Genomic DNA, 144,179 nt, shown 5'->3' with positions numbered 1-144,179 from the left:
ACGGATAAATCACATTTTTCAAAATTCTAGCGATATCCTTCTCAATTTTATGACTATCGCTGCAATATCCTGAATTAAACCCTATAATTATGTGTTAAGGGTGGAATTCGGGTGGAATTTTGAAGGTTGTTAGAGCATTTTGGTTGCGGGATATAGGAAAATTGACCTCAGATGCGGCCCGTAAATATTTGCGTCGGACGCGGCTCGCGCCAACCAGTGGGGGATTAGATGAAACCTCTGAATTTTGAAGACTATGATTCTTCATAATCTCAGGCTATAATGTAGATAGATAGATAATTTCGTTGGTTTAGTTAAGGAGATTCTTAGTTCCTGTTCCTTTGAGGACAGACAGATTGTAGTGAATTCAAAACTAACTTAGAAAAAAAATATTGTTTGATTTTATATTAATTGTAAAAAGAGAACTAAATGATTTACCAATACAGTCGCTTTCCACTCCTACAATTAAAGAGAGGGAGAAAGAGAGTAAGAGAAATGTGATATTAAAAAAACACCCAAACACTTGCCAAAATCGTGTTTAAAGGCGAAACACTCGATGTAAGCCGCTTTCAAGATTGCATGCAGGCATAATATAAACAGCTGAATGTATACAGAATTTGTTTACGATCGCAATTCAGTTATATCTGGAACCAGTCTTCCAAAACGCAGCACAATTCAGATGAAATCCTTGAAACCTAGCTGTGTTTAACAATAAGTGATTTTGTGTTTCACTTTTATAGGGACACTTGTTTTCGGTTTCACGTTCTAACCCGCATGTAGCAGGTAGGCGGAGGGAACCTAGTTTTAATAAACTAGGTTCCCCACCTTCCTTGCTCCTATTGTCGAAATATTGTGTGTTGAACGCAACCCCTTGTTTGGTCATCTCAGAAGAGCATAATAATATTTTTTTTATTTCTAACCAGTAGTTCCTATAATAAGAGCGTTTAGTAAAAGTCTTCAAGTTTATAATATTAGTATAATTAACATTGACAATATAATCAGACAGACAGCCAGAAACCTATATATGGGATTTACATCAAAATACGTAAATTAAAACGGAAATTCAAAATCCATACTGATTCAGTCACTTATTTCGCTCTCAACCACGAAGGTCGGAGTTCAACGCACCGACAACGGTATTTACGAGTGAATAAACCAAAGTGTCTACTTAGTAACGAAATAGTAGGCGTCATTATGAACTGTGTGCTCAAATTATGTTTTTGTATTTATGCTTTTTTTGGGAGAGTTCGGAGAGAATAGAAAATATGGTGATGTTCTTTTGGCAATCACCAAAGGAAGGTCTGAAAGTTCTTAAGCATTTTTGTATACGATTTTATTTTAGTTTTTAGTTTAACTGAGTGTGACTGAACGTCATAATTTCTTGCATTTTCATGCTGCATTTCCATTTATTTAGGATAGGCAAAGAGAACTCCACTATTCCACCTGAATTTGAGACATTTCATATTGACTCGAAGAACTCTGCACCGAACTTTGTTGAAAATAAGAATAATACATTCATCTAAGTGAGGATTGAATCCCCAATCATAGTTAGAAAGTGGAGATGACATCTATAGATTCCTTCCACCTTCCTTGCTGTTTACGGAATAAGCCGCGAAAAGCGAAAAAAAAAACAAATAACTAAGAAATATCCCAATAAATTCACTATAAAACTAAAACAAACCTAGCTAAATTAGAAAATAACTATTTTTAGCATAAGGTATTAAAAATTACAGCATTTCCTTCCCTCTAATATTTAGCCCGTGTGTATTTCACGAATACGTGACGTTAAACAATTTGGGTATTTAAGTCCTACACACTGGGGTGCTGTAGTGGGGGTATCATTTATAAGCACGTTTTGAAACACGATATTGGAGGTAATAGGGAGTTTCTGAAAAAATAATTTTAAAATGCTATCCATGATGTTAATAAAGTTGGAAAAATATAGAGAAAGTAACATGTTTTTTTATACAATTTAAAAAAAAGTTATTTTTTGCCATATAACAGAGATAGAGGGAACCTAGTGTTCTCCCAATGGGTATCTCACTTTTCATAATTTTTAAGATTATCATGTATTGGGTAGCGGAATTCAACACCGTGTGTTAGTACTCGAGCTAAAAAATAAAAATAATTAACTGACGAAATAAGGTGGTTTTAGGTTTGATCAAATTCTTTAATTGTATTTTTTTCAATTTCCTGCTAAAGATCGCCACTACTCAAGCGATGTCTCAAATACGAAGAGTAAATGGAGAAGGGAGTGTCTTAACACTAAGATTTCTCTGTAATCTACTGGGCACAGAGCAAAAATAGAAAAATAAAAATAATAATACAACTTTGAGATTCGCCACTGAACGTAAATGTTTTAATACTAGGTTCCCAGGTTCCCCAACCTGCTATCTACGGGATACAGCGTGAAATTTAAAAAAAATAATCAATTATGAACTCTAACATGAATAAAACCAGACACCTACGACTAATTTACATGAATATTTGTGATTAATTCATTTACTTTACTAGTGCAGTTATTAAATTATTCCCCCGATATGAGTTTAATATTATAATGGCTTCAAAATAGCTTATTATTATTTTATTTGAGCATCTCAAGTTGTAAGCTTCAAGCGATTTTATAATTTAAGTTAATTCAAATTTGCAACTTTTTTCGTTGTGTAGGAAACTTTTCCGCGCTTGTTCCCGCATATAACGAAGGAGATAGGTAGGCAATGAGATATTAGTGTTCAGTTATGCCGTTCTCTCATTTTCACTCAAATTCGATGTTGAGTTGCCGAAGTCAACGGTGTTTTTTTTTTAACCAAAGTGGGGAAATTAAAATAATAATGAAATGTAAATCTGCATAATAGGTTAGAAGCCTCCGAAATTTTAAGCGTTATCCATACCTATATTATAAATTCGAAAGTAATTCTGTCTGTCTGTCTTTTACGCAATCAGGGCCAAACTGCTAATTTAATTGTGATAAAATACTCATATAGAGATACTTGAGGGTCTCGGGATGAACATAGGATACTTTTTTTTCTCATATTTGTAATATTTTCGATATATACCAATATATTAAAATAATTAATTTGACAAGCAATTTATTTCGCCATGTTAATAACAATCGTCGCCACGCGTTGCTAAGCAACGGCTTGCACAGTTTGTTGTTTTAAGAAAACTTCACCCAAAGTGAGTTTGCTTAACGCGTACATGGCGCGCGCCGATATAGATTTGTATACATTAATAAAAATTAGATGATTTCTATAATTTGATATTCATCCTTATGAAAATAAATATAATAGTCACTTTTAGCATTTCATCTAAATGGAAATTATAGTTTACTGTATAACATTCTAATAAATAATTAAGGAGATGTCACTGATTCCAAATGACCTAGCCTACGAGTGGTATAGTATGACCGACGCGAACGGGCAGATAGACTTTGTTGGTTTTGTAAATTTTAATATATTTTCGAATTATTATTGTTTTTTATGTAATTTAAATTATTTGCTGCTTATAATTAATTTATCTCAGTTCGGTTATCTATACCGATGTTATACACTTAAAATATCATCATAAATAATTTTAATCATTTGGGATTTTATTTAATATTGTTCGCAAAAATTAATAATTATTTAATATAGAAAAATGTTTAGTACGCGCGCACGGCAAACTTTAGGTACTTTTTCTAATATTAAGAATTTCCCTTAGTTACTTTTACTTCTTTTGTTTGTTCATTTCGGTTACTCAGATAGTTTTTCTAATAATAAATCTCCACTTATTATTTTTTAACTTATTTTAATTATTTAGGCTTATATTTTCGCGCGCGTCCGGGCCCACTAGTATCTTATATATATCAATACTTACATATATGTATGTTTTGCACTTAGAACGATCATCAAAGACATCGTTGGTTGTTTGAACATCACCTGGACATACCTAAAAGCTCCCTTTAAAACAATGTGAATCCATTTCCTAAGAATGAAAACGACCATTCTACTTACAGTCAGACGTACCATATATACCACTGTGCCAGGATGGCCCATATTTTTTATTCTAAATCCCTTCCACTCATAAATTAAGCCACAGTTTCATCTTTCAATAGGATTATTTAGTCCACGATCGATGTAACCAGGTTTGCGACTCAGCCCATTAGACTATACACTATATATTATGTATTAGGATGATATCTATTGATTTAGACTGTATCAAAGTGTATAGATATCAGCTTATGTCAAGGTTAAGAAAGGATTTAATTATGTGTTTTAAGGCCAGTCGTGGTGCAAGAGCCCATGCGTGTGACTCTAAACGCAGAAGATTGTGGATTCGATTCCCATTCACGTACCTATTCCTTGCTTTGGTAACGAGGCACAGCGTGGCTTAGAGGTCTGTCTCTCTACACGCAATGCCTCCAGAATTCAGTGGAAAGTGAATAACGGAAATGTCTTAATGGGAACAGAGTTCCCAGTTCTTAACTCTAGGTCCCTAGGTTCCCTCTGCCTACTCTGTTATGTCCGGCACTCAGTGTGAACCTAATTATGTGCTTTTTATTACCCTCAGAATGAAAGTGTTAACTGAAATAATTGAAGCTTACCAAACATACATAAATTACGAATAAAATTTGTTGTCCACGTAACTGAGTTCTAGGCACCGTTCATTTTAAGACTGTAGCGTATATTTTATTATTGCTTAATATTGTAAGAAACAATGAGATTTTTTTATATATTACGGGTCCTATTTCCTTTCGGAAAGGCTGTTCCTCAAAGACAGTCTCGTTTTAAGAACGTCCCATTGCCTATATATTACAAATTACTTCATAATTTCAACAATTAAAATATTATATATATTTACTAAAATCGAATGAAAAATGAAAAGAATCTATTAACTAACTGCTATATCAATATCCTACCACTTAATTGTAATTGTAGTCGCAGTCTATTCTCATAGCATTAAATCAATCATTGTTACAGCGAGGAAGTTTTTCAAGAGCAGGTGAAATAGGAGAGCTTTTTCAAGAAAGAAAAATGCAATTTTATACCTTATCACCGGGTTAGAAAATATATCGTGTATCTGACAATAAGCGCGATGGTCGTAGGTTTGCTTTTTTATTTTCCCGCTCTAGAAGACTAATTTGGTTGATTTTCCCCACTAAACAAGTCAATGTTTCCAAAATTGGGCGGAAAGTGGAGACACTCTGCTGTCTTAGCACTAAATACTCTCTGCCTATTTATGTAGGAAAATGCGTGAAACAGCTCTTTTTACTAATATCTCAAATAATCATTAACATATTTAGAAATTTCAATACACCTGCATTACTTTTTTTACTGTAAATTTGAAGAAACAGCAAGTTATATTCAACATCAAAGCGTGTACGTTACAAAGCTTGTCACTTGTAATTTGTCATCTCAGAAAATTTCACTGAAGAATGCAGTCGCGCTGAAACGGTAATATAATTTTTCTGAGAATATAATTTATTTTATATACCTTTATTGTTTGTATGTATGACATTACGTACATAACTCATTAACGAAACGTTTCTGATTTCAATTTACAGGTGACTGAAATATATAAGAAAAATGCATTTGAAATATATATATATGTTTAACCTGGTGCTGCATCCCTCCCTCTTTCCCCCTTTTAGCATATTGACGTAATGAAAATAATAGAATCTTCCATTAGGAATCGAACTGACAACCGTCGTATTTACAGTTTCTGACTGTTACTTAACTTAATAATGAAAATAAGCAAATACTACACCATTAAAATAATAAATAGTACAAAATGTAGCTTTCTGGTGCTTTCGACGAAATCCAAAGAGAAAACTCGCCCGCTCGTTCCGCGCTAAACGTGACTGACAGTTCGCTAATGTCATCGATCCTATGTTGCAGTGTCAGTCACAGACTGACGTGACTGACATGGCTCGAATAGGTGGTATATCTGACACAGGTGACTGACACGCCAGCTAACGTGTTAAATTTCATGGAGTTAGATGGCTGTCAGTTAGCGAATTAATCTATATAAAATGTAAAAAAATGCTGTATCAAAAAATATAGCTTAATTTAATTGACTATTTATATGTAATCTTTTTAATAATTATTTTACGTTTTTATTTTCCTTATCCTTATGGGGAAACAAAAAGAACCTAATACTCTCAATATTCTCATCATCAAAATTCATACAAACGAAAAAATCTATTTAAAATAACTTATTCACAGAATTTTCCTATAGAATTGGCAAAGCATATTACAAATTCTTTCCCAATAATCATACCAGCTGACGTAAGAGCTTCAGTACTGGGCATTGGCACTCTGACACGACCTTCGGCTAGACTGTCATATTCACCTTGGCTGAGGTCAGTGACGTTCGGGCCTTTTAACTGGTGTAATATGAAAAAGCCTGAAATTAAATTATATTTTATGTAGTTTTAAGCTTTATCCCGCATATAGTAGTGTCGGCAAAAATAACTTAGTGTTAAGATATTCCGTTTCCATTAAAATATTTCTGTTCTCCACTTTCCGTCGCATTCTCGAGGCATTGTGTGTTGGATGATTCAACTCAATGCCACGCGTTACCTCGTTACCAGGGCAAGAAAATCAAAATGTCAAATAATTCTTTATCTCGAATGAGACTGTGGCACAAGGGTGTGACTGTAACGCAACGTTTGTGGGTTCGATCCCCATTTAAGGCAATGAATTATTATTTCTTAATATTTTCATTCGCTGTGACATCCAGCGGAGAACGAAGTGCCTTAACACTAGGTTCTCTCAGACTACCCTAATTATAAGCGGAATCTCATCTTTCATTCCATAAAAGTCTAAACCCAAAAACCGTTCAAACAATTACTTTACAGTTACAATTTTATTACACATTTTAAATTTCAATAACCACAGTTAACTTTTTGTCCGCATATAGTAAACTGAACTTAATTTAAGAAAAAAACTTAGATTTAATCAGAAACGATGTTAAATCGATAATTTTTTGTCAAAGGCCTTCCTTCGGTCATTACTTTTTGCTTGAGCTTTGTATCGGGTGAAATCAATTATCTTTTAAAGTCCTTAGCGACGAAATATAAGTTTCATTAAAAAAGGTACAGCAAGTTTTAGTGGTGACTGACTCTTGTGATAAAAGGAATGACAATAAGGTAATTAATTTTTGAAAATCGTTTATTTTTAGATGCCATCTTTGAGATGCTACGGTTGTTTCAAAGGCATTAAGTACCTGTCTGAGCCACTTGTTCCTGTTCTTTTTTTAAAAAAAAAAAAGAAAATAATCTGTATAATAACAAGGGCCATTTAGTGTTAAGGCACTCAGTTTTTAGATTTTTCGTCAACTTTTAGAAATATCAACTGTATGGTGGAGTTCAACTTAAAATAAAAAGGATGCTTAATCAGATTTTAAGTATACCACTTCTTAACAATCTATACTTATTTTATGCGATAAGATCGAACTCACAACCAACGTGGACAGAATCAGTTCAAATACTAAATTGACGAAGCTAGAAATGCTAATAATAAATCAAAAAATCACATATTACATTAATAAGATTGTAATGAGAATAATTTTCGAGATATCTCGGAAACGGCAGTGACCTTGGAGTTCAAACACGCAGGTGAAGGTGATACGCGGCCATCGCTCCCGCAAAATAAATAAATGTCTCTAATTTTATATTATTATAATAATATGTTTTTAATTAATATTTAATTATTTTTTGCAATAATAGACTAAGCTATTATGGTTTTATATGGAATTTCAATTTGGCGGTTGTGAGTTCGAATCTATTGAGAGATTATTATTATTTATTTTTGTTAGGTTCACGCCGTGTCACGCACATAGCACCGTAGGAAGAGGTAACCTGAAAACCTAGTGTTGAGACACTCTTTTCCTCACTTCCGTTCTCCATTTACCGCCGAATTTTAGAGGCATGGCGTGTTGCACCGGACCACAACGTCGCGCTTTACCTTTTTACCAGCGTAAGAAAATTAAATAATTCATTATCTTTGATTGGGAATCGAACTCATAACCGTCGTGTTTATTACTCGCTTGTGCCACTGCTCCACGATTATGTTAATTTTAAGAGGCTGTTCATCTTAAATTACCGCTGAGATCATATCAAAATAACAGTTTGTTGTAAAGGCTAATGATACCTTTAGGTAATATAATATGTATAGTATTCTGTATTAGTTATTACTAATAATTAGAAGTTAATTATATGTATATTGATGTTTGTATACAGCCATGGTTAGATCAATATTGAAGGCCAAACGTGGCACAGGGCCACAAGCATGTAAATGTAAAAGCGACAACTTGTGGGTTCGATTCCCACTATAGGAAATGAAATATTTAATATTTTCATTCCCTCGCTAGAATTCAGCGGAAATGTGGAAAGGAGAGTTTTAACACTAGGTCCCAGGATCCCTCCGCCTACCTTGCTTGCAGAGTTGGCGGGGGGAATCTAACAATTTGGTGTTAAAAGACTACTTTCCCATTAAGACACTTTCAGTTCCCACTTTCGCCGAATTCTGGAGGCATCGCGCGTTGAGTGGCGAAACTCAATGCTACGCTATGTCTCGTTACCATGAAATTGCTTCGCCCTGGTAAATATAACAATATTCACATGACAAACTTTTTAATTTACTAAGAAGCAATTGAAATTTCTAGTCAATCAAAGAGAAAAATATATCACTATGAAACAGTCTGCATGTACACTATTCTCTCTTTATATTAATAAATAGTATTTATGCAACAGAAGGTCGCGTGTTTATTTTGTTATCATTTTGTATTTCCGCAAATGTTATCTTATCAACAAGGCCACCCGCATCGCCCATATATTGTGCATTTCTTTCCTATTAGTATTAAAATCCTATAATCGTAATAAATATTCAGCCAATTATAAGACATATTATATGTAGAGGCCATGATGGTGCCATGGAAGTGTTTGTAAACATAATAGATATAAATTCGATTCCCACTCAAAGGAAAGCGGTGGTTGAGTTTTACCATTCAATAAAATGGAAGAAAAATGGAGAATGGAGTGTCTTAACGCTAGGTTTTATCTGCCTACCTTGCTGCAAGCGGAATACAGCATAAAGTCAATAAAATCATAAATATGAGTAATTCGCACATCTTGTTTTTTTAATAAAATGCAAAATAACAACATAATTTTTCGATTTCTTTAATAAAACTGCACACAAATTACCAATTATCCAATCAATATAATTACTTTTGTCTTATATATTTACAAAGCGAACCGTTATTCAACAAAAAAGCTGAGCTTTTATTTGAAATCTTAATTTCTTTGACCCATACCTACAAAAGGGCAACAAATAAAACCCATCTAGACCAATTACACGTAACAAATAAATTACATATCAATTCTTTAATCTCAGGTCACAACTTTATAAACCTGTCCTCGCCATAATTTAAAAAACAGTTATCAACTAAAACAAATTCTAAATCGTCAATTTTCGCAGAACAGAACAGTCCTTCGCCCTAACGGTCTGGCTCGAAGGACCATTCTGAGCCTTATTGAAAAGAATCAAAGTCTTTTAGTCGTCAATCGATTATTTTAATCGTTTTTTTGGGCTTTAATTAATTCTTACTCATTGTTAACGGACATCGGTGACTCAATTTGGTCATCGACACAGGATTTTGTGGTATTGTATGAGAAGTTCTCGTTTTTCAGTCTGTGGTTTTGCAAAAAAAAGGTTGTCCTGAATTTTAGTCACCTATGGATTCAGCTTTGATAAATATATTTTTTGTTAAATTTGCAATGTGCTTTGTGTATAACTTAAATATATTTATATATAGGTATAGAGAGAGATAAAAAAAATAAGAGAATTTATAGAGATTAGCACTAGGTGAGGATTTCACGAAATTCCTACGAAAACGAGAAAAATGAAGGCGAACGGCAACATGTAAAAGAGAACCGGCCAATTGCGAGTTAGACACGGGCACGAAGAGTTCCGTTTCATTATTTATTAAAAATTCTTCTACCTATAGCGATTCTTGAGAAACAACCTGGTGAACGTCGGACAAACAGACAGACAGTGGATACTACCATTTGTGTACGGAACCCTAATTAAGTTAAGTACAAGTGATTTTGTACTAAAAAAAACTAGACTTACTAAAATATACTCATAGGTAAATACCGTAAATAACCCTTTGAGCAACATTATTATTAAGCAATAAGATAGCAGTGTTCCAAGTACATTGTCATAGTTTCGTCCATGTATGTTCCAATTTCAACATTTACGTACTAATTCCTTGATAAATAAATAACATAAAAAGATAAAAAATATCAGCTGTAAAATTGCAAAAAGTGTGTGTGATTTAAATTTATGTGCAAATATTTATCTCGACGATTAACCAATTCTATATATACTATTATGAAATTGTAAAATATATTAGTTTCGTCACTCAACACGTAGTCTCATAAATTGGTTCGTGGAAGGGGAACTGAGTGTCTTAGCACTAAGTTCCCTTTTCCCACATTGCTGAATTCGAGACACAGTGTGACACTAAAATAAATAAATAAATTATGAAATAATCATCAATAAATAAAAAATAAATCTTTCCCCCGAGTGGGAATCCAACCCACAACCCTCGTGTTTATAGTCACGAGCTTATTCCCCTGCACCACGAAGGTTTCATAATGATATAAAATAAATTATAAATTATTGATGCCAAAACAATTATAAATTATTGATTAAGTTAAACCTATTCGACATTACGAATATATGCATGTCTCGACAAGCAAGGAAAAGCTCTTACTATAAAATTTTTATAAGACTTTCTTCATTTAACGTTTTAGACATTTTTGTATACATTACGTTTAATACTATGAAATTAATATTATTTAAATTCAAAAACAGTAATGTATCAGTTAAAAAGGGGCAATTTAATAAAATCGTAGCAATCAGCTATAGGTGAGTTACAAAAAGAAGAACATAGATAAAAGTAACGCGTGGATGAATTTCTGAGTAATGCTGTTGGAATTTTCTTTATTGATTGCGACCTTTTTTTTAAGTGTTTTTTTTTTATTGATAGTGAATAGAAGGAAAGTGAGTACTGAAAAATAGATATAAGACAAGCTTTTGCTGTTAACTGCTGCTGCTGCTGTTTAACAGGGTCGGCACAGCGATTGTCGGAAAACGTTATGATTGTGGATTCGATTCCCACTCGAGGACACGAATTATTTTCAGCTCCGCTTTTGAAAATAGCTTTCCTTTATCTACCTTGTTGTACACGGGAAAGTTGCATATAGATAAATAGATAGATAAAAAATATTAGTTTCACAAGAATAGTATGAATAATAATATTGCAACTTATAATATAAATTATTTCATGTCAAACTCACAACTTATCAGCTGTTACAGTTTAAAGCAACGTTTACGCAACAGTATACAATACACGTTCAAAGTTTATAATCAGAAAGCTATCAAGTGCTTGTTATGATTGCCTAAATAGAATAGTTTTTAGTTTGATTTTGTACCCCCATTTACACAAGGAAACCTAGTGTCAAGATACTCTATTCGGGGGACCATGTTTTTTTAGCTTCACACTGTATCTAGCATAAAGGAGGGTAGCAGAGGGAACCTGGTAACTTAGTGGTAAAACACTCCGTTCTCATCGAAACTCTTTCCTTCCTCATTTTTGGTCAAATTCTGGAGGCATTGCGTGTTGAGCGACCGAACTTAACGCTCTAGTTTGCCTTGTTACCAGAGCGAACCTGTGGGTTCAATTCCGTCTCGAGAATCCAATCTGTAGGGTTTACAGTGGGGCGCTTGCACTCGTGCTTTCCTGGTTTCACTGTTGCCCACTTTCTGCCAAATTTTCGAAATATTCCCGTGTGGAGTGGCGGAAATTGAATCCGAGCTTCATCTTGGAACTACATCGAAGAGATGAAAATAAATAACTCCCAAGTAAAATGTAACCACAAACTTGCTTATAGTCAGATGCTGTAACACTGCTACACAGTGGCCTTAATAGTTCACCTACATTTGTATAGGCTATTTACAATGAACCCAGATGCTGATCATCATGTGTAAGAACCAAAGAAAAGACCTTTCGTCCCCCACTTTCCACCCCAATTTTTATTGATGATATGATATATGATATGATTATAAATAGATATTTATTATTTTCCAGATCGAGATAATCTGACAGACCGTAAGGGTGTGTGACGAACCCATACCTCACGACTGTGGGAATATGTAATAAATCATTATTACTATTAGATCAGACAGATTGAATTACATCATCATATTACTAACTCCAAGTTCTAAGATCTATTATCATTTTTTTAGTTTAACTATAGGTAGATAGGTAGAACCTAGTGCTAAGATACTCCGTTCCCATTAAGACATTTGCCTTTCCCACTTTTTCCTGAATTCTGGAGGCATCCTCAAATAGGAATCCACAACCTGTCGCGCTTATAGTCGTGCCCCTTGAGTTGCGACTGGTCTCAATAATTATTCTAAGTGGCGGTACTTACTGCTGTGCCACCTTCTTAACAGGGCGAGGAAATGTAAGCAATTCTCTAAAGAACCCACTAAAGAACTGGCAAAGACAGACGTCAAATAGCGTTACGATGGCCACTTATTTCTTAAATAGGCATATATATATATACTAATATATGCCTATTTTAGAAATAAATACTAATTTGTTTTAAAATAGGTCATTTATCATTTAAAAACCTTGGATCTGCTAAAAATGAGTCAGTCAGTCAGTCTCAAGATTGTATACAAAATTATTAAGATAATAAACGGATACGTACATTTTGGTCACGATCCAATTGACAATGATCGGTGCCGCATTATCATAGTGATGTTTCTGTTTTGTTGTTGGGGATGTCGATGTTTACTCTTTTATCGATTACTAGTGGACGCGCTTCGCCTGCTTATTTGCATACTAAGTGGTGAAATCTAAAAAACCTCGAAACACATTGGGAATATGTCCTATTATATATATAGATATATAATCATTACAAAAATATTTTATCCAAAGCTCTAAGTTTGACTCATAAATGATAAAATATTTACATATTATCTTATCGTAAAAATATTGTCATAATTGAAGATATTAACAAACGACTACCTACCAAAAAACAGTAGCAATAGTCATTAGTTTAATGAATACTAGTATATTAACAAAAGAGAGTATTTTACAATAAATTTCTATTCATTTCACTTATAAATAGAGCTAGAGAGAGTATAAGTTCGATAAATCTAAAAATAAAATAAAATATCGACAAAACACATTCTTTCCCTACCACACAGCTAATCTTTACTCGGTTGTATTTCGCTTTTGCAAGTTTAATCATGCTCCGTGGCCGTTCGTGACGCAATGTTTTGCAACCACTTATTTTATCTTACAAATTGTATTCAAACTTCACCTGGTCCTGGTACTAACTTAAAACTATCGATTATCTATATTTTTGAGTAGTAACACCACTCTCATAAATATAAGGTAATTATGTCTCAGTTGGAAGGTATGTACTTGTACCACATTCAAGGTAGTTTTGAGTTAAGTGTGGATTCCATGTGTTCATATGTATGTTATTTTTGTTTCGTTGTCTAGTTTGATAGTTTACGGCGCTTAGTTTCGCGAGCTAACACACAATGCTTCTAGAACAGGTAAAAATTTGAGATAAGGAAACAGAAATAGTTTAAGAACTTAATAAACATAATAACCAATTAATAAAAATGTTAATAGGCTAAATTTTTATAGAACAATGAAAGAAATGAGTTTAAATTATTAAATATAATATTATTATATTTATAATTTGAATACCATCTTGGCGCAGCGATATATCATCCGACTGTAAACGCGACGTCTCTGGATTCGATTCTCCCTCAGAGTTAATGTAATAAGAAAAATCATCGCTTAGAGCTCCAATTTCCGACACTCAACTCTGTTTCGATTAGGCAGTGGAAAAAGTAGTGTCTTAACATAATAAATGAAATAAAAAATCACATACATATATTAAAACGAATTTAAATTATTATTATAATATAAAAATTATCGATACTCTCATTCAAATCACGCGTAATCACTAATTCGTAATGGAGGTAGCCAGTTGACTTTCAAAAGGTATTTTTTTTCGTGTTTGCTCATTATTTTACAGTTTGACGTTTCTTAGTCATCGCTTATATTAATGTTAATATTGACAAGTTAATATGGACCTGCTATGGATGTACGTTTTTTTTATGGAAAAAGAAGTAAACGACGATCCGAGTTAAGTAATGGCTGACTGATTTAAAATAATAGCATGAAATTGCTTAAGCTTTATATTTTTTTATGTTTTCAAGTGTTTTGGGGTAAGCGTGAGGTTTGTAGGTTTGATTCCTATTCGAAGGAATTAGTTGTATTTACTCGTTCTTAGAATTAGCGCGGCGATGATTTTCGTCATTCAACACAAAATGTCTAGATATTTGACGGAGAGCGTGGAACAGCGTGCACGCAATACTTCAATAATTCGGTGGAAGGACCGTTTCTGTCCGACCTACCGTCTAAATGAGAAACGGAGTGTTTTAACACTACTTTGTAGCCTACTATACTGGCTATATCATGCGGTAAACGGCGAGACGTTAAAAAATTCTTCCCTAAGATCAACTGAATACTTCTCCCAAAATTTTTAAAAATCGTTTCAATGGTTTAGCCGTAAAGCGTAACAAACAGACAGACAGTTAGTTACTTTCGTATTTATAATATTAGTAAAGATACACATATTTCAAACTTGCACAATGTATCCTGTATTTTGCAACAGTTTAATCTTCTTTACTTACGTCGTTATGTTGACATTTTTTCTTTTATTTCTCGTCATTACGTATTTTTCTCATGTCTCATATGTATAAGGCTCTATAATAACGTTTTTATTTTTCTATTAATATATATTTATTTAACTTCATGATGTTTTCCGCGAGTAGCAGGTAGGCAGAGGGAACCTGGGAACCCAGTGTTAGGACACTCGGTCCCCATTATGACAGTTCAATGGACACTGGCTGGACACTGCAATTCGCCTCATTACCAGAGCAAGAAAAATGAAGATATTTGGCGTTTCACCAATATATGGCAATTTTCACCGAGTAAAAATTGAACTCGCAACCGTCGCGTTTACAGTCACACGCTTTACCTTCTACGCCACGACGCGACGGCTCTAGAATCTCTGTGATAGACAATACCTATATAAATTGTGATTATCATTTTATCTGCACTTACTTGACTTCCGTATTGGATAATTTCAACAGTGCTACTTGTATTCAATATAGATACTTCTAGTTGCTAGAGGGAACCTAAACTAACTAACCGTGTGAGTGTGTATTTTCGAGACATTGGGTGTAGAGCAAGAATTGAGCCCAATATTTCAAAAATTGGGCTCAACTATTGTTATCAGAGCGAGGGAATAAAAATAATTCATTCTCTCAAATGGAAATGAACTCTCAACCATCGTGTTCAGTGAGACACTCCCACCGCACTACGACTAGAATAATATTTATTCTGTTATATTACGATATGACTGGAAAATCCCATAGCCGAGTAAAAAACCGGAAACAGTTCAGTATTTTTAAATAAGCCATTTCTAATACGTCCTTCACTTAGAAACCCGAGAATTAAATGACATAGTATAAAATCACGCCATATGACTCATGTCTCCGTCATACGTGGCAAGTGGCAACCGTTTCAATATGTAGGTATATTTTGTACTAATACAATAAAGTTGAACGCACTTACATATCTCGGGAACTACTGGTCCGCATAGAAAAAAACTTTTTTATATTAGATAGTCTATGTATCAAGGAGAGGCTATCAAGGCGCAGGGGCGACTATAAACGCGACATGGGTTCGATTCGAATGTTTGTCTATTTATGTGTGTGCTTGTGAAGGCTTATCTCAGAAACGGCTGAACCGATTTAAATGCAGTTGTCGCTATTGTATTTTGACAAGCTTTCCTTCATTTTAAGCGTTTGGTTTATTTCAATCGTTTCATGAATTAAAAAATTATATCCATTTAAAATATTTTAAATTTCTGCATTTTTTTTTATTAAAATGGCTAAAACTTTATTTTTCAACGTATATGTATAATATTGTCTTTAAAGTTGTTAGAATACAAAAGTAATTCAGATTAGTACCTTAGGTACTAAATAATTGTGAAATACAAGCGGGCGAAGCCGTGAGAAAGTCTCTAGTATAATAATAAATTCTTATCATTATCAAACTCCCTTAAGTGGTATTTAACTAAAAATGACTCAGTAAAATTGAATCCGGTTTTTTATTTACAATTTTTATATAAATTTTTACTAATTTCATAGCGAATTAAATTGTGATGTTTATCTTGATAATGTAAGAAATATTTATTGCGATTAAAATAAAATGATTTGTAAGTTTGTTGTTCTGAGGCCGTTGCGGCGCAGTGGCACAAGCGTACAGCCGTAAACGTGAGCTCGATTCTTTCGAGAGAGTGAAATATTAAACATTTTCTCGTTCTGCTAACAAGGCAAAGTCCTATGTTAAGATCTGCTATCAACATGCAATGCCTCGCGAATTCGGTGGAAAGTGGGATCGGAAATGTCTTAATGGGAACAGAATGTCTTAACACTAGGTTCCCTATACCTAAACTGCTATATTCGGAATACAGCGGGAAGCTAAAAAATAATTATACTTGAGGCCATTATTATTTTCATTTTAAAGAAAAAAACTGGCAAATTTCTCTATTCTCGTTACTTAATTCAGATGCATTGAAATAAAGTGCCGAATCTGCCGAAAAAGCCGTATTCTGGATACATTGTGTGTTGAGTGGCAAAACTCATCGTTTCATATCCTCGAATGGGAATCGAACCCATAGCCTGTCCCGCTTACAGTCACACACATATGCCCCTGCGCCATGATTAGTCACAGAGTATAACTTATACCTAATATAATATTAAAATGAGTTTTTACTTTAATAGCCTTCAAAGTGTGATCTTGGTCGATAAAAGTTCATAGGACGGTGTCAATGGCCTTACCCTAGACGTTACTTTTGCCTGATTAATTATATTTTTAGCTTCTTTTGTATACTGCAGGATAGGCAGAGAGTATTCGCATTTAGAGTTGTGACACTTCGCTTTATACTTACATTACTATACGAGTGTATATTCGTGCAGCAGAAGTACAAGCTGATGGATGGTTAACACCAGGTTTAGTTTAGCTTATAGATAACGGTACGGAACAATTTCGTGCAAGATTCCGACTCGCACTTGGCCAGTTTTTATGATTGTCGGTTTGATCCCCATTCGGATGGCATAAGTAGATTTAATCTGACTTAATTGCCCATGCTATAAAAAAATCAGGCGTGGTTAAACTCTGCCACGCAACTCACAATCTCTTGACGAACGAATGACTAAGAATTGCCTTTCAAATGCATACAAACCCATCATTTATAAAGTGGATATTTTTAAAATGAATCAAAGAATAATTTTGTAATCCCGTGAATCTATTTAGCATATTATTTACATAAGGAAACCATTTCATTATGTTTTTTTGCATATCATTTATGGTACTGTATTTAGACATGTCGGAACATGTTGAAATGGAATCAATGCTGAGTTGAGCTATAATGAAGCTTTTATGGACAATATATATTCTAATAATTAAATTAATTTTAATAATAATATATATATTATAGAGTTTATTTACTATTTTACTTTATTTTATTTTGTTTGTATTATTGCAGTATTATATAAATACTAGTTGTCAAACGCATCTTTCTTTGCATGAACTTTAGAATGTATAATGGGAAAATCCGGTTATTTCCTGTGCTCGTAGTAATTTCGAGAAATTCTGTCTTAAAGAGGGGAGCACGCTATACTCCCTAAACTACCTTTTTTCTTTAGCTTCATGCTGTATCTCGCACGTAACAATATAAGAAATCTGGGAATCTAGTTTTAGGACACTTCGTTCCCTTTAAGACACCAGAGTGAGGAAATAAAAATATTTAATATTTAATTTATCTAGGTGAGAATCGAACCCATAGCATGTCGCGGTGACAGTCGCACAACTATCCTCTATAAATTGTACAAAAAATCGTTTTAAGTTACGACGTTATTTATACAAGAATATGAGCATCGCCGTGCTGTTGGCTTTTTCATTTCTTTGCTGGAGCTCTTTTATGTCGAGGCGAAGTGTGTCGTTGAGTTCCACCACTCAACACGTAATGACACCAGAATTTGACGGAAAATGAAGAATTGAAATGTTTTAACACTAGGCTCTTAGGCTCCCACTGCCTCAGAGTCTACTCTGCTAGGACCGGGATACACTGTGAAGCTGAAGAAAAAAAAGGAAGTAGTAAACATTCAGTTCAGTCAAAAATGAAGTGAATCAACTTCGCTTTCCCGGCATATCCTACGGGATTAAGCGTGAAACTATAAAAACAATAACAAACCACACAAAAACACGAGCCAGCTCGAAGGCTCATTATATATAGGCAAGAGTATAAACTCAGTTCAATGACTGAACACTCCAGCGTATGTCGTGACCCGCTCATGCAGTCAGCTTGTCGCGATTCTATTTTTACCATTTTCACTCCAGTCAAAGGCTTTTGACGTTATGGGTACATATATTTTGTTATGGATATAAATTGTTGAGAGATTTGCTTGTATTGCTGGTTGGGTAAAGCTGGTTTTTTTCATTTTTTGTTTCTGGTATTTTTTCTGGTGGTGGATGTGGAAATATAATTTTTGTTTGTAATTTTTCTTTGGGAGTATTGAGCTGGTGGTGGTGTTATGATTTATGAATTTTTGAGACGATAATGGTGTAGTGGAACAGTGCTGACTCTAAACGTAATTGTATTGGATTTGGGTTCAATTCTATTTCAGAGGAATGAAGTATATTCTTCCTCGCTCTAGCAACAAAAAAAACTAAGATGGTGGGGGGAACGGAGTGTCTAAACACTAATATTACTCAGTATATCCTACTAAATATATGCGGGATGCAGAGTGAAACTAAAAAAAACACAAAACCGCAAGACTAATGCAGCGAAATATCGATAATCCTAGATCGTTAGTAGAGTATTAGCTGCGGTCGCGGCGATATCACATAATTGTATCATAATATTATTGAGGTCGATTTGCGTTTCACGAGTTTATACTCGGTTTTACATATTAATTTCTTAATTGATATTAAAATATGTATCTGATTACAATTATTTATTTTATAATTATCTATTTATGAAGCAGATATAAAGAAACTTAGCTTTAAGAATACTCTATCTAATTTAATAGCATTTAAAGTTAAAGGAAGGAACCCAACACTGTATTTTCTCTTATTACCGTGGGAGAACAAAAATGTTTGATTCCCCTGAGTGAGAAAATTATATATTTCATTGCCTCAAGTGGAAATCGAATTTACAACTTGTCTAGTTTACAGTCACACCCTTGTATCTCTCTCTCTCTCTCTCTCTCTCCCTCTGCTATAAATAAAATAGCTTCACGTGTATAACAGGATACGCAGAGAAAACCTATCAGACACTCCATTCTCTACACACAGATCTACGAAGGTGTCTTATTAGCAAAACGTATAAATGAAAATAATTTACCCTCCCAAGAGAGAATCGACGTCGCACTTACAGTTGAATTCTAGTAACGAGACAAAATTCTAGTATGTTATTAGAACAAAAAATTACATTTTTTTTTTCATAAACAAAATTTGAACTTGCTATCAAGCCACTGAGTTACGACAGCTAAGCTACAAGTCACAACTGCGTTACTGTAGAACCTCGTCAACTTATCAAGGTGTCTAGAAATTTCTTTACTTTTGCGATACAGTTCTGAGCGAGGCGGTTACTTTTGTTTGCTTCTCACTCCTTACAGTCTATTGTCTAGGGATGACAGACGTATATACAGGATGTTAAGTTATGTTAATAATATTAAACATAAATAAAAATTGATTTTAAAGTTACAGCTACTTATAAATACTGTATAAATTTAAAAAAAAAAAACTAAAAAGTAGAAAATAAGTATTTTAATTACTTCAAGGAAAGAAAAAAATAGTAAAATTAAACCTCCTTAAAATCGGTAATAAATGCTAATATACTCGTACTTATGTTAAAGTATTATAAATGTAGGTTTAAGAATAAACTGTAAATCATACTGTCAATATACTGTACATTTTTATAGAAATGTAATGGTTACATAGAAATGTACTGTTTATTCTTATTTATTGATATGACGTATTTTAGGTTACCATAATGTGGGCCTAGAAATGTCTCAACACCTGGTTGTCTTTGCCTACCCTGCTAGCTGCGGGATAGAGCGTGAAACTACAGTAAATGCTTAGAACATCATATAAAGCACATAAAATAAAAAAACTGAATCGTTTCAATAACATTTTATCAAAGTGTCTCCAATTAAACATTAAAGTTTGGAGTTTAACGACTGCGTTATTCGTAATTTCAACCAGTTTAGATTATTTTAAAAGCGTAATAACTAGTTGTTTGAGCGTTTCGATTAAATAAAAATAAGTGACTTTAGATTGTTTTTTATCGAATAACCTCGTCGCACCTTTCTGCATTTGAGCTTTCAATTGATTTTTAATTCTAAATATGGATCTTCTTTTTAGTTTCACGCCATATAGCAGGATAGGCAGAGGAAATATAATATTGGGACATTAAAACTCTTCATTCTCCATTTCCGCTGAATTCTGGAGACATTGTGTATTGAGTGGCGGAACTTAATGCTGCTGTATGCCTTGTTATCGGAAAAAGTAAATAAAAATATTTAATATTGATTTCCCGGAGTGGAAATTTCCTGGAATCGAACCCATAACCGTTGTGTTTACAGTCACACGTTTGTGCTCTAACGCCACGTGTTAGTTACAAACAGTTTTTTTTTTAAGATTTTCCTTTGATTCTATATTAGCACTAAGTTAATCATTCTAAAACTTGTAATCATTGTTTTATTCAAACGATGAGGATGTCTACAATTTATGTACAGATTCTGTAGAATTTAGCTATAATATACTATAAATAGAAGCGAGCGAAGCCGCGTGTAGATCACTAGTTCTCCACAAAGATCATAATTTTCGTTATACGCCGAGTACGTACATCAAAAGTACATTATTCTGTACGAGAACAGCCTGTATAACAGAAAAATCCATTCAGTATTACACTTTGGGTGTTTTTCTTAAATAAAAAATGAATTTATGCTCTTACCAAATGAATTTCGTATTATTTGAATATAATACGTACCTGGATACTTCAGTTTACAGTATAAAGTGAGAGCTTTTAAAAGCTTATTAAATATAAGGTTTTGCATGATTCTAATTAGAATTTTTATATGTATGTATGGCTTGTCCCTAATAGTGTAATAGTTAGTTCTTAAATAGTAGGGTTTTTTTTTCTGAATAAGCGAAGATATGCATTTTATAATAAATCTATTGTAATTTCGTAAACATCAATTAATATTAGCAACTCCATATAAGAGGCCAGTGGAGAGTGGTTCGATTCCCACTTAGGGAGAATTAATTATTTTTATTTACTCGTTCTTATAACAAAACAAAAGGCAGCGTAACACTATAACGTAAAATTAAGGTCTGGGCGGCTCTTAAGGCGGAAAGTGGGGAGCGGGGTGTCTTAACACTTCTGTGTGCGGGTAAAGCTGATAAAATATAATAAAATAATTTTTTTAAAATTTTTTCTTATAATATGCAAATAGGATTAGATTTCAAGATCTTTCTTCTTATACACATTACGTTAATGTGTATATTCTTTATATAAAAATAATAAAATCAAATTTTAACACGCTATATCTCGACAATTGAGGAAGCGAGTGTCTTAACAATAGGTTCCTTGTACCTAAACTTCTGTACGTGGGGAATGGCGAAAAAAAACAAGCCTACTAGTAAATAGCACCTTAAACCGACGCCTGTAGAGCCAAACACCCCATCTGTGGTACGATGACTTGGCACTACCCACTACTATCATTAATATCATTTTAACGACCTAATCAGCCAAATAAAATTCTTATCAAATAAATTTTTCATATATCCTCCAGACATGCCATAAATATTTAACCAGTACGTGTTTTAATAAAAATTAAAATCAAATACCGTCGTAGCGCAAAGGGCATAAAGTGTGACTGTAAATACGTTGTTATAGGTTCGATTCCCATTTATAAAAGTGAAATATTTATATAAATTTATATTTGGTGATGTCGGGGCAAAGCGCGGGGTTGAGTTCCGCCACTTAACACGTAATGCCTCCAGAATATGGTGGAAAGTGAGGAACGGAGTATCTTAACACTAGGTTTTAATGCTTTTATAGCAATTAGAAACCTTTTTAATACCCTATCCGGTCAGTGTCATCAGTATGCTACTTTTTATATGTAGATATTTGTTGTAAGCGCCCTGGATAGTCTAGACTCGGCTAATTCTAGGGAAAAAGGTTAGACTAGGCTAATCCTAGAATAATAATAGCTAGAGAACCAATTAACGCGTACAATACGCGTTGCTATGGTAACGTGAATGTCACTTTCATTGAAAATTAATTGAATGTTTTTTTATTATTTTTAAAGTGTTATTCCACATTTAGGAACGAAAAATAATTATTAAGATTGTACGTATAAAAATTTGAGCGTAGCGGGATTTGAACCCGGATTCCAAAGAGGCGTTCCCATTTAATGTTATTTTTTATACATTATTTAAAGAAGCATTTTATATTCTCTCTGTATATAACCTATAATTGTGCCAAATTTCATACTTCTTACGATTTTCGTAAAAGAAGGTACAAAATTTTGCAGGTAAAAATACAATATATAGATGAGTAAACTTAATGACATGATGTTCTTTACTCTGTTTGAGTAGAATGAATGCGAGATAATTTTTTTTAGATTTCTTAAGGATTTGCATATAATTTTGTTATTACACATTTGTTGTTAGTAAACTCGACGGGTGTGGGTTCGATTCCTACTAGGGCACAAATCGTTGAATTCCACCTCCGCCATGTCTTGGAAATTGGGCAGAAAGTAGAGAACGGAGTGCCATTACGTTAGGTTCCCCAAACTAATTGTGTTGCTACTGAACTGGAACCTGAACTGGAACTGAAAATGGGCGAAAAGTGGCAGACAGAGTGTCTTAACTTATGTAGTACATATACAAAATAAAGTAGAATTTTTGTCATTCATTAGAGAATATACGCATTAGCCATCATCTACTATTAACACAGTTTTAAAAAAGTAATAGACCATTTAAAATTAAGATTTATAAGAAATCGGCTCTACCGTTTTGTTTTTTTTATTTTTTTTAAACTGCCATAAGCATTTTTAATTTTCTTAGAATCGTATTAAAACAGAAGTAAAATATACTACACATATTATGACTGTCCGAATTTTTTCTTAAATCATACCCTATAATTATAGCAATAGGGTTTAAATTGCAAAATTTATATAAAATATAGTGACTCAATAAATTAGATACTAAAGTGTTTCTACGAAACAGAAAAAGAACATTGCTTTCTAAATACTTTATATTGTATTGACAGATAAATATTTACTGTGGAACAGGTATGCTAGGATCGTTGCGGTTCAGTGAAATGTGTCGGGAATTGGGTCACAGATTCTAATACGGTGTGCCAATATATGCAAAAATGTGATTTTGCACGAACGCTTCGGGATTTAAATCGTATTATTGATTATTTGGATGGTTTTCAAGAGACGCTTTTTTTTCGATCATAAGATTGGTGTTGCCCTATTGGCTTTTACAGCGACACCGGTTTACTCTGTCCCTGAAGAAATGCAAGCACTATGGGGCTGCTTGTGATGAAGTCGACGAATGTAAGGGCGCCCCCTGCGGGTCCCGAACCTCGGCTTGCGACTGTCGACGGACTGGGCAAGAGACGCAAGTTCAAATTCTAGTATGTAAAATTTTTTATACGTTTTCTAAAATAGCAAATTTATTTGCAAACTTCAAACTCAATCAAACATCAACTGGAAATCGAACAGGCTCTCCCAACCACACCCACGCCACCCACCATCTTTCATACATAAATTGATATTTAAAAGGTACTTTATTAAAAACTTCCACCAACTTAAGCCACTTAAAAGTTCCTCCGAACTTTGCAATCAAATTTCAGTAAAAGCTAATTGAATTTTAGGCGACTGAAAAAGCTTCGAACATTAAGCTCTTTAAGTTCATCTCAGCTTAAACTATGTTCTGCGGACATATGGGTAATACTTGTATGTACTCGTAACTTCTTCGAGCGTTATGCTGTTCAAACTTCACTAACTATATAGAAATATTCGTATATGCTATCGTCTTTACGGTGTGGCTTTGCATATTAAAATATATTTTCTGCTTGCTTGGTGGTGGGTAATTTTTATTATTATTTTTTCGCTTCACGCTGTATCCCGCATTTAGCTGGATAGGCAGAGAAAATGTGTTAAGATACTCTGTTACTGTTAAGAGAGTTCCGTTCCTTACTTTTCGTCAAAATTTTTGATGTTTTTTGTTTACAACGCGTCACACAAAGGCAATAGGTTGTAGGTTCGATTTCCACTAGAGGAAATTGATATTTAACATTTTTTTTCGCTCTGGTGTCAAGGCTAAGCGCGCCGTGCAGTTCTGCCACTAAATGCGCAATACCTCCAATACAATCCTAAAGATTTAGCCAATTTAATAAAACTTTAGTAAAACTTTTTAAGGAAAGTTCCCCAAAAAAACAACAATGAAAACTATATTTAAAATAATTAAGACATTTCTGAGATAGACGCATAGACAAGCAGACATATATTTATTCTTCCATAATATTACAATTAGACTTTTTATTAAAGATTAGAATATTTTTAAATATGTCCCTACTATTTACACCGCAGCGCCAACAAATAAAACAACATGATAAATGTTATGTCTGCATTCTATATTTACCTAAGATAACAATACCGCGTTGTAAAGTAAACTTATTATTTATAAACATAGATAATTTCTACAATAACCTATTATGTTATTACTATAAATAATTAAATTGTAAGTAATTTAGTGTGAGCTTACAAAATTATTTTGAGATAAGATGCAGGGTTGAGTTTCGCCATTCAACACACCATGTATATTACCGTGATAGCTTCACGCTTGATTTGAAAATGTTGGATATGGAACTGGCTCCATGAAACATGTTATGGTCACTAAGATAGGTGACTATAAGATTAATGTCGGAGAAATACATCACCAGAAACTTATTCTACCTACACTGTGAAATTAGTGAAGATACTGAAGGATTAGCTCTTTATTATAGCTTCATGCCGTATTGTACATACAGCTAAGGCAAAGGGATTCTAGTTAGTTAAGACTTCTCATTCCCCATTCTCATTCATCCCCATTCTCTACTTTTGCCAAATTTTTGAGTGGAGAAACCCAACTCTTTGTATTGATGCTAGAGAGATAAAATAAAATAATTCATTCCCTAGAGTGGGATTTATCCCAAAACCCGACGCCAATACCATAAACCATAATTAATCATCATAACTAAAAACAAAAACATATATTTGTCATCAATTTTCAAATTTCCCTGAAAAAATACTTAGTAAATACTCATAAGTATGTCATATTTGCAATACCGTGACACTGTAATTTGTCCAACACAAATACCCCCCATAAAATGCAACAAATGCATTCTGTACTGTAAAAACGTTTCACGTCTCGAATTATCACCTCGCATTAGGTCCGTCGACACAAGGCACGTTAGCCTATCGCTTAGCCATCCATGATTACCAAACCGATATTATCGCGCGATTAATGGTAGACCCTTTATCCAATGTCGATACTTCACTAATGGAGAAAGGACTTTATTTTCCAACTCAAAACTCTAAAATCGACTCTACTTTTCCAGCATAGAGTCGAATTTTGTTAATGTTTGCGTTTGTTATGACTAAATTCAGTTTTGATAGAATTTGGACTTTATTTTTGGTGATGTAGAGTCGACTTTTGGTAGTTTATGTGTAATAGGCAATGCACGCGTTGTTGTAATTCCCTAAGAGACAATAGGTAGTTGGCGTTGTATCTTCAGAACGAGACAATTTAAGGAATAACCGGAATATTAAATACATCACTATGGGGGTTTATAAACATGTCTATATATAGAACTATATTTAAACACAAACAGCCTACATGGCTGGGAAAATGCAATTTGCACAGGAAGAAATACAATGACAAATTGTTAAAATAAGATATTTATTAGCGTAAAATGTCAATTTCGAGGCTTTTTCCTGTACTTCTTAATACTGTATGCTAAAGTTAAACTCCAACTACCAACAGGTTCAAATTTATAGAATATTTAATATCAAAGGCAATATATAAACCCTTTTATCACATTATAGAACTACAGAAACATTACATGTATTAATAGAATGTATAGTATCTCCAGTACGTTTTTAATATAATTCTGTCATATTATAGGGTGTCCATAAACAGTGGCCCTCGTTTATTTTCCTTGATTACAAATATTTGGTGGGACAGATAATAATCATTTGAATTTCTTCTTTCAATTGGTTTATTCTTTATGATTTGTTCACGTAGGTATACTATGATATTGTAGATCCCCACAAAAATGTAATAAGGTTTAGGAGTATCTGATATGACTGGGTCATCCCTGGTTGGCAATTACTAAATTTTTATAATTCTTTTTTATTCCGCAGAGCTATCGATTCTTGGGATTTCTCCGTCTTGTACCTGTCGATACAAATGATAACCTTTTCGTTTTGTCTGACATTTTCAAAGCTTTGTCCTTTATCTGGTTTTGGACGGTTGTCATCATTTTTATCCACAGCTTGGAAAAACCAACCAAAAAACTTGTATCTTCAATTCTTCGTTCGTTCTTTAGTTCTTATCACTTGGATACGATACTCATTTGTCATCTGCACTAAGTGAAACAACAAGGCTTACCAAACAAAAACGATCAGGAGAATAATAAAAAGGTTATCAGATAAAGTCGTCAGCAAATTCAAATCCGTCTCGACTTGATGGACACCCTACACACAAGTTTAGTACAAAACGTCATATATGTCACAGTATTTTCATAATTATCCGTCTAGACGATACGCAAAGGCGTATTTTGTGCGGTCAATGCACCACACGTTGAGTTCTATATAAATGTCAATAAAAAACACTTGCAACTCAATTATAAGGTATGGGCGGCGAACAAATTACTGACATACAAAAAAATATTAAGATTAATTGGTAAAAAATCCAATTGAGCTTATATTTATATTATTCAGTAATGCTATATTCGATATTTAATAGGGAAAGCAGAGGTAATTTAGTGTTTAGACACTACGTCCCACGCGCCGCCTAGTTTTTAAGACTTTGGGGTGTTGCAGAAATCAAAGCCGTGCTAATGTTGTTACATGAGCAAGGAAATGAAAATTCATAAGTAGAAATCGAATCTAGTACATTCCCTTTACGGTCAGACGCTGTACTGCGCCACGACAGCCTTATGTTTTTGTATTTTTTCAGCATCACGCCGTATCGTTTACATAGTAGAATAGGCAGAGAGAATCTAGTATTAAAGGCATTCCATTTCTCAACTGATTTCTTTTTTAATTTTGAAGGCATTAGGGGTGAGTGGCGGAAACACCTGGGGAAGAAATGAAAATATTAAATATTTACTTTCCTCGAGTGAGAATCAAACACACAAACAATCACGTTTACACTTGTGCCTTCCACCGCGACTATAACGTCCTCATTTAAACGTTTAAATGAATAATAAGTTATTTATAGCGGATCCCCTCCATCCATGAATAAGGAATAATGCATCTTCACACAAATTAATAGCCACACGAGCAATTAACAAGGCCTCGTGTGAGATAGCATCGGACAATCGCTATCCCGTCCTGATCTTGATTCGCAAATAGATTTTGTATGTATTCTTTGTGTTTGGTACATGTTGTGGACTGAAGGTCGATTTGATTTCTGTTATATTGTTTTGCATTTTTTTTATGATTAATAATCACATAAATTTAATTAACGAATTCTTTTTTTTAGTTTCAGGGTTTTTAAGGATACAAGAAGGCAGAGGCGGATAGAATCTGGGAACCTACTGTTAAAATACGCCATTTCCCATGAAACGTATTCATTATTGTAAATATTTAATTTTGCATAAAAAGATACAGTCCAAGTTTATTGAGATTAAAATGGCCTATATGTGGCAGCGTTTCCGGGACGATACGACTTGGGTACCTTCAAAAAGCGTGCCTATCTCTACCTCAAAGGCCGGCAACGCGTTAGCTCCTCTAGTGTTACACGGGGTCGTTTTATTTCATTTACATATAAAAAGATCACCACATATTTGTAGACAAGGACTTGTATAGAAGCTAAGTAATTAATAAATATTTGAATTGTCTTATATATTTTAATATATATTTTTTAGAAGAATCAAAACGAAAAAACGGAACTCTTATAGGATCCATTAGTCCTAGCCGTCTGTCAATATTATTCATCTAGAGATCGCGTGGAGGTGTTAAACTGAAATTACTATTGGATGGTAGATGGAAACGGAATTCCTTAACACTAGATGCCCTCTCAGCTTGCTATATGCGATATGCATCGTTAAGTTACAAAACGAAATCTTGGTAAATAAAATAAATTTATCAATTTTATTATTATTTATTTTACTTAGACTCTGTACCTATACCAAGAACAAAGACAAATATAAAGAGAACGTAGAGTAATAAAAAAAAACGCTATATTAACACAACTTGTACCACACATCGTGCTATGTAATAAATATTTATTCTCTCCCACTCGGATCGACGGGTTGAGGGTTGAGGGCTTCCGTTTCTCAAGTTTATCTATCTGGGACTTATTTTTATAAGATTGATAAGCTTTTTAAGGATTAACTAATCTTTTAGTTTCTTATTTGGATTTGTAATGAGACAGAGTGCGGGGTTAAGTTACGTCTCCCGAAACGTAAGTATTCTTTTTCCTGAATAGAATTTAGCAATTTCTACTTTTTAATGAGGAGGTTTATTTAGCCAAAATAATAAAATACTTAAATTATATGTATTACTAAAATCATATAAATATGTGTGTGGTCATTAAAAAAAATTAAGGACACAGAATGCAATTATTAAAATAAGTAAAAAAGCATCGTATCCTTTAGAATTTACTATCTCTGCATACTAAGGATTCTGTCTTCTGATAACGAAGAAAGCCCGGCGTTGAGTTCCGTCACTCAATGCATTCGGCGGAAAGTGAGAAACGGAAGTGTCGTGATGAAAAGCGTAATGTCTTAACCCTAGGTTCCCAGGTTCCCTCTACCTACCCTGCTACTTGCAGGATACAGCGTGAAGCTAAAAAAATATATATGTAATATATTTTCATAAAACTACATAGATGGCTAAACATAAACATAAAACTAACATGGAACATTACCGGGACGGAGAAATAAATATTCCTAAATTTGGTAAGAGCCTGCAGGTACATACATCGACATTTTCGCCTCCAAATGTCAATAATCCATTCTAAACGTGACCTACACGAAATTGAACTTAGTATGACAAAAATTACAATGTTTCTAAGAGAGTATCTATACTTATCTTAATTAAGGTGTCTATTTCATATGAACTATACAATAATTATAACTTATTACTATTTATATATTTTTTTAATATATTACTGAAAATTCAGTGAATATTTCAACTGTTGTCATTATCTATATTAAGCAAATATAGCGGCCAAAACAAATGTTGTATGGGAGCGCCATTAAGTCTTTATTTTACCCATTTTGTATTTCAAGTATTTGTTGTTACATCGCATCGGTAAGAGAAATATATATACCATATGTGAAAATTTCAAGTGTCTAACTATCACTGTTCATGGGATACAGCCTGGTGATACATATACAGGTATACAGACAGACAAATTGACGGCCAGCGGCATCTTAGTGATAGGGTCCCATTTCCCATTTAGGTAAGGAGCCCTAAAATTATGTTTTCAAACCAAAGGAAAAATGTGAAAAAATATATGAAAAACCACCACCAGCTACAAACTTAATATTATTACGAATTACTATAAATTACTTAAAACACACTTAACGATATATATTTCTTAAAATCGTTAAATAATAAAAAAAAGTAATTGATCTAATAATCACCGCTAACCGGTCACGACCGCCCGTAACCGGTTAGGTCCAGTTTTAACCGATTAGTTATTACCAGTTGTTATTTGTAGTAAACTGTTGTAATTACATTCAACGGCAAATGTAATCACAATATTATGAGCTACTTGACCTTGTATGTTTTAGACTTGCGTTTAAAATAATATATATTATGTTATATTACTTAAAAATGTACGTAAAAACCAGGAAACTGAGTTTTTTTTTAGATTTCGTCATATTATTTTGGCATGTATCCCCCACATAGCAGGGTAGGCCGAGGAAATCTGGGAACCTAGTGTTAATTTCGTTCCCATTTCGTACACCATTTTTCACGACATTCTAAAGGCAAAGCGAAAATATAAAAATATATTTTTTAATTTTTTCATCTCTTCGCTCCTTTTAGAATGAAAGAATGAGAGAGAGAGTTTGTTGCGCCTCTCAATACGCAACGTCTCGAATATTTGGCGGTACGTGGGCAACGAAGTGTCGTAGCACTAATTTCTTTCTGCCTACGCCGCTTTAAGTTTATTATAAATAAGGATAGCCAAACTCTTTAAGCTAACAGGAAATAGGGCATAATAAGTTGAAATATAACATTTTTGCATGGAAAATTACAAATGTACATAAAAAGTACTTACTAAAGTATAACAAACAGGATTTATAATAAACAGGTTATTTATTATCTTATACTTTAACTAGTTTAAGATAAAAAGGCTATATTTTATTGAATTCATATTCTTCTCTTCTTAAAAAAATAAAAAAGATATAATTAAGCCAAACGTTAAGACGCCCAGCTCTCCACATACCGCCCAATTTTTGGGATATTACCTGTTGAGGAACGGAGTTCAAGGCTGCACTTTATATATTAGAGCGGGAAATGAAAATAACTTGAATATAATAAATAGTTGTACTAAATGGGGGTTGAATCCACAATAAACGAGGTCGTCGTGGTGCATCAGCACAAACGTGCGTCTGTAAACGCAACTATAGCGGGTTCAATTCCCAGTTTAGGGAATTATTTAGTATCTTCATTTCCTAACAAGAAAAACAGTTTTTTTGTGTTTTTATAAGTGACCAAAGAAAGTTCGACGTTAAGAAAAGTAAATATATTATATATACATATATAAATTTCTTCCTATGTAGAACGTAGTGAGAGATAAAATTAGTGATCATTTCTCAGTAATATAGCACAAGATGGTTGTGAAATCAAGTCCCACTGGGGTATTGTCTAGATTTATTATAGCTGTCGCCTGGTTACGTAATATACTGTATCCCACATAGCGAGAGGCAAAGGGAACCTAATGTTACCCAAGTATGAACCCAAGATACTTTGTTCTCATCCGAACTTCCGTTCTCCACTTTCCATCGAAACTTGAGGCAATGCTGGTTCACTCAAAGCCACGATTACCAGAACTAGGAAATGAAAATATGAAATATTTGATTTCTTTGAGTGGGCATCGAACCCACAGCCCGTCGCGCTTACAGTCGCTCGCTTCTTGTTCTATAAAATATATAAAGTTTAACCGGTCTTTAATTAAACTTTGTTTTTTTAAACCATAAAACTTTAGTTATCTGCAATAAAAATGTACCTATGTAGATTTTTATTATGTGAAAATGAAGGAAGACAATAAAATATTACACATAATTGCTTATTAATATTTTATTTATTTGTACAAGTACACAATAGTATATTTTCAATATTTTATTATTGAGGCCGTCTTAGCAGAGAGGGACAGAGGGGAACCGTAAATACGACGGTTGTACGTTCAATTCCCACTTGAGGGAATAATTTATTTTAATAGCTTCGCTCTAGTGATAAGTCAATGCGCGGCGTTAAGTTCTGCTACTCAACATATAATATCTTAAAAATATGGGATTATGGGGGACGGAGTGTCTTAGCACTAGATTCCCTGCACCGACTCTGAGTATATGCTGGCAACAGCGTAAAAGTACAATAATATTATTGTTTTATATGTATTTTATGCTGTTAGTCACTTTATTTCTATTGTAATTGTATGGAAAACCCACTTTTAAGTTTACTTGTGTGTTCTCCGATCTATCTTTATTTTTCCGCTAGTCACCTAAAATCAAAACATTGTATATAATATAGGGCCAGCGTGTCCAGGAGCATAATGTAAACGTGACCGGTTCGATTCCCATCCATTTTTTTTACTCGCTTTGGTAACGAGGCAAAGTGCGACGTTCAGTTCTGCCACTCAACACGCAATGTTTGAATATTTTGCAGAAGTCGGGAACGGAAGCATTTAAATAGGAAAGGAGTATCTTAACTAAGTTCCAAGGTTCCCTTTGCCTAAAATATACGAATTTACTATACTAAAATAGCGCTTCGTCCCCCATCTTTGTCTGACTTTTTTTAACAAGTTCAAGTTGGATATATCTGGATATGCAAAGCCAACCTAGTATTAAGACCTTTAATCTAAATCTAAATTCGCATTATCTAAATGTCATATAAATATATTTTTATATAGAAAAAAAATAGTCTTATCGTTCGTTCGTCGTCGCCACGTCTGCTGGCTCACACCTTGACAGTTGATCGCGATAACTCCTGTCCTATCTCTGATTGTGGTGCAAGTGGTAGCGGGTTCGGTTTATATATAGAGTAGAATATAGACCGAAAAAAATTGGTCTATATTCTATATATGTGAAATAAATCTTATAATTTGTAAGGTTATACAGTCGTGGTGCAGGGGCTCAAAGTGTGAGTGTAAACCCGACTGGTTATGGGTTCGATCCCCACTCGAGCAAATGCAATATTTACTAAAATTTATATTTTCATTTCTTCGCTCTAGTGTTGAGGCCAAGCGCAGCGTTGACTTCCGCAACTCAATACACAATGCCTTCAGACAGACATGGAAAGTGGAGAACGGAGTGTCTTAGCACCAGGTTCCTTCTGGTTACCCTGCTGTGTGCGGGATGTAGCGGGAAGTTGATTTTTTGATTATAAGCTTATAACTTGTACGTATACATATGAACTGCTCTACGGGTATCGTGCGTTGAACTTCTTGACGAAGGACAACCAATGTTTATTTTTGACTTAATGTCATTTGTATTTCATTATAATACTACCTCTTTATACACAAACATAGTGGGGTACGTCGTGGCGCCGAGGTGAAGAGGTTACTATAGGTTTGGATTCGAATCCAATTTGGAATAATGTTTGTATTTAAGACCAGCTGTACTTATTACTTCAATCGCATGGTCGAGTGAAAATAATGAAGATTTGTACATGTCACTAGGGTAACCATAAATATAGGCTATAGTTTGCTTTCCTCGATAAATCTGACGGAAAGAAATTTTCAATTTGAATCATTATTTTCTGAGATTAGCACGTATAACCAAACAAACACATAATCACAATCAGTTTTCAATCTTACACCTAATGTCTGTTAGGAGATTTCTCACTTACTTTGTATTTCTAGCTTTAAGGAATTCTTAAATAATGTACATACAAAGTTTTTCTGGAATTTATTTTAATTTCTTCTCTCAAACAGAAAATGGATTGTCTTAACGATACGTTACCCCCTACCTACCCCGTACCCTGTACCTACCTTTCTACCTACCCTAATAATTATTGTTTAACTCCCTGTTTTCTACTCGAGAGGCGGAATTCAACGCCGCGCATCATCCATTACCATAGCTAACAAATAGAAGTATTCAAAGACTGACTTTACTCACATAAAACCCGAACGAACTTCCTTCATAAACTAATTAAACATAACGACTGTACCCACAATGATATAAACAAAGAAATTTCTCACACCGCCATAATACAATTCCAAGGACACTTAAAGTCTCCAAGGAAGGATTTTCAATAGCTCTTAGTAATTTTAGTTTATGACCCAATTCGACGGTCGACGGTCTCCCGGTTCTTATACTTACGCAAATTTGTCGCTATATCAGTCGTTTACTTAATGCAATGGGAAATATTGTAAATTTTGTTGTTTTGAATGTAATGTCACGCTGTTCCTCACATAGTAGAGAAGAGATGACTTCACTTTAAAGCTTCACTTTTTTCCCGCATAGCTGGATAGGCACGGAGAATCTACTATCCATGGGAATTGAATCGACAACCTCCGCTTTAACAATCATATGCCTTACTTATTAGCCTTGCGCCGTCATAACTTAAGCCGGGTATAGAAGAGGCAGTCTGCATTCCTCGAAACAATAATAAAAATAATAAATCTAGCTCGATACCGGCTGACAGCCGCGGGACTATTCAACGACGATAGTAGGGGAAATGTGAGGTTATAAAATGAAGGATAACTTTAATTACAAAAATATATTATTGGAGCCTCTTAATATATCTTAGTATAATTGGTACTTTCGTTCATAAGTGAAGCAATCGTGCGAGCGCGATCGCTTGTATGTGGTTGTGAGTTTGATTTTAACTGGGGGCAATGAAATAATTTAATTTCTCAACTACAGTAAGTCAAAATGTAGGAATTTTTCAAATTCAAACGGAAATTACTAAGATAACAACACATCTGGTGGTACTCAACGCCGCGCTTCGCCGCAACACCAGAGCGAATAACTGAAAGTATAAAAGTATATTATATTTAATTTGTTCGAGTGGGGATCGCACCCACAACCAGTCGCGTTTATTCGCTCAAAACTTAATAATCTATACTAATATAATAAAGCGGAAGAGTTTGTTTGTTTGTTTGTTTGTTTGTTTGTTTGTTTGAACGCTAAGATCTCTGGATCTACTGGTCCGATTTACTATGTTTTTGTTTTGTATGAAAGCTGCATTCTTCAGAAGTGCTATAGGCTATATAATATTACATTACACATATATACTAATAAATTAAAATACTTTCTAATTTGACATGCAATTTATTCTGCCATGTTAATAACAACCGTCGTTGCTAAGCACCGGCTTGCAAAGTTTCTTAGTTGTTTTAAGAAAACGTCACCCAAAATGAACTTATATTTTGATATTCATCCTTATAAAAATAAATATATTATATAATATTTAATAAATATTCTTAAAATTCAAGCAGGCGTAGCCGCGTCCGGGTCCACTAGTAATAAAATATAACCAGAATTCAATAAACAACTCCATGGACACCCCACAAAATCCCGTCACACCCAGCTCTTGGTGTGAATTCAAACGAAAACGCGAGAAAATTTTGTTTTACATGAGTAAAATGGAAAAATTTTCTTTACACAAACCTTATACAACGGAACGGAACAATTGAGGATGTACGCATTTGACAGCTTGCCAAGTGCGGATTCGATTCTTGACGTGTCACAACAGTTAAGCTCGGGGTTGTTGATATCGTGACAAGTGACATGAGCCTTAGAGAATACATATATTCATATATTTATGTTTGTATGTACAATAATTTTTTTGATATATGTATGTAAGTGTACTAGTATGGTTACAGTTTCAAATATGTTTTGCTTTTTGGTGTATCCCGCATATAGTAAGGTAGTCCAAGGGAACCTACCTCAACACTTCGTTCTTGTTACCAAAGCAAATATTTATTTCCCTATGTGGGATTTAAGCCTACAACCGTCACGTTTACAGTCAGACACTACTGCCGCTGCGCCACGACAACCTCATATCTACCCTCACTTGACGTCCACCCCAAAAAAAGACTTAACATTCCCATCCCCAAAAAAAAAAGAGAATACCCGATAAAAATGCAAAGAAATATTCAGAATTTGTAGTGGAAAAGTTACGGGGAATTTCGCCCATCGCTGTTATTTTTGGCATTTTCAATTATGCAGGCAGCGTTTTTTACCGCCGTCTGGGCGCAACAATGTGGGGCTTCTGTACAGAACTGTACTGATACTCCTGGCTCTGCGGCGAGCTGGCTCCGTTATATTACTACTAGTTGCTCGAGAATTTCGAAGTTAGAGCTGTGGAAGTTGAATATTTTAATACTATTAATCAATGTATGTAGATCGTGCTTGGTGGTCTTTTTTATTTGTGGCTTTACGCTGTATTCAATATATAACAGGGTGGGGAGTGGGAAACATTAGGTTCCCTCTGCCGAACGTGGCGTTTTAAGATCTCCCTTCCCACATCCGTCAAATTTTCGAAATATTGTGTGAGTGTTGAATAGCGGAACTCAACGCCGCGCTTTGACTTATTGCCATTACGAGAAAACGAAAATATTAAATAATCCCTACGAGTGGGAATCGAACCTATAACTGCCAGTTTGCGTTTTCAAAGAGGTATAAATGTAAAAATACGTGATTAATCCTGCATAAGTTTTATTTAAAAATTTATTATATTTTTGAAGGTAAAATTTATTGTATCTTTATGTCAAGACTTTTTATTTTTTATTCCAAGCCCAATTTCCGAGACATTTCGTTGTCAGTGGCGAATTCTAACGACGCGATTTGTACTACCAGACCTAAGAAATCAAAATATGTTTTTAGCTTATCAGTGTTGTTCCCAACATATAATAGGAGAGGCAGAGAAAGCCTGGGAAACTGTTGTTAAGACACTTCGTTCCCATTAAGACAGACTTCCATTCCCGGCTTTCCCCTGAACTCTTGAGGCATTACCTCGATTAGCCTTTTTACCAAGTCGAAGACATAAGATTTTTAAATATATCAATCACCGAGCAGGAATCGAACCCACACCCATATCGTTTACACTATCCCCTATAAAGGTTTTATATAACACTCGAAATTACTTACCCATCCATTCTACGAGTAGACTATCTGAGTAAACAACGCCAAGTATTCTGTTAGGTATCGTTCAGGTACCTATAGCCTTTGATAGCTTCCCCCTTTGTGCTGTAAACACGGTTAAATTTTTCAGTTTAAATTTTCAATACGATTAAAGTTAAAATATTTGCCCGTGTGTATGTAAATGAAATTCAATATTGGTCGAGCGTTAGTTTGGTTTTTTTTTGTATTTGGTGGAATAGTTGGCATTTTTATTTTCTAGTTTTAAAGACTTTTCTAATATATTAACGACACCTGGTTTTCAGCTTTAATCCAAACGCCAGCCGAAATCTCTTACAGTCTCGAATACTGTATGACGATTATATAATCTATACTAACATTATAAAGAGTTAAAAGATAAAGAGTTTGCGGTCAGTCATGGCGCAGGGGCACAAACGTGCAATTGTAAACGCGACAGGTTGTGGATTCGATTCCCACTCGAGGAAACAAAATATTTAATATTTTAATTTCGCTCTGATAACGAGATAAAGCGCGACGTTGAATTCTGCCTCCCAACACACAATACCACCAGATGAGAATAGAATAACGTAACACTAGGTTGTCAGATTCCCTCTGCCTATTCTGCTATGCTCGCGGAATATATAAACTTTAAAAAAATCTATGCGAAACCGCAAGGTAAAAGCTAGAAAAATTTCATAATTTTATCACACAATTTTTCTCAACTAAAAAATTTTATTAAAGACCTGTTCTAATATACCATAAAGGGAATATTTAATCGAAATAACGAATATTCCAACCCGAGTCAAGTCAATGTCTAAAGTTTCTATTAAATTTTTAAGCTACCAATTAGGGCGGAGGGCGGGACGGAGAAATTGAACGTTGTTTTCCGAAATGTATTAGAGCATTCGTTCGCTCTTTCGATCGTCGACGATAATATTTTAACTTTATCTACGTAAGAAAGCTGAAGCTGTGCTCTGGGGTTGTAGTGTAGAAATGTCAGTGAGCTAGGTGATTTTTTTTTTTGTGTTTTTCTTGCTTCACACTGAATTCCGTATATAGAAGGGTAGACAGAAGGAATCTGGGAACGTAGTGTACAACACTCCGTTCATTAAGTCTAGTACTAAGTTTTGTCTGCTATAAAGAAAATATGAATATAAATAAAGTTATGTCCTTAAGCTTGCGTCTGTATAGTTTCGATTCCAATTCGAAGAAATGAAATGTTTTATATTGTCATTTCCTCGGTAACGAGGTAAAACGCGATGTTGAGATCCATCACTCAACACGCAATGCCTCCAGAATTTTAGCGGAAAGTGAGTAACGGAAGTGTCTTAACACTAGGTTCCCTCTGTTTATCCTGCCATGTGTGTAATACGGCGAGAAGCTAAAAATATCTATGTAGTTATATTAAATAGAAAATACTCAAAGATACAAAACCTTTAAGCTTAAAATAATAAAAAATATACTTTTTAAACATTGGCTTTCTCAATATACTACGCTGTGGAACATTTTCCAGAAACGAACACCGACATGTTTATATGTGCTCGGTGGGAATGCACAAAAAGTGCAATCTAAGGACGCCTGTTTAACATAATAATGGATTTGAACTTCGGAAGGTTTAAACGATGCTGTTATATTATAACTGTGTTATTGTTCTTTTAGACACCTTTTGAATGATCAGAGAGTATGTATATATTTTATTTCCCGCATAGCAAGGAAGGCAGAGGGAACCTAGAGCAAAGACATTATATTTCCTATTTTCCGCTGAACTTTTCAAGAAATTGCGAGTTGCTGTCCGAACTCCATCTTAGTTACAGTTGAAACCCTCACTGAACCACGACGGGCTCTAGAAAGTAAATCAGTTATAGTTCAACATAATTTTATTCTCTAATTTTTACTTTAGGTACGTTGTTGAGCTCCGTGATTATTTGTTGCGATATTTCCGCTCATTTTGATTTACACTATGTTATTTTCACCTGCGCTATCGATTTTATCTATTGAGCTCTGCTCTGATGCTCACACTGCCTTTCCAGAACGGAAAAATGAAGATAATCCATTTAGACGAGTAGGAATTGAACCTATAGCCCTAGCATCTACGACCTATAGGTCTAAACACAGCTTAATTTTACATAATCTACAAATGAAATGAATGTAATATATAAAAAATTTAAGCAATTTTTTACTATTTTATTAAAAAAATCCTCCCTTTTAATACCAGAACAAATAACACCCATCCCCCGGTTAAGTACGGTGTGTTCGTCATTTCAAGTTTTTACGGTCGGCTGTAATCAACCATGACGAAAGCTCAAAATGTTTTTAATTAAGCTTCATTTATACATTTCTTTTCACTTAAGCCTTTTATTATCACATCGTAGGTTTGATGACCGGAAGGTTTGTGTTTGTTTTTTTTTTTAGTTATACGCTGTATCACGCGTGGCAGGATATGCAGAGAGTATCTTGTTTTAAGACATTGTGCTCTTCACGTAGTGCTCTAAATTCGAGACATTGGATGTTGAATTGTAGATTTAAACGTTTTGCCTTTTTACTATCGATATGAGTATATCTATTTGTTGTTTAGAAACTCCTTGCCAATATTCCACATGTTAAGACACTCCAGTTTTCGCTTTACGCCAAATACAATTTCGAGACATCTGGTGTTGATTGGTCTTTTTAGGGGTTTTTTACCCCCTATCCTCCTATCCTATTACTAGTCTGACCTAGCACCAAGCTCTCATGACCCGTAACAGACATATAAGGAACCCTTCCTGCACGAGTCCGAGATGCACTGTCCGGATTTTTATTTATATCTGTTGTAATCATAAATAAACCCCTGTAAAAATTCGAACCCATACTTAAACATAAAAAAAATATGAGTTAATAAAATAAAACTTTGTAACAACAGTTGCTTACGTCAGCTAGGCTTGATTGACATCATTTATTTATTCATCGTCATGCCCTTTGGAAGGGCTGTATGGGGTTTTTACCCTTACTATGAAAATATTATGTTCAAAAAGCAAGTTCACGCTTTTTTCCACATATCAGGGTAGGTGGTGGAAGTTATTGTTAAGACATTCCGTTCTCCACATTTTATTTCGATGTTGAATGGCGGGACTCGACGCCGCCCTTTTCTAAATATAATAGTTCCCTCAAATAGTTACTGAACACACAATTATGGAGAAGAAGTGGAATATTAAGACAGTCAGTTTTCCACGCGTCGATCAATTTTTGAGACATTGTCCAAATCTCAATGCTCACACTACCTCTTCAGAGCGAAGAAATGAAAATATTAAATATTGCATTTTCTCAGGTGGAAATCGAACCCATCACGTTTGTGTCCCAGCGCCACGACTGCCTGCCTCATTTTAAATAAAATATATTAATCTTAATTTAAATTAATCATAATTAACAGTAAACACAAATATCAGTTATCATAACAAAACAAAGTAGGTAATAGGATATTTAGTCTATTTGTTATATTTAATCAATTAATTATCTACTAAAGTTGGTTTTGCGGTTTATTTCGTTTGAATGGTTAAATTATAACATTTGAAATTATATTAGTAACTAGCTTTTACCTCTGGCATCGGCCATATTTTTTTTAGCTTCACGCTATATCCCACACATAGCAGATATCAGTGGAGACCTGGGAACGTAGGCTTAAAACTCTTTTCCCATTAAGACACTTCCGTTCCCTACATTCCGGTGAATTTTTTATTGATTATTTTTTAAGTTGCGGAGTTCAACGCCGCACTTAACCACCTTTTAAGTCAACTAATCTCAAAATCGAGTTACGATAGTAACATATTGTATATTTGCAGTTCTAGCCCTTAAACATGTTATCAGTAGTCCCTTTTCACAGGGAAGTCCTCCTCTATAGGGCACGTGTCGATCCCATGAATAACTTAGCTGCTACACTATAAACATTATTTGATATCATGTCCCTCGGAAACCATGTCTTATACAACTTTATTTTTGTTCCTTTTTTTCCCGTAGCTTCACGCGTTATCCCGAGAGGTCGGAGTGGCTAAGGCTTCAATATAAGTACAGGTTCGGTATCGGACTTATGTAATTATTTATTTTATTTCACACTGTCTTCTATAAAATATAAGTGTTGGGCTATAGCGGTGCCGTAGGACTTTGGCAAAAGTCTTGAAATTTGGTAAAAAGTAAAATGCCTTAAAGCTAGATTTTACTGTCTAGCAAGTTAAAATGTGATTACAGGTGAAGGTACAAATATTTAAACAAAATATATGTTCTTAACTTATCAAAATGCAGAACTCTACACGAAATTAACCAATTCTATAAAGAAAATATTATTATTCGTATTTCATAACACTAGCAGTAAAAATTAATAAATGGAGAACGGAGAAACCAGCCACTATCCATCCATATAGTCCCACGATGAAGTAACATGACAAACCTAGTTTTACAACACATTACAATAGATATCGCTAATTATAATCACACGTGCGGGTCACGTTATCGGTCAACCTAATGTCAGTGATAAGAGGGCATTGATCTTAGGATTTTGGCGTTATCGTTCATACTATATAGATGTTATTATCGTCTGATTTCTAGGTTGGAAAATCTGTGAATTAAAATAAAAAAACCTATAAAGTCTGGAAGTCTTGATATATGAAAATCGTTATTAAATTGAATTTTTCTTAAGTTCCCGCAGGATATTGCATATGGGGTAAGCAGAGGGAACGTAGTGTTAGATACTCCGTTCCCCATACACCGTTCAATTCTCGAGATTAGTTTCACTTGTACAAAAAGTTAGTTCAAAAAGGCCGTCGAGGCGTCGTCGGCCGTCGGGTTCGATCCCCACTCGAGGAAGTGACATATTTATTTACATTTATATTTTGAGTTATTCGCTCTGGTGACGAGGCAAAGAGCGGCGTTGAGTACTGCCAACAAGTGTTAGGTAGCGGAACTTAACGCCCCGGTTTGCCTCGTTACCGTAGAAATAGAAATATAAATAGTAACAAATATTTCATTACCTCGAGTGGGAATCGAACTCACAACCAGTCGCGTTTACAATCACACACTTTTGTCCCTGCAGCACGACTGACCTCTACTGTCCTTGAGACCTTGTATGTATGTTTAAATTATAAGAATATTTCTATATTCTATGAAAAGAGAAGTATAAAAACCTTCCACCAGGTATATAGATTAATGAATTTGTATGACGATACAAAATAAGAAAAATATTTACTTCGGTATATATGCATTTGGAATCGGTCAAACTATTGTTTTATCTGCAAAATTATTAGATTTGATAACAAATATCGGTGATATTGAGGTCAGTGATAAGCGGTCGATGACCTTTTGCAGATAAAAACAACTTTCGATTTAATGTATTTACGTCTAGTTTAATAATATTCAATGTTATAATAATATTAATTGCGATAGTACCTACTAGTATTAGAGACCCTCGTGACGCAGTGGCACAAGGGTATGATTGTAAATGCGACGCTCGTGGGTTCGATTCCCACTCGGGGGAATTAATTATTATTTATTAATATTGGTTATTTCTTCGCTCTGGTAAAATGATTTCTATTTTGGTAAACGCGCAAAAATATATAGTTTATACGATATTTCTTTACTTCTTTGTTTTATTTTTTCCTTTGATGAACTATTGATTGAGTTAAAATATCGAACTATTGGATTTAAAAGCTGACATTAAAGGAATTTTAAGGAATATAGGGAAGAAAAAAAGAGAAAGGATTTCTCGAAATTCAGACGAAATATTCTGTATTTTCCGCTTTACGTCTAAAATTCCAGATATAAGCATACATAAATTTCCTCCTAATAAACTCCGAACATTAGGGAAAACCGAATGAAATTAAATTTTGATTAAAATACATAATATCGATGTAGACCACTCAATCATTAAAGTACTTGTATTTAACAGAGTCAGTAGGTTCAAATACATTTATTAATGCTAAATCCAACATTTATTTTGGTTGCATTTCTCTTCATCATATCAGTAATTTATGGTGAAATATTCAAAATATTGTGTAAACTAAAGCGTAGAGGCATTCACTTCGTAATAGTGCTGTGTTGATTAGTGAACAAACAAGGCTAATTTCGAATTAGGTAGTCTATTTACGTTAACAGAAACAGTTTCTACCTAGGTATTTAGAAAGAATGTAGTGTTAAAACACTTTGTTCTCCGGTTTCGAATTAGAAACTTTATATGTTGAGTGATGGAACTCAACTTGACATTTGGTGATTGAAAGTAAATGATTCATGAAGTGATTAAGGGATGCCGACATAGTGTAGGGTGCAATAAAACTCGAGTGTAGAATAAGATAAAAACTGAGTGTTACTTTAACAATCTGTGATAATCATAGAATATTTTTATCTACAGCTTAGTTATGTATTATAGAAAAAAATAAATAAATTAATAAAGGAGAGTTACAATTGTGCTTACTGTAGTCTCCGTTTTATGCCTTTTGTTTTCTTTTTGTACAATCAAACAAACTCACCAGTTTTATTATATTAATATAGTTATAAACAAATTTAAAAATATCTAATTACCTAGTGTACCTACTAATATTCTGGAGGCATTGTGACACCAGAGCGAAGAAATGGAAATATAAAGCTTAATTAATGTTTCATCTCCTCGAGTGGGGATCGAACCCACATCCAGTCGCATTTACAGTCACATTTGTCGCCCTTGCGCCACTACTGACCTAAATAATATAGTTAACAGAGAATACACATACTACTTATAAATAATTTGTTATTTAAAAAATCTCCTTTAGAAAGTTAACAACCTGCCGACTGTCATACATTTTTGTCATCGGACTTCAAAAAGCCTTGATCGATAGATATATGTCATTGACACCGTGACTTTGGGTTTTTATGATAAAAAAGGCAATGTTCTTGTCGTTCCATTACGCAACAATATTGTAGTAGATATCTATTCTGGTAATATTTATGTTTTATAAAGGTGGAGAGTTTTTTTAGAAAGATAGAGAGTTTTACAAATGGTAGAGAAAGGTAGAGGTCGCTGTCGAGCAGTGGTACAAGCATGTGACTGTTAACGCGACGATTGTGGGTTCGATTCCTACTAGGGGAAAGGAATAATTTATTATTATTTTGAAGACGTTTTAGTGACCATCTTTTCAACCTGTATTTCATTTCATGCCTGTAGTTTTTTTTTTCAACTTTATGCTAGTTTGAATAAAAATTACTTTACTCACTCTTTACCAAGTTGTTTACAAACGTAAGTCCAGGTCGTAGCAGTGCAGAAGTACAACGTCTGTTTGTAAGCGTTAGGGTTTTGGGTTCGATTTTCACTCGGGATAGTGATTATATATAAACTATTTTTATTTCACCGCTCTGATAGATAAAGTGTGGCTTTGAAATCAGCCAATTAACACGTGTCCCGAATTTTGGGCGGAAAGTGGAGAATGGAGTGCGTTTAAACTTGGTTCCCTCTGCTTACCAAATGTAGGAGATGCCTTCTTTCTCTGTGTTAAGTTTCAATCATGCTAGTAATTGATAACTATACAAAATATACAAAATGTAGTAACCTTCACGTGCCAATTAATGCTAACCTAGTTGCTGAAAAACATTGAATTAATATTGAAGGAAGTGAACTTGAACTTTCAAGAATAACTTGAAATTTCATAGTTGTTTATCAGAACATCTTGTTTTTTTTTAGTTTTATATATAGTTATAAATAATAAGTGAATATATTCAGACTGTAAACGAAATGGTTGTAGGTTCGATGTTTACTTGGGTGAGAGATTATATTTAAATTTTTTTTTCAAAATTTAAAACTTTGGCAAATCAATCAGTTCTGTCTCGTACCCGAGACTACCTACAGACGATCGACTTCTGTCTATCCTGATATAAGGGAAAATGCGTGAAACTGTAAAATTTAATAGCAATGTATTTTTTTAGCGTACATAGCAGGGTAGGTAAAGAAGACTTGGGAACCTATATACCGTTCCCATTAAGATACTTCCGTTTCCCACTTATCGCCGAATTCTGGAGGCATTGCGCGTTGAATGGTGGAACCCAGGAACTTAGAGCGAGGAAATGAAAATATTTAATTTCCTCGAGTGGGAATCGAACCTGTCGCATTCACATCCCCACAACTGGCTTCAACAAAATTAAAGTAAATTAAACAATGAAATACCTACTTATTATAATAAATTCATATATTAAAATTTAAATGTATTAGTTTAGTAGGGGCAGCGTTGAGTGCACGCGATAGTTGAATCACTAACTTCCTATATGATTTATAATTTCATGGCGATCGGCGTATCTGGGCTAATTGCTGTGTGATTCACGGACGTTTGTTTTCGGATGTATGCGTAACACACATACATACATATTTGTATTGTTTTACATATTATGAATTGTAATTTATGTTATTATCTACGTTGAAATACATATAATCGAGGCCGTAGTGGCGCAGTAGTGCAGGTATGTAAGGCAACGGTTGTGAGTTGGATTAGTGGAATTTTTATGTATTAATATTCTCCCCTGTCTCCCCTCCATTTGCGGGATATAACGTGAAACTGATTAATCTACGCATGAATGTAAAATAATTGTATAAAGTATTTCTTTATTTTAATTTACATACTTAAATTGTTAAAATTCATGTTTAAATTATTGTTTCTGAAAAAGAGATATTGTGGAATTAACGCCGCGCCTTGTTTACCGAAGGGACAAAATGAAAATAATGATTTTTCCCAATCTTCAACCAATTTGGAGTCTACATATAATAAAATTGTAATTGATCGCTCTGATTAGTCTCATTAAGCTTGCAATGTAGATTCGATTCCCTCTCGAGGAAATTAAATATAAGTATTTTCAAAACCTTGCTTTGTTAACGTGACAAAATACTTTAAAATCTCTCACTTATCACGCAATGCTTCTTATACTTAGATTCCCAGGTTCCCTCGGTATAGCCCGTTATGTGCGAGATACAGCGCAAGTAAAAGCTAGTTTAAATACAACTTAACCCTATATTGCATAGTTATTTTAACCTTGGATTTTATCTAAATGTGAGTCAGGCTGACTCCACGCCCTTCTGCATTAGTATGTATATATAATTATTACAAGTGGGTCATTGGTGCTTGTGTAGATCTTCTTGTTTCATAGACATGCGATATGAAAAAATCTTAATAATCGTTTAGTTTTTATTATTATTTATTCATTATTTTAAATATTTTTTAAAGTTTTATTTCACAAATAGCTTCACCTGTGTCACGCGTATAGGAATTAGAGACTCCTTAATAAGTTAAATAGTAATTATTTATTTCTATTTCCATTAAGACATTTCTGTTCTCAGTTTTCGCCGAAATATCGAGACATTGTGTGTTGACGGGACTCAACGTCACGCTTTACCATTGTGCGTTACCAGAGTGAGAAATTTAGAATATGAAATATTTTAGTCCCCTGAGTGGAAATCAAACCCGCAACCGTCGCGTTTACAGCAGTACGCTTGTGGTACGGGATCGACAGCCTCTAATTGCGGCAATGTTTGTAATTAAGCAATACAAACATTGCCACTATATCATCTATAAACCTGATAGTTATAGGTTCTATTTTCACTCGAGAGAATAAATTATAATAACTTCGCCGCTCTGGCAAAATAAACAACGGCGTTAAGTTCCGTCATTGAACACCAAAATGTTCGGAATTCGAGGTCAAAATGAAAAACGTAGTGTCCCAACCCTAAATTCTACCTGACTGTTTGTCTATATCAGGAAAAGCGTGAAGTTGCTAAAATATAAACAACAATTTCAGCTATTTACTCTATAATGATTGATGATTCTAGCAGTGTTGTGATTGACGTATACAAACATGAACCGTTGTTGTGACTTAATTACAATAGTTTTTTAGCTTGAAAATAGAGGCATTTTAAAGTTATTCTCATAAAATATAAATTTAAATAAATATTTCATTTCCACGAAGTGGGGATCGAACCCAGCACCAGTCGCGTTTACAGCCCCGCTTGTGCCCTTGCGCCACAAAGATCTCACATATTCAACTATAAATAAGTACGTGCTAACACATCCACGCAAAAACAAACATTTGACGTCAATTGCATCAGGTCAGTTGCATCAGGTCTTTTACATGTCCGGATTCAATGCACTCTCGTCCAAAAATCCTCCAGATCTATGAATAAATGTATCGTTTAAACACCTTAATGTGTTTTTTTATACAATCACCGCCCTTCCCGTGCCAATGACCTCAGTCCAAGGTCGTGATGACGTCACGATAAGCTATCACGATTTTTTTTAATCGGGGAAAATTTTGTATCTATTGTATTCGTAACTTTTTTTTTTGTATTTATTTGCGGTTTTAATTTGTTTCTCAATATGATGCAATTTTATTGAATGGTGAAGTAAATATAAGCATTCCTTTAAGTGGAAATCGAACTTGTAACTATTGCGTAATATCTCAAACTTCACCCAAGATTATCACTTCTGTTCAAATGTATTCAAAAATACATAACTACTACAACTTGTTTCACGCTCTATCCCCCACATAGCAGAGGGAACCTGGGAGTCTATTTATAATTAATATATTAAACATTTATTTTTCTCAAGTGGGAATCGAACCCAAAACCTGTCGCGTTTAGCCGCAAAATATAATTATATTACAATAATTCGATTTCATCCATCTGTTAAAGCATTGAGCTTCACCACTAAAACATAATGTTTCAAAAGCAGGTGGAAAGAGAGGACAAATTGTATTAACATTAGGTTCCCTCTAAAGAAAGTAATTGTGTACACACTAGGTTCCCTTTACTTACCCAGCTACACTATACCTAGAAAGTACATAAACTATAGTACATTTGAAGTAGGTATCAACACTCAATGCTAATCGTATGTGACAGACAATCTGTCGCTGTGATAAGCTATCAGTTAGTCAGAATGGTGATAAGAGTATTATGTTTTCAAGTAAATTATATATTGTATTTCAAATGCAATATGTCGCCTGTTTAATGATTCTAGTATTTTTTTATATATCTATTAAAACAGCTTCACATTTTTTCCCGCATGTCAGGATAGGCAGGACTCTAGTGTTAAGGTGTCTTTACGTATTATTTAATTATCAAGATATTGTGTGTTGAATAACGGAACTCAACGCCGCACTGGGTATCTATCAAAGCGTATTATCCCCTAAGCGGAGAAGTAACCCAAAAGCGCGACTCAAACGCTTTCCGATACGCTAGTATTTTTATATACATAAAAAATATCATTTTTTATTACTAGTATGAAATCGAAACTATCGTATAGAAATTGCATGGTGGGTGGCGAAACTTAACGCCGCGTTATGCCGGAGTAATTATTTCATATCCTCGGCTGATTTAAAGTAAGATAATTGAACACATCATTTTTACACTTCAGATTCAAAACAAGTACTAACAAGTTCGAAACGTTCACGTATATTAAACTATTATTTATATAATAAATAAACGTAAGTAAATAGTATAGTGGGTTCAAATCAAGTTGAAGTCAAACAAGAGCGGCGTAGAATAAAAATGTATTATATTAGTATTCATCTGACACACCAATGTTATTGGTTGGTATAAAAGAAAACGGGACTAAAATCGTGATGCCATACATTTTGCTGATTGAAAATGATTCCCAGTTCGATTTATAACAATTTACTTCGATAGACTCCGTCGTGATGATGTTAGTACGTGTCTGGGTGCTGGTGTGAGTTCGTTTCCAGTTTAAAGTAATTTAGTTTATAAAGATTATTTTATAAGCTTTCTGCTGAATGTCGCTTATAGCAGCTTATGCAGAGGGAACCTAGTGTTATAACACTTTGTTATACCTAATATATATATAAGTTGATTTTAATTAAGCAAACTCTAAGATTCACCCTCGAATCTCCAAGTTGATTATAATTTTAATTTATCGCTTTAATTTTGTATGCCCTTCTCTTATATGGCATTATAAAGTTATTAAATTCAAAAGTCTTAAAGTTTTAGTAATGGTTTATATTTACAGGTCTTGTTATTATTTGTGGCCATAGATATAGATTTTTTTATTTATCAGTTCACGCTGTTAGTTAATGTTCGAGACATTTGTTGAGTGGCAGAACTCAACGTAGTGTTTTGTCTTATTATCACCAGAAAATTAAAAATAAGTTTATTCTTTCCCACAAGTGGGAATCGAACCCACAGCCATCACAGTTTACAGTTAGATAATATTTGATTTTTATTTTGTTCTAATAACAAAATATCGTTGCAGTCCATGGATTCATAGTGGGGATGCCCATCACCATGTAAGATGAGGAGCTCGGAGCAATTCCTGGGACTTGCCACCCGCCGTATTCTTTAGTCTTTGCTTGTTGAATGGCGAAAGTCGACGGCGCGTTTTGTTTCGTTACCAGAGCGAGAAAATGATACAATTAAATAATTAATTCCTCGAGTGGGCATCGAACCCCCAACCATTGCGATTACTGTCGCACCCTTGTGTCCCTGCGCCACGACGCGACGGCCTCATACTAATGTATATTTTTTATTATTAGGTATCTGATTATATTGTAAATTTAATTTCTTAATCAATATTTAATGTTTTTTATTAATTAATTGATTCAAATTTGATTAATATAATATGTATACTGCTTTTAATAATTTTTAATTTGATATACTTTATTTAAAAAAAACTGTTAATTTCAAAGGTAAATAAAGGGTGCAATAAAAATCTGGTAATATATATTTTTTTAAAAACTGGATGATTTTATTTTTACCATATAATAATATATATTCATTATTGAAACAAAGGACATTACAAAATTTACACGTTGTCTTATATCCATAACTATAGCAAACTCCCTCAATCTTAACAATTTAAAACCTACGTACAATATTTGCAATTACTATATGCCTTATAGGATACAAATGTAATAATTTATACAACAGAGGAGAACCTCACAATAACTTAGAATTAAAATAAAAAAAACTAACACTAGTTTTTTTTTTTCAAATTTTAAAAACCCAAATGTGGATCGTTATTGTTTTTAAAACCATATTTTAATTCGTTTATATAATAATATATACATTCAAGACCGATTACAGAGCCGGTACAGACGAGCGTTTCCACTATTCACTTTTTGGTAAGCTAAGAAACTGCAACTGTAAGTTCTAGAGAGATCCATCGGTAACAGTGTCTTAAAAGATTGACATATATTTTTTGGTATCAATAGAAAAAAAAAACACAATATATATAAAAAAAATCAGGTATCAATTACTGAAGGCCACGATATTCCTCTAAACACACACAATTTGTTGATGCGAGAGAAGAGGATGCCCAAATTCTTTCAAGACTAGATGTTTTGGGACTACTGTGTGATGAACATACATACAGAGAAAATATAAACATAGGTGGCCTTGTGTAACTTATTAACAATGTATTTACAACGTCCAATGGCAAAGAATAAAAAAAAACGATAGAAATGACAATGAAACATCAGTCACATTTTTACATTTAAAGCCATGCTCGTTAGCATCAAAGTTAGTCGTTTTGGCATGTAAGTAAGGTAAGGTACTACATTCAGTACAAATGTAAGCACACGTTTTTAAGTATACAATTGCTGCGATTATAATTAATAACCTTAACATTAATTGATGGAATTAAATGGACCATTTTTTATTATTTTTTAATCTTCATTTAAAATTTGATCGAAAATCTACTAAATAACTAAGAAAAGATTCTAATAGACATTTGATTTCAAAGAAAGACGGGAAGTTGGTCATATAATGAAAAAAACAAGAAATTTTGATGTGATGAGGTTAAATAAAACACTGTGGAACGTAAAATTAACTATCACACGTATATGTAACTTTATGTTACGATTATTATTATTAAATTTAATACCTACATTATATCTACATATAATAGTTTCTTTACTCAGATTGTGCGAAATTTTTGTTTGTTTTATTATTATTATCATTATTATATCATTAACTTTAACATTATATCAATCATTATTAAATGACACAGCTAAGTCAACTTTCAGATAATTTATAATATCGTTATATGTTCACTACTGGTTGAAGTCGACATACAATACGGTTAAATAAGTGTTTAAATTTATTCTTAAAGACACATATTATATCAGTATATTATTTATTATTAATATGTTAAGTGCTATCGAACAGGGAAGAATTTTTCGTTGTGTCACAAAGTCTGAAATTAATGAAAATAAACCTTAAGATAGAAGACGCTTATTAACCAAATCAACAAGTACATACATATGTTACAAGTATAATTACGTTCAAATTTTATATCAAACAACATAACTAGAATATTTTCAACGATTTCAGTTCTGTGAATGAATCACTAACATTTTCAATCGAAACACCTTTATACGATTACATAATGTTAAACATACATAACCTACGTACGTACATATATTATAAACATCAATCTACTTGTGTGACAAGCGATCTTGTAAGCACAGACTGAGGCAAAGTGTTGACAATCTTTTATTCTGTACTGTTATCTCACTTATTGCTTTATTTTTGGTTTGAACGAGATCACATCTCTGAATGTAGTCAATGTTACGTCTAACAAATACAAGAAATTGTTATTTTTACATCTAAATGAGGGATTGTTAGCACAATTTGTCAACAACAGCATCAGAATCAAAGATTGGAACGGAAGAGTAAACTGTGCATATCTAATTTTTCTCCTTTTTCACGCAAAAAGGAATAAAATCATATACGCATAGTTATATAGAATTTTTTTTATTATAATTACATACATAACCTACAACAACTAACTACGTCTTCCGATGATATTTATTTGTTTGAGACGCGTATTATATATATATCCTCTAATTTTTTGTCACAGTATCGCTTTATTTTGACTTTTACATTATTATAAACAGTTTCAATACTTATTTATTTACATTTTAAAATACCTTGACAGATTTTAAAAGGCTAAGAGGGGAGAAGCCTATCGACCCAAGCAAACTATCGGAAAAACAATTTTGAAACATCTAAGTGTGTGTAAATTACAATTTACAAAAGATCTTTTTACAAATATTAATTTCAAACGAAAACATCGAAACCCTGATAATTCCAATTATTGAAAAACCACAACAAGAAGCGCTAAATACAACAATAAATTCGATGTCGTTCTACAATACTCACGGGGTAGCGCTATTTAAATATTCTCACAACGAGGCTATCCCTTGTTCTTTATTGAAAGCGATAAAATAATAAACGGATTGAAATTAATAATTTTCATATAATACTCGTATATGTATGTATAAGTAACTTCTACAGAAATGACATTTAAGTCTAATTTGAGCGTTCATGTCACAATAACTATATTGCTTTTCAAAGTTAAATGTATCAAAACAAAAACCTTGCACAAAAAGAATCGTTAGCTTGTTATGAGATGAAGGTTACTTTATTATTGCTATATTCACAAATACAAAAGGAATGATGATAACGATATTTCAAAATGGCGATATTACCAAAGCATCTTACTCTAGTGAACTTATAATATCGTCTGTACTGTTTTCTTTTTCAATTCCAGTTATAATAACTATGGCAAAATCGTTAAGCAGTTATTTTTCAAATAGGTTACCATTACGTTCAAATTTCCATTAAAATTGGATCATCTAATATGAAAAAGTGAAAGTTTAATTAAGATTTGCTTAGCATTTACGTGTAGTGAGCCCACTGGTAGTACAGACGATATTAATGAATACGCAAAAGTGGTATCTTTTACTTAGCAAAGAAGCGAAGCCTTAAATGAAGGAAAATCACCACAAAATGCATGACTGGCGTCCGAGAGTACGGTCTGACGTTCAACAGCTTCGAACCACTACCCGCTTACAAAGATATATTGAGCATCACTAAAATATACATGTATGAAAGTTTTTCAAGTAATTCTTTAGGCACAAATTTATTTCTTCTTTTTTAAATTTATTATCAATATTATAATATATAACGCCTACAACGCACAAGACAGTTACATAGATTCACGTTAAGATTATGTATAGATAACATATATTTACGCATTTCTTTAAAAATAATTGGATTTTCATAGACACACACTACTTTTACATCGACTTTTATTTTTACACAATATATTTATAAGAATATAATATAAGTAAAGCATTTTTTTCTTTTTATCAGCACAATAGATCCCTTATTACGAAATATATTTTAGGGACACAGAATATCTACAAATATTATTCTCGTTATCTGAAACTTTATATTTTAGAAGATTTATATCTATATCTTAAAATGACTGAGGTAATATTCATTTCGGAAACATTACCCCGCTTATTAACTGACACCATTTTCAATGAATTGACAGTTTATGCGATTTTTTTTATACAAATTGAGTTTGCACGCGCTTTCCTGTGGACATCGGGCGCTGTCGGCTTTGCAACTATAAATTCGTAAAAAACCACTGTTACCTAATCTTATAAGCGATCGCTGAAGATGGCGAAGAGATGTCCCGATCTCCACAGACGAGCAAATTATCAAAAATATGTACGTATTGTTTTCCTTCACTAAAATTATGCCCAGTTCTAAAAATTAAAAAAGTTAGAGAAGCTAGCGCTGCTAAAACTAATCTATGCGATATCAGTCTCCACTAGATTCTTATAATTTAGAAAATACATAAAGTAAATCACAGAGTTAAAAATAGCAAAACATTGGTTGGAAACCGAATTATCGTTTTGATCGTACAAATTGATCATCGCCGTCCCGCGAACTAATACATTCTCTTTATTGATATGTATGTATTTTATATACGTTTATTTTTTACGTTGAAGCGTGAAGATGTGAAATGAAGGAGAGAAGGCTAGTGTCCGTTTGCATCGTTCCTGAGATGCCGTCATTTCTTCGCAATACAAAGTACTTCTTACGTTACCATTGAACGGAAATAATCTTATCTACAACAACCTAACATACACTACAAGACTTATCGACTCTGAAACACCTACGCAAATCCCTTGCCACGGCTTCTTCGAATCGTACGGGAACAGTCCCGCGACTAACAATTGAAATTTCAGAAACGTCTGTACAATCGCATCTTTACAAAAAGCAGGGCCGGTTCTGGCAAGGGCTCAACTTGAGACATCCCAAAAATCCTTATTCAACAATTCCGTATTCCGAAATCTCACAAATGACATACCGATTAGCTCCCAAAAGAAAAGAAATCGTACTACCTCTACATATTATGTGTGCATGAGAAATATCAAATGAACTTGCGCATTGCAAAGTATATTGTTGATTTTAACCTAATGTTATTTATATTTCTATCAATATTAAAAGATACGCACTTAACATTTTTATTTAACTGTATAAATGATATTCACTTAATATTTTTAAATGAACGTTTCTTAGAATAAAATTGTAAAAGTAAAATTATTAATAAGAAAGTATTTGAGAACTTACTATAGAAGCCATGCTGATTACTGTAGTAACTAGTACATACGAGTACGAATACAGAAACGCGGTGCGAGCATACGGCGACTGGACCGCGGCTTGCTAACAGCGACGGAGAGTATAGACGGATTATTTACTGAGATGCGTCTGAGACGTGCCGTTTGGAAATCACCCCGAGTGGAAAAGAAAATGTTCGAAATAAAGCAATACCACAAAACGAGAACCAACTCACAGCCTATGTTTGACCCGGCGAAGCCGAGGAGCCGTTTCCAAATAGTTCGCATTGAAAATAAACCGAAAAAGAACACCAAAGTGAACGCGACCATGAGGCCAATTAACTTGGAAAACAAATTCCAAACATGAATCTTATTAAATAACTTTGTACATTAAATCCAAATGTCGACACGTCAATTGGATGTAGGCACTCTCTAGGCGGGGCGGCGAGCGGTCGCCGCGTCGTCGGCCCCCATGCGGCGGCTCGAGTATGAGATCAGTGGTACCGGCCAGCGGCCGTGGCGACCCGGGCACCGCTTTAAGACGACGTGAGGTACGACGAGAACGTGTGGTCGTCCCAGTCGCCCGCCACGCCGATCTCGCTCAGCATGTCCGACACGTCCGGCGTGCAGGAGAACTCGAAGTGCGAGCCGGAGGAGGAGGACGCCGTCTCGAAGGACTCCATGTCGGTGAGGGCGTCCAGGTCCACCTCGCAGTCCGCGGGCAGCGGCAGCAGGTCCGTGATGGAGTAAAGGTCGGTGAGGTCGGTCTGCTCGCGCCGCGTGCTGTCGTCGAAGAAGCAGGCGGACTCGGGCGAGTCGGGCGCACCGGCCGGCGACGCGGGCAGCGCGGGCGGCGCGGGCGGCTCCGCGGGCGCGCTGGGAGCGCTTGGGGCCGGCCGCGGCCGCCGCCGAGATAGTCCCCTGTTGTTGTTGCTGTCGGCGCGCTGCTTGCGCTTCTGCTTGGTTATCGCGCCGCTCCTCTGCGCCGGCTTGGCGGTCTTCTTGCGCGGGCGGTACTTGTAGTCGGGATACTCCCGCATGTGCAACTGCCGGAGCCTCTCCGCTTCATCGATGAAGGGCTGTCTCTCTTCATCGTTCAAAGTTTTCCAAACGCGGCCCAGATTTTTGGATATCTCCGCGTTGTGCATATCTGGCGTTTGCTCGCAAATTTTTCTGCGTTCAATCTGCGACCACACCATGAACGCATTCATAGGCCTCTTTATGTGGTTTGGGTTGTTCTTTTTCGTCTGTGAAAAAAGAAAGGGTAAAGTTAGTATAATTTCACTTGTAATTCGAAACGAGTAATGAAAACAATATTTTAAATAATGATATAAACAGGAAACCAGTGTTATCAGTTAAATGCAAGAGACTCGATTATTATTTTAAACATGTCCGATATGCTGAGCTCTGGCAAAGAGCTTGGTACGTTGAATTAGTATTCATGACGTCGCGCCATTAAGTCCGCGTCCTTACTATTAATGATATTGTTATCATAGGAATTATTACTATTATTACAAACAAGTATAAGTGTTATCTATACTATTTGGTGGAGGAAAATTTTATAGTGTTAATGTTTATTGCTGAACGACGTCGCAGCTTAGTTGGATCGTGATGGTAGTGGGTTCACATTCTATTTGCATCGATCGTGTAGGTATTTCACTTAGTCTGTATATGCGAATAACAGAAACTACATCTCGAATACAACAAGTTGACAAAACAGCAAACGAATTCCAGTAAATATAATATTGTACTACTGAATTACATATTCACCATTAGAAAGGACCATGTCAAATTTAATGATACTATAGTTATAGAGTGATTATTTTAAAATACATTAAGTGCTTCCGCCTCAGCCGAATGCTGTAAAACATTAGCGTACAAGGATCTTAGAGGACGACGGAAGTCGTTATCAAATCATGAAGGAAGTGTCGAAGACGTTCCAATATGTTAGATATGGCGTTTTTCCTTAGTATACGTACTGATATCAAGGAGAAATTACAATATTAAGTGTGTAAATTACAAATTTGTAAATTAAATTCTTGAACCTTTTTGGAAATCTTCGGATCTCTCTACTTAAAAATTGTAATAATCGTGAAAATCAAAGATTTTATTATGAACTAAATTCATTTAGGAAATAATAAATTCTTTGATTCTTTTTTCGATTAGATTTGTATTTTTAACGGATGTAGCATACCGCGTATAATACGGAAGGAATCGTGACCACGAACTACTGTACTATCCTAAACTTATTCCAAAAATATTCTTTACTAACTGAACTAAACATAATAGAAATATTTATTAAAAATAGTAATATTTTAGTGATTCAATATCCAAATCTTCCTTTCGCTAGCTCGACGTCAGGCCCACTGGTAACAGTAAAGAAAAAACCTCCCAACTTCATATTTTTTGCTCGCCGTATTTATATATTCAGGACAAAAAAGGGTTTGTCAGATGGCGACTAAATCAAGTTTACGCCCACTACGACTCTCAAGGTGAACTGAACATAGGTTGGTTTTTTGCTCGAGCAGGTTAGTATTATTATTTATGCCTAATATGGAGTGGTTTGAATTTGAAATTGGGTTATTTGGTTATATGGTAATAGGTTCAATCCAAGCTATTGCACTTGCTAATATAAAACAAATGAGAGTTTAATTACTTTTACTTATTATAAGCTAGGTATAAAAAAATCTCTGTTATTCGTTTCTCGTGTCTTACTGGGAACGGAGTGTCATAACACTAGGTTCTCAGGCTCTCTCTGCCTACCCTGGTATCTGGGGGATACAGCGTGAAGGAAAAAGAAAAGAATAAGTTATAAGTGACTAAAAATTTTAACTTTCTCTCAAATCTTTTACACAAAGATATTTTTAAAGCTGCGAAGCCTTTTTTCGTTTTGCAAATTCTCATTGTAGGGTTTACTTTGTTAAACAGCTTATTATGTATTCAGAGAGTGACTGACATGGAATATTCTGATAAAATTTAATTCTACCGCCTTCAAAGTTACTGGGCCTTTTATTTTTTTATTACTGTATTGAATTATTCTGCTATAATGTTTAATTGATAACTATATATATTTCTTTTTAAAATAACTGTTTAAAAGCTAGAAACTGGGTAACTGAGTGTTTTAACACTCTACAATGTTATGCGGGTTGCAGCATGAAGCTGACATGATACATAATTCTTACATTAAAATTAAGGGCTTGGTCGACAGCGATTACGCGACTTCCAACCCATTCGCCAATTATAATATATTTAAAATATTCATATTCGTGATTAAAGATTAACATAATATCTTCTAGCTGTACCTGATTTATAAATATATTACTTATATAAAGCTTAGAAGGTAACTATGAGACCCCATTCAAAAGATATTTGTCGTGTTCAGGAAGAGAAGTGGTTGCCCTTGCGTTGCTATAGTCAAACAACTATAGAACATTGACGTCGCTTGTTTGGCCATATATAGGCTTACGCACAACTTGTTGCGCGTTACTTAGATAACTTTAGATAGTTTTTATTCTGTTTAGGGATTATTTCTATAAGAAAAACATATATTTTTTCATTTGTATTAAGTATAGTTAGTTGCGTATGGTTAAATTTATAATACAAAAATCAAATGAAAATCGTGACTTTACGTGTTGAGTGACGGAGCTCAACGCTGCGCTTTGTCTAATTAGCAGCAACTACGAAATAAAAATAATTAATTCCCCTGAGTGTCCATCGGATCCACAGCCGTCAAATTTACAGTCTGGTACTATAATTAAAATCTCTTAAGTAAATTTCATATTACATTAAATTTGGGTACCAGTTATTAGTCTCCCCGTCCAAATGCCACGCCTAGCATAAAAAATGCTATACATCACGAGCATTGAGCATCGAGCATTGAGCATTGAGCAGGGAAATACATATTATTTCCGTGTTTAAAACACGTAGCTATACAATTCCGGTATTTTCGCGGGCCGAACGTAACTGAGGTCACGACTGTGAGGTATTTAAAAGATGATTTATAGCAGCTTCCGGTTGGGAAACTAATACTGTTTCTCTAAGCAATTCGATTATTTTTTTTTAAAAGAAAAAGCGAATCCAGTTTCAAGACGGATTCTTCGCTTTCAGTCTAGGTGGCGGAACCTAACGCCGTAGCCGCCGTAGTATACTTCAAAGAAAGTTTTAAACCCACAACCAATACTACACTGACTGACTGACTTAACTAAGTTATCAAATACACATTTCATCGCCGCCTAATATTGCTGGCAACGTAATTAATAACATATCAATGAATATAAGATTAATTTATTCGTGAAACGGCTGACGGTTTTACGAGTTCTCGTATAATGCCAAAGAAGTATCGGTAGCAATATCGCGGCAGTAAATTATATCAAAAACATTCACGTAAAGCCATATCTCAAGTTGCCAGACTATTCTGACAGAGAGATAAAAATAATTATTTTGTAGAACAAAAATCTTGAGAGGACCGTCTGATGGTTTGAGGTTGGACCATTGGTGGGAATGAATCGACGCCATTCTCTGGCACTGGCAGCATGATAGAACACGGCGTTCAGTTCCGCCATCTAACATAAACTGGCATATGACTAGGCGGTCCATCGGGAAAAGGAGTGTCTTAACACCGTGAAAACGAGAGAAGAAAAAAAAATATTATAAATCAATAATAAAAAAATATATATTAAATCCTTGTTTTTCGGTCTTAAATACAAATTAATTACCAAAACGTCATGTATCTCAACCTCAACATCTCTGTGAAATCACTGATTTAGGACTAAAGTACCTACGGGTATAGGTAGGTATTGAAACCATTACCATCGACGGTAATAAATTCTGGGTAACTCTCACTATATAGTACCTCCTTACGAAATTCGTATTTTATTAGCGATAGCGTGTGTAAATAAATAAAAGGGAGGCCAGTAAAAGTATAAATCCTTTAAATGTATTGGTCAATTGTGTATAAATAAATAGGTTTATTTATTTATTTTTTCTTTTTAGCTTTAATTCTTCATTCAGAAAACTTTATGTTGAGTGATTAATTTCTCCTTTTAGGCCTCCTTTTTATTGTGTGAGACAGAAAGAAACCTTCGACTGATAAAATCAAACTGCCATTTCCATTCGAACTTTGACCCATACAGCAGGGTAAGCAGAGGGAACCTATTGAGCACACCGATCATGACGGAGAAACGATCAAGAAACGACTATAATTCATTATCCCAAATGGAAGTTGAATCCACAGCCATCGCTTTTACCTTCATTATACATATTAAACAATACCAAATGAATACTTAAAAGATTTTAGGCTTTACACTTATCGCATAACACAAAAGCACGAGGAAATATTAATGAAGATGTTGACAATCCCAAGTGCTGGAGCACCGAACAAAGGCTTTTGGGGACGGCGATTAGGTTGGCATTGTAATGGGGCCTACCAGATGATATCTATTGTGTTCCCTGATAATGAGTTACAATAGTCGAAATGAAACTTTTTGGGGACCCCTTGGGTTCCAAAAGCGGGACTGTGGAGGAACCGTAACTGAACAGTACCTGATAATTGATGGTTGTTTTGGTAGCTTAGCACTTTTTTCGCATGGCAAGGTGGGCAGAGGGGTTTTCCTCTGTTAGTGTTATAACAGTTCCTTACGCAACACCATATTTTCAAGATTTGATATACTCGAACCCCCAACAGTTTATGATCAGACGCAGTTCTACTACGCCACAGTTTTTATTTTATTTTAAATGCCCCTCAAAACCAACCATTTCGTTAATTTTATACATATCTGCATTTTAAAGCGTAAAATTGTTAATTGATGATTACTTCCTACTGCATATGAATAATCAAGACCATCAGAAATAGATCTTGAAACTAACATTTTTTTTATAAAAATAGTTGTTGCCATACAAATTAATTTGCATTCAAATAATTATTTTTATAATATAAGTTAACATGAAATTAAATAGATTTACGCTATATCACGTGTATTAGGCAAAGGGCACCTTTGAGATATTGCGTGTTAACCCTTGATCTTCAACGCCGCGTTTCTTTTTTTACACAAGGAAATAATTCATTCCCTCGACTAGGATTCGAACCCACAACCGCCGCGTTTTCAGCTAGACGTTCAAAATAAATAATACCTCCAAAATATTATATCAAATTTACGCTTCACCGATCATTTTATTAAGGCGGACCCTTATTACTGAAGCAATTTGATCGGGTTCGTTTGAGAATAAAGGAGGGAATTTTTCAGACGACATTTTGCGCTTTATTGAGAAGAATTTCGTTCCATAGAAATTATTACAGTATTAAATATACATTTTTCAAATATAACCACCTACTTACTTGCTTTACAAAATTGAAAAAGTTAATTCACAATCAACTCACTGAATAACTGTAATTTTTTTGCTAAACCAAGTTAAATATTATAGTTAACCTTTAGAATTAAAGCAAACAGTTTAAAGTTAAATAAAATATTGAAAATTTAAAAGAAACGTCTCTCAATAGCTATTTAAATGGGAATAAAATACCAGAAGTCGTTGAATTGTTTTAAATTTAAATATCAAAGTCTCTTAGGGGCTGTCGACGATATATGTTAAGTGAGGGTTAGGAAGGCTGAGATAGTCGTAGTAGGAAGCGAATATAAATTGCGTATAAGTCATGAATAAGTTTTCGAGTATTTTTGCCACTTTATAGATGGATACACAAGTTTTAACTGAGATCCGATTCGGCCTTGCTTCGGTGAGGTCGCACAATTGGGCTATTATATTTATTTCGATCCCTTGTCGAAGTGATACTGTATTTATATTAGTGTTGTGCTGCGGATTCCTGCGACTGCTGAGCTGCGTGGCGTCCTGCTGCGCTGCGTTGCCCTGTGGTTGCCGAGTCCCGCATCGCTCGTTTCCAGCGTCCGGATTGTTTGTTCAGTAAGTGAATACACAGTTGTTATTAGATAGGTACTCACCTACTGTTCACCGACGGTAGATTTTGCTTGTTATATATAGTGTTAGTTTTAAAGCACACACCCCGTCCCTCGCCGCAAGGTGAGGGGAGAGACAAAGCATGGCCGGCCTCAGTAGCTCCGAGCTGCTGAGGTACTTAGAGACCTTCCACGGGGAGGCATTCAACGCCGTGATGAAGTTCGCGCAAACGCGACACGATGCGCCTAGCTCGCCTAGCGCGCCAGAGGTCGGCCCGGATGCCGATATGCAGCCTTCAGCTGCCGGCCCGAGTGCCGTAGATGAGCCGTTGTTCTCCGGTGGGCCTTGCGACCTCGGAGTCGCCCCGCCGAGGGAGCATTCTCGTGCCCCTACGCCGATCCAGACTGAGGTAGAGATGGAGGAGGGCACTTGCCTGTCCTCCGATTCGGACGATGACGGTTTCGAGACCGTCGGATCGCGCTCGGCCAAGCGTAAGGCCAGGGCCCCTAAGGCCCCCCCCCCGCCCAAAAAGGCGAACAAACCCGACGGCCGGCGTTCCCGCGCGAACGACTTAACGGTTTTCCCCTCCCCTGCCCCCGCCTCTGCGGTTGAGCGGGAAGAGGATGTACCCCCCCGCGCGCCCCGCGTTAAACCCCCGCCGCCCATTTATGTGCAAGATAAGCACAAATGGGGCAAGGTGTCGCAGTGGCTCAATAGCCACAATGTCCAATATTCCACCGCGCGCTTAACGCAGGTTGGAATCAAAATCCAAGTTAGGTCTTCGTCGGAACACCGACAATTTACCTCTTTCCTTCGTGAGTACCAGATAGGGTACCACTCTTACGCCCTGGAGGACGAGCGCCAATTGCGCGTCGTTCTCAAGGGCATTCCCAAAGAGATCGAAGTCGATCTCGTGTTAGATGACCTTCGTAGCAAAGGCTACCCCGTGCGCCAGGCGCACCGTCTCTATAATTCGCGTACCAAAGCGAAATTCGATATCGTGTTAGTCATCCTTGACCTCACTAAGGAGGGAAAGGAAATATTCAATCTGAGGTCGGTGTGTTCTCTCACCGGCATCAGAGTCGAACCCCCACATACGAGGGGTCTCATTGGGCAGTGTCATCGCTGCCAATTATACGGGCACTCTGCCCGCAATTGTTTCGCGCGGCCTAGGTGCGTTAAGTGCCTAGACGATCACGCGACTGCGGATTGTCCCCGCAAAGTCCCCGATCCCGCTGTGCCCCCAAGCTGCGTGCTATGCGAGACGCAGGGCCATCCCGCGAACTATCGCGGATGTTCCCGCGCGCCGCGCAGACGCACTAGGCGCGGAGGCAAAAAGCGCACCTCCAATAAAAAGGAGCCGGCTCCTACTCAATACGAGCCCGCCCCTCTCCCTAAAGAGAATGCGTGGTTTAAACCCGCACCTACACCGGTCGTCGCCCTCGCCGCGGCACCGGTACAGCCGCCTACCCCTCAGGTAGCGGCTCCCCGCCCCGCGCTCGCGCCTTCCGGCGCGACCGCGACCGCGCCCTTGCGCCCGGCGCCTTCCCGCGCCGCGCCCGCGCCCGCACCCGCGCATTCCCGCGCCGCGCCCGCCCCCTCTTCTAACGCTAGCGACTTAGCACTTGTGCTAAGATTCGCTAGATGTTTTGATTTCAAAGAAATCAAAGTCCTCGCGGCGAAACTTAGGAACACGAACGGTTCCGACGATCGCGCTCAAGTTATTATAGATCATATAGATCTCATCGAAGCCATTCAAGGCTTCGTCGCGGTTTAAATTTTTCCAATGGCGGTCATAAATAGATTTACCCCACGGCCCGCTGACTCGCAACTCGCGCGTATTAAACCTAGAGCCCTGTCAATAGCGACCTTTAACGCAAACGGTGTCAAACGCCAAAAAGAGGCTGTGAGCGCCTTCGCGCACGCCCATCAAATAGATATCTTATGTATACAGGAGACTTTTCTTAAACCTGCTGTTCGTAGTCCTGGCATTGCGAACTACAGGATTGTGAGAAATGATAGAGCCACCCACGGTGGTGGCACTATGATTTATTACAAGAAGAATTTACACTGTATACCACTCGACCCTCCGTCTCTCGAAGCAGCCGAGGCGTCGGTGTGTCAGGTATTCCTCACAGGCCATCAGCCTTTAATTATAGCTTCAGTTTATCGTTCGCCGTCTAGGCAATTATTAGAAAGCGACATTTTGGCGCTACTTAGTATGGGAGACTCGGTCCTTCTGATCGGGGATTTCAATTGCAAACATAGACTTTGGAATTCGTCGGTGACTAATGTCAGCGGCAAGAGGCTTCTAGCCTTCACAGAGAAATATAACGCTTGTGTTATAGGCCCGCCTTCTCCCACTCGCTTTAGTGTCCTCGGCACAGGCGATGTACTCGATATTGCCATACTTTCGAACGTTGCACTGTCGCAACGTTCAATAGATACCATTCTCGACCTAGATTCGGACCATCGTCCTGTCATTCTCAAGTTAGGTGACGAGCGCCCCTCTGGCCCTCCCACCAAAACTGTGGTCGACTGGAGGAGATTCGCAAAGCTCCTCCGCTCGAATGAATCCCCTCTTAAGGAATTAATACCTGGCATCGCCGACTCCGCGGCGCTAGCGATAGACGCGGCGAATAAATTTACCGATTATATTTTAAATACAATCCAGAGTTGTTCGAAAGAGGTAACAAACTTACCCGACGGTAGGTTTGATATCTCAGAAAAGCTCAGGCGATTGATTAGACGCAGGAACGTAGCTATGCGACGACACGATACCTACCCGACTGACAAAAATCGTAGGGAATTTTACAGATTAAAGAGGAGAGTTCGATTCGAATTCGAACTTCTGCGCGGTGAGTCGTGGGATAAGAAGCTCGAGGGGCTCGCTCCATCGCACCAGGCATTCTGGGCGCTGTCGCGAGCTTTTAGAGTCGATTGTCTCTCGACTATGCCTCCTCTAGTTAGGTCAGATTGTTCAATTGCCGCCGATGACACCGAAAAAGCGGAATGTCTCGCTGACAGTTTAGAGGCTCAATGTACCCCGAGTAGTCAGCCCTGCGATCCGAGCCACATTGCGCGTGTGGATTCCGCGGTCGCAGAATGGGCGCTGACGCCCCCGCAAGGGGAACCGCTCCGCCCGACCTCTGAAGACGAGGTCAAAGTCATCATCAAAAACCTCAAAGATAGGAAGGCCCCGGGGCCCGACAAATTGTCTAATAGAATGTTCAAGTCCCTACCGGCTCAGTTCATATCTCTATTGGTCATTATTTTCAATTCCCTTCTTAAGTCGTGCTCATTCCCCGACGAATGGAAGGAGGCCATAGTCATAGGCATTCCCAAGCCTAATAAGCCGCGGAATATCCCGTCCAGTTATCGACCTATCAGCCTTCTCAGCTGTTTAGGTAAAATTTACGAGAGAATCATTCTCGTTAGACTCTCAGAGGTGGTAGAGGCCGACTCTCTGCTCTGCAATGAGCAATTCGGTTTCAGAAAGAAACATTCCGCCATACATCAAGTCCACCGTGTTGTAGAGCATATAGCTCGATACAACCTTAGGGATCCTTCTCACAGCAATACAGCTGCTATTTTTCTCGATATAGCGAAAGCTTTCGATAAAGTCTGGCATAACGGCTTGATTTACAAGCTGCGCGCCGTTTACGGCTTGCCAGACTGTCTCGTACACATCCTGCGGGACTTTCTCTCGAATAGATACTTTCGCTATAAAGTCGAAGGCACTCTCTCTTCCCCCCGCCTCCTCCGCGCAGGCGTGCCACAAGGCTCTACGCTAAGTCCTATCCTGTACTCGTTGTACTCCAGTGATATCCCGCTCACTCCGGGTGTTCACCTGGCTATGTACGCCGACGATACAGCCCTCTTCACAACCTCGCGTTGTACTATCCTATTAAAAGATCGACTCCAGAAAGCGGCCCGCGCACTCGGTGAGTGGTTCCGCCAATGGAGAATCGAAGTCAATCCCGAGAAGAGTAAAGCAATACTCTTCCCTCTCAATAAAAATATAAGAGTCTCTACCATCCATCTCTTAGACAAACCCATTCCCTGGGAAAAACAGGTCAAATATCTAGGTGTCACTCTAGACTCTAGATTAACTTTCAAACCCCACATTACAAAAGTCTGCAATAAAGCAAAGTACATTCTCAATAGATTATATTATCTCATAAACAAGAATAGTAAAATGTCACTTAGAAATAAGCTGACACTATACAAAGCTTGTATTAGACCTGTCCTTACTTACGCTTGCGTTGCGTTCGCGCACACCAAGCTTGCTCCCTTGCAAAAAGTGCAAAATAAATTCCTGCGCATCGCATCAGGTTCCCCCTGGTACGTGCGTAATGTCGACCTACATAGAGATTTTGAACTGGAATCGATTCACGAGCACTGCAAACGCTTAGCGAAGCGCTACTTTGAGCGCGCAGGCTCGCACGCGAACCCCCTCGTCGCTGAGGCGTGTAATTACACGCCTCACGCGATTCGTAGACGCCCGCGTAGCGTCCTCTTAGACCCCGATGACGCCATTACCGTAGCAAACGGCCCGTACGTAGGTAGGAAACACACTACACACGCACGACACACACACCGTCGTCGCCGGAATCGACGACGTAGTCTAGCTTATCTCACGGCCCGGCGGCGCCTCGGCGCCGTCGGGTCCAGCGGTTAGGGACCGTTAGCTCCCTTAGATTAGTCTAATTTTATCCCCCGGTCGCGGCTTCTGTGTCGCGGCCGGCTTTTGCTTAGAATAGGGAAACTCCCAGCCCGCTCGACGACCGCAAGCCGAGGTTCGAGCCCCGCAGGGGGCGCCCTTGCGTCGTCGGCACTCCCCACAGGCAGCCACACAGTGCCTGCATATTTTCAGGGACAGAGTACCCTCTTCCCTACCCACCCGGTGTCGCTGTAAAGGCCAGTAAGGCTAACAGCATTAAAGTCAAGTCCGAAAAAAAAAAAAAAAAAAAAAAAAAGTTTTAACTTAGCGGAGATTGTGTGAGACAAATTTGTAAATAAACCAGTTTTAACGCTGCTAAAATAAGTTTCTGATTTTTTTATTTTATATTTTTTTTCTATCGAAAGGTAAACAAAGCAAAACCTAGTGTAGAATAGATAAAGAAGATACTGTGTACTTTTCGCCCAATTTGCAGACTATCGCATGTTGGGTTGCGGAGCACAACGCCGTGATTTGTCTTGTTAGAAGATGAATATAATTCATTCAGACACTGTGCCGCTGTCAATTTTTGATTAAATCTAAAACAATTATTAATTTAAGCTAAATTAAGAAAATAATATTAATAATAGAAACTTAATATGATTTATACAAAACACAAAGAATGTTCAATACCGTACTGTATTTTGTTAGGCGTAAAATCATACACAAGAAAAAAGTTTCGGCAAATTCGAACTGTCAAGATCTGAGGATGTCTCGTTGGGAAGCGGAACACGTGTTGAGTGAAGTCAACTGAGTCGGCAGAAAAAGGAAATTTTTCCCTTTTATTACTTCGATCCATCAACAGTTTTGTTATTTGATGTAGCTGATTTGTTAGAAAATGTTTTTGAATTAGTTTTTCTATAGTTACCTAGTGTTTAGATACTCCGTTCCTACTATCCGCCGGATTATGTGTTTAGTGACGGAACTCAACAGCTCTCTTTGCCTCGTTATCAGAGCAAGAAAATTATAATATAAAATTTCCTTTAGTGGTAATCGAACCCGCAGCTTCTTCAATTCTATATTTTCATCATATCTAAGAATTTCTTTGATCTGAAATAGTTAGAATCTTACAAAAATTGTGCAAAATTGGTCTAAATGTACCAATTTTAGCTAAAACTCCTAGACATCAAGGTGTAATTTTAAATTGTTAATCAAAATTTAAGTGTTCACCTTTGGAATCACCGAGCGAAACATATAGGCCAAGGCTTGTAGCATTGTATGTAACATCACGTACCTACTCTCGTTGTGAGCCACTTTTTACTTGGTTTTAGTAATAAATCTTGAGTCGTTTCGGCGCGCATTGAAATTCTAGCGGGGTTCATTTTCAATAACGGATGTTGATTGAATTTGTACCTAATATCCAGATAGACAAATCTGGATATTAGGTACTGGATATTAGGTACTGGATATCTGGATATTAGGTAGGATGTGGGAGTTACTTTTGTATGTACTTAGGATTTGTAAGTTAAAGAGATTAGAAATTACTCTTTATTTTAGCTATTCTTGAAGAAAAGTCGTTGAAACTAGTAGGGAAATTTAATAATAAATCTATTTTAAATCTAAACATAAACTTTTCGCGAGCATTTACTTCGAAACCAAAAGTGAACAAGTCTAATACGGAAGATCTATAAATAATTCATTCGCGAACACCTCCTTCTACGAATTTGGAAAGAATATCGCTATGTTCGGACTACTAAGTAATTTTTTGTAATATTTTTTTCAATAGACACCAACATTTTAATTTGAATCTAAAAGGACACGATAAAGGCCCAACCGCAGACGCCGTATATTCCTAATAAATTATTGTTCATACATTATCGACTTAGTAACACAAACGTATAGCGCTTGAAGGAACGAGAGAAAAATACACGCGCTATTCTCTACTGTAATTTATTGTAATAAAGCATTAAATGGCATACTTGTAAATGATGTACGTTTCAAATTTGTACGTACAAAGAAACAATAATAATCCAATCCTATATATGGATACACCAAATTGGTAAACTCATACATGGAACGACACACATTAACATTTGACTAGTTGTTTTCTATGGCTTTGTTTTGTTTAATATTTTATTTACAATCCTTTTGTGTCAACTTAACCTTAATACTCAGCTTTCACTGCTCTTGGTTCTGTTGGGACGATATAATCTTATAATCTCTTCAGAAATATTAGTATGTGAGAGTCAATAAATATCTTTCATGTAAAATTTATTGCGTAATATTATTAAATTATACTTTCGTTTGCGTAATATTAATAAAGATTTGTTATCTACTGTCAATATTCTTATGACCATCGCGTGTTGGGTGACGCAACCCAACGCTGCGGTTAGGCAAGCATAGACTACACCAAGGAATTATCCCATTTATAATATTTTCCCGAATAAGACTTATGATCCTTTTAATTTATCTATTAAAATTGTATATTTTACAGTAAAAAAATAAAATAACATAACTATTATGAAGAACGTGGCAAGATAATCTGCATACATATACCTACCCACCTTTGTAGAGTGGTTATAGTTGCTAGTTGAAACTCAAAGCATGCGCGCATGAATACACGATTATGGCGAAAAGGGGTCGAATTGACGTATCTTTAGAAAACGCCCGAGTTCATCGTGACTGTTGACACGTGTCGGGAAGTTGGGTTGATATTTTGCTCTATTATATCTAGATATATATTATGTACCTATAGTTGGATGTGAGTGTGAATAGAATTATTAGTGACTAGTCGTTGTCTGCGGCTTTGCTTGTGTCTAAAGTAAACTTTAATAAATTTTAACTTGCTAAGTCCAGTAGTTTCGGTTAATCATTCATTAACGGAAGAGTTTTATATACGTAGATTTAGTATAATAATTTTGTAATTATAAGATTCTTGCCACATTAAACTAGTTTTGAGAGTAATTTGTAAAATTACAAACACCTCAAAAATCGTCTAAATCATATAAACCACCTTATTACTATCTAACACAAACAGAGTATTCTATCCCAATCCTAATAGAGAATATGCACGTCTAACACACGCCAAGCTGTACACAATAGGTTATACACCACCAATCCATAGTCGAGTCGATACGTCAACAAGACGTCAGACAGTGGGTATTGAATTCGAAACCATTCGTGTTTATCGCCTCCAGGCTTACCAGCTGAACTGTAATAAACCTGTCAGTTCATTAACTCGGATAAAGCTACATAATGGCATTAAGCATCACCAAAGACAATCTTGTGATTGTTCTGTCATTTTTATATTGAAATAATTAAGATTATGATTTTATCTACAAAACAGGGTAGACAGAAGGCACTTAGTGTCTAGACACTGCGTTCGTTACGCACTGTACTATTTTAGAAATATTGCAAGACGAGTTACGAAATTTATTTTCAGCAATTTCTAAGAAAATATGCGTTAAAAATAGGAAACAACTAGAAATAACGAATCAAAACTTGACCCCCATAACTTCACTCTAGCCTAAAGCAAAAACCTTGCAACAAAAATAACATAAGTTGATTTTGTTTAATTTACTACGATGTTATTATTAATTTGAAACATGGGAGCCCTTCTAATAACGTTACTCGATTCAATGAAAAGTAATTTACATTAGACGAAGTATAAGCTCTTATTACAGAACCGATTAAGTTAATAACCAGAGGAACTATACACTAGTTTTGTTACAATCGTTATACTCGTATTGCAAGGTCGAGACAACGCCGCGGGCGCACTCTAACAACGGAATACAAATTTATCATGCTCAAAATTTGACTATTTTATATTCTAAGGTCAGCAAATAAGTGTCTATTAAATTAAATTAATGTTTCTGTGTTTTTTTTCACGAACGATGAAATTCTAAGTTAATTTAGTTGTTTGTACCATAGCGTGGTTCTCTTCATGAACTTAAGTAGTAGTTAGAGAAAAGGAAATCATTGATTTCATATTTCCAATGTTATTAGAACAAGTAATACAATCAGATTTGTAGAGAGCGTTCTATGATTTGGTTCTGTTTGCTCGGAAACTACCAAACGCTTGCTCTGATTTGAAATGGTAGAGGAGTTTATTTTTTTAAGCAAACAATGAATATGAAATTTCAATTCTGACTATTACACGAACGCTGAGCCAAACTTTTAAATCTTTTGCTTTTATTGTTATACCTGTTTCATTATTATCATTATTAATTCCAATAAAATTCATATTACTTAATTAAAATGTCTCTATTATTATTATTAAAATGCAAGAGATGCCAAAAATCTGAAATAAAAAAGTCTTCCTTTTCTATATATTTGAGAAATACTTTATTTTTTAAACAAAGTAAAGTAATTTTAAAGATTACTTTTGAGACATATTTTAATATTAACTATAAACTTTATATTTATTTTATTTTCTTAAATACGTGGAACAAAAAATATTATTTCCAAGCAACACAATATATCCTTTCTAAAAATATTGGTTGCTACATGTATCCCAGCTCCCCAAACATCTGTTATTTTTTGCTATCTGTACCTACATAATCACGTCCTAAGTAATCACTCGTGATTTTTTGCTCTCCAAGCCGCAATAATGGCTTGTTTGTAATGTAACATCGTGAAGGTAGAGTGAAGGTCTCAAAATTCGATTTTTTCTAAGACAATTACCCTATATTGCTTATTATATATAATTTCTGGGTCACACGTAAATGAATTATTGCGTTTTCACATTTTTCCTTGATCTCTTCTAGTTTTTGTACTTTAGCATTACATTGTAAATAAGATTTGGTTTGTTTGTATTATGTTCTAGTTCACGGATAGAACGACACAGATGTTTAGTGATATATCTCTCTGTCCTCTATTTTCATTTTATATAAGACCCACAAAACTTTGCAGTTCCTATTGTATATTCAAATAAGCAGTAGTAAAAGTCTAAATCTTGATTCTAGCACATACTTTTAATCGTGTAGGAAGTAAGTTACACGTATTTAGACATGTCAATATTGATAGTGATTGATTACGTGTAAAACTTAAGTGAATAAAAAATGCATATTATCTTAATAATTTTGTAGGTCAACGCAGTTGGCCATATGGGAGGCATTAATAATTATAATTTCTATTGTAAGCAGTGCTTGTAGATAAAAATGAAATGGTGGAATCCAGGAAACGTTGTCACTAAAAGGATAATATAACGTTTCACGTTTTTATCCGCATAGCATGGTATGGCCGAGGGAACCGAGTGTTAAGACACTCCGTCTCCCACTTACCTATTTTTCGGACATTAGGTATATATGTCATATGATACTATAAACAAAATGAACGCCTAATCAAGCCATTCTATATCAGCAGCATATTAGGTCGATATAGAAACTAGTTCAGAACTGCATCACAATTATCGATTATTATTAACCACTTAGTTGGAGGTGAAACTTTAATGCTAACTAGATCTTGCCTTTCCCTTGCATGTTGTAAAGATAGGCTATATATAGGCGTTCTACGTCGAGGCGTGATTTGGACGTGCCTAGTGCTCGTGTGAAGGTTCGATCGATCTCCATTCGTAGGAATGAATTATATTCATCTCTTTTTAATTAAAAAAAATGTTCTTTTAGATGCTGGTTCCCGAAACGTAAGATTTCGACAATCAACACAATGTTTTTCTTTAGGCAAAAAGTAGCTTATTTTTCCCAAGAAGTAACAAAACACAACTTACTAAAAGAAAATTAAAAATAACTACACAATTTCCATGAAACAGTTAAAATCCAACCATTATTAAATTACAAAACCTTATAAGTTCGTTTCGAAAGTTGGCGAAACACCGAAAAACAAACGTTGGCCATCTCAAAAATTTAAACAACGCTAAGGAATTAATTAAAACAAGTTCGATAGGAAATTTAAAACAAACTTAACTCCAAGATCAATATGTGCTCTCGAATCTTGTTAACTGAGTAAATTTCATGCCAATAAAGTTTACTTTGCGTTCTTTTAGCCTTTGCAAAGTACTAATACTTTATGTTGGGAAATTGTAATTCTTCTGATTGAGGATTGTAATAATTTGTATTTATTAAATTGAATTAAAATTAAATGAGCTTTACGCTTTTTCGCAGACAGCAGGGTAGGCAGAGGGAACCTAGAATTAAGACACTCCGTTCCCCACTTTCCGCCGAATTCCGCGGAAATCTACGAAACTTGTATTTATTAATTATAATTTTATTTTAAAAAGTTATAAGTCCTATTCGTATAAGGTCAGTTTCGGTTCAAAATAATTTAATTTTCCATGCTTTTTGTGTATAAGAGCTTAACTTGGCTATATTTATTCAAATCACGCAAAAAATAGGGAACGGTCTTTTAATGACATTGTGGAGTCTCGTTTTATTTTGTGATAAATTTTGTCCTAAATTATCTCATCTAGATGACTTATAAGATAAAAGTATAATATATATATGTTATATATATTTAAAGATAATATATCTAACATATATATACAGGATGAAACTAATGACCGCCATTATAATTAACAGAATTGACCTTCTCTCTTTCCTTTAAATTCAAGACAATTTTTTCATCACACGGGAACTAAACCTGGAGTATTAATATGCAATTTCAACTAAAATCCAACTAAATCTAGGCTAAATTGCAAAATTAAACCAGACAATCCAGTCTAACCACAATATTAAGAAATAAACAAACATTTATCATTGGAGATGACCAAAACTCTCCACGAGAGCGGATGCAAAATATCGTTATATATAAATTTATGATTTTAGAAGATAAATTACTACACTATACTATGCTATACTATGCTATACTACGCTATACTGGCGGTTCGTGATTTCCTGTATAATAATATATTCGAGTCGGGCGGTCAAGCCTTGAAGTTTGTCATAGTTTGTATCTAACAGAACTGGTAAACCACTTTTGGATTCTGTACTTGGATTATATGAGAGTTGATGTATTGATTTCATTTTTTTAAATAAATATGTACAGATTTATGGCATGACATTTATAATATTGATGGCAGACTTAACCTCAATTTTATCCTGTACCTTGGTCTAAGGTCTTGGTAAACAATAAATAAGTTGATTGGCGGAACACAACGCCGCGGTTTTTCTTCTTACTAAAAAATATAAATAAAAGATTACTTGGTATGACATACATTTTTACATATTTCACATATTTCCAGAATCCGCCAAAGGAGACCAGGTGAAATACTCTATTTTCCACTTACCACTCATAGAAAGCACTTTGGTGAACCAAATCTAAGACTTGCACTGCAATTTCAATTGAAATCTATCTAATTCCAATAATCTCTAAGATAACAGTACCTTCAGATTAGCTATTTACTATACAATGCATTAAATACAAACTGACAATTAAAGCTCCCTTATCTAGACTCAAATGCGTTTGACCACAAAGCGCAATAAATAATGCAATTAATTAAGGTGCGTTCGTTTTCCGAAGTGCAACGTCTAAATATGGAAAAATTTATGACAAAACAATTGCTACCTACCTAACTGGCTATCAAGGAAATTCACAATATGGCTATTTTATTGTTTAGTTGCTTAGAATAAAATTTAGATTTGTATGTAGATGGTAGCGAGTTCGATTTTAAATTTAGATTGCATAATTAACGTAGTGATGCATCACTGATTACTCATTCCATAATAAGAAATCATTTGTAATTTATATATTTATTTGTCTGAAATTTATTTATTAAAAATAACTAATGATATTCTAGTTCTTTTAGCAGAATTACCTTCCGAGCTGTTTAGCTTCCTGTAATGACAATATTGACATTTTTGAAATAATTGATTTAAAATTATGTACTTATTAAGACATACTTAATAAAGCGTATATTGATCTTAATCCCTTAAAAGAAATAATTGCTTATAAGGAAGAAACAATACTAAAGATTGATTGACTGACAACCATAGTAAGTAATGACCGTGGGTTCGATTACCCACTTAAAAAAATACTAATCATTTATTTGATCTAATGTCTTTAACAAACACAGTGTAACATTTCCACCACACGCATACTAAATGTAATACTAAGCCAATAAATTGCTCTAACCGATTACACAAATTAATCTACACCATTTAACTCTGAGAGACAGTTCGAGCGTAGGCATAGAACGTGCTTGCCGCATTAATACATATCACGTAGTCTTTGTATAGATTGTAGATAGGCAACTTTTTGTGCGTACTGTATTGAAATCAAATCTTTTATTTCTTGGTTTAAAATGTTATTCGAAGCTAAGGATAAAGGAATAATAATTTGTTAGGTTCAATTCCATTTTAAGGGAATAATGACATGTATTATATATGAGTTTTTTTTATGATCATTGATTTAAATGTGGAAGGGGAATATTTTTTTAGTTCCTTAGTTTATCTACTTTGCAAAAAATGAGGTAAATAGAGGTCTAGATTAAAATATTTTATAGATTTTCTCAATTGTTTGCAGCTACACTAAACGTGACAAACGTCAAAATTAAAATCAAAGTATTCTTTATTGAATTAGGCCGTGAGAATTACTTTTGTATTGGGTTTTTAATGCCAAATATGCTTTTAAATCATCAAATTATATAGAAAAGTCAGTATTGTCAGTCCTAGAGGAAGCTTCCATCGGCACTGACTCAGAAGGCAGTTCTTCTCCAGACAGTACAAAGAGAAACATAATATATTAAAAGATAAAATAACTTTTAAACTTAAATACTTTTATAAGATATAGTCAATCTCAATATAAAGTTTCAATTCGCTCAGCAATGTTCTACGATACAAGTAGAATATAATGACAATGCAAATTGTGATACCTCCTAGTCCTTGTCGATACTGTGCATTTTAAAGTTTAAAACTAGTATAAAACTGAAACTGTCTGTCTGTTTACATTTTTATTTCTGTATGTAAAATTTTATTGTTTCTATAAATAAATAAAATATAAGTACATACCGTTGCAAATGTGTGTTCGGTCCTCAATTTAAATTTATAAATAAATAAATATTTAGCGTTTGTGGGAGACATATCGCGGCGTTGAGTTCCGCAACTTAACACGCAATGTACCAAGTGCCTTGACACTAATATCCCTCTACGTATCTTGCTATATGGAAAAAACTGCAATATAATGAGGAATCGGGGAACTTTTAGTGACCGATTTCTCCTGTATCTAAACCACACTGAGTGATTCAATGTCAAATCTAATATAAGTAATACATATAATAAATAAAATATAAATATAAGTTACATATAATATGCATAGCGATAAACAATAATTTACGATTTCATATAAAACGTACACAACGCTAGGTGGACGGTCCCATAAAGTGCAGACGGTTTATACTGTCTCGTGAATTTAGGAATAAAACTATAATATCGATTTTTAGCCAGAGAGGCCAGCCATGGCGCAAAGAACTGCGATAGGTTGTGAGTTCGATTCCCACATAGTTTCGTTTTCTTGCTCTGGTAACGAGACAAAGAAACCAAGTAAAAAATAAAATTCGTTATACAAAACGGTAAATATTATAACTAAATCGCTTAAACCCTATCCAAAAAGGTCCATCTTGCACATACTTAAATATTTTTCAAACTTCCCAAACACATTTAACTTACAAAACACTAATAAAAATTTCCAGTACAAAAATATAATATTTCTTTGCGACTCGCATTAACTTCGTACTCGAGTTGACTCAGAACAGTTATCAAACTTGCGCTCACCTCGGAACACTTTAAAGCTGTACATGCGTAATAAATGGTTATATTATCATATGGAACTTTGAAATTTTCCACGCCATAAACTTCCAGTTGATCTTAGTCCGAGTAAATACTAAGAGTACTTTTAAAGTAAAATATGTACATACATAATATTATGTTGCATATATGTATTATTTATACATATATTATGTAGTTAATAATGGGTTAGGCAGAAGGGACGAAATTTTGTGTCCAAACACTCCGTCTCTACTTTCCGCTATCCGAAACATACGGGTTGAGTGGCGGAACTTAACGCCGCGTTGTGTATTGTCAGATTGGGGAAATGAAAATATTTTTTTTTGAGTCTAATCGAATTTCTTTGAGTCGAATTCCATCATTGAATGACTGACTAACCTATTAAACTTAGAACGTTGAAATTTATCCATGTTTCTGCTCTTCTACACCTACCTAAGGTAAGGGAGTATAGAGGAGCAATAAGAGAGGATTTCTCGACATTTCTACGGGAAAAAATGGGATTATCCATTTCACGTCTCAAAGGTGCTTGCGATGACTAGTATACATATGAAAATTATAAGTTTTCTCTATATTTGTTAGAAGTGGGGAAGTTTTGAGTATGGACTATAATGGGTTTTCTCACATATTCTATATCCAAAGTTGTGAAAGGTGTTTGTGGGTAATGATGCGTGTTGGGTACGTCTTTGAATAATGTATTTAAATATTTTATGTTTATGTTAATATCTTTTTATTTTCGCTTTTAATTTTTCAATAATTAATCTAATCCTTGTGGTAGGTTTATGTCCAGCAGTTGTCTTAAAATGCTGACAGGACGATGATTCTGACCCAATATATTCTAGACAAAATTTAGATACAAAATATATAATATTTTTTTGAAATAGTCTTGGTATTTTATTTACTCTAAGATATCATAACGTTATTTAATAATATTCAGCCGCTGATATTCGTATCATAGAAAAATATATTCCCTTTTCCAACCGACTTCGTCCCCAAGGGTGCACAAACTCGTAAATTTACCTTCCCGATGTCGCGATCGCAAAAGTTTTTGTACGGTGAAATCCTGCAAGCTACCTCACTTCACGTCCGCCAGCCGGGTAGGGCCGAATACGAAACTTTAGAATGACTGTTTATAAAATGGTGAAGGATATTTTAAATAAGATTTAGGGTAGGGATTGTTTAGGTTTTTTATTTTTATAGATATATTGTTAATTTATTCAATCGTAGCTTGCATTCCCACTCGACGGAATAAAATATTTGATATTTCAATTTCTACATTCTAGTAACGAGGCTAAGCATGGCGTTGTCCTCCACTACTTAACATGTAATGCCTCAAGAATTTGGCGTCTTAAAAGCGTCTTAATTTGAACAGAATGTCTTATCTATCTATACATGTCTATCTCTTATCACTAGATTCCCTTTGCCTACTCGGCTATAATCAGGATACGGGCTGATACTGAAAGAAGAATTATTTTTAATGTAATTTCTCTTAGTTTTCTGAAGTAAAAAAAGATATGAAGAAAAAGGCTGTAGGAAAATGATAAAAAAGATACACAAAATATGTTACGTAGGTACCTATTTATATAAAAAATGTAAGATAAAAAACAAAAATGCTATAAATAATAACTAGATTTCATACTTTTAATTATAAAATCGTGTTTTAACCGCGATAATGGTGGTAAAAAAAAATCTAACTAATTTACATAAGGGAGCACGCTTCTTGCATACTGAGGTTTTTATTTGCACTAAAGCCTTTATACACTTGCTACTATTAGACATTATAAAAATCTAGATTTTACTGAAGCATTCGCTGCGTGGTCAATTGGAAAATTTTAAATGTAAAACCTTCATATATATTTCCTTAATATACAGCCTGCCTCGAAAAGTAGTCTATCTAAAACATTAATAACATCAATTCGAGCTATCTGTTCCTGAGATTAACGCGTTGAAAAAATGTTTCAGTTTTTTGATATTATATTAAAGAAACATAGATTATAAGATGTATACAGTAAATAAATGATTACATCAATTTGAGTTTATTTTCATAATATAAGGTATATTGCTTAGGACTTTCGTATAACTATACAATTTTTAATGACATTGTGATTTGTGATTGTGATTGTGTAGCGCAGGGGGGCAGTGATTAAGTATGGTTGACACATTGCGGCGTTAGGTTCCACAAGTCATCACTCAATCGATAACTCCCTTGTTGGTTCCCTGGTTCCCTCTACCTGTCCCGCTCTATGCAGGACATATTTATGCGTGATTATAGCATGATTATGACCTTTTACTGTTTATACTATAACTATTAAAAAAACATATTATTTATATAATTATGACAATGTTTTAGTGTGTTTAGTACCTAACCAAAGAAATAAACGTGATGCGATCTACACGCAACGCGTATGAGCTCGTGAACTGAACTAACTAATTATGCAAAAATTTCAAATCCTTGAACTTATTGTACTGTACTGTACATAACATACTTTACATTTTAACACTTGTTGAAGGACTTACCTACTTCAATAGCAAATTTACGAATAAATATTTGAAAAAAACTTATTTAAAATCCTTAGTGCAATATTTTTCATTATAAAAGCATCCGAATTAGAATATGTATATTATATTAGAAAATGAATATGTATATGCGAACAATTTTTTAAGGAATAGAAAATAGGTGTGGTCTTCTCTTAGCCTTCTGTTCATTTCAATCAACACAATTATTGTATGAACGTAAATGAAATGCAACATATTATGTGAAAATGAAACAATTTTAGTTAAACTCTAAAGTTGAAAGGCAAAGGATTATCTTGCGTCAGCCAAACTTTCTAAACGGAACCACGCATCAACTCAACTCAAATCAACGATAAATTGAAAGCTTTAAGCAACAACTCGAGGAAACATCTTAAGAAGTCATAATCATACTTAAGTCGAGACTAATTCAACTCATAATTAAGTTAAAATTGACTCTCTCGAATGTCCCATTTCTGAGTTTGGTTGCAAACTTATCGGGGGGTTTCAATGAAAATTTATTAGTCCAACAACTATTTGTCAAAATTGTCCCGAGGGTTTCTGGAATTTTGGCAAATATCGTTGAACTGCCAATTTGTTTTAAGGACCTGACTGTTTGAACACTTGAAATATGCTCCAGTTTTCTGGGCGTTGAAGTTTTCAGTGTAGTGTGGCGGTTGTTACCCTGTGAGGTTAGATAGGAAGTATTCAGCGAATTTGTACAAAATTCGGACATATTGAATGTGTGCTGAAGTATTTGATTAGAATTGTCATCGTCGACTTTATATTTGTATGGTTTTTAATTAATAAGTTATATAGTAAAAAAATATAATTTCTTTTTCTTCTTTTTTTTGCAATTAAGGAATCCATAAATTATAATGTATATAACACATTCAAAACGATACATTCCAATCCGAAACCAATCCACCCAATATAATTACATTCGGAGAGACAAGAGCGCTCGACAACAAACTGTTGCCTGCATCCTATTTTTCAAATAGCTGTCCCCTGCCAACAGTTCCAAGTCGGGCTGCTTCGCGGTCTACCAACTCGCTCGTATCGGAGACTTTAAAAACTCCAATACGTTTAATACCGCGCCGGCTGCAGGCACAACTTAATAATGTATATACGAAACTTGTTTCATTGTACTTGAGGAACGCTTCGAGCCAACTTCCTTGTTTACTGACTATTCCATTCCTTCCTTTTTAAAAGCGACGCTTTGCATGTCGGTCGCTATCTAGTTCTGTTTAAAGAACAACGTCGGTGCTTTCTGATATGGAAGCTTATTGCTGAACGTTCTTTTAACTTTGTCCAGAGATTTGGGCATTGTTGTTGAGGATATTGCAGTCGTAAATTCAATAAAAACGATCCAAACAAAACTGTGAAGTTCTTCAATTAAAAAATTAAATCAGCTTCACGAGGCATTGCGTTTTGATTGGCGGAATTCAACGCCGGCCTTTTCATTGGTGCCAGAGCCAAGATTTTTTTTTAATATTTCCTTTTCTCGAGTGTGACTCGAACTCACGCATCACAGTTATACTCTTGTGCTTCTGCGCCACGACTGGCCTCTAAAGTTAGTTCAATTCAAAATATTCAAAACGGGGGGGAGGTTTAATGATATTCATGAACGTTAAACCCGAGCGCTGTTGTGAAACGTCGCTTAGACTTGTAACAAAACAATGACACTAACTTAAGCTCGGGATGTGAGGCCGCTATCTCAATTTGATTGCGAACATAAACATAGCCTTTATTACCGCAATTTCGTACTATATACCGTTTACTTTAAAACTTTTGATACTGCCACGGTAACGAATCACCTTAAAAAGTTTGATTTCGTTAAGTAGAATCCGTAAGTCAGTTAAATTCGCTAACTAGACAACTCCGAGCGCTTATCTCCGCGGAGCCGGAGTCCGAAACTTTAAACAAATAACTAACTGTTAAAGAAAGGCAAACAAATTTACGGATCAAGTTATATAAGCTGCCGGAAATAAGTAGAGTCTAAATGGTTTAAGAGATCTTTGTAGTCCCGGCGAAGAAATAAGAGCATAAACGTGTTGTTTAAAGCAGAAATGAAATGACGACCAGTCCACAACGGAAAAAGAATAAATTAAAAGTAAGGATTCGGCCCATTGTTGTTTTTGCTCGGGGTTTTTGCGTGTGTATTCTATAAAGAATACTAAAATGTATTTCGGTTAAGATAAAAATGGACGTTACGCTCGAGGATGGCAGAATGATAATAACTTTCACGTCGGGATGCATCTTATTTTTCTTAATGGCTTCAGGTCCAACGCCAACGGAGTGCTTCTACTTTACAGTTCGTTTCACGTTAGGCATATTAGCTCCAAGTATTGTTGACATCCACTCTTATAAATAAAACATGGTTGCAATATGCATTTTCATTGCACTTTTGTAAGTTTGACTTGAACATTTAGTTTATCATATTTTGTACTGCGAGATTACTTTCTTTTATATTAGCTTTTAAAGGGATAGTCGATTCGATTTCCGTATTGGCTGATGGTCCATTAATACAAATTATCCTCTTGTTATTGAAATTCAAATATAAATTAATTTTCAACTGGGACACATTTCTGTTCCAAACCGCAACTGTGATTGAATCATCGTGTAATCTTTAATACTATTTTCAAGTTGAGCAATGTACGGTATTAGTTGTTGGAAGCTATTAAGCAACATTTGATGGTAAAAAAGAAGGGGGAGACCTTGGAATAATCATCAATGATATTGAAGAAAGAGCAGGTAAAATCGTGAGGATTTCAGAGTAGTGGACTAGCTCATATAGCAAAATTCTGTACTGCTACCCCATAACACAACAGGCTCATTCCGAAAATTAATTTCAACTAATATATCATTCTTATCATTCGTTAGTTCCAAATAAATTGGTGTAAAAGCATCCACAGCCGCATTTGACTAAATCTCCATAGTCAAATTATTCACTCTTGCAATCCGACCAAAGCCCCCGCCGCTCCGTTCGTGTAATATTAAATTATAGTGGGGCGAGTGAACCGTTGCGAAACGGAAAATGCTTGATAACTTTTGTCAGTCACTTTATTAATTTGTGTTTATATGTGTGTAATGAATTTAATTAATTGGTGGTGGCGGAACTTAACGCCGTCTTGTGTTGTAGGTACATGGTTAGTGGTGAGACTTAACGCTGCATTTAGTTTAAACGGGTATAAGAGAGGATTTTTAAAATATAGATACTCTCGGGATCGAACCTACAATATTTACCTTGATGCTTCAAAAATAAGCCATGATATTTTTTTTATTATCAACGTAAAAAATAATGAAAAATATTTGAATCGCTACCAGTGTCAGGACTCTCTGAAGTAAATTTATAACACGTTTACTTCAGACCTCAGCAAATATTTGCAATTAGCATCACACTCAAGTACAGTCAACAGATCAATAAACTTTTGTCTTATAATATTTGTATGATAAATGTATGGTTTCATTGTGTATTTTTGTGCATTATTTTCGTATTGGGAAGTATAGATAACTCATTAAGCAGCCATTTAAGGTTAGGCTAGGTTCCCTATGCAGGATCCCGGTGCGGGATAGAGCGTGAAGCTAAAAAAACGTGAAAATCACTTAAAATGTAAACAACGATCAATCTTCTACCTTTCCAAGCGAAAAATCTTCACTACACATACATACATGTAGAAGTATTCGGAATTCACTCAGACCTATTAGCGGGAGAGTAATACCAGCATATTTCAAACCATTTTCAAATAAGCTTATACTTTATACTATTTCACCGACAACAGAGCATCTATTTCAATGTTTAAAGTCAAGTAATATTTTAGAGACCGCCGCGACGCGCCGCCCGAAATGATTTTCGTGAGGCCTTTAGAGTTTCGACGTCGTTGAAACGAATCCATTTTTCAAAGTATCTCTTTGAGATGTTGCCGTATTTTTGCGGTTTATTAGATTTTATCTTGATAGGTTACTTTTTTTTAAATTTAATAGCGCGAGTTAGTGACAGTACACTCTGTTCTTCAAAAGAGTCACTAAATGTTTGAATCACTATATCATCACTTATACTTCATTTGTACAATATTTGGATTTTTTTTTTATCAACTCCTAAAATAAAATAAATAGTTTTAGATTATATTTATTTATTTATATTTTGGCGAGGATCTTGTAAACTAACATTAGGTTACCGAGTACCATATACAGGAAAGAAGAACAAAATAAGAAGTAGGCGACGGCTGTGGATTCGATTCCCATATGGGAAAACAACACGAGGCGTTAAGCTACGTGAATCAAAATGGAATATCTTCAAATATATTGACTCTAGATTCCCTTTATCTACTCTGCTATAAGTAGGATAAAGCATGAAGATATTATATAGTAAGTAGGTACCTATATGAAAACTTGTTATATCAGCCATATATTTTTTGGAAATTGGACACTGCACCTGGTCTCCCGTACAGTTTTTATTGCAATGTTATGACTACAGCCCAGCGTGGACGTGCCAAACTTATTTATTAATTTAACGGGTTTAATTCCGTTTGTTGTTTAACACGAGTCAATTTTACATTGATAGAGACGTGAAATGGAATGGAAATTATGGAATATGTGAAACGGAATGGAAATTATGAATTGATGTAAATGTTTTCAATTTTATTGTGTTTTGTTTGGTTAGTATATGAAATAGTGCAAAAATTGATGTCAAATAGGAATTGTTAGGGCAGAATTTATTTAGTAATTTCTTTTTAGTATTCCACAAACAACAGGGTAGGGTCAGGGAACCTAGTCTTCAGATACTCCTTTTTCCACCGCCTAATTTTTCCAAGACATTGCGTGTTGGTTGGCGTAACTGAACCTCGCTCTTGAGATCAGAGCTTAGAAATGAAAATAGTTCATCCCTCCATGTGGGAATCGAACCTGCAACGGTCAGAAACCGTATATCATCAACTAACTAAATTAACTCAAACACATTCAAAATAACCAGATATGCAAATATATACAATACAAAAAAAAACCAGCAAGAAATTAAAATTAAGACGAATTATAATAAAAATGAAGATTTCAACTTCCGATTATAATCTCGAGAGGCGAGTTCTCTGAACCTAACGCCGTGTTATTATTTATGTAGGTATTATATATGTATAGGTATTAGGTATATACGAACATGCTTTACTCTACCTCTAACAAAAGGTCATTCCACCAACCTTGTCTTATCTGAATAACTGTATACGATATAAATACATGAATATTTTCGTTTCAGTTTCTCGCTTCATCCCGCATCTTTGATTATCCCGCAATAGTTAGCGGGAACAAAGTGTTAGGACACTCTGTTGGAAAACTAGTACTGATTTGTTTTTAATTTGTAAGTTGAATGGTGTCCTAAAGGATGTCTAATACATACCTATGTAAGTTGGAAAAAAATCCATCTGTATTTTTTGGCGATATCAACTAAATATTGTGCCAGATCATTTCAATAAATAAAATTGTGTGGAACAGTCCGTGTGTACTTATTAAATGTTTCTTGATATCTGTCCAATACTTTGATTTAGTGTTAGTTAAATCTGGTTTTATCTTAAGTTAAATCTAGATTAACTTTTTTTGGCTAACAGGTTACGCAGAGGGACCTAAGAACCTATTGTTAGCACACTTCGTTATCTACTCTACGTAGCGTAACTCTACGCTGCACTGTGTCATGTTAACAAAGAGAGGATAATACAACTAATTCGATTGGTGATTCTCCCGAATTGAAATCGAACCCAGAACCGTCATTTACAATCAGATGCTGTCTACGTATATAGTATATTTATTCTGGCATATGCGACAGAGGGATTTGTTATCGTCACACGCCAGCCTCGGTCAATACGAACTGTAATCCAGGCTTAATTTTGCTCTGAAAAATTTTGAAATTTTCATATATTTTTTAATATTTGTCGTATTTTGAGGCTTAAAATTTACTCAACTTGTCACTATTGTGTTAAAGGTTTAATGGAATATTGGAATTTAGTTATTTGTTTTTTTTTAAATATAATATGTATATCCAGCTAAGCGGAAAAGAACGTGAAGCTAGTTTTTTTAAATAAATATTATTCTAAAATTTTGAATCACTAACTAGGCCAGGCGTGGCGCAGTGGCTCAAATGTGTGTCTGGTTGTGGGTTCGATCACCACTCGAGTAAATTAAATATTTAATTAAATGTATATTTCCATTTCTTCGCTAAGATGTCGTTAAGAATTTGGCGGCAAATGGCTAACGGAGTGTCTTACCCCTAGGTTTAATCTTACCTGCTGTGTGCGGGATACAGCGTGAATCAGATTTAGTTTTCTATAATTTTGAATCACTAACTAAAATCTATATTTAAAATCATATTTTAATATTTAAATGTCTAAATTAGTATTGAGTTACGACCTAGTTCATAGCGTAGATAACCTAGCAGACCCGTCTATCTTGGCATATGTCCGTCACGTTTCATACATGTATTTGAAAATTATAATTATTTTGCTTAAATTAAGATTATAATTAATGATAGTAGTTGAAAGTAGGCTTCGTGGCGCAGGGGCACAACCGTGGTGTAAATGCGACAGGTTGTGGGTTCGATTGCCACTCGGGATAATTAAATATTTATAATTTTCTCGCTTTGACAACGAAGCAAGGCGTGGCGTTAATTTCCTCCAGTTAACGCAATGCTCCGAAATTTGGCGGAAAGTGGGTACCGGAAGTGTCTTATTGGGAACGGAATGTCTTAACACTAGGGTCCCAGGTTACCTCTGCCTACCCGTGCTATGTGCGCGTGAAGCTAAAAAAATATGAGCTGCTATTACCTTTTCATACTTTATATAACAAGTAAGCGATCATAACCTAGGGTCAACACTTAATTTTTCTCGAAGACGAAACCTAAGCGTATCATAAGAGGTGAAATTGAAAAAATATATGTATTTTCCCTCAAATGTGCATCAAACCTACAACCAATGCCATTACAGAGACTTACCTATAATAATCTAAACATTTTCCAACACAACATGTTTAGGCGTACTATTTATTAATGTGTCATACACTCGTAGTGTACGAGAGTACATTGACTCCTTTGTTTTGATCGTACGACAAATTCGTAGTACGTAGGTATTGTAAATTTAATCTATTGGTGTAAATGATTATTTTTTATGAGGTGTACGGTGGTACAGGATGGCTGTAGGTTCAGTGCTCGGTTGATATTAATATTTTTTATGATATTTGTGCAAGAAGAAAAATCAGAAGGTAAATTATTTGCGACAATTGTGGCGTTCATTTCCTCGCGCTGGTAACAGGGCAAAAAGCGGCGTAGAGTTCTGCCACTTAACACGCAATGGCAAATACTTTCTGTATTTTGCAATAAAATACAAAAATAAAATAATAGACTCTAATATCGAACCCATATTCATCAAATCCGCCAAAACAAAACTAGCTTTATAATATAATATTAAAATTTAAAGAAATCTAGTTCAACAACCTTATTCTAAGTTAAAGTTTATCAAGAGTAGCTAAGATCGCAAGTTCAATGACACAAGACTGAAAGAGTAACTCTTCAACCGTAAAACTGAACGAAATTGCCTCGTGGGTAATTAACCTTTAATATTTTATAAATAATAACTCGTTTTTTTTGCTTCACCCTGTATCCCGTACATAGCAGGGTAGGAAGATGGAAACTAGTGTCAAGGCACTCCGTTCCCGTTTAAACACCTCTTTATTTTCTGCCGAATTTTGGAGGAATGGTGTGTTGAGCTGCGGAACTCAACGCCGCACTTTGCCTCGTTACCGAAGCAGAAAATGGAATGGAATTGAACCCACAAACCACAATATTTCATAATAATCAGTAAAATAGTTAACACGCTACGGCGAAACAAACAAACAAATTAACTTTCAAATTCATAATATAAAACATTAAATCGTACCCGAATAAGCATTTAATCCTGACTATCGAACCTGCAACCACCGTCTACAGTCACCCCACTAAGCAACGATAGCGTCTGCCTTTACAGAAGATTGATTTTAAAGTGTCATTTGTGAGGTGATAGGTTAACAAACTGAAGGACGGTCATCGACTTCGTGAAGTTTAGACGCGGGGGGAACGGATTGAAAATTTAACTCTGATTTAAATTTAATGTTAGTTTATGTGTTTGTTTGATTTTTAATTGATTCTTGATTTTATATCAGTTGTTGTGGATGAATGTTAATTGAAAATGTGAAAGTATATATTTTTTCTTCTTTTTTTGGTGGGATTAATGGGAATTTGAAAAAATATATTGTTAGGTTGTGGGCCACAGAGAAGAGAGTTTATGGGAAATTGGGCTAACATTGAGAAACGGGGCCCTCTGCCCACCCTGCTATACCTACGCGGGTTACAGAGTGAAAATGTTTAAAAAAAGATAAATCTTTATAAAAAATACAGTTGTAAAGAAATTTAATTCATATATTCATAGTAATTTAAATATTGACGTTAGGTATCGCAAAAATTGTCCTATATATTATGCGTTCGATTTGTAATGAGGTCTTTGAACTTCCTGTATAATAGTACACTATATTATACAGCGGTATACATTTGTAGAAAAACTAAGAGAGACACTTGGTTTTTTCTAAGATTTTTAAAGATTTTTTTTCTTTTTTTTCATTTTTTGAACCTAGGTAGCTAGTTTTAATACACTCTCTTTTAATAAAAACATCTCCGTTTCTCGACGAATTTCTTGGGCATTGCGTGATGAGTGAGGAAAAGAAAATGTTAAATATCTCATTTCCTCGAGGAATCGAACCCACAGCTTGTGCCACGACTGACCTTACTTTTTGTAATATAATTCTATAGTTATTATTAGAAAGATATGGTCTAGATTTTTTCTAATTAGCATTTTTCTTATAGTTTAACAGGACATCTTTTGTCTACAGCCGCATTCACATTGTATTCCCAGTGTACCAAAACACTCCGTTCTCTTGTCACAGAGTTCCGTCCCTCAACAGCCAATCTCAAAAAGAAGACAGCATGTGAGGAACAGAGTGTTACGATACTAGGTTTCCTCTACCTACCCTTCTATAAGCGGGATACAGCGTGAAACAAAAAAAATAGTAAAAACACCTTCTAAACACTCTCTTTAAAACAGGAACATCAAAATTCCAGGTATTCCTTTTACATATGTTAAGTCAAGAGTCATGATGTAACATTTACATCTCTGTCGGGTGAACGTCCCGTCTGTATCGAATACATATGTATAAGCCGAAAATACCATATTTTATTCATTGTATGTTTCATAGCTCACGCAGTATCCCGCATATAGCGGGATAGGTAGAGGGAAAATAGTAGTAGGATTGCGGCGTTGTGTTGCGTCACTCAAAAAGCAATGCCTCCAGAATTCAGCGAAAAGTGAGGAACGGAGTGTACTAGTTACCAGACCGAGAAAAAGAAAATTATTACTCCTCCAAATGGAAATCGAACCCAAAATATCCTTACAGTCACGACAACCTAAAATATAAATTTATACATAAAGTTTCATCATATATAATATATTTTCTTACAGTTATTTTAACTTTTATGGTAATACTAACTACTAACTACCGCCCACTACGCGCCCACGTTGCATTTTAAACTTTGACACGTTAATTTTTTTTAAACCTTATTTGGAAGGCTCGTATTGGTTTACATTAATCATGGATTGTATTTTATAAACACCTATGGCGCAATTGTGACATCTAATAACCTATACAATAAGTGTAAGTTCGAATTCCCTAATTTTACATGATAAGCAAAAACAATCATTAATTAAACGACGAACGATTATGTATTGATAAAACAATATTTTCTAGACATTGTGTATTGAGTGGCGTAACTTAACGTCGCGATACTACAAAATGTTACTCTAGAACCCTATATAATTTCCCTCCATTTAATTAAAATTCTTAAGTTAGTAAACAATTAACAGTTGCCATAGCAACGCTAAGATCTTCATAGTAGTGCCATGTTATGTGGGTTCATTTAGTAGAAGTGAACGTCGCGGACGAAGGCTAAACTTTAATCTTGGCCTTAATAGGCTAAATTTTAATATTTACTTCATATAGTACATGTATAAAATGAATTTAGAACTGTTAATCCGATGGTTGTAAGTTCGATTTCCGCTGGGGAGAGTATAATGTTTTTATTTCCTTGTTCTGGTATATAGCAGGGTATACAGAAGGAACCCGGTGTTAAGACACTCAGTCAGTAGAACGAGGAAAATTAAACGCCGCACTTTGTCTCTTTACAATTAAAGGAAAAATTATTAAATGTTGTAACATGGCTTCAAAACTTATTTTTTGAAAAAAATAAAAGGAACATCATTTTAATTGAAAACACTTTTAATTTACTTTTAAATTTATTTGAAAACAAGCAATAAAAATTTAGGGCATTACAATATAACGATACAAATTTCACAGTGTAGGTGTTTACATTGTCTTTTTTAAATAAAATATAAAGTGGAAGTCGAAATTTTATATTATTGGTTCAGTAGATAATAAACATAGTCATTGTAGTTATTGATTAGCTTCACTCTGCTATTTGCTGGATAGGCAGAAGGAACTCAGTGTTAAAACACTCTGTTAGCGTAGTCTTTGCGTTGAACTGAACTTTCTGTACTTACAATAACGAGGAAATAAAAATAATTTATTCTCCTGAATGGGAATCGAACTCACAATCGAATATTTACTGTCACTCGCTGCGCTACGACGACCTCGGTAATTCATTATTATTCTTTATTTAAGTAATCCCAATACAGATATAGATTGTAATTTTTAACAAGATGGCCCGGTTTTTGTTTTTATTTTGGCAAAAATATTCATGACATAATTTTTCGTAAATACTTCGTAACTCTTTTCAATCTGGGATGAAAATTGGAATTTAGGTGTTATATAATTTACATTTAAATATTGTCCATAAAAGTTATCGAATCTATAACCAACGCTCATTATACTAGACACAATCCGCGGCTTCGTCCGCGTAGCCAAAAGGGTATTTTAGAGTTTTGTATGAAAGATATCAGTGCCCGAGGTTACTCCGACCACATGTGCAGGTACATACATAATTTATTGTTGATATTGATAATAATTAAAAAGAAAAACATAGTTATCTGTCACTAACTACGACTAAAATCTAAAATATCTTAAAAAAATACTATTATTTTTAACAAATATAACGACAAAAGAAAACGCATTCAATAACTCACATCTCAATCTAAATAGCTGACAGGATAATTGCCTATTGTTCAAAATTATAACGCTGCCATGTAAAAAGGTATTGTGTTTCTGTGAAATAATAGAGGAGGTTGTAACGTTTTTATTTTGTAGTATTATAGCCGAAATTAAGGTAACACGCAGGTAGATCCTTATCTGTTCATCAAATGGAAGGTTTGATGACTAAAATTGTAATTGTGGTTTGTTTTTTTGTTCTTTTTTTCGGCTTCATATTGTGTTCCACTCATAGCAGGATGGAAGGACAGGTTCAGGCAGTCTGTTCTCCATTAAGACCATTCTCCACTTTCCACCGAATTCTTGAAGCATTGGGTGTTAAGTGGCGAAACTCGACGCCACGATATGAAACGACACTGTTCGTGCGAGAGTCCGACTCGCACTTGGCCGGTTTTGTTTTTAATATATACATAGCAAACATAGAGTGACGAAACTCTACCGCGAAGCAATGGAATGATCTGAAGTTCCACTGGCCCACGACTGTTTCATGTGTGATTATCTTAAATAATTATTATTTCTGAATAGAAAGGAATATTAGAACTGATATTTAAATTTCAAGGCTTCTATGTTGTAATATAAACCATAGGCATGGGAGTGTGCCAATGTCTTTTGAATGATATCTCGAAGAGGCCGTTTTGGCGCTGTGGAGCAGCATTTGGTAGTATAAATAATGTTAGCTATATTTATATCTCCAATCTAGACAAATCGCGGCGTTAGGTTCCGCCGTTCGTACGTAATGTCTCGAAAATTAGATGGGAATTGAGTGGTCTATCTACCTTATGCAGGATATGAGACCTAGCATGATACCTGTCGTGTACCGTAATGTAAACGCGACAGGTTGTCGGTTCGATTCCCACTCGACCAAATGAAATATTTAATATTTTCATTTCCTCTCTCTTGTCACGAGGCAAAGCGCGACGTTGCATTCCGCCACTAACCACACAATACCTCCAAAATTTGGCGTACAGTGGAGATCAGAAGTGGCTTAATAAGAACGGAGTGTTTTAACACTAATTTCCCAGGATCCCCACCCTGGTATGTGCGGGATAAAGCGTGAACCTAAAAAAGGACTAGGTACTAATATATATAATACAAGTTATTTTTTAAATGTTTTATTCGCGTTTTGATAGCTTCAGCATATAATTTGAGAACAATTAAGATCAATCATAGAACAATTATGGCTACTGAACAACCTCCACGCGAATGAAATATAAAAATATATAATCTATTCAAATACATAATTGTAATTATTAACGCTGTTATAGCTCAGTTGTCTATCGGGCTGGAATGGGTGTTGGTTCAATTATAAAATTATTTGAGGGAATTTTATAAAGTGACTTATCTAAACTTAAATGATACTTAATAATGGTGCAATTAGGTAAAAAATAACCAAAAAAAATCGCAATTTACCTAAAAAATAAAATAAAACAAAAACAATTATTTATTAAATAATAAAACCATTATCTACACATGCCTAGAGCCTAAAACAATGTTATCTTAGAAAAAACTGTAAGGTCAAGAATTTGTATTTCCGACCGTGGACCGCTTACAGTACGATCGACGAGTTTTGGACCCTTAAATTTAGAGTTTTTAAACTTTTGGGCATTGTTTACTCTGGAGATAAATAATCAAAAGTTAGAAAAAATCCTAAAATCAAATCCATATTCATCTACAGCTAATTTCAGAGTGGCCACGACTCACCGGGCGTACTGTAGTTGTTCTTGTACGTAACTCGTTCATGCGAATTTCGTAACGCCCGAGGCTAAGCTGAATGTATTATATTAGTATTTGTGTGTTAAGGCCGATGTTTGATCGTTAATGCGAGAATCATTATTAGAATTAACTTTAAAAAAATGTGGTTTCACGCATTTTCCCGCATATACTGGGATAGGCTGAGAATGGAGTATTTCTTCCATTCCATTTTCTTGCTGCAAAAGCCAAGATATGAAAACAAATCATTTCTCCAAACTCACAACTGCCTGCCAACTGCGTTAACTAAGTATTGTTGTGACTCTAGAGACCAATTTCCTTGTTTACCAGCTTATATTGTAACATTTTGTATAAATCAGTTAAAAAAATGCTTTAGTTATAGAATACCGGAAGAAACAGCCTGTGTTATTCTTATAAACGTAATGAAAACTAATTGAATTTGAACGTGCAACCGTCGTAAAAACTAACACACTTTCCAATCAGGTCACAGTCGGTGTCAAAACATCAAAAATCATTAAAAAATCACGAAAATCGATAAAAATCCACAAAAACCAGTTCTTAATAGGCCAGGTGGCGCTAACACCGCTATCGAAATCTTAGGGCATGCATAATGAAGCGAGTAAACCTTGAATAGAATATGTTATAGTAGAATAATTAATCAAATTTACAGTTAAAATGTCGTAGAACGTGGTTATAGTTAAAAGGGCATGGGTTCAATTCCACTTCTTATCTATATTTCTATATGCTCTATACCAACATTATAAATTTAAAAAGTTTGTAGGGACTTTTTTAACAGCTTCACGTTTGTATCCCGCAAACAGCAGGATAAGCTGAGGGCACCTGGAAATGTAGTGTTAATACATTCTGTTCCCTTTAAGACACTTTCTTTTACCACTTTCCCAGAATTCTGAAGGCATTGCGTGTGGTACTGATATAAAAGAAAATTTAACAAAAAACCGCGGCGTCGAGTTCCGCCACTAAACAAGCACTTGATTTTCTCTACCACTGCTATGCGGGATAAAGCGTGAAACTGCATTTTTTTTAAAGATTTGAATAAAATTTCAGTGACAAAAACCAATTGATTTCAATTAAGAAATGAGCACATAACTTGACTAGTAATTAAAAGATTATGAGTATACCGTTAACTGGTGGGTTCAATAATTTTATAATATTTAAAGTGTTATTCACATTAAGGGTTATTAACATATTAAATACCTTTTTACCATATGCGTGTTTACTTTAAACTTGATGGTTGTAGGTTCGATTCCTATTGGTGGATTGATTGTAGACTGACAAAACGTGGTGTTAAGTTACGCCAATGCTGTTTTGGCTCTGCCTTCCCTGTTACTTCTATGAAGCTAGATTTTAATTAGCGTTGCGCTGTATACAGCAGTTTAGGCGGAGGGAACCTAGAAACATAGTGTTAAGACAGTTCTGTCTGTTTCCATTAAGACATTCCCGTCCCCATGAATGGCAATTTAATAATTTTATTTCCTCCAGTGGGAATCAAACCCACGACCGTCGCGTTCACAGTCAGCTATGCCGCAGTCGCTATGCCGCTATAATGATATTTAATTATATTTCAATGTTGGACAGTTATTTAATAACTTCTTGTCACAAAGTTTGTAAAATACAATATTTTTGCTGTCAAACTCGGTGGTACGATCATTTGTTTGAAGGTCGCCCTTTCAATTCCAGCACTAGCAAATTATATATTTTTTTTTAATTATAAAAAAAATCAAAGGAAACCAATTATATTTACATATATATGTAATTTATATATACTATTAAATTCTGTTTATATTTATATACTAATGTACGTATATTAATTGTTATAACCGGTAGCCTTCCTCAGGAAACGAGTAAAAATAAAATGGTTTAAGCAAAAACAGAAATAATTTACAAACTCGAGCTAATAGTTCCTGAGATTATAGCGTTCAAGCAAACAAACTATTCAATTTGATAATATTAGATAGATATGTAATATTGGCTCACGCTGTATCCCGATTTAAGCAGGGTATGCAGAGGGAACCCGTAACACTCCAACTATACTAAAACTTTCAAATTAAATACTTTATAAGTATAAAACTATAAATTATTTTAGTGTTAACATGTAAAATTGTTCACATTCAGACCAACTGAGAAAGGTCGCCTCAGTGACATATAGGGCAAAGGGACGCAACCTTTTGCCAAATATAATGTTAGCTTTACGTAACTAAATTACGTAATGCTTAGATGTGATTTTTACTTAATAGCCTGGCATACAATTTGTTTCTAAGTTACTTTAGTTATGTTATTTACAAAACGGTTCGATAAATTTCCTTTAAGATGGAGTATTTTCTAAAGAGGTCATTTTCGTATTGTCAAAGCGACAGTAAAGGCAGTTGGGTTTGAGTCTCACTCGCGTGCATGTGTTATTAATTATTATTATTTTTTATTATCCTTTTCTTTTATTATTATTTTTTAATATTATTATTATTTTTTAATTTCCTTGTTTAACTTCGGCACTCAACACGCAATGCCTCAAAAAGACGTCGGAGAGTGAGGAACGGAGTGTCTTACACTAGACACTAGACTACACTAGGTTCCCTATGCCTACCCTGCTACATAAGGGATAATGCGTGAAATTAAAAACAAATAATTGTAATTAAAATCATTGCTATTTCGAATTCTCTCAAGCAAAGATCTTTAACTATTAACATTAAACATTTACTTTAAGCGGACATTCCTCTACTTTGGCCGGAGACGAGACAAGACCAACTCAGAGAGAGGGCGTGATTTCACATAAATATTTAATTCTCCACCCATTTACTTAGGCTTTGTTAATTTTCGGCCTTTCTGTTTTAAGTTTATGCTCAATTTACGTGAGTACCGCAGTTTAATTTGATTTAAATATTGTAACGACGGAAGGATTGCGTGGTATATTGTATTTAAATATTAGATAGATGATTGGTGTTTGGTAGATGGGCCATGTTTTTACATTTATTAATCATTATAATGATTCGAGGTGGAGTATCAGCGTGTGATTGCAAAAGCGATGGTTGTGCGTTCTATTTTAAGAATGGGCGTGAATTATTTTTATTTTCCCCTTTGATAGCACTATGCGTAGCGGTAAGTTCAATCAATGAATAGGTACGGTATCGTTCCTTATCGACTACTAATTTATATATAAAAGGAAAAAAATGAAGTTTAATTTCGTATATCATTAACACAGGAAGTTCCGCGGAACCAAAAAAAAATTCAGATCAATCAAAATATTAAAACAATTTAGAAAGTTACTCTCCCTATTATCAAATTATCGCGTGAAAATATTTGCACCGTCACCGTCACCATCACGATGCAAAAAGAAGAACGGCTGTGGAGTGGGGTATCTGTCCAAGTCCCCTCCTGCCAATTTATTGTGATTAATGAACCCTCAGAACATTGAAACGTTGATGCGGCCAACGCAAACGTATTATGGTTGGTACCTAACAAAAGTGTGGCACGTTGGAGAAATATTTATATACGGTGGAGAAGTTACGGAAATTTCTCCAAAAAATATTATTTTTGAGTAAATTTGTCATATAAATGATTTTTTTACATATATTGATCTTTTATTTAGTATGGTAAAAGTCGGTGGTAGATTTCGTCACCCAGTACGTGATTGAAAGGAAGGAGTAAGGAAGGAGAAAGAGAAAGGAGTGTCTTATGGGTCAAAATTTCAGGATAAAATTCCTTCTGTTTATTAACAAATTTAACTTTATTTAAAAAAAAAAACAAAATATGAACAAAGCTTTCCTCAAGTAACCGTTGCCTCGGTATCAACTTTTAATAAAGTCGGTCCAAAAATTACTGCGGTGTCGGCAGCGCAATGGTTTCGCGGTCTTGAAACATTATTAAAAATTAATATTTCAAACTTTCAGAAAATTTCCAAGAGTTGGGAATTTTAAAAAGATTATGTTTAATCAAGGAATACTTTCTTTACTTTTCAGGCGTGATATCGTCTCAAATTTGTGATAAGCGTCGGAATTTTTGAGGTAGAGTAATTTGTGGTCACTGAGTTATACTTATTCCGCATGTTTCAGACATTACGCTAATTTGGCGGAAAGCGAGGAACGGAAGTTCAAGCTTCCTTTTATCTATCTGCTATGTGCAGAATACACATTGAAGCTAAAAAAAAATCTGTAGTTAATCATACTAGACCTAGTAAATAAATAGTTTCAAGTAAATATTAGTATCGCAATTAGTACTATTATAAATAATGAAAATACCAGAAAACATTATTAATTATAGTTTAACAAAAACATTTAACTAACAACTTCATAATTACAGCGAACCATTCAATCGTAGCCCAAGAGCACTACCCTCAATATTAATATTAACAAACAACCCGATACGTCTTTTGTTTTGTCTAATTAAACATTTTCAGAGTCGAGCTTGTAAATTAAATTATAAATTCAAAATTGATTTCATCTGCCGTGAGCAAAGAGGGTATATCAAATAAATTGTCTGACAATAGCAGATGACTGCTTCACGAATGGCTGACGGCTAAAAGACTATTATTGTATGTCGCTCACGATTCTGGATTTCTCGAAATAATTCAATATTACACAAATGTAGAAAATTGAACTTCTGAAAAGTCTAGACTTTTGGATTTTGATAACATTCTGGTAATAGCAATCAGGTATAATGTCTTGGAGATATTTAATTCCTTTAATAATAATAAGTATTTGAAAATAGTTTTCACTATTTCACTAAAAAACTCGGTCCAGTTAACTTTTTCCATTTGAAACAATTAACGCGATAGAAGTCAGTTTGTACAAGTACAAGGGGACAAAGCATCTCGAGCCACTAGAGGCAATTGTCTCATAATATCGGTTAGCTGCCAGGAAAATAGTCACTTTGGAGTAACTGTTTTTTTCAAGTTGGCAACATCTAGACGTTTTATAGCGACACTTTACCGCAATCAAGAGGATCATTAGCTTGTAGATGTCTGCCAAATACCCTATAGCCTGCCTTCAATGTTTTCTCACCCTTCTGCGAGAAAGATGTTGTAACACACACCTTTTTTGGATGAAACCCTCACGGACATTGCCAAGTTTTGCACTTTTTGTAGAACATTAGCGAATTTCTCTACAGAATCATTTATATCGGTATGAATCTACATTAACGTTTAGTATCGACTTGTAAGTCAAACATTAATCTTTTAGTGAAACATATTAATCAATTACTCGAATCACTTAAGGAATATCGAAGCGTTAGTAAAAAATCAAATGGTAAACTAAGGAAATCGTAGGCGGGGGACGATAAGAAACCCAAGAAAAAAAACAAAACATCAATTTTAATGAGTCGAAAACCGAGAATTTTCTGTTCCATTTAGAGAGCAATATTTTTTCTACAACATTTAATCAGAGTAAGAAACGAAATGGTAATTTGTATGGACCGCCCGATGTAAATTTTATGCAAGAATTCGTTCACTCCCTCTCCCTAAAAGGGGAAGATTTTTGCAGCGGACAGAAAATTTTGCTTAGCCAAGTGAAATTTTAACTGCCTCGACAGAGACAGCTCGGGGAACGTGAATACTTAATGCTAACTTACTTCCCGCTGGTTCATTATACTGCATCATTTTAAAGTGAAAAAATTGACCTGTTCGCTTCGTATTATTTTGTATCTAGTTGTAATAATAATTTAATATTTACATCAATTTGTAAGTATTTCAATGACATTTTAGTTTAATATTGATATGTTTCACTAATTCCTATATGTGCTTAAATAAAACATCGACTGGAGGCCGGAATAGTCTTTTTTTCTGTCTACCTCTTATAAAATGAGAAAAACAATGTAAACAAAATATAGAAGCTTCCTTCAAACAAAATAGAATAGAAAAATAAAAATTAAATTACACCCAAACTCCATGATTAGTATCGCCCAGACTTATTACAGTGAAGTAAAAGTTTAACGACTTACAGTTCCATTATTTCAAAGTAGCATCCAAATCCCGAAGCTAAAATGTTCGACTGATTTAATTCAAGTAAATTAATGGATCTTTGCCCCGTTTTGGAGGCAGTTATCGAGTTCTAAACTCTTCAACTTCACAGTTTGTTTCAATTTGTCAAGACCAATTCAGAAAATTCAGATATTCAATAGGTGATAGACTTTTGTGTAGTAACAAAGGCTGTCCCATTTTATTCCCTCGACTACTGTCATTGCCTTTTATACGTTGTGATGGATGACACTTGGAAAAGTTAATATTTTAGCAATATCATTTGGTTATTATTAGTTTTGACTTGTTTTCGTATGACAATGGATTATTTAATTTCAAGTATTGGTAATTATTTATTGATGGCTTTATAGAGTTACTAGAAACCTCAAGACTCTAGGCTTAAAAAAATAAAAAAGCGGCTTTCAAAAGAAAAGATGGACTAAAGTGTTGGTAAGAATATGGTCCATGATATAATGTACAGCCATTGCTCATGATGTTGATGTACCTATATTAATTAACATAACATTTAATTGTTATTTACATTAACAAAATTTATATGTATATTAGAGACAATATTGGCCTCACTGTAAGAGTTAGTCGTAGGTTCGATTTTACTAAAAATGTATTTAAAATATTTTCAGGTTCGGTATATCAGCACAGACTAACACATAATACAGACAAATTAAAAACTCCATACTAAAGAATTGTTGAAACTGTTTCAAAGAAATTAATTTATAACATATGAATCTTCATTTGAAATCAAATAAGAATTTCATATGATCACCAAAGTGGGCGAAGTTAAATAAAACAGAAACTAAGAAGTTACCAAACTAAATTGGCTCGAGTCTGCCTGTGACAGTCTATTTCTTTGCTCCTTACAATTGTTACTTTTATTTTACTATACTTGTATTATACGATGTTTAAAGAACATTTTCGGTAACACGATTGTTTTAAAATTACTACATGAGGCCCTCGAGGCGCAGAGTTAAGACGACAGTTGCGAGTTCGTGCCCTACTTGGGGGAATAAATTATTTTAAAACAATATCACTACCACTAGGTTCCCTCTGGCCTTCCTTTTATATATGATATATATGTGAATCTTAAAAACAAATATCCAATCAGAATATTATTATTACATTCAAATTTAATACTCGACAGTTAAATTACCTAAAAAGTGACAACGCGTGAACTTTAACACATTGACGTTAAAATTAGCATATCCATTATAAATTTCGTATCTACTACAAAATTATTATAAAATATTTGCTAGGCCATATATGTTATGAAATTATAACGCAACTTACACTTTTGTCAATATATATCTACTAATCTAGGTAGGTAGGCTAAAAAAATAGTGTTAAGGCACTCCTTTCTCTATTCAATTTTTTTTTTGCTTCACGCACATAGTATGATAGGCAGAGAAAACCTGAGAACCTAATTTTAAAACACTTCGTTCCTCACTTCCAATGCGTATAGAGTGGCGAAACTCAACGCCGTTGTTGTCAGATAAAGGAAAGACACTACAGATATTCATTACATTAGTATGACTAATATAAATCCAAGAATAAAATCAGTTAATTAGGATACGTAACCTTACAGTTACTCTATGTAATAAATACTTGTAATCTAGATTTAGCATTAAAACTAGCTTCCTACTCAATTTTTAAGTGACATATTAATTTGTACCACTTAAGCAGTCACATCCTCATTAACCGCTGTTCTCTCACTTATAGGCACACTCAGAAACGTTAATTAGCGTTTATTTTTTTTTAATTAAGGGATTTTAAAGAGTGTGTAGGTATTATAAAAGTAAATAATTAATTTATTATTTTTCACCTTTCTTTTCATAAAAGTAATTAGGATATTATTTATTATCTATCTCTTATTATATGTATAGATAATTTGGTTTTTGTTTAGGTTTCGTAGTCGGTTTAATTTTTTTTAAATATTTTTTTAAGTACATTTGTCAAAATTAGAATTGAATGCAATAACATTATTTAGATCCACTTTTGTAAGAAATCCGCTGTCGTCAGTTAAGTTAAGATCAGGTCAGACGTTTGTGCCAATCGAAGCCAGACAGACAAATAAATTGTCAGCCAACAGAAAGAAAAAATATTTAATGAAAGAATAAGAAATTCTATTCGAAGATTTTAGATATTTTTATAGTATTTGTTTTTATTGAAAGACAGTCTAAATGTGTCCAGGCACTCAGTTCTCCATTTTTTACCTGAATGGTAGGTAATCATAAAAAGAGTAAATAATAAAAAAAAAATATTGGTTTAGAAGATATACTAATTGTATATTATATTTATTTCAAAATTATCAATAGTAAAAATTATAAAATTTCAGCAAAAAATATTACGTTTTAACAAATTGCCATCGATGTACAAAATATCGGACATGTTTATTATAATTATTATTTTCGCTTGGCACTTACTGATACTGACGTGGTACTGCATCCAAATACATTAATTGTGTATAGGATTTTACCTGTAAAAAGAAAAAGATAGATATTATTAAAAAAAGAAATTCAAAACTGTTTATTAGGTATTCATAGGTTTAGCTATGACATTTATGATGGGTAATTTTTCTTAATGGTAAAAGATAATAAAGTTATTTTCATTTTCTTGCTTATCTGGTGAGATACAGCACTGCGTTGGGTTCCGCTACACACCACGCTATGTCTCAAAGGTTAAGGAATGATCGAAGTGTCTCATCTCTACATCTTTTCTGCCTATCTCTGCTAAGAATATAAAAATATATTTCACATTTCTAAACAACACACCCAGGAGTATATTTAAAGTTAGACAATCTTCTAGCAAATTAAGCTGGAGCGGGCAATTTCTGAAGCAGACACGTTAATTGTAGCGACTGTTTGATCTTAAACTTTGTACAAACGGTTATAACCGTCTGTATCTAAAATAATATTTAGAAAAAAATAACTAAACCCTAAGCAAAATGAAAACCTATTCCATTTATTTTTCTTTATAAGATTAAAATTATAATTTTTATAAGTTAGCTAGCTTTTGTATATGTTTATTTAAAATCATCTATATACATATGTATATAATACTGAGTATGTATATAGTAAGTGTAGGGAAGCACTAAGGAACCCACTCTCAAAATTCTTAGGGCAATGGAATAAAACATATTTTTTCACTCTCCCCATCAAATCTAAACAAATAAAACTACGATACATTTCTGACATATTGAATACTGATATTGTTATGAAATTATAAATTTAAATTTCCAACAAAGTTCTCAGTATATTAGGAAATCGCGTAATTGTGATATTGGAGGCATTAAAGTACGTCTCTCCAAGATAACTCAGGGTAATACAGATCACAAACGATCACGAGCTCAAATCAAGTTATCAGAAGTCGTGACCGGGGGCTGGCGCTGGGTCTGGCTGTCCAAAATGAGAATCGAAGGTAAAACTAAGGTTACAAACAAACTTTCCTTCCAGACTAGAATTTGTCTACGAGCACGCGATTTCTGCACGATAAGTATTAGATTTATTTTTGACTGTAAACGCGATGTTTGTTGGCTCGCTCCATAATTAGAATTAGATTTTAGTTATTTTTAAAGCACGGCGTTTAGTTCCGCCAATGACCGCAAAATTTGGTGAAAAGTTATAAACGGAGGTAAACGCTAGGTTCTCTCTAACAACTCTGCTGTAAAAAACGTTATATTTTTATTAAGTCAAGTAATTAAATAGCCTGCAACTTCAATACGATAGAATATCAAATTTTCTAGGTGAATCAATATTTTTCTTGCCGACGTTAAAACTGCGCTTAAAGTAAACATTACTAGAGCAATTTAACACGAATCCATTAGCGGCCAAGAGAAAAAAAACAACGAAGACACCAAAAAAGTAACTACAAATTTAAAACAAATGAACATTAACATGAAGGAGGCAAATACACGTATATGCTTAAACAATTCAGCTAAGTTATGCGTCGGCACGTCCACTGACGAAGAGGCAAACTGACAAAATAAAGATTTTTCCCAAAAAAAAAAATGTATATCCTTTGAAAAGGTTTATACAATAAATCTTTTAATCCTCTTATATACAATTTTATCGAGATTGGCCGGATGGTGCGAGTTCTTTCTTTGTTTTTCGACGCCACTGCCGCCGTATTTTCCGATGTCCGCCTTTTTAATTAGTACTTTTATGTGCATTTGCGATGTTAGAAATCGATTCAGATCGTTTTTACTTTCTGGTTCGTCGGCAATTAATGAATTATAATCGTATGGGACAAAGAGCAGTTTGAATTTATAGTGTTTTTAGTACCTGTCGCCTGCAGCGGCGTCTGCGTCGTGTATCATATGTAACACACATTATTATAAGCCTTATTGTGATATACTTTATCGTCAACAAGTTTGTAAAAGTCGAAAAAGAAGGGGCTATGGCGCACCAGCACAGCATAGTGATCACAGGTTGTGGATCAAATCCCATTTGGGGATGAATTAAACGAACCGAAGTGTTTTACACTAGGTTCCTTCTCTCGACACTCATTTATACGAAAACAACTTGAAGCTATTAATAATAGTAGTTATAATGCTATATAATTATTCAAAACATGACATATCTTCATATAACTTGACTGTAAAAGATAGTATCTATCAGAGTTAAAAATAGAAAACAAAAATTCTATTAAACGTTAAGGTTATTTGATGATTCTCTACTCGTAACTTGTAAAGATAAAGTATTCCCAAAGGAGCTTAAACCGTGAAGTATTCTACAGTCATCAATCAAATGAGACAGACAATGTAGGAAAGAATGGAAAAAAAACTATTATTGATGTGGACAGGTAGACTATCCGATATGAGCTGGCCGTTTTGATGTATTTGATAAAAAAGTAAAGCTTTTTGTCGTGTAGCAGGGGAACTTCGTGTCAAGACACTCAGTTTCCCACTTGTTGAAGAATTTTTGAGACATCCTTGCTCATTATCTACCAGAGAAGGGGTAAATAAAATAATTTACATTTTGAGAGGGAACGAATCTCCAATTATTATCGTGTTTAAGCTTAGACACCGTCCCACTGCGCTACCACTATATTAGATTCATATCTTAATATGCTGGCGAGATAATAATCGTTATGTGCGGTAATTTATAATGTAATGGTTCACGAAGACGCGTTTGAAAAGAAAATTATAGTACACCCTAAAGACTGCGCGAACAGCTTTGAGTAATGATTTGAATTATTATTAAGTATTTAAATTATACTTATTTCTCGTGTATAGTAGACGAATTGCGGCGTTGAACTCTGCCTATATCTCCTGTTTGCATTAAATAATAGACTATCTCAGAAAATATAAAAAGTCTTCTTCTTTTCGACAATAAACTACTGATGTCCATAAAAAACGTGAAGTTGCTAAAAGATGCTCCCACAGCTTCAACCGTCTCAAAGTTATATATTTTTTTGATCTATACAAATTTCAAACATTATATTTTATAGAAATTCATCTCCAGTTTTATCATCATCGACATTTACGACCATTTCAAGTAATGTGACACTACTAGTTCCACAGTCCGCCCCCATCGGCCATGCATAATAAAAACAACGTTATCTACACTATGTTTTCATTCATTTGGTTTTTTTGTTATACCTTCTTTTTATTGTACGCTACCGGCAGCCCTCATGGTCCTCGATCTAGACTGAAATTTACGACTGGACAAATAAAGGGCTTTGATTTTTTTATTTGGTTTCTTTTTTGTCCATTGAATATCTATTGTTTGATTAAAATTGTTTAAAGTAATCTGATATTTGGTTGTGGTGTTGTGATGGTTGATTTTTCATTTTATAAATATTATTTAGTTATTTGATTTGTTATATAAATGTAATTATGGATGGAAAAAATTCCCCCTTTGGTATCCAGAGTGTCAAGGCACTCCAACTTTCGTTTTCAAGCCAAATTCGAGACACTGATTGTACTTAAGACGGCTGCACTCAAAGTCGCGCTCGTCTTGTTACCAGAGCGTAATAAAAATAATTCATTCCCCCTAATGAGAATCGAACCCACACCCGTCCCGTTTATAGTCAAATGCTATGGCCTTATTTAGATTAATTTATACTATAATTAAAATCGCATAAACGATGAACTTAAATCAGATAAAACTAACAGAAATTAAAATTTTGCCAATATTGTTTGTTCAGATGGTAGAAAATTGAATCGAGTACACAGTTGCTATACTCAAGTGCAAAACATATGTTCAGTCAGGTGGTCTAACCCACAATTTGGGCAGTGGGAGTCACCTACAAAAAACTTTCCGCTTCATCCATACAAAAATTGGCCACAAAAAAAAATTGACACAGGCAGGTATAATTTCGTGTATTAAAGCGGTTTTCATCTGCAACCGCTTATTTTTTAAAAGGGAAGTAAAGTTTGCTTGTATTTCTTATATACGGAATCGAACCCACAATCATCATAAAAATGGAGTAAATTTTATTAATATATGTAAGTTTTTTTTTTATAGGGGAATCAATTTTTATTATCATCGTTAAAACTCACATTTCTTTTATAATTCCGTTAGTTTTGTATTTGAATTGAAAGCAGTGGGTTTTAATAGATGTTTACTTTTTTACTGTATCCCGCATATAGCAGAGGGAACCTAGTGTTAAAACACTCTCCGTTCTCCACTCAATACTCAATTTTCAAAATATAATATATTGATTGGCGAAACTCAACGCCGCGCGTATTTTCACCAAAGTGAGGAAATGTACCTAGATTATTAATTTTGCAGAATGGGAATCGAACAGACAGGTTACATATTTACAGGCAGTCACTGAGCTGCTGCACCAGGACGACCTCAAATTGTTTAATTTGATTTCGAAATCAAGTAGGGGCTAAAAAGAGAATATTGTCGAAACAAATATTTACGTTGCGCCTTACAACCTTGTGAGCTTATCTTTATATAAATAATTCTTGATGTTTTTGTGGCACAGTGGAAACGATGGCTATGGGTTCGATTCTCATTAAAATTATTTATATTTGAATTTATTTTCGATTATAGAATATTGTAATATATAACACAGCGTTAGGTACCGCAATATACACTCAACATCCGATATGTCGGAATATATGTATATATCATCGAAGTTAAGAAGTAAAGAAATAACAAAAATACTTTTCAATTTTGTAAGCCACGTTTATTTAAAAAAGTAGCTACACGCATGTTCCGCATACCATGATTAGGCAGGCCGCTCTGTCTTACCTTCTCCTCCTTATCTTCTGTCTCCAGAGTGAGAATCGAACCTACATACGTCGCATTTACACCCAGACGCTGTGCCACTGCGCTACAACGGCGTAAGCGCTTATCTTAATACAAATAATGGTTAGTGGCGAAACTGGTTGTCGTAAGCGCAAGCGGCGTGTGATATGTTTATGATAAATTCGCTAACTTCTAGATAAACTTGTATGGGAATGTTTTATTATCCTGTCCTGGAGTTATATACGTCTATCTTAGAAATAGGAAGTCAGGATTGAAATTAAGATTAAAGGATAGACTGTAATTTTAGTATTGTAGTAGTTTCAGTAATGAAATATTTCATAGTTTGATTTCTTCGTTCTGGTGTCGAGGGAAAGCTCGGGAATTCAGCAGAAAGTGGAGAGCAGAGTGTCTTAACACTAAGCTCTTTTTTAGAGGAAATATAAAAAATATGCTTAAAATATAGTTGTTTAAAAGAAGTTTCGGCATATTAGACCAATATATCAACCTTGCATGAAGCTATACTAAAACTAAAATATCATTGAATGACCTATCACGAAATAATAAGAACTTTGAAATTTTTACATTTGGTAACGTTTTTTTCTTTATCTTGTTCATATTTTTTTAAGCTTCATGTGGTATCCCGGGCGTATCAGGGTAAGCAGATGGATCCTGGGAACCTATTATTAAGACACTCCGTTCCCATTAAGACACTTCCGTTTCCCACCCAATTTTTCTCATCTAAGAGACATCTCTACTTCTTTTTAAGAACTTCAACTTCAAACTGTATTTTAAAATCTTTTGCACGTTAGCTGGCGAAACAAAACGCCGCACATTGTCTAAGCATGTCTTAATAAATTTCCTAACTTTTATTTAATAAATATAAATATACGACAAATAAGTAATTATTTGTCCAAATCCTTAGATATCTTCCTTTAAATATCCTCTTATTTAGATCAATCAAAGCCCTCGATTCAATCTGGCCGGCCAGTGTGTTGACAATAGATGTTTTTAGTAGGTAAGTAGATTTACTTTACTCTATTACCTTATACTTACCTTACTTACATTCTTTACCTTACAATAGCGTTAGAGAAATATGATTAACTGATTGTTGTTTTTTTAGCTTTACAATGTATCCCGCACATAGAAGTAGGCGAGGGGAACCTGGAAATCGGAAACCAGAAAAAGGGAAAATAAAAGTATTAAATATTTTACTTCCGCGAATGAGATTCAAACTCAGAACCTCGTCGCTTAAGGGGGATAAAGGATAAAGGTTTTTTTTTTTTGGGTTTCTTAAAATTTAGCAATTAACTAGAGAAATGTTTTTCTTTCACTTTAATTTGTATACTTTAATTATCACTTTATTATTTAAAAATATTTTAACATAGCAGCCACCAAGAATATCCCGTATGAGGAAAGACTATTGTAAGTGTTATAGTATGTACCTATATAAAAAAATACATTTCCCCTCAGAGATTAATTTTTTTGATCAACAAGGCGAACGAAGCGAGAGAAATTGCGAGCGAAGCGAAAAGGCAAAGGCCCCTATATTATTTATAGATTATTTTCTAGTACTTTGTATATTAAACGTCATATTCCTTCGTCATTGCATTTAGATCAACAGAAAATTGTTTATATACAAAGATAAATATATCGATATCGTATTTGTATGTTATTGTAATATATAAAGTGACATCGAAAGATATACTGATAACACTGATAACAACGTAAACAGTTGTATTATGCTATTCTAAAAAGATTATATTTCTATCTATCTATTTCTTTATATAATTTACTTAAAATTGGGGCTTAAATTTAATTCATATATTTCACATACAGTAAGTTAAACAGAGAGAATCCAGTGCCGAGACACTCTGTTCTTCATTTTCTGCCTAAATTGAAAAGTTTGCCTGTTGACGGAATTAATTAAACGGTACAAAAGTATAGAACATTATTAGTCTTCTGTTTGTTTATAAATTATTTATTATTTAATACAACGTTGTCTCGTGATAAGCAGTGACTATTAAATACACGTGTCAATAGTAATGTAATTACATAAATAATATATACATAATATAGAAGATTATGTTGAAATTACGTCAAAAACTATTGGAAGTAAAAATTTCCACTTGCTAAATAGAGTACGCATACTTTGGTTATTAAGGCAATTGTCGTGGGATCGATTTTTGGTATGGCAACATTACAAAAATATTTTGTTTTTTTTCAAGTATTACAATAATCAAGATTTGGTTTATTAAATAATATACCTAAATATATTACACCTATGCTATCTTGCACGCTGTATCCCGCATATATAAGCAGAAAGAACTTGGCAACCTAGTGTTAAAACACTCCATTCAGACACTTCCGTTCCCTATTTTCCTCCGTATTCTTAAGGCATTGCGTTTTGAGTGACAAAATTCAACGCAGCACTTTACCTGGTTCCCAAAGCGTAGAAATGAAAATATTGAATATTTCATTTCCCCGATTGGGAATCGAACCCATAACCGTCGTGTTTACAGTCGCACGCTAGCTAGTGCCTCTACCCCACGACGGGTCTCTCATAATATTAGTATAGATATAATAAAACAGAAGGTTTATTGTTAAATATATTAAGGCCAACGCAGTAATTATTTATCGTTTAATTGATTTGACGCTTAAAGCAATATTATCAACAGTCAAGGACAAGAGAGAGTGATGACATTTATGTAAAAATAATATATAAGTATTGAATCTGACTGGTAAGGCGACAGTAGTGGGTTCGAATCCCACCCGGGAAAATACATTATTATTATGCTGGTAACAAGGCAAATCGCGGTATTGAATTTAGCCAAAACGCAAGATCACGAAAATTGGTAAGTAGGATGGAGTATCTTAACGATAGGTTCCTAGGTTCCCTCTGCTCACCCTGCTATTTCGGGATACAGTATGAAAGAGGGACGATAACGCAAGTGCACTGTCTGTTCAAATTTTATCAGATTCTATACAAACTATCAATTTTTTACCCTAACAAGACTCAAAGATCCAAATTTTCAAATATTTTTGAAGTTTCTGGAACTTTTACTTAAAAAAAAATATTTTTCAAACAAAACCGTCGGCGGTTATTAGTATAGGTAGGTACTGTTACAAGATATCATATTCCCACTCGACCTCTTCTAGGGTTAGGGATGTTACTTACAGATAAGGAATGAAAACGTATTGTGGAGATAAAAGGCACGACCACACAACAATATTGTAAATAAAATTATATATCAATATATAGACTTTATAGTACAGTTTGACTTTATAGTCAGATTAGAGATCGCGACGGCCGTAGGTTCAATTCCCACTCAAAATAATGATAATATAACATTTCCTGCTCCTATAAGATAAAGCTGGTGATTTACTTAAGCGTGTAAGAATTTCTACGCTTGATGAGAACGTATGGCTTAGTGGTCAGAGCGTGCGGATGGTTTCCACGAGACGGATTCAAATCCTGTTACGTTTTAATTTTTAAAAGTTTTCTACAATTATTGATAATTGAAAAAAAAAAAACTTTTTTATAATTTCATTCGATTATTTAACAATAATCAATAGGTAGCTAGCTTAGCTAGCTAGCTTTCAATATACATTTAAGCAACACTATCTCACGAACTACCCAGCGAGCGTTAGTAGAAGAAGTAGAAATAGTGGAACTCCTCGATATCCAATCTTTGGATAATAAATTCTAGTTTTGGCACGACCCACCTCTCATGGATGCCGGCACTGTTGTAACATATCGTCCAATTCTTTATTGAGATAACGGGAAAGACATTTTAGCAGTATGTTTTTAGTGCGTTATTACGTAGCTGATAAATTTTAAGTGTATATCTATTATATAATATATATAAATATATTTATGTGTTTGCGGCGTTGAGTTCCGTAAATCAACACGCAATGGCTACAGAATTCGGCGGGAAGTGGAGTACGTAGTGTGGTAACACTAGGTTTTACTTTCGTAGACCACAGTTTCATTTGTATAGACATTTTGTTAAAAGTAAAAAAATATAAAAATCATTGTTTTGGGTCCTCTTTTACTGATAAAAACCCACGTATTAGTTTTTCTTATATACCTAGACACCGATCAGTTACAATTTTATTATATGTTTTATTATATACGTGTTTATAAAAAAATGGGTAAAAATACCTAATCCCAAGATTGTAAAATTTAAAAAAAAATCATTTTTTGAGTTAGACCACTTTATTTTAGACTAATAGTAAATGCAACACAATCGTATCTCAGAGAGTACAGCTGACATCATTACACGCGCTCTAAGGTTATTAATATACGAAACACGTGTTTTTATTGGTTTAGATCGACTGTTAGCGGAGTGATATCGCTTATTTAGTGACTAAATTTGAGGAAGTGACTGGTCACTTTATTTGTAGTGGTATATACAATTTTGTCGAATTTAATTTCAATAAATGATTACTTTATATTGATAGATTTTTTTCTATTCTTATTATAAAAAATAAATCTATTACTCCGAGTGGATATTGAACCCGTAACCGTAGCGTATACGCTACAGTACCACTACACCACAATGGTTTATATTAAATTAAAATACACATAATCGTTAGCCAATGGATTCTTGACCCAACCCTATTTATCATACTTTAGATATTATATTGCACATTGTCTTACATATTTACTAGTTGATACTATGGAAAAGTCAAGTTATTTTTTACCGTATGGCAGGGAAGGCGGAGGGAACCTTACGTTAAGACATTCCATTTCCAAATCACCTCCCAATTTTCATGACCATGCGTGTTGAGTGGGACGCACTACTCACTAGTTTCCAAAGTTGGGAAATAAAAATAATTCATTACCCCAAGTGGGAATCGAATCCACAACCATCGACAACGGCGTCACATATAAACATATGTACTTATAATATTATTTAAAAAAAAACGTAAACAATGAGTCACTTTCCACAGGAATGTGCGTATTCAATTCAATTTTTAGTTCAGTGGGTCACAAAATATTAATTGTCTCAAAATGACCTCAAAATGACAATGTATGATAATTTTATAACCTCATATTGTTTATTGTTAAGTTATTCGGTGATTTTTGTGAACGTGATTGAACACGCAAGGTTGTAGGTTCGATTACCGCCCAAATTCTACCGACATTTCAACTTTTTCTTAGGCTTTATGCTGCATCGCGCACTTAGCATTATAAACTCAGGGAACCTGGGAACCTAGTGTTAAAACACTTGCCTATTAAGACACTTCGGTTCACCACTTTCCGTCGAATTCTTGTGAAATTAATAAAATAAAGGCCCAATAGGAAATTTAAGGTTAAATTTTAAATGACGACGTTGGGAAAATACATAGTTAATATGTAGGCCAAAGGCATTTAGTTTAGAAAGCGTTTCCTTAATATCAGGTTTATATTATGTATGTAAAATAGTTATTTTGAATATAATATTCATTATGGCGAAGTGGGACAGACTGTAAGCGTTGGGGATTCGATTTCCATTTGAGGCAACGAATTATATTAACTTCCTTGCTCTGGAAACAAGACAGCGCGGCATTAAGTTTCGACAATTAACACACACCATTTCTCTAAATTTGGATGGTAAGAAGGAAATGGTATCTGAGCAGCTTTTTTTATTTTTTTACAGCGAGGTAGCCAGAAGGAGTCTGGGAACGTAGCGTAAAGACACTCGGTCCCAATTAAACACTTCCTTTCCTACTTTACCTCCACTCCATCTTGCCGGAGACATTGCGTTTTGAGTGGCGTAACTCAACGCCAGCGGCATTTCGGCGTTACCAAAGTAACGATTAACAGAGTTTAATTGAGTTTAGTGTATATCTAGAAACATATTAGCAGTAAATGCTTCACTCGGTGTTATCCGACGCAATAACAATTTGCGTAGTGCGCTCATACTCGTACACGTGTCAGCATTTGTTCTATTTCTGTCACACTTTCTAAGGATATACAGTGCTAGTTTAGTGTATTTTATACCCGAAATTGTGGATTTTGTAGTTAACTCTGGTAAAATTTGTATTGAGGTGGTCACAGGTTCATATTTTTGATTAGGTTTTGTATGAGTGCGGCGTTCGTTCAATGTTAGTTAATTTAAAGGATTTTTTTAACTTGTAACGCACGCTGTATACCGTGGGAACCATGTGTTAAGACACATCCTGTGTCAAGAGACGATTCTCCCTTATTCGATTTTCAATTCGAGTCATCGTGAACACAGTTTTACGGTAATAAACGCCGCATATATATACATCTAGGTAAGATGCGACTCATACGTATCTAGATCTACTAAAATGTTTACCACTTTAGTAGATCTAGATACGTATGCGGCGTTAACTTCTGCCACTAGTCAAGATATCAAGATTTGTAAAAACAAAAACAAAAATACTAAGCCGAGTGCGTATCTTATCTAAAAAATGTAAACACATTTGAATTTACAACTATCGCGAAACGTCACTACTGCGTCATGATATCGTTTACTCTGTAAAGTGAAACGCAGTTAAATTTTGTTTTCTTTTAACATCTGCCGCATATACCAGGATAGTTAAGGAATCTAGTGAAGTGATACGCGTCAAGTGTCGCGGAACTCAACGCCGTTCCGTATAACCAGAGCAGGGATATGAAAGTAATTGAAATATAATTATTTGTATGGGACCCACACCCATTTACACTCATATCCATACACTGCATTTAAATTTAATTGAAAAATATTGATAGCTTATTAAAAATAGAAATTAACCTACGAATTCTGGTTTCGCAAGTTTAACCGCTAAGCCTATAGGTAAATAATTATGTCACACACACAATCGATAGTATGACGCAAAATTGAATACACGAGCTAAGAAAGCATGCCAAATACGCTGCACTTACTAATATGTAGTAGTAAAATCGTAGAATAGAAAAAAATACTTAATACATATATTTTTATGTTACACGCTGTATCCCGCACATACCAGGAGGTTTAGCAGGAGGAACTTGTTGGTAAAATACACCATTAAGACATTTTTCTTCCTCCATTTTCCACTGAATTCTAGAGTAAATAAAAATAGAGATATTTAATATCTCATTTCTTCCAATGGGTATCGAACCCACAAGCTGTCGCTGTTATTTCAATTATAATATAAGGTAAACGTGAGTTGCTAGAAAAAAATCACAATATTTTGCTAAATTCACATCAAAGATAAGGGATTTACAAATTAGCTAGACGATGTGCGGCGTTTAGTTCCGCCTCTCAAACGCAAACAAAAAAACACGTGAACTAAACATAGCAACACTTCATATTCCTTTCATACCATAATGATATATAGCTTAGCTTGGGAACAAAAAAACACAGCTAGTTGTAATTTAGCATGCACTCGCGGTAATGCTAGAGCCACGCACTATACTTGTAACGGGTCTATATGTATCACATCCACATCTTGCCATGAGAACCAACGTTTAGTGCTCATGAGGAGGTGATTTTAACTGTTTTTTTTTTAGAAATGATTTTTTTTTTTTGGAAATTGAGTAATCTGTGATTTATGGTTTGTTTTTTTTTTTAATTTTCACGTTAGGCATGGTAAGCTCCACTCTAAAATCCTATTTATTTTCAGCTTTCTGGAAACATTAGGTGGCGGAACTCAAGGTTTTGCCTCGTAAATATATTAGTAATATTACATTCCTCGAGCGGGAACAGAACCCACAATTTTGCACCGTCACTACGACCTCTTAATTAATTTAATTAATCTACTATATATATAAAATATTTAACTTTTACTTTTCTAAATATTTTTTAGAATAATTCTCATATCAGTTTAATTAAAATCTGGATTATAATAATACTTAATGAAGGATTTTTGCCACAAGCAAAATGGAAAAAGAAATTATTAGACTAAATTACTTTATCAGCCTAAACGGTAACGCTCAAGGAAAAACCAATAAATACACATGAAATGGCAAAACTATTATAAACCGCCAACGCAGGAAATATGACATTAGCATGGTGGGTGATTCACCAATTTAACTGTAAACATATAGAACACCGAGTTCACGGTCAGAGAGCCATTACCGTGATCACAACACCACAGTCACGACGATACTTGTATGTGGGCATGTAATTATAAAGGCATTAGGGTAACCTTAGTGTATCAAGAACTATTTTTTCTTCGACATAAATCTGTGGCAGGTTGCTTGCAATGCTAAAATGTTGTCTTAGTTAAGATTTTGTATTTATAAATAGAGTAAACTTTAAACAAGGCTAGTCGTGGTGCAAGTCAGGCAGGAGAATGAAATATTTAATATTTTTACCACTCAACACGCAATGATGGCGAGCTGAGTGTTTAAGCACTAAGTTTCTAGGTACTTTTATGTGCGGGATTTCAAGCAAATCAATAAGAATTATAACAAAACCACACAGAATTACGTATAAAGACTTGCACATAATATTACAAGATAACCAAAACTACGAGAAAATTAAATTCAAAAACTAAACTAAATTTATCTCTTTATTTAACTTCTAATTAATTCTTAATTTGAGCATTCAGACCGTCTTTGTGAGAACTTTCGTCCACGATCAAAGGACCACCGTTAACTTTAGCACGCTGTTCGAATAGATCTTTTCTTTTAGGGTAGGGTAGGGCGTCAAAAGTTTCCTTTACTTGGAGCTGGTATTTTCGGTGAAATGACTCGCATTACCGAGTCAATAGATTCTGACATAAACTGAGCTGAACTGAAGTCTCTATCTCGTTTCAGCTTTTTGTTAGAGTAAATGGTGTGCCTTAATTTGGACATTTGATGATGTACCAGTTGAGATGATTGGGTTATTTGAATTGGTAATTTTAGTTAAGTAATATGAAATTGGTGATTTATTAATGTTATAAAAACTTTGATTAATATGGTGCAATTCGACAAAACTGATTTTTTAGATAGTCTTGGTTCAGAAATTGATTTGGGGGACGTTGATGTCTTGGGAATAGGTATCATTTACTTTCTCTAAACTACGCAGATCCTAGTGATGAGCGGACGATGTCGTTAATTGTTTATTAGAAATATGATGTGCTTTATTTCCTTTTTTTAAATTTACACTATATCCCGCACATTACAGTATAGGCCTGGGAACCTTAAGTGTTTAATTACTGCGTTCTCGAGAGCGAGGAAAAGAGAATATTAAATATTTAATTTCCTCGAGTGGAAACCGAACCTACTACCTATCACACGTTTGGCCCATATACTAGTATAATCTAAAATTGTAATATTTTATAAATCAATGTGTTTATGCCCAAGCGACAAGCGTCCGAATTTTGGAACTAGCTTAATGTAAAATTTATGGTTCGCACTCTTAATAAAAACTGTATACGATCTCGAATGAAGTATGGAACGCGTAATAATAGAATGAATGGTAGATTATAAGGCGTTTTATGGCGTACTCTTAAGACCTGCTAAATATTAAAACTGGATCGTGGATTGTTAAATGGTTGCTTTGTTCACTTTTAGTGTTTAGTGCAACAGGTCTTTGTAAATGTCAAGGAGTTTGTCATGTTGAATTCAGGGTTGTCGTGGTACAGTAGGTTCAATTCTAACTCGGGGGAATTATTATATTTACTTTCAATTTCCTTCTTCTTCTTCTAGTAAACAACGCGCCCCGTTAGTTCTACTGTGCCTTATCCTGTCTATCCTGTCTTCGTAGCTAGTCTTTTAACATGCAATAGTGTAATTCTAGAGTAATCCTAGTGTTAAGTTTAGTTAAGTAATCCTAGTCCTAGTTTAAGTTAACACTACGTTTCCCATTAAAATTACATGTTAAGTGGCAGAACTCAACGCCGCACTTTGCCTCGTTACCCATTATCTAATATCAAGACACAATTTTTACCAAAAATTATAAATTTTAAACCAATTTTTAATATACAGGAAAACTATATATTGGAAATGCAAGAAACTGAAGCCTAGGCCAGGCTGTCGAGGCCCGTCGAGGCGGTAATAGCAGAGTGTACAGTATTTGAGTCCGTCAGTTTAAGCGCTACGCTTACAAGATCATACACATAAGCTAATTATGTATTGCAAAAGGTTTCTTTTATAAAAGCGCTGAAGCGTGTACATTTGTGTTCTAATTGCAATATGTCCGTATTAGTATAGCTAAATGTTGTGTTTTAAATATATTATAGAAATAGTGGTCGTGGGTTCGATTTCTTCGGGTGAGAGATCAAAGTATTAGTCCAGTAGGTATCGAGCGCAGCGTTGAGTTCCGCCTCTCAGCACATATTTTATCGAAATTTTTCTTCGTTCTTAGCATAAGCATAAATATGTTACCATAAAGAATCTTTATTATTACTGATATCTACTATATAACAATATGTAACTTTTCTTTCAGAACTGAAAGGGTTTTCTAATAACTAACTTGGTAAAAATACTCGAGAGAAAATATTCTTTCAATATTAAAGGAATATCTTGCTGAAAATGTCGTTTATAGATGAGGAGAAAATCAAAATAACTAAAATCAATTAAAATCTGAAAATCTGTCGAGGTGTAGTGGTGACGTTAGTGTGTTCGACTCCCACTGGGGGAAACGATTTATTTAATTTGTTATCTTTATTGCCTCGCTCTAGTAATAAGACAACGCGGGGTTGAGTTCCGCTAGTCAACACATAATGTTTCAAAAATTTAACAACAGGTTCATTAGGTTCCCTCTGTTATATAAGGGTACATATAACAGAGGGAACCTAATGAAATTTAAAAAAAACTTATAATGCTTGATAGCTACCGTATTGACCGTTTTTCTATTGCTGACGGTTTTCAAAGGATAATAGAAAGTATTCACAGATCATATCTATATAACTCATTCGTTTGACGCCGAGTTCGAACTTTTCACTATTTCATTTCCAATTGCCAAATTGTATACGATCCAAGTTATATATTTTTTTACGATACACAGAGAGAAAACGAACACTGGTTGTGTTAAGACACTCCGTTCTCAACTTTCTTTTCATATTGTATTTTGATGAGCCAGTTGGTTATGGCCCAGTTGCATTAAGGTATGGTTAAACGTGTATGTTAATGTGAGGGTTATGCGTTTGATTCCCTCTCGGTGAAATGAAATATTTAATATTTTCATTTTCTTGCTCTGGGAACGAGGAAAAACGCAGCGCTGATAGAAGTATCTTAATGGGAAGGGAGTATATAAAGACTACCTTCCCAGGTTCCTAGGAAATACTGTCTTAACACTAGGTTACCATATGCGGGATACAAAGTAAAGGTATAAAGCAAGGCAAGGAAGTAATCACGTCTACAGACAGTCAGGACAGAACAAAAATTTGCATCATAATATTCCTTCCACCGGCTGGTATTCTATTTGCAAATTTATATTCCATTGAAAAGAGGGTATCTTAAAAAAGTTTCAATGAAATACTGTAGCGTCGCCGTTTCTTCATAAATCTGCATGATCTGCATATCCGTGTTACGTACAAGAATTTGGCATGTTATTTTTAAAGCGAATTGGGATTTTCGCTTTTTTTAGCTTTGCCGCCGCCGTTCATTCTTAAAAAAAAGAAAATTCAGTGTTTAGACACTTCATTCTACTACTTGCTGACAAGTAAAAAACATTGCTCATAACATTGCTGAAGCAGACTGTATAAACATTTTTTTTTATATAACCTATAGGTAAGTATTGTGGCTGTAACAGATGATCCTATTCATAAAATGATGTTTCTCCATTCCGTCGCTCTAGTCACAAGACTGAAGTTCCACATCTTAACACCGATATCTTGATAATTAGGAGGAAATTGGGGAACGGAGTGTTAAAACACTTTAACCTTTGTCCACCCTACTATAGACAGGAACTTGAAAACGACTATGGGTCACTTGTCCGACCTCACGTCGAACCCACAATCATCACAGAGTCAATTGAATTGCTGCGATATCAATTTATTCGCGAGACGATTTTTGACGTCGTATTTGATTTAAAGCTTTAAACATATTGCGAAATGACTCCTAAGTCATTCACCCACCAGACGCTTATCGTAAAACGAAATATTGCTTATTCTATTAAATATTTTACTATAAATAATTGTTGATTTGGAATCAATGGATAGCAGGTTTAAATCTAGGAAGTTAAATTATGTATCCCTAGCAGGGCAAAAAGAGAGAACGGAAACGTAAATGAGAGATATTTCATTAAGTTCCATATTCCAGACAAAAAATGTTGAGTAGCGGAACTCAACACCGCGCTTACAAATATGTTGATAAGTGCAGCGTTTAGTTTTTCTTTTAATTAGAATCAATATAGATCAAGTTTTAATTTTTTTTTCAAACAACGGTACTTCTACAAATATAAATCTTAACTATAAGAAATCAAATCAAATATTTATAATTATAATTAATTATAAGTTCAGAACAAAGTTTTAATTGGACGACGTTAGAGCTTAATAAATTTACTTTGACAATGTTCGTGAGATATTCTATTTCCAAGTAGGTACAAGCTGTATAAATAGATGTTTTGAAATATCATAATTTTATAGATTTTTTTTAGCTTCTTGGCAAAATTTTTAATAAATTGGCAATCATTCTCTAAATGAAGCCTTAGTCACTAGATTCTCCCTACCTAACCCGCTATATACGGGATCAACCGTGAAGCTAAAAAACAAGCCACCGAATAAATTAAAATTATATCTTACATATACAAAAATAAAACGACATAGAATAATAAATCTTCTAGACAAAAAATATATTCATATTTTATCTTCAACACAATCTAAAATGTATTCAGAAATAAATGACATTTTTAAAAGTATTATAAATCAATGTGGCGTATTAAAAATGTGCATTATCTCTATATTCATATTACAAAGCTGGAGAGTATGTTTGGTTAAACACTCTATTCTCAGGAACTATTCGTTTTAATTGTCAAAAATCAAGGAGGATATAGGCAAATCACGTCAATCGCTTATGGAACCCTGGAACCAGTTACTTCGGACACTGAGAATAAGTCATGTATTTCACAACCTTTAATTATCTCCATTTGAGACGGGCAAAGCCGCAAAAAAAGCCAGTTATATTTATTTGCATAAACAGGCCAAAAGCCGGTATTTTTTATATTGATTTAATAGTTTTGTCAAATTGATTAAGGTGACTCAGTTCAGCGAATTTAAATTCAACTTATACGAGTTAGTACGAAAGTTGGATAGAGGTCAAGAAATATAATGAGTATACCTACTCATCGACGTCTCTATAATACCTTATAGAGACGTCGTGGTGTCTCCCTTATATAGTTTTAATATATAATTAAGTTTGAATGAGCACAAAAGTGCGAATGTAAACTCGATGGTTTTGGTTTCGATCCCACAAGCGCAGCGTTCAGCTCCGCCACTCAACACGCCTCCAGAATTTGGTGGAAAGTGGAGAACGGAAAAGTGGAAGAAAGTGATTTCCCAAAATACCAACAGCAACGGGAAAAAATAGAATTTGCTATTTGTATTGTAAAAAAATAAGTTGTAGAGAACTCGTAAATCAATAAAAGTATGCCAATTATATACTTTAAGTGGAATAATATTATGATAACTTTATTTAGTTTAAATTTAAATTTAATACGTTAATAAGTCATTGGACAGATTGATGATGAATTTAATTAAATTTGCATATGGAAATTTTGATTACGTATAGATAATTTTTGTCACTCATTTTGTGACATTTGACAGAGAGAAAATAGTGCTTTAACACGTGTCTTTATTTATCGCTTATATTAAAAATGACAATATAGTTGCTGTTTTGTAAACTATAATTTATACCATCACTGAAAAATGATAAATACATAGACAAAAATTTTTAAAAAAAATTAGACTTGTACGTATTACAGGAAGTGATGAGGAGCACTTTTCGAAATTTTTACGGGAACGTCCATTAATATTGCCGGCGTCTTAAAGTTCACTAAAAACTTCACGATTTTTTTTATATGAGTAAAAAGACATTGAACCCACTATCATACTGAACTGGCAAACACCAAATACGCCTTCACAGTGTCATAAACACACTATACGTATCTAATTTAAATTATAATATTATGAAATAAAACGACAAAAAATGCAAACTTATTATAGATATCTTTAACCTTTATTTGACTGTCGTTAAATCAATGATTTTTATCTCAAGCTATATAATCAATTATTTAATTTTAATCCTTACGTGTTACGTATATTTCTTGGCTAATATTTTGGAAAAAACACTATTTTTAATGTTATTATTTTTTTAGCTTTACCTGTAGCAGAGTAGGTATAGGAGGAACCTGGAAACCTAGTGTTAAGACACTCCATTCTCCTTTCCCTCTTTCTGCTGAATGACGTGTTGAGTGGCGGAGCTCAACGCCGCGTTATGTCTCGTTACCAGGGCGAGGAAGAAGAGCGAAGAATTTCATCAGCGATTTTCAACAGTTTCATATAGGAATTGAACCCATAACCATCGCCACACCACTTCGCCACGATAACCCCAATTATTTTTTTACATCCATCTCATTGCAGCCTATTCAATTCCAATAATGCAATCATTATCAACAGTATTAAACACGTAACGGTACACTCTGGGAACATCCTCTATAGGAACATAAAATGTACATCAAAATCGGTTCAATTTTAAAGTTATGTCCGGAGTAAGGAGTACAGTGTAATAAAAAACGAAATTGGGATCCTTTTAACAAGCATCAAATAGCTTTCTTTTAAGTGTTTATCTTTCTTTTTATTTAATACGTTTTCGATTATATTTAATTTAATATGCGGATTTGAACCTGTACACTCGTAATTAGTAGGAATTTTGTTTCTTTGTTAATTATTTATTAAATTAGTTCTTAGTTATGGTTTTGCCCCTGTTGTTAAATGGAAATAACCAATAATTCAGTATGATACATCATGATACTTTGCAAGCTTATCTTACAGATAGGATATGCAGAGGATACCTAGTGTTAAGACACTTCGTTCCCATTAAGACACTTCTGTTACCCACTTTCCGCGTAATTCTGGAGGCGGCGAGTGTTGAGTGCTATTACATTCCCCCAAGTGAAAAACAAACCCCAACCGTCACAGTCGCACCCTGCACCACTACGGTCTTACTTCTCAGGCCTCAATTTTAAATTAATTTATTAAAAAATATAGCTATCTGCTTACTTAAACACAATTCCGAGTGCCTCGCAGGAAAAGGAAATTCGAAGTGGGTGATTAATTTCGAGGGATTTACTTCGTTTCGTTCCACAGTCACGCCACTGCCGATGTAAATCATCCGAATGCTTTGCCGATTTTGGGGTTGTGCTAGCTTTGTTTGGATATTTGTAGCCATTTTGAGATTGAGCGCGGCGTTGAGTTCCGTGATTTCACATGTGTCTTGAATTCGGTGGATATGTTTTTTATTCTTCAGTAGGGAATGCAGGGTTTAAAAGATACTTTTCTACTTTAATTTTTTTTTATCTGTTCGTCACACACCGCCCAATTTCCAAGACATTGCTTTAACGCCGTGCTTTGTCGTTTCACCAGAGCGTAGAAATGTATGTAAATAATTAATTCCTCTGAATGGGAACAAAACCCACATTCCTCGCTTGAGTATTTAACAGGTCCAGGTTGTCCATTCGGTTTTTTGCACTTTAAGTAGAAATGCATTCTACAGTTCAACGAAAAGAACTGTGTAGGTATTGACTTCACTCAGTTTAAATTTTAGTGTTGGAAACACCTGCATTTTCAACTACTTTGGACGTGAGTGAAATGAGTTATTTTTAAGTTTGTTTCCTTTTTACTCGTTCAACGGAAATGGGAAAATGTTGAATATGTAAATTAAATTGTTAATAGCTTTTTTTCGAGCGAATTCGAGACACTGCATAGATTTAAACAGTGCGCTGTGTCTACTAAAGTGAACTCGACTGGAAATTGAATTGCCACTGGTATAAACAATTCCCACTTTTCACCTAATTCTATAGGTATTGCGTGTTGAGTGACGGAACTTAACTCCGTAACGTGTATATATAAAGTAGACATGATGATATATTTCACAAAAATCAATGTGTAATATTCCCGACAATCCTATAGATATACACTAGAATTTGGAACGGAATCAAATATAGCCAATTCAAATCCACTTAGAGGAAAATGAACAGAAGTTTCAGCTGAAGCTTTCAGATAAACTCGGTTGAACGCAACCTGGTTGATTTTTTTTTTCAATAGCAATTCAATAAGGAACTAATTGTATAAAAGGAACTGTCCACAAGTTAAATGGCTAACGCGATTACTGAGAATATCAGTAGAAAAAGTTCTAAAGGCTACCTTGGTATAGGAAATCACTGAATTTTTCATAGATATGAGTTCGTTCCTATAATAGAAGTGGGATAGCAAGAAAAAGCGGGGCGTTAAACTCCGCCACTTAACACGATGTTTTTGAATTCGGGTGGAAAGTAGGAATGATATAACTCTAGAGATTCTGTGAAAAATAAAAACACAGACTGGCATTTGGATGGATTATTTTTAGTTTCCTGAAGAAGCACGACAAAGCGCGACGTTGGGTTCCACCACCTAGCACTCAATGTCTCGATTTTGGTCGATGAGGGGAAGGATTTAACACTAGATATATCTCTGCAAAAAAAGCGAAGAAAAAAAGACAGGAAAATGTACAACGTAACGACCACGACACGATTATAGCACGGACTTTTTCTTTATATTGCAGTCACGTTTGCCTTTTGTGTTAATTTTAGTTTTAATGCTGTTTTAGTTTTTTATTTAAAGCTAATCTTAGTTTAAATGAATTTTAAATTTTGATTTCATTTTGAAATGGTGTAGTTTAATTTTTAACTTCGAAAGTTGTTACCTAAATTGAAACATTTGTTGCTGTTACCCATATCCCAATCTATTGAACCTATTTTAATGAAACTTGAAATATTGCCTAGCTTTGAATATACCTGATGTAAATAAAAAGAATTATCTATTTATAGGTTTTAGTTTCAGAGAAATTTGAAGGCAAACATATACACAACGAACGAAATTTAGCACACGTGCTTGGGAGCCTCAAAAGATCATCAAATCCAAACATAATCCAATTTCAACTGATAACATACATACATACATAAAATATATATGTCAAACTGATAACCTCTTCTTTTTAAATCAGTTAAAAAAATGAACTAAATTCAAATGTATAAACATGATAGGGTCAATTCTAGAGCCGACGAGCAAATCAGTCTGGTATAGCAACAAGGAACTGGTTAGAAACATAACTGGTTCTACAAAATAAGAGTTCTAAAGGTCATTGTCGATACAATATCATACAAGGAATTATCAACTTTATACATGAAGAAATAAAGGTGGAATTTGAGTGAGAAATGTGTTATTTTACTTAAAAAAATGAGAATAGGGTATAATTTTTATGAATTTCTTTTAATTGTTACTGTCGTTTTAAAGTCAATCAACTTGTATAAATGAATGTATTATTAATAATGTGTAATTGAATGAACGTAAATATTAAATGAAAATAGTTCTAAACGTAAACTCGTGGTGGTGATGTTGATGATTTCTTCTCTATTACTACTGTAGTAAGAGTACGGCGTTAAGTTTCGCCAACCAACACATAATATCTTGAATTTGAAGAGCATGTGGGGGGTAACATATGTGTCAAGACACTGCTTTTCACTTATTTTTGTTTGTATTATTAGTATTTAAAGGAAGATAAAACTCGAAATGCAATTAAAATATAAAATTCACCTTCAATTTTATGGTTTTATACTTTTAAAGGAGTAAATGTCGAAGAACGACTTTTAAAAGAGCATTATTGTGATGACAATGCGAGGATAATTCAGAAATCACGTTTTATAGATGCATAAAAAACACATTTATATAAAACTTTACATATATATTTTGCTTCACGCTGTATCTCGCATTTAGAAGGTAAAAGGGAACCTAGTGTTAAGACATTGGGTTCCCCATTGTCCGTCTAATTTTTCGAGTAATTGAGTTTTGAGTAGCGGAACTCATTATATGAGGTGGAACCTATTATAGCAAAAATAAACCTAGTTCCTTCTCTTCTAGAGTTAAGACTTCTCCTCCCTTCTCCACCTACCGCCAAATTTAGAGACATTGCAGGTTAGACAGCACCTTGTGATTACCTATTTCTTTTATCTGATTCAAATAATAAAAAATACAAAATAGTTCCCCCAAGTTGGAGTCGAACCGACAACCATCGCGTGTTCAGTTAGACCGTTTTCATCGTAGTCCATTTTATTCCAAAACCTTAGTTACAATTCAATCAAAGTTGTACAATAAAGTTGCCCTTCTATAGACATCTAATCAGCCCTGAAACTTTTATTTGTTTGGAAGTAATCATATAAAAAAGGGTCTAAATAACTAATTTTGACCAAATATATAAATAAAAAAAGAGAATGGCAACATCGACTAACTGTAAATACGATGGCTGTAGAACACGGTGTTGAGTTACGAAAAATAATGTATCGAAACGTTACGTAGCGGCGTTTACCCAGATTCCCTTGGACTTGGTTTCCGAGAGGCGCGGGTTCAAATCCCATTATGTAATTTAACTTTATTTCGATAGTAAATAACGTGAAGCTTTACTATGTTGTACTTATTTATAACAATACTTCAAAACTGCAAGTTCAAATCTCATCCTAATTAAAATTTCATAGAATAATATACAAACTAATAGAAATAGAACAAAGAAAATAAACAAAACAATATAACAACTGTATAATAGGTAGCCTGTAGGGCCCTCCACTCTACGTTATTAGTACATTCAAGTCCTAACAAATGCTAGTGAAGGAGGAATTTGATTCGGCTTAAATAGAAACGGGTATTAGGGATAGTAATGAACGTCCAATTTTGATGCAATTTCAACGATAATCTACTCGAATTTGTAGTTGCTGATTGAACGCCAAGCTCAGCTTATTTACATTTTGATATGTTTAATAGTGTTGTATTACTATAATTTTGGACGGTTGAATTATAAAATTATGGAAATTTAAATGTAGGTGGACTGGAACCTGCGGTTCTTGGATGCCGTCCTGGTGCAACCACTATGCCTTATGTTATTATCCAGTGACATTATTTTTTTGGGAATCTTATATTTTGTTCTCCTCCCTACCTTCGAGACTGAAATTTATTTTCTATTGATTTATTCCTTCTAAGGGAACCAAACCCGCAACCATTATTATCATTACAACTAAACATAGAGTAGTAAATAGAGAATAGAGTTTCACTATATATTAAAGACTATACTTGAACTTCCTGTTATACACCAAATATACTCTCGCTCAAAACAGAAAAAAGCACAGCATTATCCTTATTTAACGCTGTCAAGTGAAATAATTTAGAACCGAAACGAGACTAAACACCTACCTGGGTACCTACAGTATACCTACCTAGGTACCTACAGTATACCTATCTAGGTACCTACAGTATACCTACCCAGGTGGAATTTCGCAATTCACCGAGTGTTTTTCAAACGAAGCTGAAGCTTTAGCCTGAGAATTGAAAGATATATGGACCGGTCCACGTTTCGTACAAGTTGCGATTTTCAGTCGGCGTCAACGTGGCCAACAATTTATAGCCCGACTTTCTGTTTTCACATGTCACGGGCTCTAATATCTCAAGTTTATATTTTTGGTGTGAAAATAGATGGTTTAAGTGAATTCGTTTTCAGTTAGTGTTGGTTTGTATGGGGCAGGTTGTTATTAGATATATTGATAGATATAATTGTATGTTCTGACTTCTGATTGACAAAATATGGCGTTTAGCTCCGACATTCAACCTGTTCATTGCCTGCAATGTCTTGAAAATTTATCGGGAAGTAAAGCGAAATATTCAGACTAGGGTAGGCATAGCGAACCTGGAAACACATTGAAAGAAACTTCTTTCCCATTAAGATACTTCTGTTCTACGCTTTTCACCAAATTCTGGGGGATCTCATAAAATATTTCATTTTCTCGAAGAAAAATCGAACTCACAATCTGCCGTGCCCCACGACCAGTCTCAAGATAAAATATGTCAAGATTAAATACAAAATTCAACCAAGTTCCAGGTATCAGGGCAATCGTTGCGTAACTAACGCCGTTCTCTGCATAAAGGCAACATTAAAACACCACCCACAGCAAATTGCATTGTCGACATGAGCACGTATTTTACAATCAAACGCTGATTTCGAATGCTACCAGCTCCATTAGGGCATATAAAATTACTGATGACTGATGGGAAGGATTCGTTTGTAAATTAATACTTTTTGTAAGTTCACGCTGTATCCCTGTATACATCAGAGTAAGAGGAGGGAAACTAGTTGGCGTTTCCTGGCGACAATGTAACGCGATTTATTGGTAACGGGATGGTTGCTCATTCGTTACTAACTCCTGAGAATTAATGCATTTCAATCATTTTTGTTATCTCACTCTGGTAAATGATTAACTGAATGCAGCAGAATGTAGGAAATGGAAGTTTCTCACATTCTGCTGCATTCGTACGCATTAACCAATTTTCACTTGTTTCTTTTCAAATATAAAAGTAATAACGAATGATTTCTAACATATTCTTGAAATTACTAGAAATCATACCAATTTTTAAACTAAATTTGAAACTAATGAGAATAATACTTCAAACGCCTTGCCTTTAAGTGGCGAAGCAGACAGAACTAAAAAAAAGTCACCAGCCTCACATCAAGGAAGTCCAAGTAAATTAAAAGTAACTCGACTTTTTCTCTCTCTATTCTAACAATTGTAAGAGAGCGTAACAATCACAGTTCAGTAATTTAACGTAATAAATGATCGAGGTACGTAACCTTGGAAGTAAATCTGTCTATAAGCGACTTAGCTACATGGTGGGCAAAAAATACAACAAAAACTAAGTGGGGCGGCGTGGTGGCTAACTGTGAACGTGATGGTTGTAGGTTCGATTATCATTGATAGGAATTAATTATTTAACATTTCCTTTTATTTGCTCTAGAAGGAAGGTAAAGGGCGGCGTTGAGTTCCGACACTTAACACGCAAATTCCCTCTCCCTATGCAGCTATATATGGGATACAGCGTGAAGTTTAAAAAAAGCTAAATCAACACAAGTCGACGTTCGGATTATAACCGTCCAAAACTGCATGCTTTTAGTATTTTTTTCTGCAGGAATCAGTGCAGTGTCTGTCGTACAAACTCGCGAATTTGGGCATAAAAATCTAGCAAAAGAAATATTGTGTATATATAAAAATGTATGAATATTTTAAAAATTCAATTGTTCCACTATTAGTAATTAGATATTATTGTTAATAAATTTACATATAATCACTTAATGATATACTCGTATATACAAACAAAAGCTCAGTCGTGGCGCAGTGAAAAAGAAAATGTAAGCTCTACAGGTTATAGATTCGATTTCCACTTGAAGAAATGAAATATTCGATATTTTCACTTTCTAGGGCAAAGTGCGGCGTTCAGTTCCGCCTTGCAATACCTCCAAAATTCTGCTGAGATTGGTTCAAGATTCCTAAGTTCAGTTAGCTGTGTGTTACGTGCGTGCGTGATACAGCGTGCTACGTGCGTGATACAGCGTGAAACTAAAAAAACGATATGACGTAACACTTAATGATCTATAATATTTCCCAATGATATTGAATAATCACTTTAGCTTTACATATAATAATAATATCATCATCTCGTGATAATGAAATAGTTAATTATTTCCATTGTTACTGCAAACAGTTGAATAGCACAATGATAAAATGATTTAATCATTTCCTTATTTTACAAGCACGATTTGCTCTCCTTCGAAAATGTATGAGCATTCGTTGGGTATTGGAAGTTTGTTCTATTTTGGAATGCAGCGTTGAGTTTCGCCAATCATCACACAATTTTTTTCTAATATTTTTTCCTGTTTTTTTTTTAATAATAAGTTTTCACTTTGATTTAAATTCTATAATTGTAAGTCTACAGGAAATAGTACCCTAAATAATTTTATAGAAAATGTAGCAAAATAGATGCATGTTAACTTAAAAGCTTGATTTTTTCTGTATTTCAAGGAACCATAGAACTGAATATTTGAAATAAATAACAGCTCGACACCTCTACGCGATCTCGAGATAAATGGCCTTGACAGACGGACAGACATAGGTTCCACAAGGATTCCGTTTCTACTCTCAGAGGTACCTACGGAACCCTAAAAATGCGAATGACCCGCCACAGTTTCCTACTACAGCGTAGTGTTCGCTGCACGCGCATGAACCCGCCGTAAGGCCACTCACATATGAGATGACTAAAAATATTGCGGATGACATTGAAATGTTAATGCACCCGGCGGCGCATTCTACGAGTACGTACCGACTTGGCGATAAACATTCAAACTTTTAGTATTGATTGCTCTTGTTTTTTTTTTTTGGTTTCTTTTTTGCCATTTTTGTAGTTTAAATAGCGAGTTGGTTTTGATTAGTTTATTTTTCTTTCTTTCGATATTCAACGTGGTTATCGAACCTAAAAACTTCGCGATAACCGTTGCTCCATGACGACCTCTCTTTAGGTGAAAAATTATTGTATTGGTGGTATTTAATGTTATTGGTACAAATGAAATTAATACAAATCAATTAATTTTCAAAAAACTATTAAAGATCAGGATTTGAATCAGTTACCCTATAAATGTGTATTTTTTAATTTATGATTCACTAATTTATATAAATATTCATGTTTCAATAATGATTAATGTAAAATAACTCTGGAAGTGACAGAATTTAATGTAGGTATATAGTTAACCAACCATTTTAACTTTAGTATATATTTTTATTCCTAGAAGCTATTATTTGTAGCTAAAACGATTTTATTCAGTTTTTGCATATTTTTAGTGTTAAATTTGGCACGCCTCTTTGGTTTTAAATAAAATTTGTTTTAGTATTTATAATTACTCGAGAACTAATGTGAAGGCCGTATGTCTGTAAACGCAATTATTTTGGGTTCGATTTCCACTCGGGGAAATGGTTATTGATAAATTATTTTCTTATCTCCGCTGTAGTAGAAAAAGTGTGGCGTTAAGATCCGTCAATATGCAATGTCTCGAGAATTCGGCGGAAAATGGGGAACGGAATATTTTGACACCCGTTTGAAAAAAAATGTTTCTTTTTGTAAGTTGTTTTTTATTTAGATTTTTGCTCTTGGGTTATGTTTCAGCATACGTGACTCGATAGATTTATATTGCACAATTTCATATAGTATTTTATAGATATAATATTATATTATTAATATTTAGTCTAATTATAGAAAAAATAATTCAAAATCGTCCAAGAGTTAAAGAAAAGTTCAAAAGAAGAGTTTTTTTATCGTCACTTTTGCGAATTACACTTAAATAATCGTTAAAAATACAAAATTAGTATTTCATTGCATATTATTTATTATTAACTAAAATTTAATTATTATTCATCTCATATTTGTTAGTTTTATTTAAATGAACCTACAAATACTTAACAGTTATTAAAATTTTGATATTTTCAAAAAACCTTGGCGTCTGTTATTCTATTTTACAATTACTTTTGGTTTAAATAAATTTTATCTGATTTTTCATTTTTCCACATACACACTCACTTCTACATAAAAATAGTCATCAAAATAATTTCTTTTATATAAGACCACTAACGTAATTTACAAGTTAAAACTTGAAGTAAATTTTTACCTTACATGTAAAAAAAGTATAATTTCATTTAAAAATTTAAAACAAATAACTTTTGATTAACTCTACACGCACGTATAGAAAAAGGTTTATTTTAAATAAGTTTTTTTTTATCAGTAATCGTTTTACTCACGCACTTACTTTATTAGGCTTTTAAACTTAACTTTTCCGTCTTCGAAACCTAGTTTTGTTTATTTTATAGCACATTAAAAGGGTAGGTAGTATTATGGAAATTTATATCACATTTTGTGGGTAGGAAAAACTATATTTTTCAGTTGAATTTTCGAATTTTTAATTTAGGAAACTTCTAAAAAAACTCTATGCAACATCACATCGTTTGATATTTTATTTTTTTTGCATTAATTACCTACATATTTTTTCTAAAATTTAATTACCATATTAAAAATTTTAATACATTTTTTTTTCATAAAAATATACTAATAAAATAGTCTACATAAAAAAAAATATACACTTCAAAATATTTTTCGTGTAAAACTATAATTTTTAATCGGCCCGGAAAACCCACTTCCTATAAAGCTCACAAGTTGCATGTTCCGTAATAATTTTTCTTCGTCAGCCCCCGCTTGGCAAATTTAATTTCTGTATGGGCAATAACCACGTAAGCTGCGAAAAATTAAAATTTCACTCGCGAGTCGCGATAACGTAAAAAACTCGTAAAATATATTATAGCTATGAACTTTAGCTTTTTTTTCGTTCAAAAATTGTTTTTCAAATAAAAAAGTGCATATTTTTTTAAAATTAGCATATTTATTTTGGGTTATCGTTATCTTACTTGTTTTATTATATTTTAATAGTTTAGCATTAGCGTCGAAATGGAAATTGTTTATGTGAATAACTAATAAATATTATTAATTTTGGTGTCCCATTGTAAACAAATAATTAATTTAAGCAAACATTTTCCTAATCACTTCTAAGAAGAGATTATCTTTTTTAAGTCCAATATTTGTTTTTACAATGTTGTAAGAGATTTTTTTATATAGATTGCCCTATTAACGTTAAAAACATGTTTACAAAATTTCTTCGTGTCATTTAAATGTTTTCCCGTGATAAAATGTATTGCGCGCAATTTGTTTTTGTTTTTCGATTTTTGTCCTACAATTAATTAGTACGATTTTTATAACACTTTTAGGATTTGATTTTTTTGAAAGATCTATTTTATGGTGATATTTTTGTATTTTAATTTATATTAAAGTATTTTTAGATTACTTCTAGTTTTTTTTTCTTATTATGAATCACTTAGCAGAAATCAAAGAACCCGATTAAGTTATAAAGTTTCAAAAACTTTTTCCAACACAAAATTTTCACGTAAACCTTCGGTAGGTTTTAACACAAAAAAAATTCAAAACCACCTACATCTAACGTATTTTTGACGACACTTAAGTAAATCGAAGACGGACTTACCTGCGTAGCATCAGTGTACGGCGTAGACGAATTTTTATCAACCAATTGCGATCCAAAGACCGGCACATTAGAGTTGGGCGTCATAGAGCGAACATCCGAAATTTGCTGGGGTACCATATTGTAAATCCGAACCAAAAAAAAATAAAAACAAAAAATATATATAACCCTTTACACAAAAACACAGTCACTGAACTAAAACACTAAAAGTCAGCCTCTCAGCCGTGTCTCCGTCCTCTCTGTACCTCGCTACTATACTGAGTTTTCTCTCTATAATGATAAACTTTTTATCGTGTGAATATCCATAAGTCATAATTTTAGCGTTTCGTACGCGGCTATAGACGTACAGCTGTCATCGTCACGTCCGCACGCTGTGAGGGTAGACGACTAACTAACTCTGGTAGGCAACGTGCCGAGCTGTCAATATACTCAGCTGTTGTGCCGCGCCCCCGCCCCCGCGCGCCGCACGCCGCGCGCCGCCCCCCGCGCCCGCACTCCCGCCGACACCACAGATGAGTGTGCACGTTATTTCTGTGTTGTTCGGGTAAAACAATGTTTTTACGTTGTTTATTTTTTTTTATTATATTCTAGTTTTATATAATATTTTTTAAAATAATTATGTAGGTGCGAGAGCATGCAAATAAAAATAATTTATTCCCCCGGAGTGAGAATCGAATCCACTATATACTGTCTAACATATTATATCACAATATTCTTAAAATTAAGTATTAAAGTTTCATAAATTTTAGTAAAAATATAATAATTTTATTAATAAGTAACTAATTTTTCTATCCTATAAATATTAATAAGAAGTAAATATTCACATAATAACTATCTGTTTGCTTCCATTAATAATAATTATTATTATATAATAATACATGAAATTAGTGTTTTTATAATATATTTGTCATAAATGGAATATTTATTTCATTGTAATTGAAATGAATTGTTTAATAATTATTTCACAATCATTGATATTATGTTCGAGATGTATTTATTTATGAATATTTATTATTTATTGCTGTTTTTTAATATTAACATATGAAATTTACATTTGCATAAATGGAAGTTTATAGGTATTTTATTAAATAGAGGCTATTTTGGCGCAGTGGATCAGCGTCTAACTTTAAAGGTGATGTTAGTGGGTTTGAATGTCATTCATCATAAGAGAAAGCGTGATATTGTGTTCTGATACAGTTCAGTGGAAATTGAGGAACGGAAATGTTTTAATGGGAACGGAGTGTTTTACCTCTAGGTTCTTAGGTTTCCTCTGCATACCCTGCTATGTACAGGATACAGGTGAACTTCTTTTATATATTCCTACGAGTGGGGAACTAGTCCACAAAAGTTGCTTTTACAATCAGTCTCTTAGCACCGAACCCCAATGAATTGATATTCTTTAATTTGGTTGTCCATCTCTAATGAGTAATGCATACGATTTGTTTTATTTGACCTTGGATTCGAACCTATGACTGATAGCGATATATCAAGACTGCAAAGTAATTTGGTAGCCACACCGATAACGTTATCAGTGACGTGCTAATCAATTTCTTGTAATAGATAGAAGTGATAATTGTGTTCTTGGAAATTTGTTTGAGATGAGGTATAGGTACATTATAATATGTTTTGAACTTTATTATATTATATATTTTTTTTAGTTTTACGGTGTATCCTGTAGACAGCACGGCATACGGAGAAACTTTAGTGCTAAGGCACTCCATTCACTCCATTCAGGCTCAAATTTCAAGACATAGCGTGTTAATTCGCAATTTAATTATATTATGAAACTACATATTATGTACCTATATATATATATATATATATATATATTTTAAACAAATGCGAGTAAAGTGAAATTAGTATTTAAATGTTATTTCGTAAGGGAATTGAATCCACGACCGTCAGTCGAACACTAACAATTGCGCCACCATAGTGTTTTACTTAATAATAATATTATTAATGTATGTATAAGTTTGTGAGAATTGATGTTTGTTCAACTTTCACGCTAAAATTACTGAACGGATTTAGTTGAAACTTTACAGTAATACTTATACATTATACATTAGAACAACACATAGGCTACAATATAATACTAAGATTAAGCGGGCGAAGCCGCGTGCAGATCACTAGTATAATTTATGTATATTATATAGGCAATTTTAATAAAAAAAAATCTATAAAATAATTAACATCTGCCGCTCGCCCGCATATCACTTTTTTATTATCCAAGTACCTACTTGAAATATAGTATAGGATAATAATACTTATTTCTACTATTCCTAAATATAATTATTCCATAACAAGGCGTCAGGTGGTCAATTTATGTCTGTATGTACCTCGTATGTAATACTTAAGTATTTGCGAAAGTGCGTTATTAGAATTTAATAATAATAATTTAGGGTTCTTTACCAATTTGATAATAAACTTTGTACGAATGTTTTTTTAGCTTCACCTGTATCCCGCTTGTAACAGGGTAGGCAGACGGAACCTAGTGTTAAAACACTCCGTTCTCATGAAGACACTTCTGGTCGCCACTTTATGTGCGGGATACAGCGTGAAGTTAAAAACATAAAATGAAGTATTTTAGAAATAGGTCAGCATCCGTTAGCTTATGTTAACAAATGGTTTGCTTTAAGATTATGTTTTAAGTAACGTTAAGTAAACATATAGATAATAATTAGTTAAGCAATTTCCTGAAGGAAGTAGCGAGATTATGATTAAGATGACTGCAAGTTCAAATTTTACATGTTTTAGCTTCACTCTGTATTCCGCATACGGAAGGGTAGACAGAGTAGAACTGTGTGAAGTGTTAAAACTCTCTGTTTTCCAGTCTTCACCCAGTTTTCGAGCCATTGCGTGGTGAGTGTCGGGACTCAACGTAATTGTTCGTTCGTTCGTTTTGTTACTAGAACTAGCAAATTAATATAATTCATTTTTCTGAATGGGAATCGAATCCACTGCCGTCGCATTTTAAGTTATAACTTATAACGTTAAATAACAACCCCCGAAATTGTAAAATGAACCTACGACCCTCACTATTAGACCACAAAAAAGTTTAAAACTTACAAATTAACAACAAAATCTTAAAAACAAAGCTTTACTAAAAATGTTCACTATTAAATTTTCAATTGAACCCAATACATACGAGTAGGTTCAGGTGCAGGTTCATCAAAATTTCACAATACAGTGAACGTTTATAGTACAAACGTGAAATATTCAATAAAATAAATAATATAGTTGTGGCTCTCGATATATATTTTCACGTTGAAATTGAAAAGGAAATTCCCGACAAAGAATTACATTCTGTTAAAAGTTCGATACGGGCTGGTGAGTACAATTATTTTATTAAATACTAGTGTTTCCTCCGTAGACTATATTATTATTAATATATATATATTTTGCCTCACTCATATAGAATTATGGGCGAAGAAAAATAGTGTTTAACTCCGTTTCCCACATTACGTCCAGTTTTCTTTATGAATTATTGTGCCTATTGAAAACTGTATCAAAATCCATTGTGTACTTTGAAAGATCTAAGCTTAAGCAATATTAAGATCCATGATTCATGAGCTTTAAAATTTTTTTAGGTTTACGCTGTACCCAGCACATGGCAGTGTACAGGGGTATATATTTATAATTGACAGATTCTGATGCAACTTTTACAAATGTTACATAAAACCTCACAGGCTATATTATATTTAACTCCATAAAATAAGTTTTAAGTAAGTTAATTATAATTTTATGGGCCTTTTTTACTGCCGGAGCTTTCGTTAAGAGTTATAGTTACCACATCTGTTAGTTAACGGTTACCTACGTATATGTATATAACTTTATATAACTCCTGTCATGTTGAGGTCCTTATGGCGCAGTGGAACACGGTGGTCGTGGGTTGGATATCCGCTGTGGCACACGGCGTTGACGGTCTTGACTAGTTGTACTAGTTGAGTATTAAGAAAAATATATGGTATTAAGATAAATCACACTCTATTTTTCACATTATTTGGAAGAAGGAAGAAGACCTTGGGGGAGAGCAACTCGCTTTATCAAGCAAAACAAGAAATATTTAAAAATTTTCCGGAAATTTAGATCTACAAGTAACGCGGGTACAGAAAAGAAATCAATTAAGTGCGTGTAAAAAGACGTTAATATTAGGTATTTTTTTCATATAGCAGAAGAAAGTAGAAAATACTAAAACCTAGTGTTAAAACACTCACAGATTCGCTCTCTCATTGACGTTGCTGATATGACTTATGTGCCATTCCTGGAAACACAGCTTATTAGCTTAGCTCATTAGAATTAGAACAGAGAAATGAAAACGAGAAATAAAAATCATTTTCTCGAAATGGAATCAAATCCACGACCATCACGTGTACACACGTACAGTGCGCCACGGAGGCCGTTAAAATGAAATTCCTCATAATTATTGAACTGGAAATCAGAGCTTTTGAAAAAGGTATTTCAAATATTTTATATGATTGGGAGCTTGCGTCGAATAAAAATAAAGGATTATATATATGTACTGAAATAGATATATGTATAAGTCCATATATGTTTTATTTAATTTTAAAATATTATTTATTTTAGTTTAGTTGAGGCAACTGCACAGTGTTTGATTTTAAACGTGATGATTATGAGTTCAATTTTCACTCAAGAAAATTAATTATTTTGTTTTCTGGTAGGAAGGCAGAGTGCAGCGTTGAGTTCCACTAACTAACATCCAATGTCTGGATAATTGGAGGGTGCTTGGGTATCGAAATATCGTAACACTCCGCTTTCTGAGGCTATTCTGCTAAATGCGGGATATAGCGTGAAGCTAACATGAAGTAAATACCTATAACTTCACGCGATATCACCCTTGACCCGGTGACTCAATTGTCATCAGATATTTGATATGTTCATACCATTAATTCATGCATTTCTTATAAAGGCTTCTGCTTGTGACAGCAAAAATGAATGACTAATACATCATATATATATGTATGTATGTATGTAGATAAATAAAGCTAACACAGCGAAATTACTTTAGACTTTGTGAGGATGAGTAATGAAATTTCATTAATTCTGTATTTCAATACAATAATTTTAAAAGAAAATTAATTTTAAATTACAATCTCTTAAAGGTTCCAGTGGAACAACAAGGATGGAGTGTTTTGACACTAGCTAAGGCACAGCCTACCCTATTAGGCGGAATAAAGCGTCACAAACGAAGTGTATCAGGTGTATTGGGGATTCGGTTCCCAATCGAAGAAACTGAATGTAATTAAGTATTTTCATTTCCTCTCTCCCGTGACAAATTAAACGCGGCGTTGAGTCCCGCCGGTTAACACAAAATATCTCTAAAATTCAGCTCTATGTAAGAGAGGAAAGTCTAGGCACTAGGTTCCTTTTTCCTACTCTGCTTATCCGGGATGCAGCGTGAAGCTAAAGAAAGTAACACTAAAATTGCACCTATACTAAAACATGAATATCTTAAAATCTATACGACCACTAGCCATTTTAAGCCTAAACTGGTCTAAAATATAAAAAGAATTAGTAAAAATGTACTTTATAATTATGACAATAAGGTTATTTTTTCAAAACGCCTGTACCAATTGGGATGCAACAAGCAATATCTATCCTGCTTTAAGCCTCTCGTTTCAACTTCAACCGGTTTTCACAAAGAAAGTGAAGGATTTTATTAAGATTAGATGTGATATGGATTTTTAACCGACTTAACTGAAGGAGTAATTGTAAAGATATTGGAGTTTTTAGCTCTTTTCTAAGAAAGTACTTAATAATTTGAAGTGGAAGTAAGAATAGACGTTGTGTACGTCTATACCAAGATTTATAAAGCTGCAAAGTTTTTTTTGGTTAAACGCTTTAATCTCAGGAACTACTAGTAGTTCGAATTAAAATGTTTATTTTCTTTAATACTCTATTTATCAACGAAGGCTATAGACTACTCAGTTCTGCCTACTACTAGTTCCTCACCTGCCTCTCACCTCACCTACCTCTGTTCCTACGGTTAGAGTTAACGAAGACACATATAGTGTATCACGTATCATATACAACTTTTAGGTTAACGTTATATCCCGCACACAGCAGGGTAAGCAGAGGGAACCTAATATTAAGACACTTCGTTCCCAACTTATGGTCGAATTTTTTTAAAGCATTATATGTTGAATGGCGGAATTCAACGCCGTGCTTTTGACTTAGTGTCAGAGCGAAGAAATTAAAATATTAATAAATAATAATTGATTCTCTCGAGTGGAGATCGAACCCACACCGTCGCGTTACAGACACACTCTTGTGCCGCTGTGCCATGACGGACTCTTAGTATAGTATAGTATATATCATATATATAGTATAGTATAGTATAGTATAGTATATATCATATATATAGTATAGTATATATCATATATATAGTATAGTATAGTATATTCAAGATAAAACAAGTGGCTTTATCTGACCCGATTCGATTCGTCAAACTTCACGTTCCCACCAATTATATTATTTACTATAGATAACTGTAACTGGGTTTCACTAATATGTGCTTTTGATAGTTCACCTACTTTAAATTAAATACGGACAGATAATTGTTATGTTATTTTATGTATGTACCTAAGTGTTGTTTTGTTATAGCTGTATGGTGTGTCTCGGTCCCCCGGATAGCAAGGTAAGTAGAGGGAACCTTGTGGTTTTTATAAGTTGATGTATGCCACAGATTTTGATCGTCCGTAACTTTCTTGTTGATGTGTTTTTTTAGATTTACGGTTTTTTCAGCATGGAATGGTAAAAAAAGGAACCTATAAGACACCCAAGTTCTCTCATTTTCAGCCTTTCACGCTTAATCCGTTCGTGGAACCCGAAAGCGGGGTAAATGAAAATAATTAAAAATTATAATAACTCTCCGAGTAGAGAAAAGTAATTTATCTTATAAAATTTCGTAATAATTAATGGCGTGATTCATATTAACACGTTTTAACACTGTCAATGTAATTTGACGCTCAGGCTAATCGGTCTTTTGTTTACATTTAAAAAATAATATCGAATAATACCTCGCGGCTTAGTGGCAAGTTGTGAGATTAACGTGATAGTTGTAGGTTTAAAGAGGAATATTTTGTATACAGTAGTTGTAGTAATAGTTCGGATATTTCGTCGTCGTAATATTGTTTTTTTTTTCTTCACGCTGTATCCTGCATTTTGAAGGGTAGGCGGAGAGAACCTGGAAACCTAGTCCTATTGTATTGTATTGTATTGTATTGTATTGTATTGTATTGTATTGTATTGTATTGTATTGTATTGTATTGTATTGTATTGTATTGTATTGTATAGTAGTTTACTCTTGTCTTTTTTACTCTTTTTATGATTCGTCTCGATAGAGTTTCGGAATGGCAATAGAACAATGATTGCCTAAATTTGAGAAAAGCTTATGTTTCTCGAAGGCTTCAATTATAAATCAGAATGGTGATGGTATGGTGGTGGTAAACCCTCAATCCTGTGTAGAAACTCGATATAATATTATTATAGAGAATATTCGATGCTCATCGTTCAAATCCTAGATGTTTTGTCTCATAGGTCTATTTGGCTAGATCTTTGCTCTATATAGTGCAGAAATAAATATGGTAAGGTAGTTTCCAGTTCGAATTCAAGAGAGGGTAATTTTTTAATCGAGCGCCACTAATGCTGCTTTTTAGCTTTTCATGATATTATAGCCACATTGTATTTTTTTCCAATATTACGACTTATCTACGACCAATATGATATAGATAACTTGTCATATATATACAATTTATTGAAAATTGGGAAACGGAGTATATGTATACTAGGTTCCCTTTGTCTACCCTACTATATATGAGTTGCAGAATAAAGTTGAAAAAAAGCAAAAAAGAAAACTAAATTATGACACGACTACCTCCGTCACACTACTGTACATAAACGGTCAATTTACATACAAAATTAACGTGTACACAGAAATGAGATCTGTAAAGCGGCGTGTGAATATCAAATGCATCAGTTAGAGTTTAAAACTTGTTATTATCAACGTTATAATAGTATTAGTTTGTAAGATAAACATTAGAAGAACCGTTGAGGTGCAGTGGTACAGTGGTTTCGGGTTCGATATTTTTTTCAGTTTTATAGGGTAGACAGAGGAAACCTAGTGCTAAGACACTCCGTTTCCCACTTTCCCCCGAATTTTGCAGATATTCCGTATTATGTAGCGGAACTTGACAGGACACCAGAGCGGAGAAATGAAAATATGAAATATTTCATTTCGTAAGTGGGAAAGATTAGGTTCCCTCTGCCCACCCTGTATAGAATCCCCTTTGTATAGAATACATCGTGAAGATGACAAAAAAATAACGAAAAGTAAAATAGATAAAAATATAAACAAGTAAAAATTCTTTAAATGCCAACTTAGTTAACTAATCGGAACATTACGTATTTACTTTTAAGAAAACAAGTGAGTCTAGTAGTAATTTGATTACTAAATACTGTAGTTGTTTATACAACTATAGTAATATTTATATATTACTTTATGACCATATATGGTCATTTACATTTTCTTCATTATGATGTCACCTGTACGCTACGTTTAAAAAACTTTATTTGACATTTAAAATAATATCCGTATCTGGACTTATATTTGATATTTAAAAAGGTTTTATTTATGTTCTTGAGAAAAATTTTACTCTTGTTATTTATTTGAGGTCAGTAGTGGTGCAGGGGCAAAACCGTGTGACTGTAAATGTGACAGGTTGGGCGTTCGATTTCCACTCGAGGTAATTAAATATTTCATATTTTTATTTCTTCGCTCTGGTGTTGAGGCAAAGCTTGTTGAGTTACGCAACTGAACAAGAAATATTTCCAGAATTCGGTAGTATATTATTCGATTTTATTTTTGAAAGTGCGGTGTTGAGTGCCGCCGTTGAAAATAACAAACAATATCTCAAATTCGAATGAAATACATCAAGTCCCCGCTGTTTTATTGCATATTAAGTGGCGTAACACAACACCGCATTATCTTTTGTTACCAGAGAAATAAAACGATAATAATTAATTTCCCAGAATGAAAATCAAATAAAAAAAAACACCAAATTTTCCGCTTAACTCTCATTTACCAGGTATTCCCTAATTAATCAACATTCAACAAACAACCTACAACGTGGTGTGATTTTGAAATATCTAAACAATGATATAGTATTTACATATTACATATTTAAGATAAGTTTCTTGCGAATCTTATCATTGGATTCCAAAGATGCTGCGAATATCTGATACACTTGTAATTCGATCATAATTATTTTTGTACATGACAGCATTGATATAGCCTTAGGTCTAGCGGTAATTCCTGGAGGCCGTAGGTTCAATCTAGGTGAGGCAAATTTATATAATGGTATGATCATAATATGATCACCTCAATAAAGATATAATTGAAATAATATTTTGTGACGTGACGATTATGGGTTCGATTCCTTACGGTGGGAATAAAATATTTAAATTTCTTCTTTATTATGGTAACAAGTAGACGAAATGCGACGCACAGTACTGTGAGACATACGTCGCGTGGAAAATTTACCTTTTAAGGAGTGCCTTAACATCAATCCCTCCTAAATCAGAGAACCTTAAATTATTATTTACTGGGGAAGTCGTCGTCTTTTTAATTTTTATTATTTTTTCTGCAATATATGCGTTGAAATTGAAAAAACCACGAGTTGTGCATGAAACATAACACATTCTAAGATATCCGAGATCCTAGAAATAGAGAGAGAGAATTCAAAATGCAGTGAGTTATATAAAACCAAAAAGTATTAAAAAAATAAGTAACAATTTTTTTCCAGTATAAATTTGAATATCTTATTTTTTTGGATACAGTGGCTGAACACGTCGTTAGCACGCATCATCCCCGTGCTCAAATGATTCAAGTTAAAATCTTTCTGAGTTACATCACGTAGCGTGTTTTCTAAGAAATTTGATAGTATGAGAAAAATGTGTTTTTTTTATTTATTTAGGTGTAGAGTAGCGTAGATTTGATCATTTCCTATTCTTAACCGATTATAAAAAAGGAGGATATCAGTGTGACATGTATACCTTGCTTTGGTAACGATGTAGAGCGCGGCGTTCAGTTCCGCCAATTAACTCACCAATGCCTCTAGAGTTTGGCAGAAAGCAGGGACGAAGCGTCCTAGCATTACGTTTCGGAATTCAGGTTCCTCATGCCTGCTATATTCGGCACGGGCGTACGGCACGTTCCCCACTTTCCGCTGAAATTTGGAGGCATTGATACTTGAGCGAAGAAATGAAAATATTAATAATATAATCAATTCCCCCGGGTGGATCGAACCCAGGACTGTCATGTTACAGTGAGTCGTTTGAGCCCCTGCACCACGACAACCTTTAACAACAAGAATTTCTAAATAAAAAAACGTCTATTTCATAAATTTACAAAAAATATTCAAATTCAACTCTTGTTTTAACAGCATAAGGTATATTTTGCTTCAAAGTGTAAAATAAAAGTAACTTTACCGTATGAAGTCCATTTTTCTTTCAGTTTTGATAGTTTGACGTATTATAAGGGTACTGTATTTGTATGAAAAGGTTTAATAGATTTTTTCTTTCCTATAAATGTTGTTTATAAAATGTTTATTTTCACTGTATATACCTCTAAATTTATTTCGCATTTCACGCTGTATCCCGCTCATAGCATGGTAGACATAGGGAACCTAAAAACCTATAAACTCCATTCCTAATGGCATGCAATGGAGTTTACATCCAGACCCGTAAAGTGGCGGAACTCAACGCCGATATAACATAACATAACAATTTGCCTTTCATAAATTATGAAATATACACATTATTCTATTCTTATACCCATAATGGGGTAAAACTTCGAACTTTCTACCTGTCCAAAAGGAAAAAGAAAAGGTTCCCAAAGTTATATGTATGGCAAACGATAAATAATTAACTTCCCAAAACAATTCTATGGGGACCACAAAAAACAATATATCCCCCACTAATCTGTTATCACAATGCTTAATACAATTGAATCCGCCTACAAAAACTTTTTACATAAATTATTTTTGGGGCTGAAAAAGACATTTATGAAGATATCTTTTATTATTGTAAGGTGGAATAGGTTGAATTATTATGGTGGTGTGGCAGTGTTGATAGTTACAGGTTCAATTTGTAGAAAAATAAATGTTTGATTCACATACATAGCTTTGTCTTATTGACCAGAGCGAAGAAATTTTAATTTTATTTCCCCGAGTGGGAATCAAACTCGCAACCGTTGCCTTTACAGTGTAGTATTGTGTTTTTATTAACTTATTCAGGTTATATTAGAACAATAACTTATTGTTATATATAACCTGATAAAAGAAAATGAAATAATTCATTTCATTGTATACTCTTCTAAAGTGGGAACCGAAAAAAATAATAATTACAAGAGTATCATCCTTTCAGTTTCCGCTGATTTTGCTAATATAGATTGAAAATTGTTATACGAAAGTAAGTTATTAGTTTAATTTAATTTCTCGACCCTTGCCCCTTTTACTTCGTGAGCGGCTCAAATTTTATTCGGGATAGCTTTTCTAATTAAGGTCGCCACAAAAATATTTGTTAGATAATAGTGTCAACTTTGTTGTTTTACATATTTGTATTTTTTATTAATTTTATTTAGGATAGGTGGAGAGTTAGAGAGTGTCTAGACACTTCTTTTTCGTTGTACGCGAGACACGACGATTGTAGGTCGGACGATTGTATCCTGCTAGGCATTCCGAGCGGGATGAAATACAATCGTCCGACATGATAATTTCATTAAATATTTAAAATTTTAATACGCTCGCTCGATAGCATGGCACAGCGCGGCGTTGGGTTACGCCACTCAACACGCAATGCTTCAAGAATTCATCCTAAAATGGGAATCGCAAATGTCTTAATGCGAATGGAGGTTCCATCTGCCTACCTTGCTAAGTGCTGAATGAAAAAGCTTTGCGCTATGCAAAGCTACAAAATTAAAAATAATTATTAAGTTATTTTCACTTCTCCGCAATATATATTCTTTTTCACTTCCAGATCGTCCCGTATCGTTTACTACTCCGTACTCTCTGGCTATTCTGCTAGAAGGAAAGCGTCGAACTGAAAAAAAATCTGTCAAAAATCTTTACCGAGTGGATATCGCACCAACAATCATCGCGCATATTTACGAATAATGCTCTACAGAGCCATGTTGCCGTACTTAATACAATTAAATTATTGACTCAAATTTGACTCATTACTTCTTATATTACTTGCTGACAAATGATTCGTCATATCTAAAAAATAATTTTGACAAAATGATTCAGTCTCGCACATAGATTTTGTGAGATTTTCATTATAAATGTTAAATGTATTTGTATATTCAACATTTAATATTTATATAATAAATATTTTAGGGGCCTAACTGTAAACGCAACGAGTGTGGGTTCGATTTCTAATCGGAAGAATTAATTATCTTCAGGTCCTCGCTCTGATTACAATGAAAATCGCGGGTTTGACTTCTGCTACTTGATATGCAATATTTAGTAAATTGGGCGGAAAGTGGGACAAAGAGTGTATTAGCATTATCTTCCCTCAGCCTACCATGTTAAAAGCAGGATACATCGCGAAGCTGATAAACGGTACGCAATACATTTCGAAATATATTGCATGCTAAATAGCGATACTCAACGCCGCGTTTAGTTCTCACCAGAGCGAAAAAAACAAAAATAATGTTCCCAGTAGGAATTCAACCCACAAATGTATCATGTATCACCTTACCCCTGCGCCAGGACGGTCTTAACATCTAGTTCATATCATCAATTCATATATTATTTACAGGAACCCAAAGTTACGTAACTACAAAACTAAGTGAGTTAAAAAGAAAACAAGTAAGGTAATCAAGGGGCAGCCTCTTCGATAAAATTATTATCAACTGACTCCCCTACTAAAGGATTCAGTGAGGTTTTGCTTCTGGACGGTCTCTGTTGCCGCAATTACAAGCTAAATATGGCACTGTCGGATGTTTACTTAGTTATACTTTGTGGTACAAGGTTTGAATTTGTTTTGGAAATATGGATTTCTGAATGAATGAGGTGAGTCGTGAGCTCGTGGCACAGGTGGTCAAGGGTGCGACTGTTAAGGCGAGAGGTTATAGGTTCGATTCCAATTCGAGGAATTCATTCCCATATTTAATATTTTTATTTCTTCGCTCTGGTAAAAGGCAAAGGAGCGGCGTTGAGTTCCGCCACCTCACACGTACACACCAAAACACGCAATAACTCCAAAATAAAGTGGGAAATGGAAATGTCTTTATGGGAAAGGATTCTCTTAATATAAGGTTGTCAGGTTCCCTGTGCCTACCCTATTAATTGCGGGATACAGTGTGAAAGTAAAAACATATGAAAACCGAAAATAATAATGAAACTATATTGAACGTGCTAATCTCAGGAACTTCTGGTTCAAATCGAAATATTATTTTTGTGTTGGATGGATCATTTATCTTGGACGGGCTATATTACATGACATTACTATTTTTTATTATTATTGTTTCGATATTGTCTACTCTCTGGGGTCATATCGCTCATTTTAAAGACGATGGTCATGGGTTCGAATCCCATTCGGGAAAATAAACTATTTTCATTTCGTCGCTCTGAAAATTCCAAGACCAACTTGCTTAAACTTAAACACTTGTTCCATTCCAAGATTATCATTCTACCGCATCATCTCTTCCCTTGTACAGTTTACCCGAAACTTCCCCTAGTTCATTAATCGAAGGTCACAATACCCCGCCCACGCCTCGTCCCCTTAATTAGTACATCTGCTCTGATATTACTAGGGAAAGGTGTGTGCTGGCGACTGACAGTCAAATGCTGGGTAAAGTTTGGAGTTCGGGAATATAGTACCATTTTTCTCCCATTATGCCTCGAAAATTCGTCAGAAATTGGGGAACGGAAGTGTTTTAGTGGAAACGAAATGTCTACACTAGGAGCCCAAATTCCTTCTGCCTACCCGTGTGAAGAATCTATTTATATCTGAATGTGGAAAACGAAGAGAAGAGTGGCGAAGAGCGCTGAAATTTGACTGGTGCCTTAAGGAGGAAGGAGTTCTCCTGTAATTGATTAATTCCCGAACAAGGTCGATTTTAATAGTTTAATTTACGTTATATAAGCTTTTTTTGCATTTTTGCGGTATCCTGCCCATTGCAGAGTAGGCAGAAAGAATTTAGACATTACAGTCCCCAACTTGTCGTCGAATTTTTGAGACATTGCTTGTTGCCATACCCGGAAATGGAAATAATATTTAGTATTTAATTTCCTCCAGATCCCTCTCGAGGTAATCGAACTCACAACGAATATACACTTGTGGTCGGTATTCATTTAAATCAGTTGCGTATTTTAAAAGACTTAAGCGTACAAAAGTGTTAATTGTTAAATAATTTATGTTTGTTTTTTCTTTTTTTTTGTTTATTGCTTAAGTTTTTTATGGTGTAATAAATTATTAAATAAATAATAATAAAAGTGGGAAGCGACTATCGACAAGTTGTACATTTTTACCACGTAATGAATACATAAGTTTGTCCAGTCCACAGTTTCAGTAGTATAACCATACCCGATATTGTTTCCTGCTAAGCTATTTAATGAAATATCCGTTAATTTCAGAACATTTTCTGCAAATCTGACACATTCTTTCGTATTTATTACAGTTATTATATGATTTCATTCATTTTGATTTTTTTACCCTGTTCATTTACTTTATTTTATGCTATTTAGTGCTTGTTGTACTTGAGGGCAATCGAGGCGCTGGGGCACAAGTGTGCGACAGAAAGTAGTGTACGTAGTGTAGGTTCGATTCCCACTCTAGAGAAAGAAATCTATATATATAAAATCTAAAGGTCACTAACTCATGACGAAATCTCAGAAACTACATGTGCTAGGAATCTCAAATTTTGCATAGGAGTTATTTATAGGACGTAGGTGCTCGCTTTTTTTGTATGAAAAGTAGCTAAGTTTGTGTGAAACTTCGTTACTACAAATGCTAGAAGTCTCAAATTTTACA

At 34.3% G+C, this 144,179-nt stretch overlaps 1 protein-coding gene across 1 annotated transcript; it reads right to left on the bottom strand.

The window, feature by feature from the left end:
• Positions 1-49,462: 49,462 nt before the first annotated feature.
• LOC146531830 (uncharacterized) lies at positions 49,463-129,536 on the bottom strand. Its single transcript, XM_085197230.1, has 2 exons — positions 129,129-129,536; positions 49,463-55,407 (listed from the first exon to the last, which is right to left on the bottom strand). The coding sequence occupies exons 1-2, from the start codon at positions 129,243-129,245 to the stop codon at positions 54,697-54,699; spliced, it is 828 nt and encodes a 275-aa protein (XP_085053356.1). The 5' UTR covers positions 129,246-129,536; the 3' UTR covers positions 49,463-54,696.
• Between the last annotated feature and the right edge of the window lie 14,643 nt (positions 129,537-144,179).

This window comes from Heliconius melpomene, chromosome 14 (genome assembly GCF_056956725.1).
Source record: "Heliconius melpomene rosina isolate 202511_hmr_F chromosome 14, ASM5695672v1, whole genome shotgun sequence".
Classification (NCBI taxonomy): Eukaryota; Metazoa; Arthropoda; class Insecta; order Lepidoptera; family Nymphalidae; genus Heliconius; species Heliconius melpomene.
Note: the sequence above shows the minus strand (reverse complement) of the source record. Positions and strands in the feature narration are given on the sequence as shown.

What these genes read in the sequence shown, in the direction of transcription:
- LOC146531830 (XM_085197230.1), bottom strand. Translation starts at nt 129,245, where the DNA reads ATGGTACCCCAGCAAATTTCGGATGTTCGCTCTATGACGCCCAACTCT. An exon ending in CGTACACTGATGCTACGCAG is followed by an intron (nt 55,408 to 129,128) that starts GTAAGTCCGTCT and finishes CTTTTTTCACAG; the next exon opens with ACGAAAAAGAACAACCCAAA.